We start from the raw sequence: 139,533 nt of genomic DNA, 5'->3' as shown, positions 1-139,533 counted from the left end.
AATAGTCCCATATCTTTCACAGGTTGTGGCTGGTGTAGCAGGAGGAATAGTCCCCTGTCTTTCAGAGCTTATGGCTGGTGTAGCAGGAGGAATAGTCCCCTGTGTTTCACAGCTTTGGGCTGGTGTAACAAGAGGAATAGTCTCCTGTGTTTCACAGGTTGTGGCTGGTGTAACAGGAGGAATAGTCCCCTGTCTTTCACAGCTTGTGGCTGGTGTAGCAGGAGGAATAGTCCCCTGTGTTTCACAGCTTATGGCTGGTGTAGCAGGAGGAATAGTCCCCTGTCTGTCACAGCTTAGGGCTGGTGTAGCAGGAGGAATAGTCCCCCGTGTTTCACAGCTTAGGGCTGGTGTAGCAGGAGGAATAGTCCTCTGTGTTTCACAACTTATGGCTGGTGTAGCAGAAGGAATAGTCCCCTGTGTTTCACAGCTTATGGCTGGTGTAGCAGGAGGAATAGTCCCCTGTCTTTTAGAACTTGCAGTTGGAGTAGCAGAAATGAATAAGACAGAAGCATGAATTTCTAACATGAATTTAATGTTCTTCAATGATTCATATACAACATTACAGTACAGTAGCAACACATACAACCCCTTTGCTTCAAATCATGTTTGGCAAATTCAAATGATAATTCAAAATAAGTAACTAAAGCTTAGGATATATTGTGAACTAATGTTTATATACAAGTTTTTACAATCGTAAATGACCCAACAAATAGTGATATAGCAATAGCATGCTGTTGAGAACAGACGTTACAGAAGAAACGCTGTTGATATAATTCATACTCGAGCATTTCTTCTGTGACGTCCTGTAGCATTGTGTCCAGACGAGGATAAAGAATACACAAGGTCACTTCAACACTTATAAAGTTCACCTGAGTTAGCAGAGTTTCATGTACGGTAGAAACAAATCAGCATATCCTTGTACACGCGTAAATAGATTCGCTGTACTGACAGCCGAGTGACCCCTATTGGCAACTTCATGTAACTTAATCTGACCTGGCTCCTGCCTATACATCCCCTTTAAGAGAATAGGCATGACGTTTACTTAGGGACTGACTAACAGTTTTAGAGGAAAATTAAATATGAATTCTGCAAACTCGAGGCGACATTAATGATACACATAGTCAACATATAATGTCATGGTAGACAGACTGGGTCACACGGATATAAAACACAATCCACACATCGACGATTATTTCAACTCAGGGGGTGACCATTTAGAAACAGATGGGCGGTTATATTTTGAACGTGTTCCTACTTACAGGCATCTTAAACAAGGCCAAAGATATGATGTGGAGGTAAGTATAATGAAGGGCTTAGAGCAAACCATGTGTCATAAGACCATTTAAAGTCAGCTTAGATGTACGTCATGTGTGCTCTAAGCCATTCAATCATTGTAAACAAGATCAAAAATACAAAATTATGCAGGCAATCCTCATTATTACCATTAAAATATCATGACAGACTGACCTATTTGAACTCAATTAACATAACAGATAAATAAGTAACAAATTTAGTAGAGCCTCAATTTCCTGGCTGCACAGAGGCCTATTGTGACAAGAGATTCCCAGTTATGCAAGGGCACTGTTGTTCATATCACAGATGGGTTTTTTTAATCTAAAAACAATTCTTAAACAAATTTTAAACTTCGAATGACCAACTTTATATCGTCAATAATTGTAATAAATAAGGACGGATGTGATGGATTAAATGTCAGAAGACATATTATTCCCACTCTGGGCATAATACGTCATGATGTCAATTCTCAATGACTGGTAATAATACGTTGGACGTTCCAACGAGGTAGCGATAATGCGTAGTCTGACGTTAAATTGAAACAATTTCCTATTTTTGTGAAAGCTTTTTTCTTAATCTCTGGCCAGGAGAGGTAGCGAGGTTTACTACACATCCTGAGATTCAAGAAACATCCGTGCATCGAATTCAAATTTTTAAACTCATAACCAATCAATCAAGACGCGGTTGATCAAAACACGTTTGGTGACAAACATGAGTTCAACTTGGCTTTATCTCCATTAGACTTAAGTTAAAGTTAATGTCCAGTTCCGAGGTATACTTGCTTGAACAAGCGCACCCTGATGTCATATGTTTGAAATTTCACCCACAACTTGACACCTCACATCTACGCAACAAAATGACCATGTTTTCACAGACACACAACGGAAAAGTAATACTTGCAATCAATGACAAAGTTTTCTGGACGAGACTTTTTTTACGAAAGTAACTGTGATAGCAGGTCGATGTCGGCCATTGTTTTTGTTTATGTGCAATAGAATACCTCAAGTTTAGAGATGCAGTTTGGACGAGGAGTCAACATCATCTTCTCCTGAGAGTGGGCACCAAAGTCAGCCCAAGAGACGCATACAACATCTATGCACCAAATCTCAAAACAACAGCCATGAAGTTCAAGGTTACACTTGGAACACTCACCCTAACTAGAGCAAAGAAAGCTGGCGTTTTTCCACAGAAAAACAGACTGAAATCTTGGGTCAATTTATGGTGGAACAGAATTACAAACAGTCATATCTGTCACTTCATGTCACACACAAATTCATTAAAAAATTCCGAATCCAAATTTTCAAACTCTTCACCTTGAAGATGTTGTGTTTTAAGAATGGTGTGACTGACAAGTGACTGGTCAAATATACAATGCAGACTGTACTCATAACATTTTATATCAAATAATCACCATTTCAAATATGCACATCAAACATGAAATCTTTACAAGTAGATTTATAACTTTAAAAATTACATCCTGACAGACTATGAGTTAATGCCCCCAATCCAAATAATGGAACCACTCAGATGCCAAAACCGACTTCAAAATGTTAATATTTGATCACTTCAAACTTGAAAACAATTTCCTTCTCAAGATCAAGATAACATTGCCTTAGAATTCCACAAATAGCTCTTTAAACTTTTTTCAAATCAGCATCTCAACATCTGAATCAAAGTCCAAAAATGTGCTGTTTACAAACCTCGCAAATTCAGTGAGTTTCATAAAAATATCTTAAAAATCTCATACAGAATCACTTAATCTGAAAATTAGAACATTGACAACATCTATTGTGAATGTTAACCATTTATTTAGACAGTTTAAACTTGATTGAATATGCAGGATAAATATTTACAATGTTGCGCAAGAAACTGTCCAATGGCCAGATCTACAGTCACCAGTATCAAATATACATTGAAGCTACATGAACCAGTAGTCAGCTTAGAATAGATTGATGGAAATATCCATTTAAATTAACATTTGTTCACGATTCAGTACAATGCCCGTCACAAATACATACGATTAACGCTATGACTTTTGAATCTATAATTGAAAACAGGAATTAAGTTTTCAGTGAATGAAGACTATAAATTAGATGGACTATACTCCACCTCATCCATTTCACATTACGCTCGCCAGATAATCCGGTAACCAAGGGATACTTATTCACGCGCATGGGGTTGGAGGTTTTGTTTGAACTTCTGCTGACCCCGGTGCCGATTGAAAGTCCTCAAGGGCGTATTTATTAACGCTGATACAATTATACACTTGCGCCGACTGAATGTCAGGTGAAAAATACCGTAGCATGAACTGCAGATAACACTAGAATAGTTTAACACAAGTAACAGCTAACAACACCTATATGACTGTGCAGACGAAGGTGCCTGTTTATACAAATCAAAATATCTGCAAACTGACACATCTTGTTTATCTAACGCCAGAATATGTTTTCAAACTGGACACCATGAGAAAAGTTGGTTACTTATTCTCATTTCTAAGGCAAGTCCCAACACTCAGTTACTTATTATTCTCATTTCTCAATCCAGGGTACAATGCAGAGATGGCTATGGTTGGGGAAGCATTATAGCTCTTCATTCAAATTTATAACCGACTTTGCCCCATGAATTGATAATATAGCTTAGCCCCTCAGCCATGGAATGAGTAGCCATATTTAGGAGGGTTGCCAATCGAAATCAGAAAAGTAACAGACTTCTGCCATTGATTCAGTTTGGTGTCACTTCATCTTCATGAGCTGAGCAACTTTTAGAAGTTCTCCAAACTATAATTTAACGCCAGTCACTAAGACCTACATCAGATGACAATGAAAGCTACACTTGTGAGACTCAATCACAAACTTTCATGTTTACACAAACATTTTAAAAATCCCCTGCAATTTGTGTTATTGACCCTCGAAAAACTGAAGGTAATTCTGCCAAGACAATGTTCAACAAATTCAATGAAGAATCAAATTTGTAATGTTTTAAGACGTGTTGTTTAGAATTACGGTCAGCTTTTTAAGGATTAACTTTGAGTATTGATAGCTAGAATCCAAAACGGCCAAGGTCACACACATTTTGGCAAAATCCCTGATATAGATAACGTTTCAACTCGCCACTTTCTCCTGATGAAGAACCTGGTCAAAACTCAACACATCAACAACAAATTAGAAAGCCAAACATGATCCAACGTTGCATTCTGTGTTACATTTGAAGTAATTACCATGACTTTTTGAAGTAATTACCATGACTTTTTGAAGTAATTACCATTACTTTTTGAAGTAATTACCAATACTTTTTGAAGTAATTACCATTACTTTTTGAAGTAGTTACCATGAATTTTTGAAGTAATTAACATTACTTTTTGAAGTAATTACCATGACTTTTTGAAGTAATTACCATGACTTTTTGAAGGAAATCACTTTTAAGTTCTATTGACTCATTCAAATTTTGCTAATGCGTGCAATTTCAACTTGAACATCAAAATCTGAAAACTCCCAAATAACATTTCATTACCATTTTCTTGAAGAATTCAGTGAGGACAGTACACAATATACATTTAAAATCAGACCGAAAGCTCTGCAGACCACGAGCTCCAAGCATTTCAATTTCAAACAACACTTACAACAATGGAGGTCTATTTCCGTTCCATACTAAATTTGCCTGAAATTCCCGGGACGTTTTCATACAATAAATGAAAGTGTCGAGGCAAATGACAAATTTCAGAACGTAGGTTATAATATCGTGCTGACACTATGCAGTTGTGAATAATCTGCCTTCATGAAGGCAAAACAGGAGACACTTCAATCCAAAATGCACAATGAAATATGATCAGTTAACACATATTTACAATAATGAATTCGAACAGATCAAGTACATTGGTAGATTCCCGTTTTTTTCTCCCAGATTTTTCTCCCTCATGTCAAAATTATAACCTGTACATGATCGATGCTATGAAAATGACAATAAATACTCATGGTTCATCAATGCAGAACTCAGAATACACATTGCTGATTGCAGATACCTGAACTAAGGCACTGAATGCAGAAATCTTAATCTTTTATGAATAAAATGATAATCAAGGAGTCGTCGTTGACTATGTTGTGTTTTATGTAAATGTTGTCTTGTTAATGTGACATTTTTTGTATTAATTGCAGATGGAAGCTTCGACTGAATGATCGTACATCATGTGACATGACCGTGGCCAAAAATCATTTCTGGGGCAACAGATTTATTAATTTGTTAGAAACACAGCTAAAAAATACGGCAAAGCGAGTGCACTCCGAATGGGAGGAGAGAGGGTTAAGCTGGTGCCTGAGTCTAGGCCTAGAGATTCCCAAACTGTAATCATCATCACAAACATGAAAAAATTAAATACTAAATCTTTATTTACACACACTAGTTATATGTTATATGCCTTACTGTATCCTGTACAACACTTCCCTTAAGTATGTTTCATATCATAACAATTAAATTACATTCAACATATTCAACAGATTCGTCCATTACAACTCAAATGGACCTTCAAGGAGTTACCATCCGTGTGTAAAACCTACTCATATAATCCTGAAAATAACATTATCATATGTAACATCTTTAAAAACACTGGGAAAAAACTATACACATCACTTGGTAATTCTCACTGAACTGACTAGGAGCAAAGTCACTTTCTTTCCATTAATGGAAATTCAGGTAAAAAGCGCTCTCAATGAATTATTTCTTCAATAATTACTGTGGATACTTCAAACTGACGCAGACTTACCATCAAGCAGGGAATAACTGGAATCAACCAGACTCAGTCTTCAATCCAGTGAGAAAACCAAATGACCCATATCTATCTACATTAAATATGTGTATCGATGTTGCCACTCAAATCACACTCGCTGACTACTGACAAGAAACAAATAAACAAATGCATCAGCTTTAAGATGACTACATTCACCAGATCATCAATCCCATACCAGTTCAACTCAAGTTTGCTGGAATACACCATACATTCAAATACAATAATCAACAGATACTTCTGGCAAGCTGAGGTGAATAACCATCAAAACTTTACAAAGATCCCCTGGTGAAAATGACCTACAGCTTCCTACTGAGTGGAAACTGCACACTTGAGTTGAGACTGATCTCTATCTGTCATCCATCCAAAAGTTACCCTGAGGTTTCTTCATCATCATCATCATCATCACCATCATCACTTTCTTCTCCATTTAAAGCAGAGGATAAAATAGTCAAATTGCTATTTGAGTTTTGATATCTGAGCGCCTTTTTGTGTCCATCATCGTCGATCGAACCTCTCATGGTAAATTTGCTGGTTGGATGAACAAAACCAGCTTATCTGACAGTGTCTGTAGTCTCTTCCATCACAACTTTACAGTAATGACAAGCTCTGATCTAACATAAAGCAGAAAGAACTTCGCCCTTTCATTGCTGGTAATTCGAACTTCTCCCAAGGCAGTGCAGATCCTCCTCTGAAAGAAGTCATCGATACCCCGGTGACTTGAACTCAAGGCACCAACTGCCAAGTCCTAGCTGATCTAAGTTGGTTTGTTTCCCAGCAATGAGAAGACTAGTTGTTAGGGTGCGTTTGCAGGAGTCTATCTGTGTGTGATGCATGGCGTGAAAAAGCTTGCAAACAATCTGTGGTTGGGCTGCCTGCTTCTGGCTGCAACAGCTGAACACTGATTATGTAGAGACAAGTGGCAGAGTTGCCAGTTTATTATTATCACACAGCTTAGCAATCCATTTCAAGACAAATTTGCTGCAATATGCTGTACATTTCATCTTATACAGTGTAAATAATAGTACATCGATTTCCATAAACTTCTGTTAGACTTTAACATATCTGAAATTGGCAAAGCATGTAAAAAGTAGAAACAGATTGCAGCAAATTTCCTAGAGAAATGGACCAAAGTTATAAAAGTTTTGTGTTAAAAATCAAAGCAAAAATAGTTTCACACAATTCTATTGCTCCCTGAAAATGATTTCTGTGCGGCCACCAGGATCCTGGTCACTTTGAGTCGAGGAAACTTCCTTCATGACGCAAAACCCCTTGGCCGAAAAGTCATATGTTGGGCAGGTGAGTATGCTGGGCTGGTTTAGGTTTGCTTTGCGGCTGATACTTGGTGGTGCAGGGCGGGGGCGAGGTAGAAGTCACATGGTTATTCATCGACGCTGGATGGTTACCCGTCAGCGTTGGTAAACTGTTATTCTGAAACGGAAGTGGATGAATCAACAAGAGATGCAACTGATGTCAATCGGTGGTTGATATCAGCATGGAAGATCTCTCATTCATGGTCTCATTATGTATCTGGTACACAATTGCAAATGTGATGTAGCAATAGTTCAGTTGGTATATTGCTGTTCATTAAACAGATCTGTCTTATATCACAACAAGTGAGTGACAAGATAAATGAATCCAAATGAGCTCAAATTCGCGCATACTGTAAATGAGCACTCTTCCCGAGTGGTTTATATTAACCAGTATCAACTTACTCCTACTCTGGAATTCTGGTCACGTTTCTTCGTGGCCGGCTCTCTGCTTCGTCTGACTTTCTGTTCTTCTCCTTTGTCAAAAGTATCACAAGATACCTGATCGAAGTAGGGATGGGCAAGAAGGTCATCACAGGTCAACCGCTGCGCTGGATCCATCGCAAAGCAGCCCTGAAAACAATTGTAAAGAATTTACTCTAAAATCTTTTGCTGTGTGCTTCATAAATAAGCTTGAGACCTGACTGAACAGAGCATTTGCTTCATCAGCTTACCAGCAGAAGTCCACTTAAGTTTATACAACAAACAACAAACAACAAAAACAAGTTTCCTCTCTTTGCCCCACAGGTCAAATGATGAGTATTGAGGCATCCGAAGAAGAGGGGGGCCCTGAGAAATAGCACCAGGCGCCCTATCTTTACGGTCAATTCCAAAATGATCATCTCCAATTGCTATTGGGGCCACTGCTTTTGGGGCCACTGCTTGAGCACCGCTTGCTTGGATACGCCACAGAAATCAGACGGCGTACGAAACCAGAAATCTCACCTGCAACAAACTCAAGGCTTGTGAACAGCTATTTGGGAACTTCTCTTCTAACGGTTCCTGCGAATAGAAAAAAAAGCTACCATAAGGTCAGGAAAATATGTGAATAAATTCGGCAAAAACCTGCAGAAAAACACAGTCACAAGCAACAATTCCGCATGGGACTGCTACTTAAAAAGATGACTTTATCACCAGCAAACCAAATGCTGTGTTTGCACCTTGGACAGCCCCCCCCCCTCCCTTCCCCCGAACAAACGTCTTTGTATTGTAGTACGATCAGATAAATGGGTTGATATAAGCGAGGCCTAGATTTTGGAAGCCAAAACAATATTGATTTCCTAGCGCACAGAAAAAAAATTAAAGTACATTGATTGTGATAAGAGAACCTTTGGACAATACTGATTCCAATCACCTGAAAAAGGTCAGATAATCACAACAGGTAGTGGTACTGGAGAAGATTCGACACATTAAACTGTCATTACATGTTAATCATTTATAATTTGACATAAGTTACTTGACACAATCTCAACTACATGTAGTTTTAATTTATGGTAAAACAATGTCCAAAAAACACTACAGCTTTCACATCCTGAACAAACTTGGTCAGTACTAAAAGTCGGCCTATTCACTATTCATTGTTGAGGGTCACAGGCTGTTGTGACAGACACTGATTATTTCATTATCTGACCACCCAAAATGACAAAGGCATTGGTCAACTCTTTCCTCTAATATGACAAGTCATGAAATTTAGAGTGTGTTCAAATGAAACTGATCTCCTTATCATTTCCTTTCTGGAGGGAACTGTCAATGCAGACTTTTCACCAAATTAAACATAGTTTACTCATTCTGGGGTCAAATGGTTAAACAAGGACCGGACCCATTGAGAGCAAAGGGACATAAACCAGGCCTACAACAGCTGTTTAGTTACACAAATCAACATGGTTAAATCTGTACGTCCATAGTCTACAACAAGTATTCAATCTCCATTGTTGTTTTCAAAGTGGAATCCCACAAACTGTACAGCACAAACATGTAGTGTGGACCACGCTCCATTAAAAGTGAATGGTACATGTATGATTAAGTTTCTGTAAGAGGCAATGTTTGTAAATGCTAGGCCTGTTTCCAAAACACAATCAAACGCTTATCCACGGGTGAATTTAGTGGTGCATAATTGGTTTTCTTCAATCCCATGAATTCAGAACTAGGCCCCATACCGGTATCCTGAACACTAGCAGGTAAAGAGTTTCATCTAAAGTAGGGGACAACCTGTTTAATCCCACATTGCACAAAATGAAAGGGACCGAAAAACCACTTGGTCAAAGGAGATAAACACTGCCACACAAAGGTTATTTGTAATTTATCACACCGACTACCTCAGGGCGGGCCTTGTGGTCTATATATTTCCGATGTAATGGAGGGCTGGCTGTCAGAGCTATTATCTATAATTCAACAGAATATTGAATGTGGCTTTTCTGCGATGTCATAGAAATGCACATGAAATATAAAGAATAACATTATCTGACATGTCTTATGTATCAAAAATATTCAAAATATTCAATTTGATGGGACCAAAGTATCATTTGTTACGCTTTGAGAACAGACTGAGGCTTTTTAAGTCTGCCATTCCACAAGTATTTTTTACTCAAGTAGTCTGAGTCTTACAAGACTACAAGAGAATCCTTACAAAGCATTTTATGTTAAGAATGTTAGGTTTATAAGATTGCACAAATACTAACAGAGGTCAAGATGGATTAGAGGAGAAATCTAAATTTAAAGTGCCTAAAAACAATATTTCGGACAGGCTCGGAATTTTACTCATTGTCAAGTTAAGTGTTGGGTACACAGTTGTCACTGGCAGATTGAATGTGCTCTTCTTATCAAGATACTTTTTTCGTATATTCAAAAAGGGCAATGTCTTACATTCACCTCTAAAGACCCTTTTCCTGACAATAACATAGCCTTACAAATACTGCACTGTTTCCCTTTGGGCTTAAAAAATTTATACGTGATCATAACAGTAAGCAAGACAAATGAAGAAAAATACAACATATTGGCCATATTATTCCTGTGCTCTAAACGAGACTAAGAAACTTGCATGGCATGCTTGGATTTCCACCAGAAGCTTTAAACAATGTTTTATTAGCAAGAAAAATAAACACAGCAATAATATAGCTGGCTCCAACCTGCCTATTGTCACCCTGTGTATATATTGTTGTTTATTTGCGGCGGGTGAGGGAGTAATACTGTAGTATTCCATGGCAATCCCAAACAACTCACAACAGACACACGCTCGAGTTTGAAGCGTTCAAAATCAAATATGCCGCAACCGAATTATGAAGATGTTGTTTCATAGTTGGCATGGCTGCGTGCCAGACACAGCAGAGGTCCAATGCTAATCATACTGATTTATATAGCATCAATTTTATTGATTACCACGATAGCTATAGCAAACAGCGTGCCTTCTAGTAACTTGAACTAACGGGTTCCACAGATGACATCTCTCACCTTTCTGAACTACTGAGTATATTCAATAGTCTTTGAACTTGGATGTCAAATAATGCTTCGATGAGGCTTATGTCAAACCCATGTTTTGTGCTGGTCACTCTAAGAATGAGATTTTATCATAAACAATCAGGCCCCATGTCATTTGAGACACCTGTTATAAGAGGTCTTGAGAAAACCTATGAGGTATGAGGTAGTCGGGACTAACATAACCCAGTGATACATTTTGGCCATGTATGTTACATGAAAATATCAATACTTTGAATTCCCCTCATTTGAGTAATGAATAATAGACAACGTTGGAGAAAATGACTACGCAAACACAAATAATGGATAGACAAAGTGACCAAGAGATGATTAAACATTTATCAAAAACTTCTATTTACAATCTGGTTTCATGATTAACTTGTACTGTTTATCCCTCAGGAGATGGGTGGAGTTAACAATATGTTATTCTCTCCAGGACGGCCTTGAGGCAGTGACTTGCAACTACGCAAATATTACACCAAATGAATTATTCAAACCATGTCATTTTAATGGTGGAGCTGGCCCATGGTGATGAGGAGGGGAGGAGCCGCCATTAGCCTGCGGCATCATTGATGGTCAACAAAACAGATACCAAACTATCCGATAATGTTTATTACAGAACCCAAACTAACACAGACACCGTTGGGCCTTGAAAAAGCTGTCCTTTAAGAGTAAAACCAGAGAGATTCCAGTATGTGGTGACCAGTGACAGCTAATTTGAGAGAAGAGCCGTCATCACTAAAGGTGGAGAAAGATCAAAGGGGCCAATAACAAGGCCTAATCCTCATTCCCATGGGGCCCATTATACACAAATTTATCCACATTCATGTTAACACTAAGAATAGGCTCAATACTAATATAATATCATAATAACTGCTTGTCCATGAACAAATAAAGCATTTAAAAACATTGTTAAATCCTAGGTATGCTGGGGAATTCTTTGAAGAGTTTAGTTCTGTGTAGGCAATAGGCAATCTACATGTATAGCAAACTTTGCTGACCTGTCAGTACCGATCTCAGATTAACAATAACCCCCCCCCCCCACAGTGTGACAACATTGTCATTTGACAGAGGTGTCATCTCTGACAGTGTAAAGCCCGTTACACACGAGGGACTTCTCACCAACTTAGTTGGAATTTTAATTCATAACAGGAATCCAGACCAGGTAACTAATACTTTGCCCGACTGGTTGGAGTTGCTGGCTGCACTACCGACTTGTTCTATTTCTCAACGACATCTTTTGTTTATATAAGGATTTTTTTGTTTATATAAGGAGTGTGGGGTAGAAATTTCCCCGTGTGATTCAGTCAACAACATAGTTGGGCCATATTTTGACTCTTTATCTTTATAGACTAAATATAGTGCAGGACCTAAATATTGCTGGGATTATGTCTTTCGTGTGAGTGGGTGAACGACTCTCAACTTCCAGTCACCTGTGCACCTGTTCTTAATTTTAAAACCAACTAAGTTGGTGAGAAGTCCCTCGTGTGTAACGGGCTTAAGTTTCCTCGTCCAATACAATGAATCGGTTATACAGTTGCCATCTGTTAACTCAATGTTGTTATGAGCTGATACTTACCAAAATTCCAGTTTCTGGAACGACTAATCCTTGAAAAAATGAATTCTGTGTAAATACATCCTTATGCCGAGGAAGCAGATCACCTGGAAGAGAATATACAATGATTAAGATTCAAAACAAGGAAAATGCTTTTGTCAACAAGGAAATCACACCATAAACCTAAATCTTTTTGAAGGCATTTCAATTTCATAGTTATCACAGAACATACAAATTCCTGACTGGAAAAACGGAATTTTCATAATCAGCCCAAAAAAAGAGGGCATTTTTTCGTTGAACAAGAGGCGAAGACCCTGGGGGCTCCAGAGGCCACAACTGATGAAGAGGATGAAATAACAGGTCACGAAATGTTTTTCTTCTTTGAGTTAGGTGCTGGTTTTGTTCATGAGAATTTACCTAACGTCTTCTTAATGAGGTAGAGTTGGTCCACATCAGATCTTCCCGGCCACAGCGCCTGTCCTGTGAATAACTCGGCCAACACACAACCTATTGCCCAAATGTCAACTGGCGGTCCGTATTGCGTGTCTCCGACAAGCAACTCAGGCGCCCGGTACCACCGTGTTGCCACATAGTCTGTGTACTCATCCCCGGGACCAGCTGAAAGACACAAGCGAAACAATGCCTCATCATTTTGTAGTTACAGAGAGAATCACAGAGAGAATCACAGAGAGAATCACAGAGAGAATCACAGAGAGAATCACAGAGAGAATCTGTAATGAATCACAAATATGGCACTGAAAAATGATGCCAAATCATTTTAACAACTGTCATGTACCAAGCAGTTTACACACCGATTCAAAATGCATGGGTCAATCAAAATAATGAAATCAACTATAATGAAAATGTAATGTACTTTGTTGCCAAGGAAATAAAAATGAAAATAGTTAAATTATTTGTTTTGAGACTATGAGGGGGAAACCTTGTATTGTTTGTTGGTTCTCACATAGGAACCAAAGTCCTGGCTGTCCGGGATTATTTCAAAAGTCATTAACGGCGAACGTTTAATGTGCGAGAGCAGGATTCATCATCCATGTTGTCAAAGCTAGCCTACTGGCGCCAGAATGGCCCAACGCTGTTATCATAGATTCCATGATGTTGCAAGCTTTTCTGCAGATGTGTTTTTTAAAATATCAATATTAATTGAAATTGCGAGTTGCATTGCCGACAAAAATGCATCAGTCACGCATCACAGTCATGCCAATCAATCAGCGTCAAATATAAACTGGCATGTGAGCAATCAGGGCCGAGACACTTGGTTTATTTGCCAATTGGTTTCATTTGCTCTCACGACCAGGTAGAGCTTTATAAACATTAGGCTGCACTCAGCAATTGCAGAAATTTGTGGTACACCAACTTTTACCACACTACGATACACCGGTATCATATCGTTGGTTTTCCCACTATTTCTGCTGTTTCCAAACACACAGATTATTTTGTTCTCTTCACCCAAAATACAATGAAATAGCGAAGAGTATGATAATTCACTGGATTAGGCATACCAGACGATGTTTTAGATCATAATTCCTACAGGCTATAGTCCTACAGTTCAACCACGATTCATTCTTAGAATATTCTAATCAAGCTCGAATGTAAATACACTAATAGTCCATATTTGCAAGGCGCACATGCCTGAGAGCATATTTGTGAATCTATCATAATGAGTGCCGGTACACTATACTCATAGTATAACCCTCTCTTTTTGTTTGGACCCAAAGGAAAGTCAATATTTTATCATAACTGGTTGCCAAGGACGAGTTATTTGCAATGACCTGTTGCCTAAGGACAATACGAAACATGGACATTAGAGCTGCGTGGAGCCTCAATACTTATTCCATGTTGTCATATACACAACTCACAGTTTGGAGTCTGAACTGAGTAGGCCGAAGTATCCACCAAAATGATATTTTCATAACTGCAGGATGCTCATGGTTGAAATTCTGAAATACATGTACCATACTCGGACTCAACGTCAACTTGACCAATAAAGTTCAAGTAATTTTCTGTTATTTTTGGGTCGATGTCTCACTGTCACAAGGGTGTGCAACAACTGAATCATGCCTTTTTCATCCAAATTACGAGCTGAATTATAATAACCGCGTGCCTATACCTGGTATACTCTAACTGAACTCAAAGTGCCCAGGAATCTGTAATGGGTATTTCTTATTTACGAGTTTGGGCCTCACATATAAACAACATGTCCATAATTATACATAACTCTCACTGTCGTGCAAAACAGGGGAAAAAAAGAAGATCCACGGGACTCCAAAGTAAAGCGTGATTCGTAACTCCCCATTAACATTCCCATGACAACTGAACTTGCATGTACATCTGTTTTCTATTTCATTTTTAGCGAGGGCGGGCCCAGCAAAAAGTCACTCTCCAACACCAAGCAAGGACGTCTTTGAAATTGAATGGAGACTAGTTGTCTTTGATGACAATGGTTGAATTATGGATGTAATAGAGAATCAGTCAACAAAGTGTTAAACTGAGAGTTGCGATGCTAACCTATAGGCCTATTGTAAGCCTGCGGGTCTGAATCTTCTTTTTACCACTCCATATTGATAACATGTAATATTAAACCAAATCGATACTGATTATAAATGGCTCAGCCGTAAGCATCACATTTTTGCTGATCAATAATGCAGGATGGAGTGATTTATACCAATAACAAAATAGAGTTGCCAGGAATCCGTTGACATCGACCAACTAAAACTACAATTTATTGTCAATTTTCATCATCATTTTCTTGCCTGGCAATAACTTACATTATGACTGAATAGATAAAGCATTTCGATCAGCTTTCAAATTTCAATATTTCCTTTAAAAATATTTATTTAAACATATGAATTTGTATTGTGTGAACTGAGATTAAGAATGATGAATGATCGACTGTAGAAGTCTTTACAAAGGATGAAAAATTCCCTTTTTGGACAAGCATTTTTGATTTGTCAGTGGCGATATATTTTGCAGTCTTTCACACCAACTGTCACCTTTTCAGGATTCTTGAACCTCAAAGGTATTCAATGCCTCCAACAGAATAGAATGACCAATTTAGAATTTTATCAACCGACAGCTGTGCCAGTAAATGTGCTACTACATAAATCTTGAGGTAAAGCTGTCCACCAAAATATTGTGAATTTAGCTTTATTATCGTCACCATTCCAATTCTTTTATTACCAATAATAGCTTTATCGCCATGCCCCACTGTCTTTTCACACAGCCCGCTGGGGGACAAATCAGGCCTATTCTAAGCATACTAAAAACACCTCCTCTTCAATTTTCAAAGCTTTATACATCGTACTACCTGGGATATTGCACAAACAGATTTTGAACAACTTTTTTTACTTTGACTATCTTAGATCAGAATAAACACGACGATTGAACTCTTTCTAAAAATTGTTAGCTAACCTATATATTAGGCCTACAAACACTTCTTCATACACCCCTGGCTGGTATCATGCTGTCCAAAGCTTAAACTATAAACACTGCACAACCATTATTCAAAATACTATTGGTTTCGCATACATTTTTAAATACCAAATACACAGTGGTAACTTCATATAATTACATTTCATAAGCTCTGGGTTAGCACTGGGTGAGAAAATAGTTGAACATTTCTCAGTGAAAATACTTTTTTTATCCATGTATGATTTTGTTCAAGAAATTACTGTGACCACATATGTATTTCGCATTATTTGAAAACAAAGCACTTGCATGAGGAAAACTAAACGATTACGGTAAACACCTGACTTCACAGGTTAGGTTTGGATTCATTAACTTTTATTGTTTTGACTCAAAGAAAAAGAGAGAACTTGATACCATTTGAGTGATCACACTGAAGGAGAGAGAGAGTTTCATTTGACACTGCCTGACTGGTGATTGTATTGAAAGATGCCAAATCAGCAAAATTTAAATTCTGTTTCCCCAATTCAAGACTGAGTGAAAAATGACAATGATGACACAATACAAATAATTGTTTACCAACACGCGAAAAGTTTATACTCACTTAAAAGTCGGGCAAACCCAAAATCACATAATTTTACTACTCCTGCTTTTGTTATTAAAATATTTTCTGGCTTTACGTCTCTGTGTATACACTGAAACGAGAAAGAGGAATTCATTTCATTTAAACAGAATAGCTACACAGGAATTTGTGTCCATCGAAGCCTGTCATGGCTCTGACACTTCCTCTGATGAGCAAAATCAAACACACATAAAACCCAAATTAATTTCACCACTAAATCAATGATCCCTATAATGATAGTGAGGGTTTTAGCCGAGTATTCCCGCAATAAGTTTGAAGATCCAGGTATCACCAAAAGTAGGATTTTCTATAGCTGGTGATGATTACCAACCAAACTGAATATCGCTGGATGGTCCCCAACAGGCGTCATCCTAGTGCAGCTTTCCTAACATAATTGACTTGACCACCTACTGATCACTGACAAAAATACTTGATTTTGTGCCTCTGACACTTGTTAGGCTTTAACAAATGTAGCTACACCAACAGGCATTGCATCAAAGATTCAATGTTAAAATGGTGTGCAACAGTACTCAGTAGGCTGGGCAGAGTCAGCGTGGGACGAGAGTAGATACTTACATTGTGCATGTGGCAGAATTTCACAGCCTGTATTGTTTGCCATATGATTCTTTTTGTCAATAGTTCAGGAACCCTAAAACGCAAAGAAAATCCTATGTTTTATCATACCAAAATAGGATATGTATTACAAATAGTGAAATAGGCACTAGATAAACTGTCGTTGATCATGACTTATTATATCTGCTGAGCAGTGTCGTGGAAGACATCTTTTGGAACCTTTGACATGACTGACTGACTCCATGTGTAAACTTACCCTCTTGTATATCTGTCTAATTCGTTTAGCACCGTATGATCTACATATTCAAATACAAGATTTAGTCGTTTCTTCCGTCTGAACACTTCTATAAGATTTACTAAATTTGGATGCTTCAATTGCTGCAAAGATAAAAAAAGATCTTCTTTTGTTTTACCCATTGAAGAATTATTAATCAAGACTTAGTCATGCACGACATTTCCAGCAAAAAAACTCCTGCCAGAGAAAAACATGAAACAGGGGAAATGTCCATAATCACTCAATAATAGCGATGTCTATTACTACTATTGTCATGGGAACAGACAGACATGTGTCTGATGTTCCCATGGCAACTGATACAACAAGATATTGACACCTCACGGGTGACATCTTCATGGTCCAGAAAGAACAGCTAATTTCAGCTGATTCTTGGTTTTCACAACAAAATGGCTCTTTGTGAATCTGATTGTCTCTTGCAGGGATGGGGCGAGGTGCCAACCCAGACAATCAATCTTCAGTCACGTAATGTTGGGCAATCGACTACTGAACAATGTCAGGTGACACCAATTTGGTCAGTCAATTGCATATGTCCCAACTGAATCTACCCCCACTTTGCCTTCGTCTCACGCCACTGCAGTGTATGTTATGGTTACAGGAACGACTGCTTGGAGTCACCAAGACACACGATCACACTCCCGTCCCAGAAGTGAAGTAGCTTATTAATTATGGATGAACACTCAGGCGGTTTCTTTGGCAAGGTATTGATTGGTATTGAAACTGCCGTGTTTTGACCCACGCAAACTTTGGTTGTCAAATAACACTAACACTACAGCTATACTTGTGTTGTTCTTGCTGAAGATTCCTGATGAGAAGAAGCCAAACTTAAAGGGTCCCCCCCCTTATGACTATGAGCATACAATGTACAATGAAGCAGGGATCCAGCATGCTCTTACATGTAGTTTCTGAGTATTAGCAAAGGAGATTATTTGGAATGGCAAAAAATGCTGATCATTCAAATCTACAAAATAGCAACCTTGGAGTCTGGTTTATAGCATGAAGTCACCATGGCATTCACTATATATGTATTTGGAATAAAAGTGCCACTGACTTCACTTTCAACTTCACATGAAATGGCCTAATTTGAACCTCATGTGCAAAGTTCAGGCATCATACAAAAGCTAGGCAACGCGTTACTCTCATCAGGACTGTTCTCTTAAATGAGTGACCGAGTAGAATAAACGGACTCACCTTTAACATTCTAATTTCCCTCATGGCGATTTTCTTGATAAGAGGGTCCTCCTCAGATTCCACGAATCTCTTTATGGCCACTAATTGTCCTGTATCCTTGTTCCGACATTTGAACACAACCCCATATGACCCCTCCCCAATTTTCCCAAGTCTTTCATATTTGTCCATTTTTCTACTGCAAAAGAGAACGTGAGAGAAAACGTCAATAAAGTCCTGGCCAGTAATAGGGTTAGACCAATATGTTGGTCAATATCCCACCGAACTCAACCTACAAATGCCTGTGAAAAAAGGAGCTTATGGTTATGGTGCACTGTTCAGGGTGAAACTTTTCTGTTGTGATTAGATGAATGATGATTTTTAAAATTAACATTCACCAATTTCCAAAAAGATACTTGTGCAAATGTACTACATGAACATGTACAGGTAACAACTGCCATTGCACCTGCTTGCATCAACCTACACCATCGCATCAAACACAGACAATGAATGACTGAATGAAGACATTATCACTCTGGGCCTTCACAATTTAACAGATCACACAAGAGGGAAGCGTGAAAAAACCACGACGTTGCCACTATCATTAGAATCCACTTGAAGAACACCAAAGAGATACCAAACCCCAACATCTGCCTGGTGATCTTTAAAACATGTTATTCACCTACCACCTTCCTGTCAATACATAATAGGCCCTTTCAAGTTTCATGCCTTTTCTAGATCCGCCTAAATCCTTAGAGTAACTAGTCTAAGTTACTCTAAGCTAAAACATACACGATTCTGAAGTTGATTGATTGCAGAATCCCCGACAAATTCCCCACAAAAATGACAAATGCAGTGATGCATGAATGACGAGGAAGTTCTGCCAGGGTCAACAACGAACAAGGGTTTTGACATTGTCATTGATGATTCTCTGAGTAGAATTCATGTTTTTCTTCGTCATAAGATATGTGCAGAGGGCCAGGTGTGAGTTACGCAACATGTGTAGGCTATGAATACGACATGTCAATGCCTCCTGTGCTTATCCATTGCAAAACATACACATGGTCATGGATGATAGAAGAATGGGAACGAATATCATCCTGATTTGAAGACTTTATTTAGACATTAACTCCAATAGCGATTACTCATTTGACATCATGTTAACATTTATTGATCTATATTCCTGCGATTGCCATTAATAGCTTTCGTGATAACACCACAATTAATCATACGTACGCCTGAAAGTGAATCCCCAAATCGCATGAATTCAGAAAATTCCGACATCTTTCATTTTGACAACACTTCCGGACTACTTGTAAGCAAAATATTACTACACTCGAAGGGGCACCTCTTTTTCTCTGTTTTCGTTATTTTTATGCTATAATTAGCTGAGAAGATCTTCATTTTGCAGTCCAATTAGTAAATAATCACTCTGTCGCTTTTATAGATTCAAAAAAGATTGTGACAGTATCGTTTTTGTACGAGCTATATTTTTAGTGACCTAATTCGATATGTTCTCCCGCATAGGTAAAGTGGTCATTGCTAGTGAAAGGTCGCTTCCATGGCAACAAGCGACATGTGATTGTGTTTACAAATATGACTGTACTTATTTGGCAGGATTTTATTTTATTGTTAATATAAGTACACACGGAAGGCGTACTAGCATGAGCATTGGATGATAATTGTTTCAATTGTTATACTGATTTTATCAAGAAGTTTGTGAAATCTTCGGTAAATGGTCGGGGGACTGAACAGGCGCAGACCAAGAGGGGCGTACCAGCCGCACGCCCCTAATTTTTGGTCATCACACCTTTTTTTTGTCTCCAAATATGTTCGCCGCATCCTTGCGCCGCATCGTTCAAATGCGCAATTGTTTATAGTCAATAGGGTAACCCCCGGTATAGGCGTGCCCCGTGTTAGAAAACAATCATCTGTTTCAGGCAAACGAAACCCATAAGTTGCGAAGCTGGATCCGCCCCTCGGGACCTCTGGCTCTGGTTTATGGTCATCCGTACGGAATGAGCTAAAGGGAACTTCCCTCCAGCCTGGTCTAGTAATTATATACAGATAGTCTAGTGAATACGAATATCACCCGGGTGTATAGTGATACGATTGATCCTAAATCGTCCAAAAATGGATCTTTAGGTCAGTGTGAGTGACTCGCAATCATCACTACAAATGGGTAAGTCTGAGGATTCTGTGTTTTCGCAAAGCGCCCCCTGATGGTCGAACCGTAAATCGGTACGAGTCGAATCTTGAAATGAAACGATATCTCGGACGAATTCACCAAAAAAACTCAAATCAAATTCTGCTCTGGTGATATAGTGACGCTTTCATCCTTAAGAACGAAAATCATCCCAACGCCTGTAGGTGGGGGGGGGGGGGGGGGGTCTTGCAACACCCTCCAGCCAAAGGCCTGACACTTTTAATTTAGAGAGCCTAAACCTGCCTTATCTCATCATCCTGGAATACCAGAGTCTGTCGTATACTAGTTACTGAAGTTCGGTCGTGCTGAGTGTTGGCATGAAGTTTAGGATTACTCAAAAACTCTCAGAGAGTTCTGCCTGTGAAGGCGGGAATTTTGGACTTGCCGTACTATGTATCGGGTCGGGGTAAGATGGCCCAGCCTCGAAGGATGTGTGTTGGCATTTTCTCAGAGCGAAGGGAGAAGCCGAGTTGTCTACATTTCTTGATTTCGAGTGGCGGGGGCGGCGATTTCCTTAACAATTAAATAATAGACCAGCTTACCTTCGATCGACATGGCCAATCGGGTTGTATGCATCTGGCATCTGGCATCTGGCATCTGGCATCTTCATGTTCAAGTTGTTCAACACAGCTAAGAATTCTTTCTCTCCAATTTCCCAATCGCGAAAGCGTTGTTAACCAAGACTCATCATTCTTTTCGAATTCCTGGCGATACGATAACTCACAAACTGCTGGCCTATTCGGTACCAAATAGGCATAGAACTATGACGTGCGTATAAACCAACGCTCACTTTTCACTGCCTTGGCAAAAGTATTTCTATATTCGCATTTATTGTAATTCAGTTGGAGCACACTTTGAGTCGAAGCGTCGAACTGTTAAGTTTGTTCTTTTGAAGCCATCCGTGAAAATGGGTAAATCTCATTCGTTCACTGGGCGCTGACCTTCATTCTCGGCTGACTCACCTGGGATGATATTTCATTTTAAGCTTTCAGGCCAAATCGACTTCATGGTTGTCCTGAATATCTGGACAGAAATCACACCTTGGTTTGCCCTCAATCAATTCAAGGACGATTTATGACTGACAGCCGTGCTGATCAATATCCTATATAGATCATTTTGAATGCTGTTTTCAATTATCAGCAGATTCTACTCCACCTGACGTTAAAGCTTTGAAACAAAAATGGTCAAAGCATTGGAATAAAGCTCTGATCATACGTGCTGCTGACGTGGTAAAGCGTCCTCTATCGTATTCTAAAGCATGGGAAGAAGTAACTAACGTTATCTCCAGAGTATATAATGGCAAAGACGAAGAAGCGTAATGAAAAAGAACCTTGTAACGTTACTGCATGGTGTCGCAAGAAGATGGCAAAGATTGAGAAGTATGACAAAAGAACCTTGTAACGTTACTGGTGTCGCAGGAAAAAGGTTGTTTCCAGAGTGTTGGCAAAGACTGAGATGAAGAAGAAGAAGAAGAAAATGAAGCTACATACATATATACTTCATTTTGCAGGTGATGGCGTTCAGCGCCTAATAACTCGAGAAATTATTGTATTTTGCCTGATATTGACGAAGAATGATCACAAATCACCAATGCCAGTCGGTAATGCGGATGGTCAGCTACCAAAGGTTACGATACATCGGTGGTTCGCGGGTGACATGATTCGAAATCAACTGTGTGCCATGTTGAACCTTTTCAAACGAATATATTGAAAAGGAACTGAATTCGAACTGAAGCGAAAATAATTCAGTCCTAAAGGCCGACAAAGTGAGTTCAGAGGAGCGACAAATGAAATCTGGTCTAATTAACTACATGTACTTATCGAGTTTGTGGAGACCGAAAGCGTTTTCAATAGCGTTGTGCACAGAAAGCAGGCCAATTCGTTTACAGAGTCTGGATTTGATAAAAAGCAATCTGCTGAAATCGAGTTGTTACTGAATGATTACATTTCTTCTGCAATGCAAAACCTTCGTCACTGTACTTGCGGGTGGTGTTTTCATTTGCCTGTCCTATTCTATACTTTTACTGTAAGAGTATTTTCGAAGTCGATGCAATCGTCAGCTGATAGACTTTCAGCTGATTATCATAATTAAACTCACTCACCAATGGTCCATCGTGGGAAATGGCGGGGCACTCACAGGTGCTGATCCAAAAGAAATTAAAACGATATGATAGCCGCATTGATGTCAACGGATAGGCCATACACAGATGCACCTTGTACAGAATTAACAAGTGTATTGATTCAAGGGATATACTTGTATACAATCACATCGCTTCTGTATGCAAGGCCAGAAACCTAGGCCTAGAAAATAATAATGGGATTCAGGCTACATGTTACCTTGACGACAGGTATACGTGGCCGCCATGATGCCCGAAGGCGTAACCTCGCTCTGGGTAGCGGATACATGAAGCGAGGAACGAATTCTCAGATCGTAAACAATCATTTCGGAATTGATTAGAAAGTGAACACGATAGATCAGAGATGATGGGAAGGTCGTTTTCTAAAACATATCAATCGATCAAAGCATATATAGTGAGGCTCCATTACTGCAGATGGTCGAGGGCAGGCCTCGTTTGATAGAGAAATAACGCACTGGGAGCGAGTACCTTGATTTGGATTTTTGTCTGTAGCTGTTCCCACACGGATAAGCTTTAAAGGTGTTCAAGATGAATCAGTGAACCTTTGGACGGGGGGGTGTTTGTCAGTCGAGTGGGGGGGCTATTGAGCTCTTATTTTCATGTGCCTTTTGGTTAACCTTTTCACACCAGTGACCCCGTCTATTGAAATTCATGCGCTAAATAAACGGTTCGCTTTCTTCAATTTCATCACTGTCAAAGATTATCTACCATACATGTGTTGGGTCAGGTCTTAACATTGCGCGCCATATCTACATGCCACCGGCTTTTTATAAAATTGAACATTGAACGCCTTTTATTTATGCTAACAAACGTGATCTCTTCCATACTTTCCGTGGACAAAGGTTCATTTGATGACAAATCAATGAGATTTGAATGCTTATGCCATTTCGCGTTCGAAGACACACAATGCAATTCAATGGGCATGATCAAAATGTATGAACTTAAACAAATTAAGTCAGGGCAACTTTAACGTTGAAGGTAACCATTCAATCCCTTCACCCTGCAGCCGCGTCATTGGTTGATCCGTCAACACTATTTCGGTGAAGCAGCTTGTTTTGTTGCTTCCGGTTGGACAACGCCAAAAGCCATCTCCTCAGATCGACGTTTCATTCGACAAGAACATCTCAATCAAATCATATTTAAGAATATATCTTGAAACCATGGCAGACTTGTAAAAGCATTTGAGTTTACCCTACCCTTGCTATATTTGATGTAGCCATCACGTGATGTATTGTTGCAGACGCCATCCTTGGGGGTGGGGTGACACATGAACGACCAATCACAACAATTCTGCAATGATTGAGCTCGTACTTGTTTAAATGCTGCAGGGACGGTTGTCGTCTGCTCCAAGGCTGGGCAGGCGATATTTTGATTCGAAAAGAAAGTGTTTTTATGCCTGAAGTACTGTTGGATTTGGGTTTTTCATTATAGCGATGACAAGAAGGTGTTTTGATGACAAATAGTCACTTTGTTCGGTCACTATCTGACAATATCAACTTGTTATCATTTTGTTTTGCGCGTTACTTGACATTGAAAATTATGTTTCATAAAAAGTGAGACATCATGCAATGCCAGTTCTTGCAAACTGCACGGCACGCAAAAGCAACATAATGCAGTCAATTCGGGAAGGAGAAAGAAGAACAGCTGTAAAACCTAGGGAAACTATTCCTACACTGACAAGTGGCTTTGGTAAACATACTGTTGGGATAAAACGGAGTCAGGTATACGTGCAGAATATCTCATTTCAACAATTCAAAGACTGCCGAAAGACGAGGATCCAATCAAAAGTTTGAAATTCTGCACACCGGCGCAGATATCAGAATTGAGCCAATCCCAAGGCGTCATTTCGGTCAATTTCGCTTCCTGAAAATGGGCGGGTGGAATTGAGAATAACACCAATGACACTGAAACATTTGATTGGCATGCTGGGAAATCTACGAATACAATGGAGATGAAAATTGTTAATCACGCAGTTATGAATATCATGCAATCAAAATATGACTGAATTTAAAACTGTCAAACTGTTAGCAAAACTTTGGATGCAAAGGGACTCCATGCCACACCTACTTGTGGTGCCTTGGCCCGCCACTTGATGTCATACTCGCATTCAAATTACATGGCGGGAATTTGAAGTCTTCCTGTCTGTGATTACATGGCGGGAATTTTAACTCCTCGTATCTGTGATTATCACCTCGCCAAGGATGCCTGAAGATGAATATAGATTTCCATTAACGACAACAAGACTGGGTTAGTTTTACAGACCAGTGATTTGGCTCTCTCTATATATACAGATATTCAACTTGTTTCAGTTAAGCTTTAAGGCGAATCTTCCATGTCGTACGCTTCTACCATTCCAACTGATCACAGGCTTAGGAGGTGAGCAAACAATGGGAGTAACCTTGACCTTGGTAAATATAATCAGACCGGTCACCATGGCATTTTTCTTTGTTACAATATTGTGCGCTTGCCATTACTATGGTTCATCCCCAGGCATTAGTGAAAGCCGTGAGGAAATGTTAAGCCTAGGATTGTCATAAGGCCTTTCCTAGAAGGTCGTGAAAACTGGAAATAAATGAAGAAAAGATATTCTTAAAACCTTATCTGTGTGTGCAAATAGGATAAGATTACTTTGTGTGAAATTTACACTGGTTTTTTAACGTGGTGTTGGTGAGATTAAACGAAAGCTTTTCTCCCCTTTAATTCTCCATTAAGAATTGATCAGATTGGTCCGAACGGATTAATGATATGATTAAAGTTGCAATAACATAACCAACAAACAATAACATACCATTACTAAGTTGGGCGTACGTGGTCACGTGTGGTAAATAAGAACTGTCTCTACTGCCCATCACAAAATATCTCCACAACAAACGAAGTTTAAGGCACACAGACAGGACATCCACATGTACATAGCGAAAAGAAGCTGGCGATTTTAACCTTTACAATCATGGTATACATGTATAATTATTTGAAATATTCAACTGGTAGTTCCACGGTGATAGTTCATTGAATACTACGAAATTGTTCAAATTCTAAACGTGCTCAGAGATGATTCACTTGTGCGACTCCTATATAAGAACCATCGACCTACAGTTCCCCGAGGAAGTCTTGGGGGAACAACCCAAAATACACCCACAACAAATATTGAGAGCAGATTATATAATTACAGTGAATTGGTACACTGCGTTGTTACAAGGGAAATGGCAATTGCAATAAGCAGTTGCTGATGTCCAATTGCAAAATAATTCTTAGCCATACAAAATACAACGTTTTCGCTTCGCGCTACCTGATCTGCCAGGCTAGCTCAGTCGGTAGAGCATGTGTCTCTAAATCCCAGGGACGTGGGTTCGACCCCACGATGGGCGCATTGCTTTTTTCTGTTCGGTCTTGACGAGGCGGCATGTGGAGGTACTGGTCTTCACTCCATGGCAGTCGACGAATATGACGGTATATATCTTGCCGTGAGATTATCTCATTTTTAGGGTCGTCTTTTGGTGCAGACGACTTTTGGAACGAGCAGTGCTTTCCAAGTTCTAGAACAGAGAACCAATGGAAACATTATCTCAGCGATCGTAAAATAAGTACAATTTGCAAAATGTTCCATGGATCCCGAATTCTGGGCTTTACGTCCAATTGCCAGTCTGTGGCACGCTATCCGACCACACCGGTTAATATGTTTTCTGCGTACCACGGATAGAATTTAGTGTTAGTGACAACCTGGCCTGTCATGATTGACTATGTCATTAAAACAGGTCAATCAGGCAAAAATACATCCTGTGCACAAAAAAGGAATTGTGTTGACATTTATGTCACCCTATCATTAATTTAGACACCATGGTGGCATATAGCACCGTCTTTCGTACGGGTACTTAAAACGGAGCTAATTTCAGCATGGCCTGCGCACCCCCTATCAAGATGAAAATTTGTTGGAGCAATATTCGCATCAGGGGGTGCGGTGCGACGGTTACTGGGAATAATGCAATTGGTGACCCAGCGGGTTCTAGTATCTGTCTGATTCTCTCCCTGGAGAAAGGCTTTCATTATCATTGCCCTGTCTCTTTTCTATCGGAGATTATCATCGTTTTGGTGCCATGAATATCCCGATTGTGTCCCTGAAGGCAATTTACGGCTTGATGTGAAAGGTTAGTAGAGAGGAGATCCGTTGGGCCGATTACACCATATGGCTATGCAGAGTGAGTTATTTTCTTCATCACGACTTTGGGTTAGTCCTCGTCACGAAATTGAACTGAAAATGTCCAGAAGAGTAAAAAAACTGGCCCGCAATTTGATACTGATTTGAAGTATAGGCAAGCTTCTCCTCAGTGCCTTTTCGTCTAGATATTTGTTCAGCACTTCTTCTCCTTTTTCGACGACAAACAAAATCTTTACACTAAGGTGAAAAGGTGGCGAATCGGGAGCAGTCTGTTAGGCCACCTTGAGCCCCCCCCCCCCCAGTTCAATTGTGAAATATATGCATATGTCACTATGCCTCGTCTGCTATTGCTGTCTCAAATGTGGACGTTACGCGGGTGCAACGCTGTGCCATCCTGAGATCAGGCGTTTTTTAATCTTACATATACAAAATTAGATTGAAAACCACTGGTTATGTCAGGATGCGCTGTGCGATCCGATCGTATATTCACTACTTTCCATTGTTTTTATTGCATATTCTTTTAACGTGCAGTTTTCCGCATTTGACTAAAATGTCCTCATTGGTGTAAACCCCTCGACTTCGGCATAAGTCCAATGTACGTCCATCGATTTCAGTACAAACCACTGAAATATGCAAAACATTTTTCAAGCACTTGGCAATGTGATATTTTACTCCGATTTAAGAACATTTTATGTGCATAAACAAAGGATATTTAATTCAACAAAATCATCTGTCAGATTATTGTTTGAGTTCAGGGGATTTTGAAATCGTTTCGGCAAATCGAATTATATATACATTAAGGTATTACGCAATAATATGTCAATATTATGCCGTTATTTTGTGATTACGACCGTTATCTTTTTTCGCAAATAGACATATGGGATTAATTGTCGTTCTCTCGGGCAAGGGATACAGTTTAACCTGGTTGGGTCACGAAGAAAGAATTTACCACAAAATTATAACTATGACTAATAAGCTGATATTAATAAATCGGTTCCTACCATGTTATATGTCGGATAAAGTGGACATCTTTGCCTTAAATTGAGGCCAACAACCCTCGCTACTACGACAGTCTTATTTTCTGTGACATCCCCTAATATTATTCTATATAGAGTTTGTAATATTTTGTGTTTCCATCTTTTTGGTCATGGTATACTCTCGAAAAGCCGATCATTATTGAATTCTTTGACAAGAAAATCCCATCTTGAAAACAACTGAAAACAATTGCGTAAAATATCTCAGCCAATTGTAAAATATCTCAGCCATATCAAGACAAATTTATGTTGATATAGCTGAGATATTTTACGCAATTGATAACATATTTATATGTTATCAAACAGTAAAATAATGTTTCAGAAATAAACATATGAATCACATATGATATGTATTTTTCAATAAATAGAAAACCTATTTCGCCTTAGGGGAATCGGTTTGTGATGTTATAAACGTCAGGTAAATGGAGCTTTCGCAGCACATCGCTACATCACTACAGCATACGCTTTGTTGCTGTTCTGTCTGTTCAAAGGTGCTGGAGGTAATGAAAGGTAATACCACTAGGTATACAGCCACACTATCGAGTATATACTAACTGTATCTACTCTGTGTATCTGCAGATTTTTCAGTTGTCAGAACGCCCTGGTTGAAATGGTGGCTGAAGAAGTTAGATGGTCCAAAATATGACCCGGTTCCAATTATACAGAAACCAATATATAATAGTTTAGTCAGTGATAGAATCAAAGCGAATTAAAGAAATCACCCCTTGCCTGAAAGTTTTAGGGCAAAATGTCGATGCTGATAATTCAAGGAGTTCGTTGTTGCAGATGTGATATCTTGACGTGATTTCATCAAAAGAGTGATCCTTTCCGCCCCAAACATGGTGTGTTTCGTTTTCCACACTGTCATCATTGTCATAGTGATTTAACTGTAAATGACTGCCTCCCTTCCGAGAAATAGATGTTTTATGAAAACAGTAAAATAGCCAAAACCGGTTGATTTCTAATGGATCCCTACCGCCATCTGATGCAGTGGATGTGATGACGTATCTGCCAGACCACTATGAACAGAGAACAATCGAGCACTGTGTTTATGCCAAGGGCCCTTCCAAGGACTAGTAAACGAGCTCGTTAGGGGCGTCCATCCAAAACTGCATATTTTGGAACCACGACTGATTTCTGATGGGTCAAAATCATCCTCTGACACAGGAAGGGCATGGAGCAATGCTTTTTTGACGGACGTCATAATACTGTTCCAAGATGACTACCACTATTTAGCATCATGGATAAGACTATAAATTTCAGATAGTTTTTCTCAAAATTCATAAATTTTGGTCTAAATTTATTCAGGTCAATGTTTATTTTATGCAAATTTCGGTAACTAAGCAATGCATATCAATGTTGGAGCTATACTTCCCCATGGTTGATCGTACGTGCTTGGCGACCAATCCATAATTCAGAACTGTAGGCCAATAAATTATGAGAGACACTCGAAACTGCCCTCAATGACTATTTACACTGTCCTCGTCATATTCTGGTGAGGAAGATATGTCCACCCATCTGTTGAGAAGGCCGACCAGAGACCTGACAGCACTAAGCAGTCAACAATGCCATTATCAAACTTGTTATGAAGACATTCTCATAGAATACGGGAGTTGAGCACGTCCACTGGACTTCATCAAATAGAAAGTGTCCCAAATGTTCCACGGTCCAGTGAACCTTCAGTAACCCCAGGTTTAACTTTTCATTTATTTTGTACGGTCCTTGCAATCAAACCTCATAATTCATAAATTTTAAGTTGCTCTCCATTATTAAAGATGAATAGTTATTTTACCGTTGCTTCAACACTCCATTCAGTCTATCAAATGGCTGGTAAGCCACGTATAGGTCAATGTTTAGTCCAAGCTTGTCAAAATAAACTTTCTAAACTATTATTTTGGACATCCGATTGGAAACTTGTAGATGATCCATATAAGGAAGGTGTCTTCCGACCTTCCGTTGCTGTTGCAAAGTCAAAACAAATGGATTTCCTGACACAATGAGGCTAGGAATAAGACGAAAAGACACTGCCACATTTATTCAACTACTGCACCAGCAATAGATGATTTCTTTTTACCACCACGTAAAACATTACTTCGTTTGCTTTTTCTCATCGGTAGGCGTTCTTTCTGAAGCAAGAAAAACTACATTGTAAGAGACATGTTTTAATTGTATTCCACTTTCTGGATGTCTTAAACACATTCCCGTTGCATTTGTAAAAAGCTTCGTTTAGTTTGCTCTGCCTAACGTTCTTGCTCACCTTGAAGAGCGAGGGGAATATGTTGTACGACTATAGCAACGAATATGAAGCCGAGGAGGATTATTTATACATCTCTAGTCGTCTGCAACATAGGTAAGCCAGTCCAACTGCTTCAAGGCAGGCAATGACGGAGGAAGGCTTGGCCACACAACCCATGCAGGATACCTAGGGCAGGTTGAATAGTTTGTGGTGTAGAAGAAAATCGTATTTGCCAGCAAGACTCGGGACCGGGACCGCACTGAAGCCAATTTTTCCGTCTGGAATATGCGTATATGTATAGTTTCGGAACATGAATGCGTACGCATATTTGGCTTGGTTTATGAGAAAGCGACAATTCAAACAAACTTCTCAACAATAACAAAGCAAATAGATCTTTTCAAACAAAAATAAAACTCTCAAAATCTCTCACATGTCCTTTAACTGAATGTTTGACTAGCCAGTGCTGAGGTGTAGCAAAGGTCAATATTTTTCGCCCTTATTTCTTTAAGTGAGCGTATCGCTTTTTGAGTATATAGTAACTGGTAGCCTTCTCTAACGCAGTTCCTGCAAAAATTGCTAAGGGTTTTGCAGTGAAGATCTAAAAGAGCTTTGCAGTTGACCGAGAACTTAAATGGATCCTCTATACATAGAGTAACAAACCTAAAGGTAAGGTTAGGTTGGTTACTCTAAGGTTCGAGAGAGGTAACTTCCCAATGATAGTCAAAAGTAGGCAGCGCAAGGATTAGCAATTCCGTCAATATAGGATCACTAACAAGGAACTAATGTTGACACGACTTTCTCTTCAACATACCAACAGCGAACCAAATTTCGCGCGCTAAATCTATCCTGCGTAACTCACCTTTGAGGCGGCGGGGCATACCGCGGATCAAAATAATTTAACATATTCCCTCTGATTGTAACAATCCTCGTGATAATCCTATGAACTCATGAAAATAAAAAAAGAAATATCCGCGCGAATGAAGAGCACCACTATCATACCATGCAGTTTTATTGACAAGAAATATGCTATTTACATTATTTTTCTATGGTCCGTCATCCAGGCGGCGCGTGCAGTCACGTCACTCGGTCATGATATCGCTAACTATTCATCTGAACCCCGTTGCCTGGCGATCGACGCCGTTATTTTGACAAAATGTAAATGATACGAAAGCAAATAAATTTATTCGAAACATTTTTGTCCTCGGATTTCATATTGTATTCTTTGGTAATTTGATCCGGGAACTGTGTTTCGGTCGTATTGGCTAATGCCCCTTTAATAAGATTCTCAAATATTTGTTGGCTTATAGTAAACCCTGTCATGTTAGTATAGCGGCCCTTGGTATGCCTGTCAGAACGCATTCCGAATGATTAGATATAGGAACCAACGCGTATGAAGTAAATGATATGACTACGAACTATTATGATATTTCAAGGTCATTCTTTTCCCTTACGAAAAGGATCTCAGATTCACCATGGTGAATGTAGAATTTACCATGCTCACCATGGTGAAATATTTCACCGTCCCAATTCACCATGGTGAAGTGCTGTCAGTTTACCATGGTGAATTGTGGATTTACCATGGTGAAAATGAGACACATTTTTCCAAAGGGCAGGAGATAAATGAACACTGCCCCGTATTGCGTCAAATTCTGACATGTCTCATGAATACGCTAATAAAACAATTTAAAATCATTGGAACTTTTTTAAATTCATGTATGACATTGACAAGATATAGGACTACACTTCTGCAAAGTTTGATGAAACTCTCTGCATTGATTTTTTTTTAAATCACAAAAATGTATGTATGCAGAATGTACACAGACCCTATCTGCTCGCAGATTTAATTGTGTCCTGAGGCCGCTCCTGGCTCCCCTGCCGTCGGCCATTTATACTACATAGTACGCACATGAGACGTCTACACAGGAATTTGCACATATAAGGGTCCTGGCCGATAAGTACGTAGGTTGGAATAGAGATAAGCTGATCAAGGGTTCGACCCCTGACTACATAACATTATTCCCTTCATTTTCTCTATTCATTCATTTACATAGTGTTATTAGCATTATCATTATAATTTGACTTGGAATACATCTAACTTGAACTGAAACTGCGTCCAATGATATGCAGGTCCATTGGTGACTTGTCAGAATTTTTAGATGATAATCATCAAAATATCTTAGTACAGTCCCATAAAAGGAATATATCACTCAAGATAACAATGGCAAGAAAGTTATCTCTTTGTCCAGCTCCAGGGGGTTTCTCTTCTCAATTATTCGCTGCACCGAGTTGACATATTTGTTTTACTCTATTCAGGGTCGTGACCATTTAATGCAAACATTGGCCAGAGGGAAGAGAAATATCTTTCAAATGGGCGCCACGCCATGTTTATCAAGCAATTGTGATCACCGTGGTGGACAGGTCTCCATTTGATTTGATATTAAAGGTGTTGTCTACCATAAAGGCAGAGTTTTTTTAAAAATCTTTCCCTGCCCGCTGCAAATAAACACAATGTACTTGTTGGTACAATCATAATGCACTCATAATCTTTATATCGATTTACCCAGTAGCCGATGTGGACTAGAGGCTCGGACTAGACCAGATAGCGGTCAAGAGATCCTGGTTCGAACCCCACAGTCGGCGTGAGACTTTGGGCAAATACCGTTGTCCTACTTCAACCTGCCTTAGGCCTACTCCACCGTTGTGACTGAGTATTAGACAAAACGGTTTCAGGATGGATCGGGATAAAAGTGTGAAGTCGGATGACATCACCATGTCGATCCACCGTCGTTGTGAGGAGGAGATTTTAGGACTGACACTCACCGCCGATAAGTCGGCATCGACATCCCACTATAACCCCAACTTTCTATAAATAGAATCTTCACTTCCAGTTAGTATTGACCAATGAGAAGCCCTCCTTTATGCTTCCTGCGCGAAGAAGCATTAGAGAGAGAGCTTGTCATTGGCCAATAGCCTCGTGCGCGATCCTGCACGCAGGGCCTGAAAAGCGAACATTAACCCCTGACTTCATCAGGGTTGGACCAACTTGTATTGTGTGGCGGGGGCATGCGGCCTTTAGCCCACAACTCTTCCCCAGAGTATATGTATATATCTCCTAACAAGAAAAGGAGTCGTGGCAACTTTTGTAATGCTCATGTTGGGTGCGGTCAGTGGATATGATTTCAACACTTATGTATCAATATGGAGAATTAATAAGTCGCCTTTGTCGATACTCCTTGATTAGAGGTCTCATTAAAGTCTTTATCACATCAATGCCGTCAATATATGAGATAATTAGGAAACGGATCAATCATCTCGCCAAATCCATCTCTCTCTACAGTTTTTATGGTCGTCATTGGAATGGCTAATATATACTTGTACTTCGTCGTTCGTAGCTCTTCGTAAGTCTTGCGAATCCTGCCTCATCGCAGACCACCCGTTAACCATGTAACGTTTGTTTTAGACGAATATGATTTGCTGCTGTTATGTCGATGCCACCAAAATAGTCCGGTGGCCATCACAATGTGTAGTCATGACGTACTCGAATTACAAGCCAACAAAACGCCGCATCGTTGGATCGTGTGGACCTTCATTATGGGCCAATTAAAGATTAACTTTGGCAAAATAGACACAACCAACGCAAATTATAGTTTGTTTTGTTTGGTAGTGAAACTATGGCAACGCTAATTGATTAAGCAAAGATTGAATGACTCTCTATCGGAAGGAAGAGATTTTGAAGGAAACAGCTGAACCAACGCGCTTAATGTTCTTCTAACTAAGTTATACTGGGAATTACTCTCATAGATGTGGATGACACCAGAATAAGGAAAATACTGGTTGGTATCTTATTTACGTAGTTTATACTTTCCGCAACTTTGCGACCAACATGTGCATGTCGCCATCAGTGCGATCAGCTCATCTCATCGGTTGTCGCCAGCCTCCGCAGGCATTCGTTTCATCTTCAATGGGGTGTCATCTTCAATGCGTTCCATCTCGCCATATTTCATAACCTTTAAAACTCGCCGAGTAAGCCATAAACAATCAATCACTGCATGTCAATATTGACTCTAACATTCTTATAATTAATAACTGAGGGTGATTAACAAGCGATTTATATTGCCGATAAATCATCAATAACTGTTTTTGTGGAGGAAGTGTTTTGGTACCTGCTAACACATGAATCTAACGTTTGGGTCCCTTGGTGAATGCCGAACTTAAATAATCATGCTATTTTCAGGAAACTGTCATCTGCAGCCGTCTTTCAAGTATAAGACGGCCATGATCAGCTTTCCAATTAATAGCCAACACTGTACTTGCAAGATTGTTAAAATTTTAGCTTTTTCGCTTGCCCAGATACCGATAAAGACTAAAATGATTCTTTAAACGCAGTCCAGATCGAGGGACTGGTTTGGGGTTCTTCCCATATCGGCCCCCGCCTCCATGGTGTCCGATTAGGATGACGCAATGGACAACCCCGGGAGTCTACTGGGGTCGGGGTTCCACGGCTGCGAGGATGACTTACCTGGGATGACCACAATCATGTCCATCCTTCCATCCCCCGGGGATAAAACCCCGTATTCCCGCCACGTATCTGTAATCTGTCGATACGATTTGATTAAATCTCCCCCAGGTCTGAGATCTCTGGACAATGAGCTGCGACTGATCCTCATCCGGACCGTGACTATAGGCTCCCTGGTTAGGCGTCCAATTCACCCCGGTATCGTAATCATTTATCTTTTGGGACGGAAACTGTGCCAGAGCGTGTAATGAACAGTGAAAGATGACAATGCGGGAGGAAATGAGCTTTTTGGTGGATTGCCGGAAACTAATCGGTCGCGATTGATGTGTAAAGAATGACATCACACCATCTGTTACAAAATACGAAATAAAATTCTTTCCAGATTTGAGGAATAGGTTCAGTCATGTCGTTGGCGCTACTGGCTGTTCGTCCTCAGACTCCCGGGGCAGTCTATTTCGTCATCCTATTCAAACTGGCACAGGTTGAGGGACGAGGCATTGTCACAACTAAGACCAGGTCATTGCACCCGTCACCATCCCATCGCCATAATCACCTGAGTCAAAAGATGAGACGTGGTAGTTGGATGAAGTTAGTTGAGCATAAGAACCCTTAACCATTCATCCACCACGAAATCAAGCAATTATTTCTTATTTTGATACTTTGATACAAAATACTGAATAGACATTTTCCGAGTCACTAGGTCAATATTTCAACTAATATCCGCAGACAAAGACCCCGAAGATGACCACGTGCCTGGTCGCTAAGGCAACCCGTAAACAAACAGACACTGGCAGGCAGAGATAATCTTGATATTCAAACCATGTGCTATATAGGAAAATAAACCAGACTACATTTAGGATCAAGGTCGATAAATTGTCTTTAATCTAGGATGAGTGAAGCCAGCTGGTAACTACTATTCAGATCCTGGACATTGTAGCAGCTACTGTCATCAGATTGGTTGTGACAGGGTCTAGGACGAGTGAAGCCAGCTGGTAACTACTATTCAGATCTTGGACATTGTAACAGCTACTGTCATCAGCTTGGTTGTGACAGTGTCCAGGACGAGTGAAGCCAGCTGGGAACTACTATTCAGATCTTGGACATTGTAACAGGTACTGTCATCAGCTTGGTTGTGACAGTGTCCAGGACGAGTGAAGCCAGCTGGGAACTACTATTCAGATCTTGGACATTGTAACAGCTACTATCATCAGCTTGGTTGTGACAGTGTCCAGGAAGAGTGAAGCCAGCTGGGAACTACTATTCAGATCTTGGACATTGTAACAGCTACTGTCATCAGCTTGGTTGTGACAGTGTCTAGGACGAGTGAAGCCAGCTGGTAACTACTATTCAGATCTTGGACATTGTAACAGCTACTGTCATCAGATTGGTTGTGACAGTGTCTAGGACGAGTGAAGCTGGCTGGTAACTACTATTCAGATCTTGGACATTGTAACAGCTACTGTCATCAGCTTGGTTGTGACAGTGTCTAGGACGAGTGAAGCCAGCTGGTAACTACTATTCAGATCTTGGACATTGTAACAGCTACTGTCATCAGATTGGTTGTGACAGTGTCTAGGACGAGTGAAGCTGGCTGGTAACTACTATTCAGATCTTGGACATTGTAACAGCTACTGTCATCAGCTTGGTTGTGACAGTGTCTAGGACGAGTGAAGCCAGCTGGTAACTACTATTCAGATCTTGGACATTGTAACAGCTACTGTCATCAGCTTGGTTGTGACAGTGTCTAGGACGAGTGAAGCCAGCTGGTAACTACTATTCAGATCTTGGACATTGTAACAGCTACTGTCATCAGCTTGGTTGTGACAGGGTCTAGCAGCTGGAAACTACTATTCAGATCTTGGACATTGTAACAGCTTCTGTCATCAGATTGGTTGTGACAGTGTCCAGGACGAGTGAAGCCAGCTGGTAACTACTATTCAGATCTTGGACATTGTAACAGCTACTGTCATCAGCTTGGTTGTGACAGTGTCCAGGACGAGTGAAGCCAGCTGGTAACTACTATTCAGATCTTGGACATTGTAACAGCTACTGTCATCAGCTTGGTTGTGACAGTGTCCAGGACGAGTGAAGCCAGCTGGTAACTACTATTCAGATCTTGGACATTGTAACAGCTTCTGTCATCAGCTTGGTTGTGACAGTGTCCAGGAAGAGTGAAGCCAGCTGGGAACTACTATTCAGATCTTGGACATTGTAACAGCTACTGTCATCAGCTTGGTTGTGACAGTGTCTAGGACGAGTGAAGCCAGCTGGTAACTACTATTCAGATCTTGGACATTGTAACAGCTACTGTCATCAGATTGGTTGTGACAGTGTCTAGGACGAGTGAAGCTGGCTGGTAACTACTATTCAGATCTTGGACATTGTAACAGCTACTGTCATCAGCTTGGTTGTGACAGTGTCTAGGACGAGTGAAGCCAGCTGGTAACTACTATTCAGATCTTGGACATTGTAACAGCTACTGTCATCAGATTGGTTGTGACAGTGTCTAGGACGAGTGAAGCTGGCTGGTAACTACTATTCAGATCTTGGACATTGTAACAGCTACTGTCATCAGCTTGGTTGTGACAGTGTCTAGGACGAGTGAAGCCAGCTGGTAACTACTATTCAGATCTTGGACATTGTAACAGCTACTGTCATCAGCTTGGTTGTGACAGTGTCTAGGACGAGTGAAGCCAGCTGGTAACTACTATTCAGATCTTGGACATTGTAACAGCTACTGTCATCAGCTTGGTTGTGACAGGGTCTAGCAGCTGGAAACTACTATTCAGATCTTGGACATTGTAACAGCTTCTGTCATCAGATTGGTTGTGACAGTGTCCAGGACGAGTGAAGCCAGCTGGTAACTACTATTCAGATCTTGGACATTGTAACAGCTACTGTCATCAGCTTGGTTGTGACAGTGTCCAGGACGAGTGAAGCCAGCTGGTAACTACTATTCAGATCTTGGACATTGTAACAGCTACTGTCATCAGCTTGGTTGTGACAGTGTCCAGGACGAGTGAAGCCAGCTGGTAACTACTATTCAGATCTTGGACATTGTAACAGCTTCTGTCATCAGATTGGTTGTGACATGATCTCTACAGGGAGACATATAAGACATCTGCCTTCCCAAATAAAATTTTCGCTTGATGTGAATTTAAACAGTTTTTGTAAATTGCTCGCTGTTGAATGATCGAGATATTAACTGCAAGCTCGTGTCGATAACAGCAGAATTAAAAACGTGGAAAAGATTATCCTTCATTAGAAGATTGATTGCATGCAGGGAGAATGGGGAACCGGTAACCTTCCCTCCCCAGATTATGCAGTGGCGAGTAAATCATATTCAATTTCATGCTACACGACAGAAAACAAAGGCGATTTCATGGTCACTAGTTGTGCATGGGTTGACATAAGGATGTGGGCTCAAAGGGACGGCAGGTATTGATTACAGAATAAATGGAATTGAAATAATAATCCTCTTTCTTGAGATGGATGTATTTTTCATTGACATTACTTGTGGCATTACAGGAATGTTATTTCAGTTCTTGATGAAATATTTTGCAAGTAGTGCAATCCATTTGATTGGATGTGTGGAGTGCAAAGAGTAATACTGGACATGGGCAGGAAGTTATTTTCATTTCCAATGCAGCAAGTGTGTGATTGGAAAGTTCTCGTTGTGACGTGCTCCTCAAGCAACCCAACCTGGCCATTAGCATCTCCGTGATAGAAAGTGCAATCAACCTTGTTAGGAAAGAAAACAAATAACACAACAAAATTTCACAGAAAACTGTACAGTCATATTTATTTATCTTAAATAATCTTACTCAAATCATCAATAAGTTTATAAAACAATTCAAGCAATATATACAGGTTGAAGCCTACACATTAGTTACCACAGGGGATATACAGACAAGGAATAACAGGCCATCAAATGAAGCCATGGGAGATGTGGGATTCTGGACAACCTCTTGCTGTTTCTTGTCCTTAACTTAAAGGATTTCACAAGATCGTTTGTTGGATTTGTATAGCAAGACAACAATGAAGGTGTTAACTTTGCATAGCAGAACTCCAATGACAAAGAGAGGCCTGATGATAAACATGCAAGATAGCGATAGTCTGAAGAAATCAAGCTAATTCAGGAACACCAGGAACAAACCGCATTACAAATCCACACCTGTGAGAGGGGAGCATTTCCTATTGCCCTTTCTGTGGAAATGGGTCATATTGCATGTCTAAACCAGTGGCACAGAAACAGAGGGGGAAAACAGACATGTTTCTTAGCAATTAACATAACAATACAACATGACTTATATACATCGTTCCTGACACCACACGTACCAGGAAGCATTTGAAATACTGAAAGGCAAACTTAAAACATCTCACAAAATATGAAAGCCAGTAATTTCGAGAACAAAATAAATAAATAACACCTCTTTCAGTTCAAGACAAGCCCAATATGATCAACGATACAGGTCAATCAGGTCATGTTTCGGAATTCCCACATTCTAAGCAATTCGATTCAAATTTATTGAGATCTCTTATACACAATGAAAAGCACCTCGAGTTAGGGTAGAGGAAGGTTTTATCCTTAATGCCATGGTGCATGTTTTCTTTACAATTCCATTGAATCGACCAGGGGTATTTAAATCCATCCAACCATAGTTTTAGACATGCTATTTTTCTCTGCATGTAACTTACTCCGGTGGTCATTATGACTATCATTATTACAGTTCATCAAGGACAAGGACTTCCTCCACAGGTTCGCCACATTATCTCGTGAAATAGATTTCATTTGAAGGACAGACTAGCAATTAACCCAAGCACAAGCAAGACTGAGATGTAGATTAGACTCAGTGTAAACTCATGTTTACAATTTGTCAATACTGAGCCCTAATAGGTCCAACAATGAATGCATCACCTTAACATTAAAGGAATTCTGACTGACTGTAAATATGAATAGAGCAATGTTGGCCACCACGCAATGGGGCCCGGGTTCGATCCCGGGGAGAATCCATGATCGTATGTCTGGATGAACCGGCGTGGCTTTCAAGGAACTACAATTCCTGGCTCTTCACAGTCCTTCGAATGAGACTCATAACCGAGGTTCCTTGTACCTGGTGTCTATGCCAGGGCAAGCTAAGACCCCACCAAGTGAGAAACATGAGTAGCTTGCGTGGACTCTATCTCTCTCGCCAAAGTCGGACCAGTAGGCCAATAAACCCAATTGGCGCCTAACCGTAGTGGCACGCAGGATACGCTCATCCCGCCTTGGAGGAGGATTACTCCTAGGAGAATGACCCCTCCAAGTGCAGAGCGAACGCTGAAGAAGAAGAAGTTATATAATAATCACTTGACCCAGAGGGCCAAGGGGAAACAGCCCCATGAAGAGAGGACGTAAGAGAGGCAAGTTTCTCTCTCTGCAACCCATGTTATGCTGACTGTAGCAATACCTAGCCACAATACGAGCAGAGAATCTTTTGAGCCGACGACACTCACAAGAAACAACATGAGCCCCGACTCTCCTTCAGACACAGATTAATAATGTACAAATACTGAAGTTTGTTGGTTGCTTACATTTACAGTCAGTCAGAAAAGTGAGACAAAACTGTGTAGGCTTCAGCAATTAAATACATAAAACAATAACGATAGGCAAGGTTGACAGTATTTTCTGGACTAAACACGATCAGTTCACTCAAGAACAGAGTTCTATGTGAGTTACACGGTACTCACAATATTTTGGTGAGGCCTGCACTCAACTCAGTAAAATAGACAACCACTCTTCAACTCGTTTCTTCAATGTTTTAGAGCTTTACCTCTCTGACCTTGAAAAGTGGGTCAGTGATACTTTGTTTCTCGCCCTATCATCAAAGTTGAAGTGTATGAATTTTAACTCGCATCACCATGCTCAATCTTCATTGCACAATCACAGAAACAAAATGGTGGAGGGTTAACATTTTAGATGGCGTTCTCATTTCAAGAGGTTAACAGAGTAAAGATATTGCAATCTTTGCCCAATTCCTGGTGATGACCCTCAGTTTGTTTCCCCAGTTGCCATGAAGGCTTAACGACACCAAGGTAAACGCTCCACAAATGTTGACTTAGGTTAATGGCCCATTTCTAACTGCACCGCTTTGTTGACACAGGTTGGCCTTGATATTATTGCCATAAACCATCATCTCTTGGTAAAATACATATTGGGAATACGGAACAGCAGGAAGCGGAGAGGGCTGAAATTAGATTGTATTGACTCTGGGATTACTAAGTTCTTGTGTATTTGTTTTCACTCTTTGAAGAAGGCCAGATCCATACACCTCATCAAGAACACCAGTGGCATAGTCTTCAGAGTGACAGGCTCCTCCTGCCAACTCTCAAAATGACTGCCTTTCAGTGTCCTTGAGCAAGACACCTAACCAGACATTACTTTGTTGTTTGAAAGCCAGGGCAAGCAGAGGAGGTAGCTGGTTATAGACTTCTCCTCCCTGGCTAAAACCGAAGTCCCAGTGTTGTCCCTGGAACATTCCTATGGGGCAAGATTTTTTTCATATTGACATTCAAACTGAAGTTGCCTTTTTAGATTTCTGGTGACAGCACATAGAAAACTGAGCATGGTGACTGACATCTCGACAACATTATATACCTATTATCATATCTACAACTTACCATTAGTTCAACTGTAGTAAAGTGATGGCCACTTCTCCAAGACCCAAAATACCTGTACAATATCGACACAAATTGTACAAACTATCATCAGAACAGATTTGAATGGAAATCTGACCTTTTGGATATCAAAATCTCTAAAGGCCACAAACACAACTTCCAACCAAATTTTCATTTGCACCATGCAGTTTTTCCCAGTTTGGAGACGTAGTTTTTCATACCCATGGCGGCTTTACATGTATACAGTGGTTCATACAGACTAACGGCAGGTCTGTGCTGAAGTGCTTTAAAACTGCTACTGGAGTAGTACCAACAACTACATGAGCACACCAAAATTAGGAGTAGTCCTTTTTGCCCACAATTAGAACAAGAAAGTAAAAAAACTCCCCATTGATCTAGCACAGGTATTTTGAGTCAAGGAAGTCGCATAAACTATGATAATTACAAAGTGATGAATGCAACATCCTATAAAAATAACCAACCTTGTGAAAATGGAATCACTGTAATACTTTTATATTCGATATTGTGCATTGGCACTTCTGTGTGTGCAGTTCACTTAACAAGACTGCGAATCAGTTAACACCATGCACTGTCAATGTACACACATATTCGGTCCAATCTAACTTGTAACTTCAAAAGTATACACATGCACAAGTCAGAATCTGATGCCTCATAATACATTACAATACCTTAATTGTTCAACTTTGCAATTTATAACAATACATTTTAGGGACTATTCTGCAAATCTTAAAGACCCATCCCCGATGAAAGCCTGTACAAGGGTCGAACGGAAATCGGCAGTTCAAACCTGCCCTATACTTCTAGGATAGCCATTTTTACAGAGGTCAGCCAAGCTTCTTTATACAGCACATTGTGAGGACATTATAAGCAGAGAACACCAAATCCAGGCCCCTTTGCCATGGAGAGATCTTAACAGAGAAAAGCCCATAGCATTCAAGCCTTAGACTACTTGACTTTACATTATCTACAGTGCGGTCTACATCAACATAGTCTTATTCAGTATATGGTCATCACCAATATATGGTCATCATTCAAGCAATCACATATTCACAGGCCTCAGCACCTTTTCTTTTGATTCAAACTTCTATCATCAGCACAATTTCAGGATCAACTCATTCGTCAAGCCTCCCCCAAGCCTTGCGTTCTTTCACTTGAATACTGCATGGACTAAGGTTAGCCATTTAGCCATGCCTGTAGCATACGTTGTCCTCACTTCATTAGGTATTTGCCCCAAATTTAAGATCTTCAAGTTATAAACAGGTTGAAAATACAATGCTAACTAAATCACATGACAAATTCATAATCCTAATCGTAACGAAAATGAGACGCACGTCCTCAAATGACATGCTATTCCCTGCTCTTGGTTGGAGCAAAACGTGGATTACTCTCCGCTCACCAAGCATAGGATGGAATTTTAAAAGATGATGATTTGGTTGGAATCATGCATAACTTGGCATCTGTTTTAAATTGAATGCAAATTATCGAAGCCCCAAAGATGCTAATACTCACCTGCGAAAAATCCAATGAAGGATGGAATTTGACCATATCGTAAAATTGAACCTTCCTACACTGAACAGCCTTTCCAGCTCAAGTTCATAAATGCCAATATTTACATCTGAATTCTTCATCAAGCGATATCTTGGATGACAGTGTTTGTGTTTCTTCCATTTAAATGCAGAAGTGGAACACTGAATCTGTTGACGATTGGATTTTCTGACTTGCAGGCCAATTGCGGTTCCAACTTCTATTTTCTGCACACGAGTGACACACTGCATAGACTGATTCAATGTCGCTAAGTGCAGTAGCAGTTTCTGACCATTTTAAGTGTCTTTACATCTTAATGACAGTAGCTAAAACGTGTTTTCATGCCCTGCCAGAACATACAGGTTGGCGTTTTCTGAGGGCGATTCGGTCGGTCGACTTGACAACACAATAACTCTGAAACGAGAAAGTGGATGAGCTTTTTAAATGAAAGTTCGTGTTTTTGCGATTTTTATGAGGAAGAAGAGTCCTGAGATTGTCCTTTTTCGTGTGGGCTGAGAAAGTGCTGATCTCTACTCCCTAAATCATTTGCCTGGAAAAAGATTTAGCACACTGGTGAATCACAGTCAGGGTGAAGCAGGAGGTAATCACTTTGAGCTGGCACACCACCTCTGAGATTGTCCTTTATCGTGTGGGCTGAGAAAGTGCTGCTCTCTACCCCCTAAAAGATTTGCCTGGAAAAAGATTTAGCAAAACTGGTGAATCACATTCAGGGTGAAGCAGGAGGTAATCACTTTGACGCTGGCACACCATCTCTGAACCACTTTCAGGGGAAAACACAACATATTTTACAGTCCCTTGTGATGGCCTTGATCTACAAGGGTTAAGAAATCCAATTTATCAAATCGTCAATACAGAAAATCACCGTACTAACTAAACATAACAAGGAATCAATAACTTACAGCATCCAATTATGGAGAATATCGGGTCACCATACTGGTCCATTCAAGTTAAACCTGGACAACCGAGATAAGTGTTATCCTAACAACCATCACTATATCCATGGTTACAGTAAACACAACCGCCTAGCAACGGTTTCAGAATTGCTACGTTATGGATGGTGCACCTCTTGTCATATAAGATGGCGTGTGCTAATCAGGGTTATCAAGCTAATCAATGATCTCGATTCAATGGACAATCATTTTCTTTATATTTGACAATTTGACAATAAAATTGTATGAATGATTAGAACTGGAGATGGATACTCTTCTTCTTGGACATTTTGCCAAAGCTGAGTTTCATATCACTTAAGTTTCAAGCACAGTGGCCCAGCGATTCCATTTTAGGCCAAAAATTTCCATGTTCAGTTGAGGGGCACCAAGCTGCTCTCTGTCACATTTCAAACTACTGGATTTCCACACAACACTGCACTGATGTATACTGAATTCCCTTAACATGCTATCACCAAGGACACCTTTCAAACAAGATCACTCCTGACCTATCAACTTCATAATATTGCACTTGGCCACTCTAAACATGAAAGAAACATTAGCTTATCTCAAAAACATTTTCATTTTGAATTTGAATTGAACTAAACATGAAAGTTGCAATATTCAAACCGACTGACTACGCCCAGGGAAACAGACAATGGGTGATATGAATAAAGACTAGCAAATGCTTTTATCTAAAACGCCATGTACATTTACACTAGGCGTTTCTGTACAAAATTGAAGTAAAAGCATTTGCTAGTCTTTTTTCATATCACCCACTGACGACTCCAACATGACTCAAATATGACTTTTATTTCATCAAATCCACAAACAAACCACATGTACTCAAAAAATGTTGATATTGCATTCAAACCTGAATTCAAACTACTATGAATTGCTAAAATACCCAACTCTGTGTTTGGGTAGTCATGGTTACCACAGTCAAACAAACCATCATAGTAAGCGTAATCCTTTTATCAATGATACTTTTCTATTTGAAAACGAAGGGCTATTAAAAGATGGAAATTGCATATTTAATCTATAAATGACAGTTTCAAGTACCTTTATGGAAGCTTTCAAAACGAATTAATAAATAAGCCTGAATATCATGCTGTCAAATTCAATGGGCCGTCCACCCTTGTATGTTTCAGCAAAACGTGATTCATTAACCATAAACTGACTGGAACTACTTACAGAAACATCTAGTAGTGTTTTAAAATTCAGGGACGATCTACCCAGCCAATCTAGTGGCCTTGACAGAAAACTAAATTATTCCGAAATGCACTCGAGTTTCATGGGAAACTAATGCAAAATTAAAACACTCTTTAAAACAGAACCAAGTGGACACAACAACCAACACAACAAATGCAGTACCTGATATTAAAAGTATCAATTATGCCAGCTAACATTCCATTAGCTCACTTAGAGTGTCCAGAACAAACTGTTTCTGTTAATCAGTAATCACATGTAGTTTTGATGATGAAGTCTGCACTCAAATGCCTACCTCAATGGGCCAAATACATTATGTAGCAATACTTCAAATTGTAACACATTTGAAATATTTATCAACTGACTATTCTGTTGGATGAACACAATACATTTGTTTGTAATTGTAATTAAATGTAACACTGCGCCATTGAAATGATAGATGATTTGGTGCATAAGTAATGCGCCATTTGAAACTTTGATGACTACTCTCTGAAAACCCTAGTTTTTTAATGAAAGGACAGCCTTATCAGAAAAACTGGATGGGAAAATTGGGTGCAAAATATACTGCACTATTAGGATTGAAGTCCATCAAATGTGACTGAATACAATGATTCATTGTTGCAATTGTCATTACAATTTCACACATCAGATGAACTAGGAACTGACAGGTGAATTAGTTCGCTGGATCAGGATGGTTCTATACTATGATAGTTGTATATGGTTGATGATACTACTTGGGATGCACCAACTGGGTGCGAATGCAAATCAGAACGCCAACGAATGCGTTGTACAACCAGTATCAAAATATTAGGTGAACAGGCAGCATTTGAAAGTGCTGCCACCTGGCATTAATACAGGAAAACAGGACCAGCACCAGTGTACAAGACATGTAGATGATATTGTGCATGTACTCACCTGTCGGAGCCAATCATTTTGAACACTCTACTTCTGTCACAGATTTCTTGTGTGACCTCGTTCGCCCTGAAACTCCTGCCCTGCATACCATGTTTATGGAAGGCCAGGACACTATCTTGAAGGCAGACTGAAAGCAGCAAGAGAACAAATCAGTTACAAGTCATAGAAATTCTCAAGAGAGATGTCAGGGATTCACCAAGGAGGTTTGGTGATTTCCACTTCAGGAGAAGTCGAACAGTGTTCAAAATATATCAATAATGGCCAACTGGGAGACTGACTTCTTATACTGAAGCTGACCCACTTAACACGTCGTAAAGGGCCATTCTCTTCAATGAGAGTAACCTAAAGCAAGGAAGAGACAATCAGGCTATCAACCCATGCTTTTGCAGCCACATACTGAGCCTATTTTAGGCTAATTTTTTACCTTCTTTTGAAAGGGTACTGTATGTAAACCTATTGTACTAAACACGAGGCCGGTCTCATTCAGTTGCTACAGAAGAGAGTTTTAGTTCTACAAAACAGTTTGTAGATGGAAGCACTGAAGATTATATAGTAATTTCCAGTTAACTGCATGCCACGGGAGCCGTGCCACACGTAAAAAGCGATGGTGTTTTGTGATACGGCTCCCGTATCAGACGTACTGAAAGGGTTATAGGACACTCACCCATGGATTCTACTGGGAAGTCAAAGTGAAGCTCGGCTTGTTGCTTTCTACTGGACTTTAATCTACCATTCATGTTGACTACTTTTACAAAATCTGAAATGGAGGAAGAATGTCAAAATAAGTACGAGAAAACAAGGGGGGAAACTTCAAACACCTTCTCTACTCCGTATATAGTACTACTGTGATTGGATATCACTGCAGTCTCTTAATAGAATGAAGTGGTTCTGACTGGTGCAAAGTATGAAGCCCGTTTCTTCCAAGAGTATGTCCCAAGAAGACAGACAGATATTGACTTATGTCTTCGTGTCATCTGCAGAAGCCCTGACCACAAGGAGGTCAAACAGTAAACTTCATACTTACTATCATAACAACATAGAATGGTATCTTTCTCTAATTGTGTTACATTCGTTAACTCTAGCTGTTCAGATTCTGAAAGATGACGTAGATCATAGGATAACAATGAGATGATGAGATGGAAGATCAGACTCGAGCATAATGAGATCATCCACTATTCCACAAAACCGAAACTACCACCGAGTTGTCAGTCGGGCTGGTTTCAATCTTCGTGGGCCTGTGCTCACAAAAACCAGAAAAGTAATCATTCGATTCTCGGCAAGGCAACTATTTCTTCTATTTCAGTCTCAATTCAAGGCCTACTCTGTTCAAAGATCCGAAAATTGAACCTGACTTTGAAAATCTGAATTGTGTCAATTGAACAGCTGTTGTGTGGACAGGTAGACAAATACTATAACTACCAAGTTTCAGCAAATTTGTATGCACAATAACTGCACTACAGCATTGTGTTCCTATTTTCCTCAGCCACTATTAAATACAATGATCACAAACAGCGTCACCCTTTGACATGGCATGCAATGCCAGACAGTTGTTCTACAAATTTGAAGCGAGTGAATCAGTTGTGATAGAACACCTATAAACCAAACTAGGTTCTCCTAAGCCATTACAGGATCTTGCCCCGGATTATGTTGTCTGTGACTACCACTCATGCAGAAATACACCACAACAAAGCTTCTTCCCAATACCCTAATCCCAGCAATTGAAAAGGAAAAGCAACTGACATGACCAAAATGGCTGTCGATGAAGGGACAAGTGACTCAGGATTGTCAGAATGGAAAAATCTTTCAGATGTGACTAATTGTGAGAGATTTGAGAATAATAGGTCCTGCACCATAGCAAATAGAGACCTGCCTGGGCTCCCCACACATGCAGTCAAGCAGTCAACTCTACCTGTGTTTATTGTATAAACTGGTGCTATGTAACAATAGAAAATAGACTATTGAAGCAATGTACACACAAAGCACAGAACAAAGGTGGGAGGGTTAATCAACCAATCTGGGTATGTACATCAGTGTCACGGTTTTGGCTTGCATAGGGTGCGAAATAATATGGTCAACCAGGTGGGCCAGTGCAGGAAGTCAAAAGACCCCATTCAGTGGCGCTTTCCCTGCAAATTGAGTTTGTTTTGCTGTTGAGAATATGACTTCATGTGTTAGAATGGGACGTTGGACAGAAACCATTACGAGTTTTGTCTTTATAGCAATTAACCACTGTTACAACCAGCAGTGTATACAATGTAAAGACACTAATATCAGCTTCTTTAGGATACACTCAGTTCAAACCAAGCAGTTTGGTGAATCTCACCAAATATTGAGTAATTATGATACCAGTAGAGTTGGATGTACACTTGAATACAGAGAGAAGCGTGACATGGACAGTTCATGCCTAATAATGTTACCCGCTTCTCACCTAAAGGTTTAAGCTCACCTGTATCATACTCGGCAAACCAACTCGATGACGAATTCATGTTGATTATGTCAAATTTTATATGATTCCTATCAGCACTGGAAAAAAGAGAAGGACAAACGTCAAATAAATTAGAACAGGTAAACTTGATCTTACTTTCAGGCATGATACAGATGTTGATGCCACGGGTTTAAGACTTCTGCACATGCAAAATGAGACCCCCTTCCCCCCATTGTCTACTAGAAGTTTAGGTCTAATTACATACCCTTTCCTAACGCCCACACATAGCATGGGATATTCGAGTTCTGGAGTGATGAGCATCTCGAATACCTTCAGCGGTGACGGTAATGGACATGATATTTGCTGAAAGTTTGAAACAATCGAGCATTGATGTTAAAGGTATAATGATTACGGGTATATGAATGATAAAGGTGAGAGGAGCAGACTTCAAGAGCTTCTTTACGCAGAGGAAATGGTAAAGAACAAGTTGCTGGAAAGGCAGAAAACTCTCTCTGTGCAGATACAGCCCAGGACTCCATTTGTTAAGATGGAATCCCAAAATACGATCTGTTTAAATAAGAGCTGCAGCCAACTTTAGTGTCAGTTCTGTCTGGCTAGATACATCGCTCAAAGGACTTTTTATCGTGAACTCTTACCTTTAGCAACATGAATTTGTTGAGAGGATCATACCATTGCATGAGTATGACACTATTATGGAGGGCCCCGCATAAATACTTGTAGCCATTGTAAGGGTTTCGCCCAACACAGCACTTTATACAACCTTTCGTATCGGGGACCTTGGTTGTGGGAATGAATTTCCTGAAAGAGGAAGCAAAAGGAATGTTAATCAACGCAAGCAATTTCAATGGGAATTGAAGAGATATGCTCTAATTTCTTGTGAATATTCAAAAATTGGGTCCGCAAAGGCCAACAAGTAGGATGGGTAGGGACAGGGCATGATGTCAAATTCAAGCGACCCTATCAAATGGGAAACATGAGTAGCTTGTGAGCTTCTCTTCCGTGCTCTAACAATAACAGGAGCAAACGTAAAGCTACTGTCTGGATCTTGACAAATGTGAACATTAGCAAAGGTTAGTAGCAGACGTACCTTGGCACTAGTTTCTCTGGAATCTTATTCATTGATAGTGAAAACCGATTGCTTTGCTTTGCATGTAGCATGATGATGTCATGCCGGTAAAGCTGGGGGTTTTTACCTGCAAAGATGGAAGTACAGTTGTGAATTGGAGCTAAAAGATATTGACAAGCAGATTTTGGAATCTGTGAAGAACAAAATCATATGATCAGTTGTAAAATGTAGAATGTAAGTTTCATATCCTAAAGAGGTTTGTCCCACATGTGACAGGGAACCGATGAGAAGATGTGATGACCTATCCTGAAAAGACGACGACAGAGTCTCCTGTTTGTCACCAAATTAGGGACTGGTAGAGGAATTGAATAGTTACTATCAATAAGAAAATGTTCCCTCATTATGAGAAGCCGGTGAAGTCAAGATTAACCCCTTGAGGACTGAAGTGAATTTCAATATCTTCAATCCTCAAAGAGCCAATGCTGGTGAACAATTGGTGCCATGAAGCTTGGGTGCAAGTGATGCGGGGTGGTGAGATGACATTATAGGAAACAGCGTGGATACAACAGATATCTATCTACAAGCCTATTTGGGAACAAGGATTGAAGTTGGAGCTCATCCATTGAATCGTTGGCAAGAAGAAAACTATCACTTGGTTTTATTCATCCTGACTTCAATAATAGCTCAAAACAGATCTGAAAACATTTCGGATCCGGCCAAGCAGTCTCCAACTCAGTTATTGCAAAGCTAGAGACATAGACACAAACACAAACAAACAACAGAGTGCAAACCAATCCTGAATCAACCGCGAAATAAAATTCACAGGACGGGAAATGTTCAAAACTCTGGTCCAAAAACTCGTTTTGGCCTTCTATATTTTTACCTGCAGAAGTATTCTCTGAAACATAAAGCAGTTGGTTGAGATGCACACATTCCGTGCAAGATCCACAAAATCTGGTGTTGGCCAAAAGAAGTGAAATGATGTGTTCTTTTTCATTTAGGTGCTTATTGTGTTGATTACATTACTACTGTGCACACAACACTAACGAGGAAAGTTGATTAACAATGCTTGGGGGAACGTTCATTCCTGGGAACACGGTGACAGCCACTGGACTACACACATTAGGGTTGTGAAGGGAGTTGATTTAGGTCGGGATGCACAAGGATCATTCAAGAGCCAGGCCAGAGAGTGAGTGAAAGGAGCTATATGAGTGCTGATAGTCAACAAGACTTGTGTCAGAGAAGGAGGTGCACTTATTCGAGTATACACAATAGTTGTGGAAGTTGACACCAGTCTGGCCTGAAATGGCCAAGTGCAGAACAGTACGTGCACGCCTTGGTCTCTTCACAGATGTGGCTGGGTTAGGCTGGGGATTGAATGTATAGCACTTTGAGACAGTAAAGTTGTACAGTATAAAATGCTGTATAAGAATGTCAGTATGGTCATGCTTTGGACGGGCCAAGCTCTAGTGAGAACTATACAAGCCACAATCAAGATAGAACCTGAATACACTGTCACAGTGAGTGGGTTTTAAGGAAGAAGCCACCCAAACCACAAATGAACAACAGAACCAAACAGATAAACGATTATGCACAAATTCTCAGCCAAATGTTCTGGGAGCAAGTTTTACCTGATAATGACATTAATACATCCTTGACGACGTACAACCATAGGCATCTCCTTGGGTGGATCTGTAACAAATGGGAAATGAAAATGAGAATTCAACAAAGTGGTTTTAACTTGAATGAAGTTTTTAGACCAATCTCGCCTGGTCCCTGCTAACGAAGTTGAATCTCAACCTTTTGTGCTATTTCAGTCAACTGGGTGTATCTTGAAGTCATCATGACAAACACAGCTTAACAAAATATTTCATAAGAAAATAGATAACAGACCACATGAGACAAAATTTTAGGATTGCCTGACCAATAACTTACCAGTTCCATTGTGTTTTCATGAATTTCATTGAGATTGAGAGTATAGATGCCTTCATCAGAACCTAGTAACACATGCTGGTCTGAAATGGGAGACAAGTTGGTATCAAATCTGTCATCAGGAAATGAACTCATTAAAAGACTGGCAGTTCTCATGGGGAGTACAAGACAATAATGGTGAAAGTGACCAGTCCAGCAGAGGTGATGTGTCTGTCTCTGGTGTTGAAGCTATGATATCCAGGTCATAAATCTGACTTCGATGGCACCAACCTATCAGTTTTCAAATGGCTCACCTTTCGTTTCTGGATTCACCCAACTGGCTGTATGGTTTATGCGCAATGGACAACCATTGAATACTTTTGAAAAACACGCTCCCATCTGAAAGGGAATATCACAGATATTTAAATGAAATCAATCTGATCAATTGGAAAGCAGTCTGAACTCACTGAAGATTATGGTCGTCTTTCCCAATGCACAACCTGAAAACAGGTTACTTCAAAAAACACACTTCTTATCCTTGCTAACTGTGATACCTTGATGCATATCCCATTCACGGCACTCACAGCCAGACGTCCTCACAGCATGAAGTGACCAAATGTGAAAATCGACGTCTGCTATATCTTGATGTGAACTAAATCAACACTTACATGAACAGCGGGAGTAGGGGGAAGTCCATTAGAGGTGGGCCTCTGAAAGATCACAAACAGAACTATCAACAAGAGATGACAAGAGCAAGCAAAGGTAACAAATGAAACTGACAGAACACAGCAGTTACATTATTCAGTTTGTCTCCTCATTAGATAATAAAGGTCACTATCAGACAGAAGTTACAACAAAGGACTTGGGGCATGAAATCTTTCAATTGAGGTATTTAACTTTTCTATGAGACCAATACTGCACAAGTATTATGCTCAGAAGTCATATCCTTGGTATACTTACAAATGGAGGTGTTTTCCGTTTCTCTCGATCTCGCTCAGCATCTTTTCTTGACCTCGGAGGAACCTCCGGTGTCGGAACATGTTCCACGCGGCCGTTCACCTCACCATTCGGTTCATGCGTCTTCGGTGGTAGTGCAGGTGGCGTGTCTTCATGTTCTGGTTGCGACTCACGCCGGGGTGGCTGCGTGCCGGGAACTAACGTCTGACAATAGTCGTCGAGATCGTGGAGATCTGGGAAGTCATCATCTTTGTCTTTGCCATTTTCTTCATCATCACCAGAAGGCTGCAAAATGCACAGGAATCATGATGCACAGGTGTCCTAAACTTTCCTCATGGCATAATAAACCTCATCATCCAATTGACATAACCCTCATATCAATTAATGGCAATTCCTCTTAACAATACAGTGTAGGCCTCCTGGGCTTTTGAGCTAAATGATTCTTGGTTATACAAAGTTGTGCCAATAGCCGAGAAAGAGTAAAGATCCATACACTTCTGTGCAGATTTGTCAACTTACCCCAGGTGCTGATCCGCCGACTGGTAACGTGGCCCTGAAGAAGAGAAGAAGCACGAAAAGGTGAATAGTAGATAGGCGGATTCGATTTATATCCAGTATCCATCCATGATGGCCAAAATTTATAAGTAGAACTAATGGTTTTCATTCTAAACCAAGGCAGAGGTACCAAAATTGTCCCAACTCAGCTTGGAAGGATCACCTGTTTGTTCAATACATACACAGCCAAAAGTCATGAAACTCAAAAGGTCTTCTGAAGTGCGACTAATCTTATACAAGTGAATGTTAATTTCGTCTAATAACTTGACCATACAGACAAACAAATCAAAAGGAAACATCTGTAATATGTAAAGATTAGGAGGGAGCAATCAACCATGATCAGAAACCATGGGCTAATGATTACTTCCTGCATAAGATCATGTCATTGGACGAAATCAACATTCACTTATGGGGGGATAGACACATTTCAGGAGACCTTTTGTGACTGTTGGCTGTGTGTTGTTACTTTAGAAAGCCAGCCCAAATGACCATGACAGGATTTGATTCATTTAAGTCAGGCACGACATATCATTGTTCTGCCCTCCAACATGGCTGACCGTGAAAACACTCACAAGTGTGAGCTGATGGTGACACAGACAACATACAGGGCTAAATATATTAAAAGACAAAAATTGACATTTTGAAGAAAAAAATCAACAAAAATTTGTATGCAATGCCGTCAGTACCTAAATAAATCTTGGCAAAAACTTTCAATCAAAACCTGTAGACAAGAAAAAATGCTCCGAAAACTCTTGTTAGTTGAATCTTGATTGACCTTTTTTGAAAAAAAAAGTGTAATTAGTAAATATGAGAAGAGTATTGTTTACTTTAGACACAAGTTATAGATGTTATGGTTCAGCTGATGCAACACAACATAAAAGCATGCACCGAGGTAGAAAATGGGAGAGGTTTGGTGGTACTACCCAGGAACCATCAGGGCTAAGAATATGCACCCATTTACTAAAGGTGACATTACATGTACAATCATTGATTTTGTGAGGTGTACACACATGTACATGGGAACACTGTCGAGGACATCTAGATCTTAAAAACTAACTCTTCAGCACCTAAACTGCTGTTGGTTTAAAATGTTCAAACCCTGTCAGCACATACATATTAAAAGGTATTAAGATAATCTAATTTACCAAACTAAAGAGACATTATCTATCTGTACCATAAAAATCTGTGATACCATTTGTACAACACTGGACAACATACAAAGCACAGAAAGCAGGTTTATTTACACGTGTGGGTAGGTATGCTCGAATCCTAGCACCTTCAGAGGTAGACATTAGCAATGTTAAGAGTGCTGAAGACAGAACTGGTGCAAATCACTTGAACTATTCTTGTGCACGGGAGCAAATCAAAATTCACATGACCTGTCTCCAAAGCAGACCTTTGAAAAGCAATTTTAACAGCAAAGCAGTGAGTGACAATGAAATCTGAGAGCTGTTGGCTTTGCCATGGTCAAACTCCTTTTTTTTGTAGTGACCTTTCAAATAGCTACTCCAGGAGTTCTCTAAGAGAGCGTAAGGTAATGGATTGTCTGCAAGTCTAACTCTGAAGCGCTAGGTAGCATACCCCTACACCTCGCTAGGAAGCACCTATCATGGCCCTCCTACTCTTTAACTCTCAATGTCTTTATAGTAGTTCGGGATTTCCAGGCCATATTTAGCAGCATGAGTGATGCCAAAAACAAAGTGTTAGAGGTTAGAAATATAGGAGAAAGAAATGTATGGCTATTACATTGGACAGGACATACGGAACATCTCAAGTTGGGACTACTTATATGGACAACAGCAGAGAAGCCAAAAGAAGTTCAAAGTAAATAAACTCAGGCAAGAGGCAGCCGAGCTGAAAAAGCTGTCCACAAATTTGATCGAAACAGAGGGGAGTCAAAATGGCCGAGCAAAGAGTAAGAGGGCAGCAGATAGGTGGTGCTGCGTGCACTCCTTACATGTCTGATAAGCGCATCTCTTCGTCAGTCACAACCAGGCTATTGCGATGACCCCTAGACAAAGACGAGAGCGTCAGTCAAAGTGCGTCGCAAATCAACGAGAAGAGAAAAGGGGGGTGAAAACATGGAGTTGAAACTGTGATCATGACCAGGCAACGGACTCACAACTGTTTGAGTAACATGCTTCAATGTGTAGCAGCAGGGCATGCACTTGACTGTAAAGTCATGGCATTACTGCAGATTCTCTCCGCCATTCACATCTGCGACCTGTTCGGGCAAAACCAGCTGCATGTCGGCAATGGCTGATTTTGCCAGAAGGATCTCATTTCAGAACATCAATGCCAGTGCACTGGAATAGTGGAGTGTAGGATCAAGGAGGTGTTTTAAAAATCAGTTGTGAGCATTTTACCAAGATGGCTTAAGATTGAAAACAAGTTCTTTATCGCAATCTTGAATTATAAATCAGCGAATCTGGTCATTTTTTTTGAAGGGAACCAGTCGTGCTATAATTCACAACATTGATACAAGACTCATTAACAACACATATGCATGACATTTATCGACACACAGAGAATAAGTACATAATTTCATTGGACTCTTGCCTGATTCTTACAGACATTTCTCAGTGGTTCATTAAGGCCAACTTTAGTGAAAGGAAATAGACACTTTTGCCAGAAAAAAGAGGATGTGATACACCAGAATTTTAATCAACAATATACTATGTATAAACCAATACAAGAATAGCTGGGTTACAAGAAAAACACTGAAAATACACAAGGACTTCTTGTTAAACTTCTTGGCACTTGCAACATATAAATCTGGCTGAAAAACGAATTTCTTGGCTTAAATCAAAACTAACACAAAAAAAATTGAAGAAGACCCATGTTTAGAATATCACTCTTTTTACAATTACCGGTAAACAAAATGGCAGGAAAAAAAGAGGGAAAACTGAGATAATGCAAATAAGTTGTTTCTTAACCTTTGTTTAGTGTAGATTGCATTTTGGGCAGTAAGTGAATAAGTTTTTGGCAGGAAGAGAAGTGCATGAAGCTGGCTGTGTGCAATGCGATGTGGTCTGGCAGATGACCACTAGCACACTTCCAATGTTACTGTCTATAGCCAGGGAATTTTCAGTGAAATGTGTTCGGAATAATCGGAAACTGGTGAATCCGGACTATGTGCATTGGTTCCAAAAACTAGTGGTTGGTGATTGCAATGCATGAAGTTGTGCCTGTGATAGTGAAATAGGCTTGGATGTTTCCTACGTGGCTAAATGGTATCACACATCTACTAATCTAGGCACAAACAGGAACTGAAGCCCAAAAAGAATTGAGGGGATTTATGGTCATCATCAAACTTTTGGTAGCAATGTAGCACTTTTTCTCGTAACTTTAGTTGTGTGGTACTTGCACTTGACAGTTATAAGAAGTGGCAACAATGCGGTCAAGTCTTCACAAACAGGAACTTAAGTTTGCAAATGAAATGGATAAGACATCATTGTTTAGCAGCTGGTAGTCAGTTAATGAGACTGGAGAGTGCTCACAGATGGTTTGAGATTATAACCTTGGCAGAACGTAACCTATCGTAGCTTGTGGTAACTTCGGTTGACAAGGTGTATGTACTGAGACCATCGACTGGTGTCTAATGTCGATAGGAAAAGGAAAGGGGCAAAGCAGACGTTCAGGTTGAGACTGAGAGCAGACACATCTTAAAGAGCATAACATGATTAAGACAAGATGCTGCACATGCAAACAAAGGTCAAGGTCATACATTGAGGTGAAGGTCACAGGTCCGGGCAGGTGGCAAGCCCTGAAATGGCATGATCAAATGACATGTTTATTTGGTGTGAGATTGTTTATCTTGTAACGTATTTAAACTCCTTTGAGAGCTTTTGAGGCGAATATTCCGACATTGTATTCGAATGAGTCTGATCAATCAGCAAGCTAATGGTACCAGTTGTGTTGTTTTCACCTCTCTAAAGGAGACACATTAAGCTTTTTATTATCTGACCGTAAGTGTGACCAAACCAATTCATCAACCGTGTCAGCTATCCAGGTGTAAGATCAAGTTATTCTGTGCAAGTTTCATAAATAAAAGATATTAAGTTTGGCTGTATGAGGGATTTGATACATGACATATGTATTCTGTGTTTGCTGTGTTAATTTGTTATATTCCCTGATGACTTGAATGCTCACATTACAATGATTTCAAGTCTGTTTCACACACAGAGGACTTGGATGAATAGCAGTTGAGTAACTCATACTGTGGAGCATGTTTCTCACTAGGATACATCCATGCTCTCAATTGGGAACTAGTCTCCCAACAGTCTCAGCCACAACCTCACATCACAGTTATAATAGAGCACAGGCCAACACGACATAGAAGTTTCTCCAAATAAATGGCAAGAATCCCAAGCCTCTGTAGCGAAACAGACTTCTGATGAAGTACTAAGCATGGCTGTCATGCTAAGCTAAAGGTCACGTTGTTAGCAGGTTTGAAAGGGTGGTCAGGACCGCAGCAAAACAGGGCGGAGAAGGACCGTACCTTTCTTTTAGCGCTTCATCCACCTTTTCTAAAAGGGTCCTAAGGATAAAAGGGAAAGGGAGGAAACATGAGAGCTAGACATCACCAAATAGAATTTAATGGAATTTGAATTGAAAATGATCAGACATGGAATTGCTTTGAGAGCTAATGTACATAATGTAATCATATCTTAGCAAAATTTTGTCTTAGTTTTGCATCTTATGATTGATTTGTAATCCTGACAGTTAACCAAGGTGAAGACTCCATGGTGGGTGAGTCACAGCAGTCCTCTTTAGTAACCATGGAATTTGATAACCAAAATGGTGTTAACAGATTTCCACCATAGAGTAATGCCAAATCAAACCCCCATGCTTCTTAGTTTGGTGTGACAAGCCATGTAGCACAGGTAGCCCATTCTGGATCTTGGGCATGCAGAGCGACAGGGTAATAGCCTATTTACATACTTTCCCATAAACTCTGACATGCGTGCAGAATTTTCTATTTATCAAAATATCAAATAACAGCAAGGAACAGGCTGATGTGCAGGGATATCTAACAACTGAATACAATGCCACCCATGCCTGATAAATTCATCCAGATCCCACTAAATTCTCAGCAAATGAAATAAGGATATGAAGCAAAACGGAAGCAAAAGGTAAAAAATCAAATCTAACATAATCCAACAGGACCGTTTTGAAAGAAGATTCACCTTCTAAATTATTAGTAGTCCTTTTTTATTTGATAGCGACATCCTTGCAACGACCCGGTTTGAACAACAACTACACTGACAGCTCATTTATTGCGTTTGTATGCACAAACAAAAGTTGAATCATAGGTCTAGCTGGAAGCTTTGAAGGCTCAGTTTGATACACAAGTACTTGACCCCTGGGTCTTGGGGAGTTATGGTCAGACAGAGTGCCAGCGATTAAAAACATCTCCACACCAATCACATTTCACATACAGAGGTTATGAGGGACATTATACACTCATGCACATTTCACCCTGCAGAGGTGGTAATCATAATTGGGGCTTAGTCACTGAGAAGGGTCTTAAACTGGCATTCTGTCAATGTATAATAGAAATAGTAAAAGAGTGAATATAACCCAAGTGGAATCAAAATAAAGCAAATGGAAGTACCCAGTAGAAAACGATCTGAGTAGGAGGATTGAACAAAAAGAGAAGTGCTACCATCATTAATGAAAGGCATGTACTGTGAGCAAGGTCAACCATCCACTGGTGTTGTGAATATTCAAAGACACTTCACAGGCATACTCTGAATTGGCAGAATAGGCCTGACATTGGATGCGAAATCACAAGTGATTGCGAGGCACACAAGTATTAAATAGGAAAGACAAGAATCCTCTATCACTGTGGGTCAAATTAAAAAGACACACTTGAGGTATCTTCTCAAAACCTGCGGTTGAAATGATGATTGAGGAAAGAGCAAAGAAGGACAATCCTCATACCACTCAATGTTGCAAACTAAAAGTAAAGGAAACATTACCTTTTGAGATGAAAGAGATAGGCCAATCTCAATAGCATTTGTTCATCAAGCCTTGGAAGCCTTCATCACATTCAAAAGACCTTAGAACGGTCAAACATTATGAAAATCAACACCGATATCATTGACTTACTTGTCGTCTTTTTTCAGCGTCCAATCATGTGCAGTCTCATAGTTCTCGCCCTCCTCTTCATGTTTCTCATCCTCCGTCAGCCCCCACTTCTTTGCCAGATCATAGCCGCCAGATCCCTACAGAGCAAAACATCACATGAACAAGAAACAAAAACTTCATTGGCATTCATCAGAAGTATAAAACAGTGCCTCTCAACGGCGCTCACTTCAAATCCAGACGAGCCTATGACTATTTAACCAGTGCATAGAGACTCCAATCTGATCACAAGTATTCACAGCCATCATGAAACAAATCTCGTGGAGCTGGAGACTAGGGTTTAGATCATGTGCTTCAGATCTGCTCCCTCATGAAGAAGATGACACAACATGACCATTGGCCAAATTAGCTGACTTGTTGTCACTGCGCCACCCCCTCTGAACCTCACACTACCTGGTGTAACTCACCTGTTCGGACCGTGTATCTGTCACAAGAGGGGCCTCGAAGCTCATGCTCTGCACTGAAAAACATAACACAAGTAATCAATGTCATGTCACTAACACTACGCAGCTCCCAGTTAGTAAGAAATTACACAGAGAAACGGAAAAATATCACATACATGCATAGTTGATACTGGATACACATAGAAAGACTAACCATTGGACAAAGATATCTAGTCAAGTCTATTTGTTCTCAAAGCTGACTTCGGGGGCATTTTCAAAAGTGGTCATCACCAAGATTAGACCAACACCAGAAACTTCACTAGTCATTCTTAACATCAACCACTTAAACTGTTTTCTAATCACTAATGTTGTAGTAGAAACATGACTGTGGTACATGCAGCTCGTGTTGAACCACTAACAATGCCATAGAGACCAAATGTTGTTGTGATATATGATGAGGTGAAATGTTCACATGAAAACATTACATTTCACAGCATTTTGGAGATATGTGACTCGCTCTACCAAAACTAGGCGCTTGTCGCATCTGAACTTGACAGGTTGATACGGACTTGTTGTTCATTTCCCTATTGTAGACCTTTTGTGAAATCTATTACAAACTGATTTGGTCACATTTCACCAAAGGTCTACAATAGGGAAATGAACAACAAGTCCGTATCAACCTGTCAAGTTCAGATGCGACAAGCGCCTAGTTTTGGTAGAGCGGGTCACATATTTAGTACCCGGAGAGTGAACTTGATTGTCCAGTCTGTAAAAGTGTGGTAGTCACATGCCACAGGGCCTGCCAATCATGCATACATTCCTTTCGGGACTTGTTTGGACGCCAAATGCTGTGAAAAGAGCAGACTTCACCTAAAGAACCAGAACCAAACCCAAAACACTCAACAAAACATGTGAAACTTGACAAGGAGCAAAGTCATCAAAAGTAAAGAGTTTAAAGAAAATGACCATTAAACCCAATTTCTGTGCAAAATATAGCACTAAAAATATCCCAAAAAGAAAACACTCAGTATGAAGCAAATCAAAATTCTGCAACTTCCTAACAATAAACTAGTTTTGGAGCAATTCACAGGACTGTTTCAACCCCAAGAGACAGATTCATAATGGATTGTCAAGACATGCAAGTTAGTGTAACTGAGGGCTGGTGCTATCTAATGAAAATGGGCAGTTTGTCAGAAGAGTGTGGAGGTGGGGGTGGTGACCAATGAAGAGCTGAATGAGTGAAAACACACTGTGACCAGAAGAAGTTACCAGTACCATAGTGGAAAGCCAACTAATCTTTGTCAGATGGTTTGATTATCCCTCATAACAGGGTAGGAATTCACTTCACCAGGAGTCACTAACGACACATTCAAAGGTGAGAACTCGAACAAGCAACAGTGCTACTAAATTAACTGCATTAGCACAAGCAAGGCTATGAAAGTGCAAAATGCAAAGGAGAAAATTTGCTCAAGATAAACCAAATTCCACAATGGATATCAAACTCTTTTAATTTGCATTCGAGTCAAAGTTGCTTTAAAAATGTATGCAAATTGAAGTCCATCACCGAAACCGTACAACAAGTGTGTAGCTGGTACTTACTAAACATCTGACATGTTGTATACCCTTCAGAATGAATCATAGACTTATCTATCAGAATGTTGGCATTAAATGCTAACACTAATATCGTAAATGAAATTTACACTGAGTAGAGCGAATGCTGATGTTTGTCTCTTAGTGCTGTTGATAGTTTAGAGTGCAAATCGGAGTACACTGATGACAAGTATGACCTCCATTGGGCTGGAAAGTCAGATGCCTACCACAGCCAGTGATCACTCTAGTTCTATACTCCCAATCGTACAGGGCTAATGAAGGGTTATCCGTGTATAACACTCACAGGACTGGTATTTACAGAGCTTCACAATGACTGGTAGTAGACACAGTGCACCAAGAGAGAGGAACAGGGTAGAACAGTATCAACACAGTTAACCACAAGGTAAGTTAGCAGTAACACAAGAATCATTAGCAATGCACACAACCCACCACAATGAACACATAGGGCCAAATTCATAGAGGGCGTTCAACGCAAAACAACGTTTAACTACTGAATAGACAGGTTCAGGTCCGTCATGTAAATCTTCACAGAATATCAATAGGCCCTGAAACTGATTAGAGAGAAGTTACCTACGTCTAACCCTTAAACGCCCTTTATGAATTTTGCCCTTACAGTCCACGTTTTTGTTAAGTGTATGAATTCTCATGGCCCACACCCATGTACCCATTCATCCCTGGTAAAACAGTCCTGTGATTTGCATCTAATTCAAACATGATGACTTACTGTCAATCTCAGACTTTGTCCTTTGTTTATATCTACCTGATCTCTTCGAGGCAATCCTGTGTGGTACATTCAACGGAGCCTAGAATTACAAGATGAAATGTCAACATGCGCATTGAAAACTATGGTCTCTGAGAACACCAGGGCAGAGGATATTAGCAGAAAGCACTTGCATGATAGACTCCCAGACCCAGGATTGGGTAACAGAGTGATTTTGGAATGTCCTAATGAGGTGATTTCCTTTCTGTTTGATTCCTTTCCGTGTAATGTGGCATTTTGCCTTCATCTCGCTGAAGTCGACAAAAACAACTTGACAACCTTGAAATTGCAGCTGTCATCCTAGTATGAACCTCAAAGGTTAATCCTCAGCACCCCAGGCTGCCCATTTACTGAGTACACAAGTCGACCCAATCCAGCTGACCCAACTTACCCCATCATCATTGCCTTCATCGTCGCCATCCTGCTGCTCAAAGCTATGCGGCGTTGGACTGTTGACTTTATCAAGGAGATCCCGTGTGAGGCGTTTGTTCAGGTCACCTTGCAGGAAAGGATGCTGCAAAAAGAGTCAACATCGCACCAATTTGAATTACACGTCAGGGCGGCGCCTAAGCTAAGTCACACCACGCCACAATTCAGCTAGGTGTTGCAAGTGAAGTAATCCAACAAGACTCACAGATCATGCTGGTCTTTACAAGTCATCGGTAATCAAATAAGCAATATCGGTCGAACTAGCTCTTGATCCAGTAACCATATTGCCAGCCAAATCAAATCTTACCTCAGTTAACCTGTCAGCTGTCGGTCTTTTCTTTGGATTCTTTGTCAAGGCAACTTTTACAAAGGCTTGGAAGTTTGTCGACCTGTGTAGTCAAGACAGTATCATGATTAGTCAATAATGGGAAAGATATCAACACTCACAGGGACGTTGTACAGATGAGAAAAGTAGAATCCGTATTTTGGCATCACTCCTCATGGAGTGTTGTAACTCGACGTCTTCAACAGCGGTGATGACAACTGCCCAAATACAATGCTCAAGAGAGACCATTACAAGGTACCTCTATCCTTTAACTTGGAGGTTTAAACTCTGGAACATCTGGGAGAGTGCCCATGTTGGTTGCAACTGAGGAATCTCTCGGCAAAACTGACTGCCTGAATATCACTTTCCTACACAGACTTACCATCTATTCTTATCCTTTAGTTGCGGAGGTTTAAAGCCGCTCTTCGACATGAGGAAGAGGGCTCTCATTGGATGGAGATCAAACATCGGTGGCTGTAACTCAGCAAACTCTATAGCAGTGATGCCGACTGCCCAAATATCACACTGCTGATTGTAGCCACCCTTCCTCTCGACAGCTGCTACCTCTGGGGCCATCCTGAAGGAAAAAAGATTGGATCGGTTCTAGGAGGAGGCCCGGGAGAAGGTTTTATGATACCGTCTTTCACTGAGGCAAAAGCTGCACAGGCTGGAGTGAAACCCAGCTCACATTGCAAGTTCAATCTTGTCAAAGACTGGACTGGGCTGGTGATCAAAAACCCAGCTTGTCTGGATGGCAGGCCTGGATCTTAAGCTGAATGTGCCATAAGTCAGTTCTTAGTCTTGCCATATGTGACCCGCTCTACCAAAACTAGGCGCTTGTCGCATCTGAACTTGACAGGTTGATACGGACTTGTTGTTCATTTCCCTATTGTAGACCTTTTGTGAAATGTGACCAAATCAGTTTGTAATAGATTTCATAAAAGGTCTACAATAGGGAAATGAACAACAAGTCCGTATCAACCTGTCAAGTTCAGATGCGACAAGCACCTAGTTTTGGTAGAGCGAGTCACATATAGCCATCTCATAACACAGAGATAACGTGATGAAGATTTTACAATCCGATTCGATTATAAACATTGATAATTCGGGTGTCTTTGAGGTAGTAATAGACTTGTTCAAAGTCAATTAGCAAGTGGTTGGTGGTTACATGTACCCCCTTGGTCAGGCTGCTCACTTCTCACCAGTTAATAGGAGACTTCGTCGACTTCAGCACTAAACGCAAGACTTACCAATATGGCGTGCCAATGAAAGACTTTCTTTTGCACATTGTCGCTGTAATTTGGGCTGAAACTCCAAAATCAGCTGAAAAGGAGAAAGAATGTGGTTTTAATCTGAACATGTTTTGAATGGTGAACAGTAAATGAGCCAATTTTGTCCATTACCACTCAAGCTTAGACAAGCTTCATTTACTGATTTTATTCATTAGAAGTTGACACACATGCATCACCAATTCTATCATGTTTGTGTAACAGTGTAAGGACACACAGGATATATGTTTATATTGATTCTTATTGAATTACTATATCAAATAACATATGTCAATACTGACCTAGTTTTACACCTCCATCTTCTGTGAGTAGAATATTTGCTCCCTGAAACCGACAACAAAAAGCAAGAGTTTTAAATCAACAAACAAAGACTACTACTATGTGATGCTAACAACCTACGCAGACCTAAAAAAAAAACACTCTAAACTCCAAGACTGTATCCAATTTATGCTGCTCACATCCTACATCTAACGAGATAGCAAGTCAAAGTATTCAATCATTTGACAGTACACTCGAAGGTGTTCAATCAGCCGTTACTTTGAAACATTCAATCACACTTATGCCGCTGATTGATAGAGAGGTAGTCGATATTTGGGATGCAATAAACAAAACAGCGACAGATGAGGAAGAAATCGCATGTCACTCTGTCTTCGGAACATTCTGTTTTTTGACCAATGATTGCTTTTGAGGGAGAGGAAGTCAATGTTTTGGATGCAATAAACCAATAAATGACAGGCGACAAATGTCTTCGATATCTTCTGTCAAGTTGATGCCCCTGAATTGCTGATATGGCAGATGCTCTGATTTCTTAATCTGCACTTGGCACTATCAGTGTTTGTCGCAGGCTCTGTCTGGTCTGAATTGATTGATCATCAAGCAGTACACAAACTGATGGTATACGTACACATATGTACACACAGTGCTTTCAGGTATGCAACTCAATTAGAGTAGATTCCCAATATTCAAATTATAGAGAGTTCATAACATAGGTGAACGATATTCCACATATTTCGAGAATGAAATTGAAATCAAATATTCATGCGGAAACAGGAACTAACAACAGACCCAACGACCCGACCTCATTACACAAACTTTTATGCATTGATTGAGTTTGTATAGGGTAAAGTTAGGTCTACATCAGGACTAGAACTTCAGTAAAGGAAGCCGCCCACACATGAGGAAATCAATGACCATACAGAAGTGACTCCACTGATGTTGGTATCGAAGCAACATTGAGACATAACAGTGCTGTTTTAAACAATCAGGCAATGAGTCAGCCTGCACTGCCAAATGAATCAGCGTGCACAGTCAACATGGGACTGAAGAATGGTTTTGACCACCGCCTTCTTATTGACATCAATGAAATCAGAGCAAAAGAGGTGAACATCGAAATAGAATGATATAGATTTCACAGCCCCGTCATCGTTATTTACTCAGACCAATATTTTCTGATATAAAAGACCATTCCAAATCATCAATCAAATAAGAAAATGACAGTCAATTCCTAACAAGTTGCTAGTGAACTTATAGAATGATATGAAGAATCACCCAATGGGGTAAAATTAGTTTGGTAACCAACTCAGTGGTATGAAAAGTAAAGTAGAAGAGAGTACAGATTGAATTAGGGTAATGAGAACTCGATGAATTGCCACAAATGTACGCGTCGGCAATATCAGCAATAATATTGAGAGATATTACGGAATCAATTGACTTTAATGGACAGACTCCAAGTACATTTGTTATATGTGTATGAGCCAACCTCTCTTGGAGGTATGGAGAACACGGTATGTGTTCACGCTGCCTATGATAGTCAAGTGTTGGACCCAGCTGCCTTCGAGCATGTCAAGCCCTAGATATACTAACACAGTTGGTTGATAGATTCATATTTTCACTTCATCATTCACATTTTCGACCGGATCAAACTCAAACTGGCACTATGTCATGCACTGATCCATCAGGTTAAATCACAAATGGATGATTGTCTGAGATAAGTAAATTTACAGAAATTAACAAGAGCCAGCCTATACCAGATACCAATACAATGCTACAATGCAAAGCTAACCGAGTAAACTGAACCATATTGTCCTTAATGTGTTATGCCCGTGGCAATGAGTGGGACATTACCATCCATTAGCAGCGGCCGACATGACAGAGTGCATTCTCCATGACACCTTCAACATGTTCAAGGGCATTCACAGCGCCTGAGTCATTGCTAGCAATAGCAGTGACGTGAGCATTGGTGGAGGAATGTGCATTCAATGGGGAGACTGATTAGCCATTTGCCAGCCTGGGGTGGCCATTAAAATTTTCCCTAATCGAATCACTTTTGGCTGTGGGCAGGTCACTTTACGTCAACTGTTCAAACCTTGATCGTGATAGGATCTAGGAACAGTTTTAGCAGCTGGGCAATAGAGTATCTGGCTCGGAAATCATGATCAAAACAGATAAGCCAATAGATGCTGATGGTGTTTTAACATGAGTTTGCAAGTCCTCACCATGACCAAGAAAAACAAACAAGCCATACACTGTAAAGACAATAGACTGTAACATCCCAAAATAAATACCACCAGTGCATCATACTTTTGAAATCATCTAATTAGAAGATCGTTAATGAAACACGAGGGATGTATGTAGACAGAAGATCGAGAACATCTCGCTAATTGCTTTACAGGCGGTAATGACCCATTATATGAGTGGTCGAGGTCAAATTTCCTCAGCAGTATGGGGACCACTGTTTGCTTTTGTACTAACCTTGATATCCCGATGCATTTTCCCTTTACTGTGTAAGTAGGCAAGGCCCTTTAGTGTTTCCCTGCAGACAAAGGCAATTTGTAGCTCCTGGAGAGGACCAGTCACTGCAACAAAATACATCATATTAGGAGAGGTTCTTCCAGGGTTTCCACATGTACATGTACATGTACAAGTCAAAGGGAATGACTTGTGCTTTAATCATATTAGGGGTAGTTCTCAGTCAGAGGGCATCTAGAACAGGTACAAGTCAAAGGGAATGACTTGTGCTTTAATCATATTAGGGGTGGTAGTTCTCAGTCAGAGGGCATCTAGAACAGGTACAAGTCAAAGGGAATGACTTGTGCTTTAATCATATTAGGAGTAGTTCTCAGTCAGAGGGCATCTAGAACAGGTACAAGTCAAAGGGAATGACTTGTGCTTTAATCATATTAGGGGTAGTTCTCAGTCAGAGGGCATCTAGAACAGGTACAAGTCAAAGGGAATGACTTGTGCTTTAATCATATTAGGGGTGGTAGTTCTCAGTCAGAGGGCATCTAGAACAGGTACAAGTCAAAGGGAATGACTTGTGCTTTAATCATATTAGGGGTGGTAGTTCTCAGTCAGAGGGCATCTAGAACAGGTACAAGTCAAAGGGAATGACTTGTGCTTCAATCATATTAGGAGTAGTTCTCAGTCAGAGGGCATCTAGAACAGGTACAAGTCAAAGGGAATGACTTGTGCTTTAATCATATTAGGGGTGGTAGTTCTCAGTCAGAGGGCATCTAGAACAGGTACAAGTCAAAGGGAATGACTTGTGCTTCAATCATATTAGGAGTAGTTCTCAGTCAGAGGGCATCTAGAACAGGTACAAGTCAAAGGAAATAACTTTTGCTTTAATCATATTAGGGGTGGTAGTTCTCAGAGGGCATCTAGAACAGGTACAAGTCAAAGTGAATGAAAGCCTGGACAGAAATCCATTAACTTTATCAAGTGAAAATGTCTTGTATTTCAATCACTGGCTCGTAATGTACCTCAAGAGATTCCGATAACATGTACAAAATTGACAGGCAAATAGACTATAATGACAAAGCCTTGCCCGAGGGTGAGCACAGCCAGGCAACGTCACCCTAGCTTCCAAGTACAGCAAGTCAAAATCAATATTGCCAACTTCTGCGTGGTGATAAAACGACTCGCTGAGATTGCTTTGTCGATTTGCTCATTCAAGGTGAACATTATTCTTCAGCTTTTTTATGTGTTGGGGGAAGTCTGTCTCACCCCTCATACAATCTGTTTCATGATTTCATAAGCCCGTCTGATTGCTTGCATTAATTGGCGCTTAACTGCACGAATTAATCATCATAAATCAACGCTTTGCTTTGAAAGCCACAGTACACAAAAGCAAATACTCATCAGGTGGTTGTCGATCAATGAATTTCTGATGCAAGTTATGAGGACAGGCTCCTCCGATACCATTATGACGCATCTTGGCGAGAAGGCCGAGCTATTTAGTCTGAGAACTGCAGCTGTATATCGGCTGTGCCAAACAATCACTCCTACTTTACATGTAGGTACAATGGAAGCTGCCTTAAGGTGACAGACACAACAAGCTGAGATGCCTAGTACTGTGGAACTTGTCTTCACAGACACCTCTGTCAGCAGGACACCCTCTAAACACTAGCTTTGGTCTGGAATTGGGTATTTCTATTCAATTGACCACTGTAATCAGGACCTCTGTCCCAAGGGTGTCGTTGAGGTTCTAGTATACTCTATACTCACAATGATATATATCTTGCATAGACCCTCCACCGCAGTACTCCATGGCAATCCATAGCTTATCCCTCCTGGAATATAACAATAGCATTCTATCATTGAAAAGGAACCAAACCGTAATAATTCAGAGAACTCAATTATGACCAATGTCATTGCCATTTCATGCTATAGTGTAAGCCGAAAGACGCCCGGTTACCAAGAGACAAGAAGGTTTCTAATCAATGGAGCATGTATGATGAAATATCTAATGGTTAGTTGCAGCAGCTTAGTAAGACGCATCGCTGAGAAAAAACATTCATTGCAAATCGGATACCGGCAAGCATCACACTGCTCAAGCTTGCCATCAACGCATAATAAATGTAGGTTGCTTTTTTCACATCCTCATTTATCAGTATTGGTATACTCCTGTAAACGTCAGATGTACATTTGGAAGTTATCAATATTTCAACTCATTTTTAGCAAATATCAATACGAAGGAGCTAGCACTAGCTGTGAGTTTCATAGCTATTGATTCATGTTGTTAGCGAACATTTTCTTGATATCCACAGTCAAGCACATTTGAATTCCTGTCAAATGTTTGCAAACAGCAGTTGACACTTCAATGGTGCTGGCGACAGACTGTGGCTGGAAGTGTTTCTGCATTCATCATTCATCATCAGAGTCACCAACAAAATGAAGCGACTGTCAGACTGTCGATTCAAGCAGCCCACGTTTTTTACCTGGCCATCTTCTGAGAGCAGGATGGTCACTGATCAGATCTCTCAATACCTTAGAAGTTAGAGCCTTGGCTCACAGACAAACCAATATTCTGATCAGACCTACTGCCATCAAATACCCTATTGTCAATCATCAGATCAGTAATCGAATTTCCCCTCCAGATTCCAACAGAATTTCTACCCGAACAGATCTGCTAAGAGGCTGTGGCACATGTGAGAAAAAATCAGCAGACTGCTGGTAGAGATTTGTTGATTGGGAAAGCTTGTTGCTTGGAGATATGATTCCAGTTGTAGTTTCGTATGCAGTCTGATTAGATTGCATGATGGCGACATGAATATTAATCCACTGAATGGACCATACCTTTCTCTCATGACCTGTCAAAGGAGCTGTTTATCACAAATCAACCCTTGACAAGTAATACCGTGATCCACGGAACATGACAATTCGGCATTCCACCAGATCTTTATATCTTACCTGAGGTAACTTCCAAAATACCGCACAATATTTGGGTTTTTACAATCCTTCATCATGAGGATTTCTTGCTGAATGATGGAGAAGTCATCCCCTGAAACATTCAATCAGTCCATTGTTTTACAAAAGACGACCAATTCTTCAAAAGCACGAGAAAAGTCTCATGTTTAAATGCACATTTGTGAGGGTTTTACATGTAGATCAGTGGCTATCACAAAGAATTTCTAGACCACATAATGTAGCCTGTCAGCTCAAGGACAACAGACCACATAATGTAGCCTGTCAGCTCAAGGACAACAGACCACATAATGTAGCCTGTCAGCTCAAGGACAACAGACCACATAATGTAGCCTGTCAACTGAAGGACAACAGACCACATAATGTAGCCCGTCAGCTCAAGGACAACAGACCACATAATGTAGCCTGTCAGCTCAAGGACAACGAAAGAACAAGGCCCCCGGGGCAAATCTCATCAAGAAATGCAATGTGACTGAATGCAAGCTTGAATCTGATCTCTTGAGAGTGAGAACTCACCTGGCTCTAACTTGATCACCTTGATGGCAGCAAGTTCACTCGTCGCCAGGTCACGTGCCTGAAACAAGAACATACGAGAATGGTTACTGATGGTGAAAATGAAAAGGGCTCTCGAGGAAGCGTGGCATGGTCAGGGGGAAGTGAAAGACTGACTGGTGTGTTGGAGAGGACTCCCCTCTTTTGGTGGTTTTGACTTTGAGACCAAAATCTGCTGAAAAATTGTTTAACAAATGCATTTGCAGATCACATCATACATGTAGGCAACTGAACTACGAAGCTCTTGCAGAGAATAAACCTTTCACACAGCTTAGAATGCAGAAATGACAGCAGCTTTCACTTAGAGATAAATGCAATATTTGATAACAGAATCTGACAGCCAGTATCTTTGATATCAAAGCACAAATGCATCTGAAATTCTTTGCTAATACAACAAGCAACGATCTAGAGATACATTCAACCCCAAGGATAGATCAAGCTATCGGGAAGGTTAGGTATCCATGTAGATGGTGCAAGATGGAAGAAACGATTTGAGTCAGGCACTAAGGAAACATAAAACATTCTTGAGGAAACAAACAGGCTTGGCAGTCTATGGAAGCTGCTCAGCTTCGACACTCAGGGTTGATGATGAAGTTTGCGGTATGCATCATCCTATGCATGCCAAGAAATGAGGAATTGACTAGCAAGCTCCATATGCTTAGCCTACTTGTTGCTAACCATGTACCGGTATGTACAACTACAATCATCATGTCTACATACACCGAGCTACAATGTATAGCATTAGTCAGATAAATTTCTCATTGATATTGATGTATGTATTCCTGGAAAACCAGCTGGCAATGATATTTAGAGTCCACAAATGGGGGCAGAATTTCAAAAGAGGACTCACAGGAAAACAAATAATAGTCTTTTTAACATTGATAACATCTTGCATGTCTTGAGAGGACTTGAATCAATAACATGGAATCCGGTCATGCAAGTAGCATCAAGTATCAGTCACTCACACTGTTTGTCTACAATATTGTGTGACATAGGAGATAACACGATTTCAATGGTAAAAGACTGTTAGTGTTAAAAACAGTTCACGAAGGTTTAAAAAACGCTGTGACATACACCTAAGGAACAACACACCAAACAAGTGCAGAAGTTCTACCCCTGTAAATGGAAAATAGGTACATTGTGGGATTCTCAAAACTGACTCAGTAACTGATAGCAATAAGACTGGAACAATTTATTGAGGAGTTTTATAAAGAAGATTTATAAAGAAGAGTGCTCCAGTCCATGAAAGCAACATACCCATTTCACCAGATCTCACTACATCGTGATGACTGCGATGATGATTCTGCGGCGTTGCCTTAGTGACTAAATGAACATGTCGTAAAGACACATCAGTCTTTGACTGTAGTTGTGCGCCATGATTGCGATCATGACTTACAATCAAACAGAACACCTACAATGTACACACGCCGAGTGATCGAGGTGTAAATTGGAAAGGGTTGCAATGTACAAAGTTCACTGACTGAGAGGAGGGCTAACATTAACAATTGCATACATCATTGTACAAATGGTCTGCGAGGCATCTTATTGATTCCCATATCAATCACTCATATCAATACAACATACATGTCAACAATGAATCCCAATCTGCCTTCCCAGACAGACAACTACAGACAGAAGATGGCAAATTAGGACCCAGCCAAAGCATTCCAAGGTCAATGACGTCCATATAGCAGAAGTGTGACTGTGCAAATGAACACAAAAAGTGTCCTTTTGAGCACGTTTTTGGATGGGAAGTGCATGATGAAGGACCCCGGTAATCCAAATAGTAGAACATTTCTTTGGGGAAAATTCAGTATGCGAAAAACTATGAATCTTGATGCTGTGTTGCTATAGCAAGCGTTTCTTTTTTTTCACAACAGGTCACTTTCTTCCTGGGACTTCGACTGAGCTAACAATTGTAATAGCAAGTCCTGCTTCTTCATTGCAATGAATCGCCTGATCAAAAGTGTAAACTAACCAAACCAAGGCTAAAGAAATACCTGTGAATTACAGCATTGCAGGTTGCTTTCCAGGTATGAAGCCAGAGAGCTAATGAAAACTGAACCAACCCAAAATAGACTGAACGCGTATATTATGGTTTGGAGTGAAAGCACACAGATGGGCTCAACAGATTCAACTGTACATATTATGTACACTTGCCTACATACAATTGAACTAGCCAACTCAGATACTCGTTTCATAATGCAGTCAATTTGGAGAAACATAGAGCTGGACATGGTAACCAGCATATGGACGGATGATAAGAACACAACACAATATATCATGCAATAATTGAGGAAAGAATTCTTCCACAGTTCACTGTATGGAAAACAACAGGATGAGGGTTGTTCTATTTTGATCTGAGAAGTGACTCAAGTGCATGCTGGCTAAGAGTGAGACGGCATAATCCGATATCCTTCTACTGTAGTTCTAGGGCCGAAAGGGTGATTTGCTATTTGTTGTATTATTATTGATATTACCCTCATCATGATCAAGAGAAAACCACTTTAGAACAATATGTATAAACATTCCAACAGTGAAACTTGATGATTACTGTATGTACATGGACATGGCGTGCCAAATTTTGAGCTGGCCTCCAAGATTCTTGAGTCCTTATTATAATCATTCACAGACCTGACCTGCTTAACCTTCCTAAGGCTTTTCTACGTGGCTGCAAGTTCTGTGTTACATTGCCACTAACGTCATCACATCAATTCCCATTAAAAATGGTGTATACCGCACAATCTTCTCAGGATGTGGCAATGTTACAGACTCAATAAATAAATCCATGATAAAATTCAATAATACGACAATTCAGTCCTGGAACGGTGAATATGCAGATGGTTGCGCACCAATTCAATTTTGGAATGGAGCAGTAGCAATTCAAACCAGTCATGACATATGCATGATTTACGTCATTTTCTGGTTCTGTTAGCTGATTGGTCAGTTATGCGCACACCGTACCATCGGCATCGGCATATATACGGGATCGACTGAAGTTCTTAAAGTATCCTAACACTAACACTAGGAACAAATTCAAGAAAATCCAAATCAAGGAAGAGGTAGAAAATAACTGAATGAAACGTGGTTGTGGAGTAATTATTCAAATCATGACTCAGGAAACCTTGAAACAGGTTAATGTTGCAACTTTGCTAATGCACCAGTCAGGTAGTGAGGTACACAAACCGTGAATGCATGCACACTACAGTGTAGTGTATGTTATACCAATACCTGAATACGGGAGCATGTATCAAAACAGTCTGTGCTCTGTCTGGTCTGAATGCATGATCGATTTTCATCAGGTTCAAAAACGTTATACACAGTACACCTGACCACGAAATCATCACAAATGGAGATAAAATGACCCTTAGATTAAGTGGCCAGTACTTCAGCATAATTATGTGTCTCGCTGGCTTGTATTCAGGAGATATTTGCAACCGGATTTGAGGAAGAAAATGACAAGCTGCCATTTTTTGACATCGGATTTACCTTGTAGACATCGCCATAGGTCCCACTTCCGACCCGTTGTATAAGCTCAAAATCATCCTGTGGGTTCCTTCTGGATATGTCTACAGATGAAGCAGCGTTCATACTCATTATTTCACGTATCAAACCTCATAATTAGTCCAATATTTGAGAAAAATCAGCTGAAATATCCGTATGAAATTTCGAAGAAATGTTTTCACAAAATTTTCTAGTCTACTTCCGGTCATGCGCGTTGTATTTCTAATTTGTAGTTATCCGAAATTTTCATAGATGGCGACACTTGATGGCAGAGGCGAAAAGCCACGCCCACACACGTGCTCGGCTGAGTCGTGATGAATCATTTGGTCCCACTCTCCTGACAAACTCAGACATTAATTTCACCCTGAACTACACGGATGGAGAAGAAATGAACTCCATCCAACAATTAAGCACTAATTGCCATAAAACAGATTTTTCAACAGTCTAAACGCTGGTCACTAATAGGCTGGGCCTATATTTTATGATATCATTTATCATAAAGACATACATGTACTATGACATTAAATATCAGACAGAATTACATTTCCACTCTAAGAAGCAGACTAATTGCATATATTGATGGACTATTTTTATTGCATTTACCTGCATTTTTATGCTGAAATAGAATGCGAACAAAATGTATGTGCGTCTTGGATATCAAAGGAGTTATCGAAAAATTCAATAAGTTATTATAAGATGTGAAAATGTCTTATTATGAGAATCGGCTTGTTTCTCATGAGTGGATAACATCAATAATATCCGTTTGCGAACAAGTTATTTCATTTCACTTACTTAGAGCACTAGTATGGATACATTCTAATTGCTATTTGTACAAGGGACGCGGTCTAGTTAGTTTGAAAATAAATGCAAGGCGCTTATGGTTCAGTGGTCAATCAAAGAGGGATGAGTTACTCTTACAGACAGTCATTAAATAGTTTTGATAAAGTTTGGTCGAACGGTACATCCCTGGCCACAAAATGGTAAGTAACTATTGTTTGAATTCAACCTTATTTCAACTGAAATTTGTCATCTTGTGACCTATAAATATGTCATTTCTCATTGTGGTGGTGATTCAAAGGATTTGTATGTGAAAACTAACTTTGAAATGATGATTGTGACATGTTTCGATTTGTTATGGAGTGGTTGTCGACTGGAATCAAACTGTAATTTCTTAACAACTTGGAAAAGTTCAGAATGGCCTCTGCTAAGGAGTCACTCTCGCTAGAAGAGGTAGGTTTCTTGAAGACATATTCCAGTTGTCGGCAAATCATCTTAGTGCTGATCCTATTTGTCTTGGGAATGTTTATCTGGAACGGCAATCTATACTATTATTAAGTTGTCCGACTGAGGACGGATAACTCTAGGAATTCCTCTCACAGTGTTTCAATGTTCGCCTCGATCGACTTCGAATCGTTCCATTTAATATCTCACCGGACAAATTGCTCAAAATGTATCGTGAACTTAAGCCATACCTTTATTGTCCTAAGAACGAAAAGACCAGGAGGATATAGATTGTGCCTCGATTTTCGATTGCCATCGTCAGTGTCGCGTAAGCCACTTAATTTGACTTTTTACTTTAATTTTTCAAGGCGGATCAGAAATTGCTGAACATCAGCGAAGAGCAGGTCCAAGGTATGTTGTCGTCAAAGTTCTCTACAGTCGTATATTGGAACGAACAGCACGATATCCCGTCTGATATTTTGCTGATGTCCTGTGCTGTTTTGTACACTGTCTCCTAAAGCAGTATTTTCTAGGACGGAAATGGAATTAGTTTGTCCTTAAAAATGAACTATCTTTCAGCCAAAAAGAGACTTGACCATCACTGTTCTATATAATGCAACTGAGAAGAGAGAAAAGGTAGAGTGTCGCTCTCTTTAGGACGTGGGTGTGCCATGATTCATGAACGACTTTCCACAATTTATGTCATTCGGAAGTTAGAAATTCATGAAACTTCCTTCTTATTGTCTTTCCTTTTGTTGTGCTTAGCGTCAACTTTTAAGGTAAGGTGCTGTTGTAGCCAGTTCTTTTTTAAACGCTGTATAGGGCAAATATTGTAGCTCTTTACCTAATGCGTTAAACTTTTCAGAGTTTAAGGAGGCGTTTATGCTCTTTGACAATGATAGCAGTGGTTCCATATCCACCAAGGAGTTGGGTACGGTGATGAGGTCACTGGGACAGAACCCCACTGAAGCTGAGCTACAGGACATGATCAACGAGGTGGACTCAGATGGTAAGTTAGCAACGGCGACGAAAGTTTGGGTTAAAACCCGGCGGTATCTTAATCATGGGGAGGGGAAATCTCAGCGTGTGAGACAAAGTCCCAAGAGAAGCTCTCATGACTGAGGTATGGACTCAAATGTGGCCCGGATTCGGATGTGGCTCGGAACCGTGACAGATTTCCACGGGATGGGGGTTGAATTCCGTTATGGTGTCTGGACAGGAAGGATGACAATCGAAACCTGATAATGACCCCCCCCCCGGGATTCCTCCTCCCCCATTAGGGAGATGGGCAGAGTTCTTTCATTTTGAAACATAATAAAAGCGGTTATGTCTCTTCAGGGAATGGTTGCATCGATTTCCCCGAGTTCTGCGCCATGATGGCTCGAAAGATGAAGGACTCAGACGAGGAGGAAGAGTTATTAGAGACGTTCCGAGTCTTTGACCGTGACGGAAACGGATACATCACTTGGACCGAGCTGGCGACTGTCCTCAAGAATCTCGGAGAGAATTGTAATGAGGAAGACGTGATAGATATGATCCGGCAAGCTGACGGGGACGGCGATGGTCAAGTTAATTACGTAGGTAAGAAGACATTCGGGGGCCATCAGGTATAATGCGACATTAATTGTCACCTAGGTGCGTGAGTACTTGAGTATTTATGGTCTTTTTGTCTGCTGCCTGAGCTAACACTCTTCGCTATATGCGTGTACATTTCTGTTGATAGTCGGTCGTTTGCAGCGGGCCAAGAACACCAGATTCGACCATTTTGGAGAAGCAGTTGAGACGTGGTTGTGGCACGACGACAGGAGCGAGATGAACACTTTCTAGTGCAAGGACAAAAATCAGCCACTCTGCGTTTCAGGCGCGCTTCGACTCTCGTGTCTTGCAATGATTGGAGACAGACGAGAAGCAATTAAGATATCGAGCGCCAGAAATACTTTGCCGCTGATATGCCTCTTCCTTTACATTTCAGATTTCCTGAAGATGATGTACCCCGATCGGGAGATAACTGACAGGGACAGGATGCTTTCCCAGCGACAGATCAATACACCTTTCCGGTGATCAGAAACAGTGGAGATATCATAACAATACTGTAAACTCTGTCACGAAACGTAGCTATCGTCAAAGTTGCAGCATCTGATCGTCAGGATCAGTGAAAACTATTAGACAATTTTACTGCTGTAAATTCGCTAACGAACCGTCACAACTTTAAGATGATGCATGGCAGCTAGAGCGCGGATATGCTGAGAATGTTGCTATAGCCATCGGTACTGTCCCCCGGCTCCTGGTCTGTTTTACAGCCTCACCACATTGTATGTTGGTTTTTTATCGCTGTGCCGAAATCCTTTCGATAAATAGTGAGGTTCAGATTATCATTTAATACGCGTAACGAATGGAACTCTTGTTTGCATTTGAAGCCGTTTCCACTTACAATCGCGATCCGGCAGGGCCATGAAGACTGTCTCCTAGTATGGTAGCAGTGCCACAAACAAATTAATGATATAATTTAAAAAAACTCTTTCTTAGAGCAGTCTTGGAAAGCCCGAACAAGGACATGTACCTCGATAGTGTTATTGTGATATCAGAAAAGCTCTTTTCTATTAGGTAACATGTGATCAAAATGAATCGTCAATACTCCATGGGTGATAATAACCAAATGTAAATAAATTTTAGATAAGGAAGAGATATTTGGTGGTGACTTGTCTTTTTATTTCGATGGTAGAAGTCTGGTCTACCAAGTACTGTAATCGAAACAGCATACCTGATAGAGGAGAGCAAGGACTACAATGGTGAGTTTTGTCTAGCTGTAATCGAAACAGCATACCTGATAGAGGAGGGGGGGGGGCAAGGACTACAATGGTGAGTTTTGTCTAGAACTAGCATCTCCTGAATGGTGGTGAGTGTGTGCAGTTGTTAGTGTTGGCTGTAGATAAATCTATGCAACATGTGAAGATCACATCCTGCCCGTGTCCGCTAGACTCCCGAGGCAGTCCTTTGTCATCTGAATCGGGGACGAGATTATGACAAGCGAGCCGTTCTATCAGCGATCCCAAAGAGCTTATCTTTGTAACTGGTGCAGTAATACAACAGGTTGCTGCACAGACAGGAGTTGTACTGCAATGTATTCGTGCAATAGGCCTATACGTAGAGATATCACTTGGCCTAGGCCAGAATGAAGAGTCCTATGTTCTCGGTCGATCAGTAATGTGGTTTACAATGAGTCGATCAAGATGTCATCATCACTCATTCGAACACCACTATGACACAGCATCGTTCACGCCTTCGACGACACAGTAAGCTAGTTGGTGTCAGAGTCCATCCACTTCGGACTAAACGTGTCCTTGCCAGCAATATCATTCGGCTTATCGGTCATCGGGTCGAAAATGTGGACTGTTTCCATCAATTTTACAGGCTGACCAATTGACGGAAGAACAGATTGCTGGTAAGGTATCCATCAGTTTCATTTGGCAGCCGATCTATTGAGATAAAGAGCCTCAGAATAACCTAGTTTTACAGCCTCAAAAGTTGTCCGTTAAAACAATTCCAAATGAACAGGGTCGGGTTCTTCAAGACCAATAACGATAAGGCACAAGGTTTAAGAAAACGCAGCAGTAAGAAGACAACTGGACGATAGCGGATCAGTTTGTCTTTTAGAAGGTACTGTGATACACCTATCAGAGGACAGCAGGATTCGCGAACCTGACGAACGACAGTGGTTGCGAAAACTGTCTCATAGAAACATGTATGGTTTCCTTCTCTTTTAGAATTCCGGGAAGCTTTTTTCCTGTTTGATAAAGATGCGGACGGGATGATCAGCACCTCTGAGTTGGGGACGATCATGAGAGCCCTAGGAATGTCACCTTCACAACAAGAAGTCGGCGAAATGATCAATGAAATAGACACTGATGGTAGGTATTGTAACGAAAAGGATGATTGGTTGTGGTAACGCCTTGACTTGTCTCGATAAGTTGAGATACAAGCTGGGTTTTTTTTGATGAAGGACAGTACGGTCCATGCTCTTTTTGTCACACTAAATCGGAAACTGCAGGTTTACATTGTAACCTCATATTTGCATCCAGGGAATGGAACGATTGATTTCGCCGAGTTCCTGACGGTAATGGCCCGCCAGATGGTGGATCCACAGAACCAGGAGGTCCTCCGCGAGGCGTTCAAGGTGTTTGACAAGGACCAGAACGGGTTCATCAGCGTGGCAGAGCTGAGGCACGTCATGACTAACCTGGGAGAGAAACTCACCGTGGAAGAGGTGGAGGAGATGGTACGGGAGGCGGACATTGATGGAGATGGGACCATCGATTATGAAGGTACTGCTACTGTAATAGTCAAGTCAGTGACACCGCCCCTGTACTGCCCCTGATGAAATTGCCAACCAGGTGTTAGACTCCCATGCAGTCCATGTCGTTATCCTGATCGTCGGGCGACAGGAGGAAGCCGATTCACTGCGTCCAGAGTGTAGCTAGGTGTTGACTCTTAGTCTTGCTATCCTATCTGTAATGCCAGGCGCCTTGTGAGAAGGCAGTTTGCTGTATTGAACTGTAAACTTTTGTTCGCGGGTAACCTAGCTTTACATCTTTGCCGATAGCCTTTAATTACTGCAAATGATCTTGAATTAAAGCGAATACAAATTTCAGAATTTATATTTCAGAGTTTGTCCGCATGGTTTGCAGCGAGTAGAAAAATAAGGTGGATTGTTAACGTGAATATGAGCGTTCCGCAGATGGATGTGATGGAGCCGTCTAAAACTAGATTTACAGCCCGCCAACAAGTGCGCCTGATAGTGCAACCGTTTTCCTCAAATCACCATGTCACAACCTAGACAGCTCATGTTTGGCGAGGACAAAGATGGTATGAAGCTTTCGCTATTGGAGAAAGACCGGGGAGACATGACACTGTACATATATTCGACTGTGTGTATGTAGCTAGTCATTGTAGGTTATTATTTGAATGGCGATTAAAATATGATATTGTGCACGAAATGCTTTGTTGAGCTGTATTGCATTTCTCATCGAACGATCCTGGTATGTTCCAATCCGACAAATAGGGCTGGACACTTTTTCCAGGGGGACATTTTCTACTTCCACACTGGGGTGAGTGTGCATGAATGAATAAACAAGAAAAGGAAAAAAAAGAAAAGGAAAGGAAAGGAAAACTGTAACCATCGGGCGTCGAACCAGTGACCACCCGTTCGAGAGTCAAGCCCTCTAACCGCTGAGCCGTCAAGACTTTCATGGGCGGTCGAGATTTGCTTTCCCTTTCAACTCGTCGCCAGTCCGTCTGTGACTAGGTCGCGCAGGTGTCAGGGTACATTCACCATGGTGAGCATGGTAAACTCTGATTCCACCATGGTGAACGCTGAATTCACCATGGTCAGCATGGTAACATCCAATTTTACCATGTTGAATCTGAGATCTTTTTCGTAAGGGAGCTGAGATTCCAGTCGCAGTTTTGGGTGTTGAACCATCCTCCAGAGTGCTCGAATGCCTGGCACCATCAATGTATACTTGAGTTTGTAAAGTTACGGGTTTTCTTTAAGACAATAATGATTGTGATGATATTGTTAATGATAACAATTCAAACAAGGGCGGAGTAAGGAGCTGCGACCTGAGATAAACTGGCCCTATGGGAGTAGAAGCCCATATACATACTCATGCGGAGCGGTTGTGATTTTTGAACATCTACATGCCCGGTTTTCCCGATAGTGATACCGAAAGTCCTATGGCGTCATGCAGAGCCGTTTGATGAGATGATGCATTCCTGACATTTCAAAGCACGAATAGTAGTTACAACTTATCGAGACTACGGGACGGGCCCTCCTGATCATGTTAAGACTTACTACAGTAGGCTATGCTGCAACCGATGCAATTTCGGTTGTGAAATAGACCTGAAGAAAGACCAGGTTCACACCGATTGGGTCTGTTGCCAATGCCAATGCCAACGCGCCCGAATTTAGCTAGCCCGAGGGTCATTCTTATTTGGTGCCAATACCAAGTGCATCTGATCGGTTTTTAACCAACCAAAATGGCGGATCTTGCAAATAAAAATTTGTATGCAACTTTAGAAGTCTCCGAGGATGCAACTGAAAAAGAGGTTGTGTATTTGATTGCTGCAGTTGTTAATCATATTTCACGTAGATTTTCCACAGCCCGTGATCAAACTGATGAACGTCGCCATTTCTCGTCTGGAGAGGAAGGGTGTCCGACATTAGGAACGTTACCTTATGTTAAGTACTGCAGGCCTACATGAATCCTATTATCGGATAGATGGCCTCTTACTGATGATACTGATTTCGAGTGATCTTTGACTTTGATGATCGTAGTGATAGACGTGATATTTTTATCATTAGCATCGGCTGATTTTACTTTCGGCCTTTCTTTGTTGTATCTTAGACCACTGCTCCACTGACACTAGTGACAGCAACCATGACATGTCAACACCAGCACCCCGCTATAGGCTGGTGGGTGTAGGACCAGGGCCAGGGCGCCAACACTCAAGTGTTGTGACTGTCTTTCTATATAAACTTGCATGATCATCATCAACTCTACAACAGAACATTTCCTGTGCCAAAAGTCTGATGGCCATTTCATTTTGTTCTTGAGTTCATAGATCTATTGCCTATTGGTTGTCAGCCTTGTCTTTTACTTGTGTTATGTTTTACTTTCAGATTGTGAAGGCTTATAGGAAAAAAGCTCTGAAATGCCATCCAGACAAGAATCCAGATAACCCTAAAGCCGGTGAGTGCAGGCCTTGAATGAACCCGTTAGAGAAGGTCGTTTTCAATGGAGAAACCTACTTCTTGAAATTCCAATTGGCTTTTTCAAAAAGAGTGTAGAATCATCCCAATTGATATTACTGGGCAACAAGATATAATTCTTGGCATTGTAATCATCTGTGATTGTTTCAGAGTTAGAAACTGGTTTGGTTTCTTTTTCAGCTGACCTGTTCCATGAGTTGTCCAAGGCTCTTGAAGTTCTCACAGATGCAGCTGCAAAGGTGAGGCCCTTAAGATTCATACTCATTTGTGCATCAGCCTTCAAAATGTTGGTCATACATCATCATGAACTTTATCCTCTTCTTCAACAGTATTGTAGTCCATAGATGTAGCTTCATGATCCTGCATCTTGAAGTTTCAGATCAATGTGAATTCTTGATGGGTTGAGATGTGATCCCAAGGACTCATGCAGCAGGCAGGGGGCAAATGACTTAGCCCTACCAATTTGTGTTGGTAGACTTTTTAACTCCTCATTCTCTGATGATTTATAAACAATTACCTTGACTTGTTTGTGCAGGCGGCTTATGACAAGATTCGTGCTGCCCAGAAAAAGGCTGCAGAGAGAACTAGAGCTTTAGATTCTAAGAGAAGGAGGTTAAAAGAAGGTAATTCCAATGTTGTGATTGTTACCCCTAGCTGGCAGTAACTCCGAGTACGGTGGTGAACGAAATAGAGACGATATTATATATGAAGTTGCTGTTATTCCTTGACCGGTCTATATGGCACTGCCGAACACTGGGCGTCAGCCTCATTATACACAAAGAGATACAAAGAGTTACATAACACCAGGTCGTAACATTCAAGATTCCCCACATAGGCCTATACAGAAATACTCTGGACTGGCCAGAGACTAAACATATTATATAAATATAACACCCCAGGTAAAGATAACAACTTTACTACGGATTACATGATGAAACATTCAGGATTGGAAGTCAAGAAAACACAAATCATCAAATTTATAGAGGCACAATTTAGTCCCACTTTTGACAACAAAAAATATGTACTGATGTTCAAATCCTGCGGCTTCCTCGCATGAGCACTGAGGTCTTGCATGTAGCTCTCCATCAAGCTTTGCTATGTCACCCATCAAATGGTTTATGAACCTGGTTCATTTGACGTCCGTGACTATAATTCATGTCATACATGTCATAAGTTCAATATGCTTCATTTTCTTACAGACCTAGAAGCAAAAGAGAGTGCTTCACAGTCTGGCCAGCAGGTCAGAACAGTCCCTGATAAAACAGCTGCAGAAAGGTTACAAGCAGAGGTAGAATGAACTGATTCACTTTGTTGATTTGTTCCTGGTGTTAACCCACAGACACTCATGTATATGCAGAATCTTGAGGCATTCCCTGCACATTATTCTAGTTCAGATTTCCTGGTAATGTTTTTGTTGCCTCAAACAAATTCAAGTCATTGCCACATGAGGATCAATATGATGTGGCTTCAGGAGTGACATAAACCCTTTTGAAGGATATCCACAGTGGCATTCACCTCTCTGCTTCTCAAATGATGATTTTTAAAAGAGATACTTGTTACTTCCAGATTGAGCGCTTACAGAAAGAGGGATCGAGAATTCTCGAACAAGAACAGGAGTATATGAAAGAGGAGCTCAAGAGGAAGGACGAATCGACAATTGAACTTGAAGGTATTCTTCATGAATAGGTTCAAATTTGGACTGACAGACAATTCCCTCAACATTTGTCCGCTTTGACTTATGAAAAGCAAAGATGCATTTGTTTGATCTCTGTTTTCAGAAGACGGTGATGAAGATGTTACTCCAAAACTTAGGGTAAGCTCTGTTCATATTCTATGAGAAATTGACCTTGAACCAAATGTGGACTTTCTTGGGCAGTGCAGTCCAACTTTGCAAACATTTCACATTATCCCTCAGCTGCTATGATGTGTCTGATCATATTTCAGGTGAAATGGAAATGTAGGAAGGATGATCCAACAAATGGCGGCTATTCCCATGACTTTCTGCGCAAGGCATTTTCAAAGGTTTGTAATATTTTGGATGGTGTATTCGCTCATCTGATTCCAGATCTGACTGCTGTGCTCTCCAGCGAAATAACAATACGGTAAGTTACGGTTCATTACTTAATTGGTCTATCTCTGGCTTGTCACCAGCTTCTAGGCTATCTCCTTGTGATATTCAGTGAAAGAAAGGAGTGGAAATCCAAGTCCAAAGTGTCTCAAATCTTTACCTGGAACTTTTAGGTTTACTATATGATTTGTTTTATACATTGCAATATACCTCATACGTGTACATTGTACAATTACAATGATGTAGTATGCATAATTTTGTATTCAACTGCCTTTTATTGATCACTCCAGTATTGATCCCATGATTATCACTAGTATGAGTGTCATGCTCTCGTGTTTCAGTATGGTAAAGTGACCAATCTACTTGTCTCAAGTAAGAAGAATGGAAGTGCCCTTGTCGAATTTGCATCATCTGCATGCGCTGTAAGTTACAATCGATTTTGTTTTCCCATCATCATCGTCATTCAGGCACGATATCCCCTCTGAGAGTTAGCCCCGCAGTAACCATCTCCTGGAAGCACCCGTTAGTGAACCGAGAATAGCTTACCAGCAAGCCAGTTCTCAACTTTAATTCGTTTTTTAGTCATGTTGGTGGAGTGAAGAATACTTCATTCTCTTAGTAATTTTCAAAAAATAGTTTTCTTTTTCTTTCAGCAATCTGCATACCTACATGAGGTTGGCCTCCCAAACAATCCAGTGACAATCATATTTCTACAAGGACAGCCAACTCAAAAGACACCAGCCAAACGAAGGAATGAGAGTCCAACTCATCTGGTTGGTACACTTGTCTTATTTGTATTCTCCTGAGTCAAATTATCATTAAGAGTTCATTCAATTTTACACATGATGATACCTTGTGGACTCTTGTGATTCTTTTTCTGAGTGTTAATCTGTTTTTTCCAGCCTGGTGCATCTAGTGGAGTTGATGATTTTGAACAGGCTGTATTGATGAGAATGAGGCAGGCCCAGCAAGCTAGAGAAAAAGATGGAATCCAGGTAAATAAGGGGGTTACATTCGTAACTTCAGGCATGGTAGTCAAAATAACTCAATAATGTCATGTTGTTTGTCTTTGCTGTCTCACTAATTTCTCCCTTCCTCTGTGCTCACCCTTTAGCAGTAATGTGTTCGACTGAGGTGTCATACAGGCCTTGTGATTCCGTCTCCAGTCATATCCCTCGATCTTGTTTGGGTTTTTAATCAGTGTCAAGCATTCTCACCTTATCTGCATACGGAAAGAGAAAGTCTGTTTGTTTTGGTTATTTTACTCAACACGTTGTAGTTTCGTTTGTACATGTGACATATTTCCATTCTCCAGGAACCCTCCCGAACCCATTTGCCCTGTGAACCTGAGGACTTTGAGGCATCGGTATTGAAAAGACTACATCAGGCTCAACAAACGAGTACAGCCAGTCAAAGTGCAGGACTTCTTATCCATCCTCCAAAACCAGCTCAAGTATGTATACGTCCATCCTTTGGAAATGGTCAATAAATCTTGTTTTTACGGGTGATCAACTGAAAATAATCCTTGTTTGCAGTCCTTTGCCAGTGATGTAGTTCTGTATATAAAAGACTTCAGCAAGTTTTCAAAACTTTGTTGGAAGGAGCAATCCTGTTTAGAGTAACAGTCACAAGCCAATACTTGTAGCCTGCCTTGGAATACTAAATATTGCATGGACAAAAAGGTTCACCTGCTTAACTTTTACTCAAAATCCTCAATTTCTTGCACTTTACTTTTCAGAAACCTATAAAGCCACCTACAGCTGTTGAGTTTCGAGATTTTGAGAGTGTGGCCGACATGCAGGCAAGAAGGGCAGCAGAGAGAAAACGGTTAATTGAACAAATACAATCTGAGGATGATTGACATGTGTCTGTTAAAGACAGGAATTTCTTTCAATCAAGGACACCATATTGAAGTTCCAGATGGAGATTTTTCGTTATGGTGCATCACTGGCAGTGTGTTAGTTTCATCAGTGATGGTTTACTCACTTGGAAAGATACATTACAATATCAGTGAACTTATCCCAGTGGTCTGGTTGTGACTTTGTCTTCATGAAACCAATTTGAGGTGAAATTTCCAATCGGACGCTACGGAATCTCTCCCATTGCATCAGGTCACAATAGGGTCATCCTTTCCAGGAACAGGAGGTAGAAGTTACATTTGAACAGCCCACAGAAATGTAGAATGAGCAGTATTTGCATGATGGGATGAATTAAAGAATAAAAATTTGAAACACGTCTTTCTGGTTTTGTTCCTCGGACAGATTTGTCTAATCATCACTGAAGTGATTGTTTGAGATTGCTGACGTTGTCACAACATTATTTGTGAGAGACCTGCAGTAAGAATGCAAATAGCATTCAGAGTCTTGGAATCTGGTCGATCACAGAAGAATTGTACTTGAACTTGACGCCTCGGAAGATATGCCTTGCCAAAGAAGACGCCAGGTTAGGTGCTTATTGAAACTACTTAGGTTCATCCAGCATATTAGAGGAGCCATGTTGTCGGCCCTCTATGGGAGATGAAGTCTCGTGTTATTCTGACCCTGTTTCAAATTGCCATGGCTGATGTGATTGTCGGGCCCTTGTGTCTAGCATCAAGGTGGTTTTTTTAATTCGCTTGCTTTAACCTTCCACTACGTTTTCCTCACAACATCACTGGTTTGAACGCTACCACGGTGGGCATTACATACATTGCTGAGTGTCACTGTCCCGCCTAATACTGAGTCTTCAGTGCCTAGTTACTTCGCCGGCAGGACTGGGTCCATCCTGAGGATATCAGTGGTTAATATAGGTTCTCCGGCCATGCCAAAGCCAGAAAGCGAACATTAACCCTTGATTTCCTCAGGACGGACTGGGCACAAACCATGTCAATAAAGACAAACTGATTGCCGATTTCGTCCTCCCGGTAGAGGTGGATTTGGTCAAGCTTAGCGGGTTACCTGGAAATGTAGTCCCTCTAATCCCATCTGTCGTAGCCATATTAAAAATCACTCCACCAGACGATGATGTGACGAGGTCGCGCAGGTGGAAGAGTAAACCATCCAACATAGTTTTCCACAAATAATCGTATATTTCAATATCTGTGCATACATTACTCTCCATATATACTCTCCGTATTGATATAGCGCAGATGAAAAATGTTTGAGGCTAATTTTGACGTTTAAATGACTTTTTTTATATATATGATCAAATACATCAATGGCGGGTTAGTGCTGAAGTTCGAGTCGATTCAAAAACAACGCAATCTCGTTTATCGCGATATATTGCGAGAGTTGCAAAATTGCGAAGTTTTTCTTTATTTCGTACATTAAAAACCTGTTTTCTGGTATATAAGCGTTGTAATCATGCCGCCAACTATACAGTCATCACGAAGAGATGACACAGAAAGATCAAAGCGAGGAGAACGTCGGTGAGTTTCTTCTGCAACTTGTGTAATATGAGGTTTATTTGTTCTCTTAAAAATACAATCAAAATATAGGCCTAGAGTAGGCCCTAGACTTAGAGAGGTTTAGAAAAGAACGTGTAACTGTAATCGTACTCGGAAGATTGTTACGTTTGGGAGGTTTCAACTGGAACAAAGAGTCACAGTGGCTTATGGCATTGTCCGAAGTCCATGCACTTGACTTAGGCCTTCTAACATGTTCTGAGTGTGCGCATTTGAATATTTGATTTGTTATGGCTCCGATTCCTTTATCTTTGTCGAAAAGCCAAAAGGCCTAGGCTATGTCTATAACTCTATTGTCTATGAGTATGAGACTTGGACTTGGACCACCACTGGAGTATAGAGATGTGCATGTCTCTTTGTTGTTTCATCTCCCAACATTAGGCCAATAGCAATAACAATAACATGTTCCTGTCAGTTTCATTCCTCTTCTGGTTTATTTCAGATCGGATCTGGTGTGCAAGGTGAAATACAACAATACTCTACCAGACATTCCATTTGACCCTAAGTTCATCACCTATCCCTTTGAGTCAAACAGGTGAGTTGGAAAAGTGCTGATAATGTGACAGATCTCATCAGTGCTCATTTTGCATTCATAGTCATTCCATAATATCATAGCAGCCTGATGCCTTTTTGGCTTCGTTAGTTCAATCTTACTCTTCTTCTCTTCAGATATGTACAGTACAACCAGACGTCACTTGAACGCTCCTATAAACATGAGTTACTCACAGAACACGATCTGGGAGTCCATATTGATCTCATTAATCCAGCGACTTACAAAGTTGATTACCATGGTGAGTAGGTCCTGGACAGTTCCAACATATTAGAGATTGTGTAATTTAGTTGTAATTTAATTGTTGCATTATGGCAAGTGTTGCTACAGTTTTCCATTTGAAATTCTTAACTGTAAAACTAGTTTGAAATATCAGTCTCCAATATTGTCAGTTATCATATGAGTAAGTGCTGGATTGTAAGCTAGAATGAATGCCTGGAATGGCGATGGTTTTAGAAAACATTCTCTTTAACATTTTGATTAAAATATATTTCAGCCCACCTTGACCATGAAGATGAAAGGCTATTGGATGAAGAGTCACAAGGACAGGCCGATTCAAAAAGGTGAGGACGAATGGATTGGCAATATTAGAATATAAGAGTGCTTGACCTGCAGTTGATGGTTTCCTTTTCAAAATGTAGTGTCTGACTGCCTCAGCATGTTGTGTTCTCTTCGGACCAAGCACCAAATTGTTGTGTTATACTTTCAGATGCATAATGTGGCCTACCACTACCAGTTATCTTCGCGTGACATTTTGGAATCTATGTCTTATTTCAGATCACGTCACCACAGCAAGAGCGTCTCATGGCTAAGAAAGACAGAGTACATTTCCACTGAATTTAATCGCTTCACACCACTTGCCGACAAACCAGAGGCCAGGATTGGTTATAATATCAAGAAACATTTCAAGGATGAAGACCTTTACAAGGACAGAGAAAGTCAGCTCGCAGCTATTGAGAAGACATTTGAATATGCCCAGACACCAGTGAGTTCTATATACGGCTTCAGGAGTGGTGTACGAGAGCACACTCAATTTCTTTTGTCAAAACACATCGTCTTCATCAGTATTTGCCCATCTGCATACAGGGATTTTGACTTCTAAGCTTGTGTGGTATAAGTCGCAGTCGATGTCACATATGTCCTGATCGTGTCATCATTTTGATTTATCAGGTAAAGTCTGTGTTTGTTTTGCAGATTACCAAACATTATAGCAAGCCTGGGGTTCATCCAGTTGACATACTGCCTGTTTTCCCAGATTTTGAGGTAAGTGAACCATCGACCGCCGTTACGATATTTTGATAAGACCAAAGATATATTTAGTAAGCTGGTATATTTTTGATAAGAACAGCTGTATGATGAGTTGTTTGAATTCTTATGATGTTTAATTTATCAGATTCAAGTTGGTAAACTAACTACATGTATATCCATGTTTATTCTTGCAGTTGTGGAAACATCCATGTGCTCAAGTTATATTCGACTCGGACCCTGCACCCAAGGGAATGTCTGTTCCAGCTCAGATTGATGAAATGTCACAGGCCATGATCAGGTATGAGAGCACCCCCTCTTTGCGAGACATATCAGTTTATTTGTAACAAGTAAAGTTATGATAGTTTTACTCCCCCAATTTTGATAGATGAATATGACATGACTGTTATCAGTTCAGGTTGCCCTTTAATTTGATTATTGAAGAAGTGTGGCGATTGGCTCAGAGAGCACACAGATGCAGTGTTTTTTGAAGTTTTGTGTAAGACGACTGTTTTACAACTGGAGAGTTTCTCCTGTTCTATTTCAGAGGTGTGGTGGATGAAAGCGGTGAGCAGTTTGTTGCGTATTTCCTTCCAACGGAAGACACGACCAAGAAGAGGAAGCGAGACACTGAAGAGGGCAAGGAATACATGTCAGATGAGGAGTAAGTATCTTGGCGGTGCTCATGTCTAAGTGGTCAAGGGCTTTCACAATACGATCGAGTACTCGGGTTTTGTCGTGCCTTGTTAATGCCAAGTGTCACAAAGGTGATCAACAAATTCTGCTTGTTCTTTGCCAGCTCCTCCAGTTCTTTCCAGGTGAATGACATCAGTCTCACATCTGCTGTGGTGTCACACTGCCAGGTGTTCTTTGGCCTTCCTCTGTTAGCTTCTCCTTGTTGATTTCAAGTCAGTCTTGCCTGGTAATGCGGAGATGGGCTTCCTCTGTTGGCCACCTCAGAGATTTAGTCAGCCCAATTTCATTCCAATCGCTCTGTATCCTTCAGATATGATTACACATTAGCCCGAGAATACAACTGGAACGTCAAGAACAAGTCATCTCGAGGATACGAGGAGACGTATTTCTTCGTAATCAAGGAGAATGGTGTCTATTATAACGAGTTGGAGACAAGAGTTCGTCTTAGTAAGAGAAGAAAGGTTGCCGGTGCTGGCCCAACACCATCTACAAGACTTATTGTGAAACACAGGTCATTGGATAAGAGAGAAGAGCACGCACAGGTAACACGCTTGTTTGATTTGTTTTGTAAGCTTGTCTTTGGACAGGAAGCCGAGCTAAATCAGTAACTGGATTTAGACCTCCCCAATTGAGCGGCAAACAAAGATGCAGCAGAGTATTGTTTAATGGTTTTTCTTTTTATGATGTGATTCTCTTTTGATTCACATTTTGTCTCCGTTCTTCAGGAAATCCGTTCATCTATGCTTGGTCCACCTGGAGAGGAAGAGGAGGAGGAGGAAGAGATGGAGCTTCCAGCAGGTCGGTACCAGAAATACAGAGGAGAATGACTGTCTCTGGCCCGGGACACTTCATCTGACAACAAAATTAAACATAATTATTCTTGAGTTCGAATGCATATTTGATGAGCAGGGTCCTCAACAGTAGTAAATTCTTAGCTGTGTTTTTGTATTCAGATACGCCATGAGCTCATAGTGCCCATTCTTATTGATGTTTTCATAACTTTTCAGGCGATGGGAATGTTGAAGATGACGACCTTGGAAGCTTCAAAAGTGGAAGTAGTCGGTCACGATCTGGATCAAGATCACGGTCAGGGTCGCGTTCAAGCTCTGGATCAAGGTCACGTTCCAGGTCAAGGTCAGGTTCAAGATCACGTTCAAGGTCAAGGTCTGGATCTCGTTCAGGGTCTGGATCCCGCTCAAGGTCAAGGTCAAGATCTGGATCCCGTTCTGGGTCTGGATCACGGTCAAGGTCAAGGTCAAGATCTGGATCTCGTTCACGATCCAGATCAAGGTCAGGATCACGTTCACGGTCAGGCTCCAGATCAAGGTCAAGGTCACGTTCCCGGTCAAAATCTAAATCCAGGTCCAGATCTCGTTCACGGTCCCGATCAGTGTCACCGTCAAGTGTTCGATCTGGTAGTCCAGCTGGCAGTGGGAGTGGTCATGGCAGTGGGAGTGACAGTGGCAGTGAGAGTGAGGCTGAGAAGGTCCATAAAGACGAGGAGGACATCTTTGGTGGCGGAAGCTCTGGTGCGGAGAGTGATTGAGCTCTTGTCAACACTGAACTGCATTTTGCAATAGACTTGGCTCTTTGCCTCATTGAGTTGTGTTCTGTAAGGAAACACTGCCCTATCAAAAACATGCATTTGTACAAACTGCAGAAAAAAAGTGAAGAGTCTGAAGTAAGCCCCGCCGAGCTAGATCAAATTAGGATATATATGGTGTTATTGAACTCAAGAAGTGCTCATTTCAGGCTTGTTAGAGAACATGTACATGTTGATAGACTGTCCATTTACTGGAAAGTTAGATTGACAGATGATAGATGTATAATTTGACAAAATACTCTGTAGAAGCTGCCTGGGATAATGAGTATATGTGAATATTCAGTCATCTTTATCAAGAACTTCCTGATGACTGACAAAATAATTCCTATTATGAAATTGAAAGCTGGATTGAATGAAAGCATGATTTAGATCTGACTATCAGACTGATCATATCATTACCCTTGTCAAGCTGAGTACAGCTAGTGGTGCATTCTTCCATCTTTCAGACCGGTATTACATCGATTGTTTAGAGTTGTCAGCATGGTAATGTGCAACATGTGAAATAAACTACCGATTTGCATAACTGGAATTGTTTTCATTGTCGTTTGACAAGACCTCAATGTTCACTCTCTGTAAGACACATCCATTATTGATCAAAAGAGGACATCGTTTGTAAAGATAGCATCATGGATTGACCAGTCTGAAAAATTCTGTGGTATCAGTCCACCAGAGTGCCAGGGTGCATACATGGTAACGGGCATCTTTCGAGGAGGCCTTCATGGCTATTCTATGGAGAACACACCTGGTTGCACATGCATGGTCAATGGCTTGGGGACACCTCCAGTCCTCCGATGATACGTCCATGGTCATGGTTATTGTCAAAAAGAGACCGCATTTGTCCATCTTAAGATGACACGTCCGTGGTCACGGTCACTTTCTAGAGTACACTTCCATGGTCAGTCTTGATGGCACATCCATGGTCTTGGCCAGTTGATAATGGACACTTCAATGGTCAGTCTTTAGAGGAGACATTCGATACATCCATGGACATGATCAGTCACACGTCCATGGTCAATCTCTCTAGCACATCCATGATCATGGTCAATCTCTCGAGCACATCCATGATCAAGGTCAATCTCTCTAGCACATCCATGATCATGGTCAATCTCTCTAGCACATCCATGATCATGGTCAATCTCTAGCACATCCATGATCATGGTCAATCTCTCTAGCACATCCATGATCATGGTCAATCTCTCTAGCACATCCATGATCATGGTCAATCTCTCTAGCACATCCATGATCATGGTCAATCTCTAGCACATCCATGATCATGGTCAATCTCTAGCACATCCATGATCATGGTCAATCTCTCGAGCACATCCATGATCATGGTCAATCTCTCTAGCACATCCATGATCATGGTCAATCTCTCGAGCACATCCATGATCATGGTCAATCTCTCAAGCACATCCATGATCATGGTCAATCTCTCTAGCACATCCATGATCATGGTCAATCTCTCTAGCACATCCATGATCATGGTCAATCTCTCGAGCACATCCATGATCATGGTCAATCTCTCGAGCACATCCATGATCATGGTCAATCTCTCGAGCACATCCATGATCATGGTCAATCTCTCTAGCACATCCATGATCATGGTCAATCTCTCTAGCACATCCATGATCATGGTCAATCTCTCGAGCACATCCATGATCATGGTCAATCTCTCTAGCACATCCATGATCATGGTCAATCTCTCGAGCACATCCATGATCATGGTCAATCTCTCTAGCACATCCATGATCATGGTCAATCTCTCGAGCACATCCATGATCATGGTCAATCTCTCGAGCACATCCATGATCATGGTCAATCTCTCTAGCACATCCATGATCATGGTCAATCTCTCGAGCACATCCATGATCATGGTCAATCTCTCTAGCACATCCATGATCATGGTCAATCTCTCGAGCACATCCATGATCATGGTCAATCTCTCTAGCACATCCATGATCATGGTCGTCAATCTCTCTAGCACATCCATGATCATGGTCAATCTCTCTAGCACATCCATGATCATGGTCAATCTCTCTAGCACATCCATGATCATGGTCAATCAAGAGAAGACGCATCCATGGTCAATCTATAGAGGTATCATCCATGTTCATGGTCAAACCAATAGAGGACACATCCATAGCCATGGTCAATCTATTGCCAATCTATAGGACACATCCATGAACAACCATATCAGGCCACACCCATTTGCCCTCAGAATGACACATCTGAGTTCCCAAGAAACTAAAATGATAATTGTATTGTAAAACATAGTTTTATTTATATCCAATAAAAGAATGAAATGCATACAATCCTATCAATTCATATAAAAGACAATGGCTGATCAGTCTTTGATAAAATGAATATGTACACTGGTGATCAATGAAATTTAGTTTATATACCAAAACTGAAGAAAAAGAATTGTAAACTTTAAAACAAATTTTGACTAAATTATTCACCTTTCACATTGTTCTTTTCATTGGAACAACGTTCGTTTAAAGGAATGTTCATCAATGCTGATACACCAAATTTTGGGAGTCACTATCACTTTGGAAGGGTATTGGAACTTTGAAGATCTCAAATCTTTAATTTGTAAATACTGACTATAAGTAGAAAGGCCTGTACACTGTACTCCCAGCTTCTTGATGCATCAAGAAGCTGCCCTATGTTCAGCATAGTTTGTCTTCTCACGCGACACCGTATAGATGTCCCTCAAGTAAGGACATAATATCCATCAAAAACTCAAGAGATCTTGCACAAGTCAGCAGGTGTAACATATCCACCAAGACCTTGAGATACCTGCTAAGTACTTCACCTGATCCCTGTTGTAGAAAAAGGAATGCTTAGTCACAGTTTCATACTGGTTTAGATGTAGTAGATATCGGTGGAAGTTGTTGCGGCGGTACAGACTCTGCATTTTGATTATCTCCAACAGAATCGGTCGTTATTGCCGATCGTTTCTTCTTCTTCTTTTTCTTACGCTTTTTATGTTTCACTTGGAGCAGGGCATCCTCTGTCTCCATGGTAACATTGTCCGTATTTGGCATGACTATTCCATTGAATGTCTGTGATTGGTTCATTTGATTTTGTTGTCTCTCGGATGGCACTGTTTCCTCCCCATTTTCCACATCCTCACCTCTCTCGCTATGAACAGGACTGTCATGCACCAAGGTCAACCCGTTCATGCTAAGTTTGGCCAAGATTTGTGGATTCCCGGAACCAACCCATCGCCGTTTCTTGACTTGATTGTTATACAGATAGTTCCCAGGTTCGCCATTGCTCATTGGGGTGATCTTCTTCCTGAAAGTATCGAAAGACAAATACTTAGGGATTTACAGCTTACTTTCCCATTGAATGAATCTGTCGTTTAGGTTTAAAGACTGTGTACTTGGATAATTTTGACAATTCCTGACAGATTTCATGATAAAACATGGCCTACTCACTTTTTGTGATACCTAAGGCATCCCACGACCACCAGAACAACGAGGAAGATCACCACGACAGCCGCTATCACCAAACTTGCAACAATGGTTGCATTCCCCGTCGTCAGACCGCCTGCAATAAAACAGTTACTTATCTTGAATAATTTTCAAACAAAACAACTTTTGAATTTTATAACTAAAAACTCTCATCTTTGGGTTGCATTATTTCCGTCACAGATTTTGTGAGTGACTCATTTCTGCAATCAAACCAGACGGATGTACTCTGGATGCTTCCCAAAACAATATTTTACACTCAAGACACAAAAATGTTCTGTCAATCATTACATTTTCAGATATTGCAAAACTTGGCTGAAGCTTTGGCTTGTTATATTGAAATCGGATATGATATCTGACTATAGTTCATTACAGTACTAATGACTCTTTGTCTTGGATTCACATGTCTACAAGGTAACTTTCATCACTGTCCAACAGTTCTACATTCTGAAGCAAAAGGAGTGCGTCTCTTTAGGGAAAAAGCTGGGATGCGCTGTAGTCATGCCTTCTGGGACAGGTGAAAAATGTGTCTCGATCTCTTATCAACATCAAGAGACATTTTCAATGATGATACACTGTAAAGTCCTGAATGGGTTATTGTGAAGAGAAAAACATAAGAAAATGAATTAAGAAGAAAGAAGTCTAAATTACAAAATACTTGTATTCCACAGGTATAGAGCTAAAATTAAATTCAAGTCGAAACAAAATGTTGACAACAAATTAAAAGGAAATTGTGACAAAAATGAAATGATTGGGGTACAACATCTAACACTGAAACGTTGTCATATAACTTGCCATCTTTTGTTGTTGCCTCTAATGTTGACGTTAGCACCTCAGATACAGACATTGTTTGGACGGGATCAGCAGTATTTACAAACAGGCTGGCAGTTTTTGTAATGAGAGCAGATGAGCTCGAGGATAATGGGGGATTGTCTATTGTGGTTAGGGGTGTGGTGTCCCCACCAGACGGGGAAGTGGTCGGGGAAGGCTGGATGGTAGGATCAGTCATCTCTGGAAGAAACAAAAGCCTTTATGAAAAACGGAGTTTGGAGAATAAGAATGCCCATTGCATTTCACTGTCCTGGGAGGATGCACAAGGAAAAGGTTGGGTTACCTGGCCAGAATTTAATAACAGTAGCACTATCCTCCAGCTTTACCTAGTGACTCACTCACTATCTCAAAGCTTACATGGAAGTAGCACTTGACTGTCATCAAAGACACATCAAACTCAAGTCAGACTGATCTCAAGCTTCTATCTGTCTTCTCAGTAAAACGCTGCACAAATAAGCAATGTTAGTAGCTGCGACCTGCGCTAGAGCCATGACAACACAATGACTGTGGATGGAATGGAGAAGATTGGTTCAATCGCTTGTCCTGTTGTCAATGCTCCACGGCTGGTCACAGCGACTAAAATCCCACATTGCGCTACCAAGTGAGCAACAATGGGCGATATGAATAAAGACAAGTAAATGCTTTTACTACAATTTTGTACAGAAACGCCTAGTGTAAATGTACATGGAGTTTTAGATAAAAGCATTTGCTGGTCTTTATTCATATCACCCAATGACATAAAGTAAGAAAAGAATCCTTTTTTACCATCAGGAGACCCTGTTACATTTCCTGACAGATCAGTTTTTGATGGATTGATGACAACTGTAGTTACAAGTGAAGAGAGTGTGGTCAATAATGCTGTGCTATTTCCAGGGCTTATACTGGATGTGACTGTGCTATTCCCAGGGCTTATACTGGATGTGACTGTGCTATTCCCAGGGCTTATACTGGATGTGACTGTGCTATTCACAGGGCTTATACTGGATGTGACTGTACTCGTGTCATTGACAGGAACAGTACTGTTGCTAGAGCTGGTGGTGCTGGATTCTGGAAGAAAATAAGACATGCTGTTCTGGCGAGTGAGTAAAAGAGAAATCACCAATGGGAGTGCCACAAGAACCTGTACCAGTACTGGTAGTGTCTCTTCATACTGGATCTGACATTGATGCCCCATTGATGTGACACCAATGCGGGATGCCATTGTTTGACGTAGAATGTATGCCATGAGGTGAATGTGACACTGATGCCATTCGTGGATGTGACACCAATGCCATCTAGGCATGAATGCAATGTGACATGAATTCCAAAGATGGGGGGAATACTAACTACCATCGGTTCTGTTGGTAATGGTTGAATTGGTTGTGGTACTTTTTGTGGCAGTGGTTGTTTCTGGAAGCACATGTTGCGTGAAATGTTCTACACATGATGTTCTGATTTAGATCAAAACTTTGACAAATCGTTAAATCAGTAATTTGCATTCCATTTCTAATCTAAGTTCTTCAAGGAAGCAATTTTAAGGAATCATAAACTAGAAGATATTTCAATTATATCCTCATTGATTTAAACCGCCATTCACCTGATATGTTAAGAATGTCAATAATTGGTCAGCCAATTCGAATGTAAAATGATCTCATTTATTATGCATTCGACAGAATAAAACATTCTTGTTCAGACAAAAGGTTTGCAGTTATTCTAATCTCAACACTAAATGTTTGCTGGTAAAACCAATTATCAACCCTTTCAATCTCATATTCAATAGACAGCCTGCGTTGAAGAAAACTTTGAGTTTTTTATTGCCAAGATGGACATGACGTGTTTTAAACTACTAATATTAAGAAAAGCCCCAGCCATTTTACTCACCTATGATTGATGATGTAGATATCCCTGCAACTGTAAAGAGACAAAAAGATAAACATCAGTCAAGAAATCATATCCACCAAAAGATGTATAGTGGCAAAACAGGCCTTTTACCCCTGTAATGACAACATTGCTTAAAGCGAACTTGAACCGCCAAGCCAGTTCGTATGACCTCGTTTTCATTTCCCGCGTATCGGGTGATCAGAACGAGGCATGAATGAAACATGGCGCCTAGCTGTCAATCATTCAGTGACGTCACTACTATGGAATTTACTACGAAAATTCATGAATGAAAGATCGCATGACTCACGTGATTCTCACATGATTCTCAATAATAACAAATTGAACTGCGCATGCTCGGGCACTGGGGGCGGAGCTACAAATCTGAACTCGAATAGGAAGTTGGAAGTTTGACTTTCTCGGGCGGTGAAAGTCGAAAAGTTGAATAAATCGCTCGGCGGTTCCAGTTCGCTTTAAGAGTGCACATGGACAGAAGTGTTTAAGACAGTATTAGGTCCTTCTTAACGCGTTATAGGGAGGATGACACAGATGGATTTAAGTGCACATCGGGTATGTGAACTTCAACTCAACACTACTGCACCAGCTGTATCAAGGAATGGTGGTCAGCAGCGCTCCTCAAAGATGCACACAGTATATCACATGCACATGTTAATCACAACCTGGTGCTCCTGTCGAGGCAAGAAAAACGATGTGCAAGGACATAACCTACCATATGAAATCACCAACAGCACCGAGCAATTTCTCCTCCAACACAACATAAACAAACCATCACAGTATAAACAAGACACACAACGACCCTCCTGTCTCAAAACCGCCAACGAATATCAAACAAGTTCTGTTGCCATGACAACCACAAGTGTGAGAATTTTACTGAGTCACATGACCCCACAGGTAATTGATTTCTAATAAACAGGTGGAAAGAATAAAAGCAACAAACTATAGTGAAAGTGAAAGTGAGGTCCAGCAATATCACCCACCACTTTGACAGGAATTGCAAACGTCCACAGATAGCCATGGCAGAAGACTCAGTAGAAGGCCTGATGGTTCTCAGTGATATATTTCTACCCTGAGGCATCCAATCCAAGAGGCATGAACGCCCCACACCATGTGTGGTTGGTAAACATCAGCGCCAAGGTATCCTGAGCTGTGTGTGGTCTCTTTACTTTGGGGATACTCACCTCTACTTGCCCTCTTGAGGGAGAAGTGAGGATTTCTCCAAATCTCATTGTCGTGACACATGGGATGCAAATTAGTACCTTTACACCTTATCCTTTAGTGATATAAAGGTTATGATTGCCAACTATTCCAAGAATTGATCATGTCAGTGGACAATTGGTAAATGCTCTAGCTCTCTTGAAATTCAATATAAAAATCCATGGAAGCATGAGTTGATAAAGACTAGTCTTTAGGAGAAGACACTCACCAAAAGCATTCGTCAATCGATCTGATATGACCGATGTATAATACCCCCAGGTATATGGCACGGCTTAACCCGCCGGCCATGAGGGAATTCCTTTATGGCCTAGTGGTTGGCGCGTTGGCCCCAGAGTGGAAGTTAAGCAATGTTGAGCGCGGTCAACCTTTGGATCGGTGACCGGCGCGTACAATACATCTGGCAGACCTTCCCATGCGATGCGAGCTCTGGATTTGTAGTTCGGTACTGAGACGCATGAAGCGCTAAGTAGGATCGCGGACGATCCATCTCTGTCCGAAGGGGGGAATGATGTATAGTACCCCCAGGTATATGGCACGGCTTAACCCGCCGGCCATGAGGGAATTCCTTTATGGCCTAGTGGTTGGCGCGTTGGCCCCAGAGTGGAAGTTAAGCAATGTTGAGCGCGGTCAACCTTTGGATCGGTGACCGGCGCGTATAATACATCTGGCAGACCTTCCCACGTGATGCGAGCTCTGGATTTGTAGTTCGGTACTGAGACGCATGAAGCGCTAAGTAGGATCGCGGACGATCCATCTCTGTCCGAAGGGGGGAATGATGTATAGTACCCCCAGGTATATGGCACGGCTTAACCCGCCGGCCATGAGGGAATTCCTTTATGGCCTAGTGGTTGGCGCGTTGGCCCCAGAGTGGAAGTTAAGCAACATTGAGCGCGGTCAACCATTGGATCGGTGACCGGCGCGTATAATACAACCGACATTTTAGTATACTTGATGATACTTAAAAACCTGTTGCCTCACAACACACAATAGGCTGAACAAACCCAATTTAACCACACCATATTATTTATTGATTATTCCTGTCATCCATTATCTTTTTTTAAGACCAACCAAAAATTCATTATCTTTTTACATGGAAATAGCAGCAATCAGTATTGCTGGTGTTGAGTATGAGCTTTGTGTCATCAATATATGCCACTGGAACTCAATCGTCTGCTGATAATGTGATATCATGAAGAAGAACAGCCTTGTGACTGAAGAATGCCGTTAAGCCACTCAGGGTGTTCTAAATGCAGGGAATAGACTAATCCGGGGAAAAAGATGTCGTGTGAAAAAACCTTTCTGATCTTGAATTTCAGTGAAATACAGAAAAGCTTCTCTAGGCCACCCGTGAGACTGATGCTGTCGTTCATAGCGACGTGTCCTGATTACAGAGATCAAATCATTAGAGAAATGACCCATTCACAACCAAAACCACTGTCCTGAATAGAGAGGGAGTCCTGTTTACAGAGGTGTCCACCAAGAGAAGTTCCACTGCACTTCACCACATTTTTAAGGCAAGAAAGGCATCGCTCATAAAATTTGCATTATCTCCCAACACTCAGTCAAAAATTGGTCAATCATGCTCATAAAAACAATCCGATCGGAAATTGTAATCACTGAGCATTCCTCATATAAAATCGGAAATTAACAGGAACTGGTACCAACAGTAAAAATACATAAATTAGGGGTAATTTGTATCACAAATATGCATCCCTAACTTTTGAAAGGATGGTGGTCAGTAATTGATTGGTGGGTAAACAACACAAGCATAATGTATGACAACAGTATGTTAGCGTTATTAACCCTCGTTAAACAAGGCTTTGAAGAAGCTAATGAGTCAACCCTTAGTTGGATTGGTAGAATCCGCGGGGGGGGGGGGCAAAGTAAGTATGGGTCATTAAAAACTCTGGGGATTCCTCTAGCACTAGCAGTTGAAAAGTTACTTACCTGAAGAACATCCTGCAGCAATTTCATACTTAATGTCATCAGATTTAATTTCGAAAAGCCACGTTGGAACAGGAGGTCTCGGTGGACATATAAACGTTCCTGGATCACAAAGGTTCTTTTCAAGTTCACGAAACCGTGCCTCTATACTCTCTAAGCTACTGTACATCTTGTCATCAGGGGCTGGTTAGGCAATATTCTGAAATGAAAAATAATGACAGCCATTCAATTATCGATTGATATACACTCATGACAGTCATCCAGAGTTTCCTCAGGATGGTAAAATGGGGGCTGTTATTTCAGTTGTGCACTCAAAGTCTAAATCTGGTTTAGGTCCCTTCACCTGTGATTGTGCACTATAACAATGCTAATGGTTTGCTCCCTGAAAGTCTGAATTATATGATTGATCGTACCATAAGGTATGAAATACATGAAATACTAAGGGTTCCTGTTTATTTGGCCCAAACTTTATAATAAGTCTGTAAGTAAATAAAATTTGAAACCACCAACTGCTCCTGAAGAAAACTTGATGAAAGCCTGATGAAACCTGGTGTTATCACTATCTTACAGAAAAAGCCATCTCATCAACTGATATACATGATCAAGTTAACAACACCTTCTTTATAAATAGTGCTCCATGGAAACCTTATCGAGGCACTGCCATTTCATCTCACTAAATCAACTTGTTCTGCGATAGGCCATATTGATAGAACAATGAAAGGCTTTTAATGTACTTGTGTTCTGTGATAGCTTTTTTATCGCCAGGAAAACATCAGGCCTATTACATTCTATCTTTAGGATTGAATTAGGAGGCTTGCCTCAATCAGTCACATGGCCAAATTAGATAATATGTCCACACAGGAACTTTGCGATGTAAGGATTTCAGACAGCCATAGAAAAATGACCCAAGGACTGCAATGCAAAGACTATCAAACAAAGATTTCGTTAAAATAAGGTAACTCACCAAACACCTGATTCGACCACTCTCTTCATGAGCCGTAACTCTAGTCTCACAGAACAGGATGTGAGTCATACCATAACTCCCAAAATATTCAACAGTCATTTTATTGGCCGAAACTCAGCTGAGGTTACTCTTGTTATCTTATATATACACATATAGGTTGTGACATATAGAGAAAGTTCAGTTGGACAACAATCTTGAATGGCAATTGAGACGTTGAGTATTAAGGTCAATTGGGTCTTTGGAGGATTTGACCCGTCAATCACAAATTCAAAATAACTATGCAACGCAGTACCCTACTCTGAATCTGGACATTGTAGGACCGCATTGATGTATTAGCAGAGATCAGTTAGAACCCACTCGGTACTTGTGTTGATGTCCTTGGGCAAGCATCTTGATGACATACAAGTTCTGAGATGGCAAAATCCCTTGTATGCCCTCATAGAAATTGCGGCCATTAGAGTAAGGAGAGAATAGTTGGACTTGGCAAGAAAGGTGTTTGGAAAAACCTGATCTCTTACTAGGGTATGAGGAATCGTCCAAATCAAGCAGTGGGGCTGGAAGAAAGTCTCCTGCACACCTATCCAATTGAAATCATAACAAAACAGATTCTTGAAATTCTCCTAAAATGTGATTTGTGACTTTTATGAACCTATGAGCCCAAGTAACCTTTCCTATTATCCAAAACAAACCTTTAAATAGTCAGATGGATACGATAGTGGACCTGAACCGTGAAACTTCTCATAAACTCAGAGAAAACTTACCATAACTTTATTGTATTGCAAACTCATTCCAAGAAAGCAAGTAGTTTTGAATATCCTGTGTCCAATAGAGCTATTCCTTGAGAGAACAACCCTAACCCAACGATTCTTTCAAACAGTCAGTACACAATGGTGCCTCGGAGGAAATACAGAGTATAGTACAAGGTAATGGTGGAACAATATCATAAATTGATCATAATTACATTTGATAACATAATGATCTCCAATACAAAGCATAAAGTAATGGAGTTATGGAGTTATTACTTTTATCAGCGCTGCTGCTCGTACTGGAACAAGTGCAATTTCAATATCTGTGTTGGACTGGGACAAATATGGCCAGTTGAAGCACTTATATATCACAAAACATTCGTGGATGACACATCGCAATTGAAAAACATATAAAAATGTACTTAGCATAATTGGTTGAAAAGAGGAACTTCATACTCCTTGCCTTTAGTATGCCTAGATGATAATGACACATATTATATAGCTGTATTCCTTCGGTTAACAACAGTTTGAGGGAAGTGAAGGGTTACAATAAGACTGTATTGTCTTCTCAGTGCCAGTGGCTCTTTTCTTTTCTCTTCAAATGTAAGATGCTCATTTCTGTAGTTAACCAAAGGTGCATGTAAAAACCGATAAATCCTAGCCAATGGCCCAGGGGAGCCATGTGGTGCCACTAGGATGATGAATTTCAGGCCCTACCTGAATTTGCACTGATGAAATAGTTCCTTCCAAATGCCCCACTGCATTATATTCGAACATTGCCCATAAACTTCGATAAGGATATTGATTAAAATGAGATAAACATTTTGTCACATTATTATGTGCACACTGACATCATTGTAATTAAAATCCAATTCGTTGAATCTGAAGCTGATATGCCTATATCAAGTTCAGATAATGTTAACCACCTTATGACCAAAATGGCTGGCCACTATATGAAACCTAAGTTGACTGTCAAACATATGTCAGGAATGGATCCAGAGGGGGCAGAAGGGGCATACAACCCCCCCCCCCCCCCATTTTGGCAGACAAACTATTTTCATAAGTAAATAACCGCCAATTTGTTTCCAATAGAAAGCTGACCATCATTTATTGACTGAAATAATTGAGACAATCCATTTGGAGAGCATTTAATCTGTTTCCCGGGTGTCCTGCATCATTCACCGAAACATTATCTGAAAAGAATGTTTTTGCAAACAAATAGGGAAGCAAATAGTTGACAGTGTACCCACATTTATTTGAAGTTATGATGGATGATGTCTTCTTGAATTTTGAATCTTGTAATTCACTGCGACGGGCTTTTTTGCTTCTTGGCACAGTTGGGTCTGACGATGATGAGGAAAGTTAGGGATGACCAGTAGGCCTATATATTAGTATATTACATTGGTCCCATGCATCACTTGTCATATGACATGCATGACCTACCATTTACTCACATTGTCTTCAGTTCTTAGATTGATTCTAGCCCAGGCAGATACTAGCTATCATCATGATCATGACATGAGACATTTCAAATAAATAAGCTTTGTAAAAACCATGCTAACTTACCCATCCCAGACCCATGCCTAGTCATTCCTTGTTGAATCATGGAATCACTCCAATTCATGAATGATTGAATGAAATTATGATTAATATGAATTGGTCTTCACCATATTCTTCATTTCTGGGAAGGTACAAGTGACACTTGACAATAACAAGGCCTACTGACTCAGCATGAAATGTTGGTAAGCAGTGCCACGCTTCATTCATATACTTCCTGGTTTTTAAATTGTCTTGGACCCATTTAATGCTGAAATTGACATACACTAGACAATGTGCTGTTAATTGATCCAATTAACCTGGACACAAGGATAGTTAGTTATCTTGTCAAACAATAGGAGGATGCTGGGTCTTGCAGCGCCATCTGTAAAGTGACAGCTACACTAAAGATGCAGGATGAGGATGGAGTGGAGATCCAATGTTGATGAATATTTTGCCGTATTTGCATCCTAATCCGTCATATTCTCGACATTTGATTGTGATCATCATATTCAGAGACTTTTCTACAATTGCATAACACCTCAAAATGTGCAGCAAAAGCTAAGGTAATTCGATTTTGAAGATGTTTTCTATCATCAATAAATTTTTCTTCCCTTTAAATTCCTACAGAGTGCACCAAAAAAACTGAATCATCTAGGCCTATACTAGATTAAGTGGTGCTTTGAGTCTAATCTGTTGACTACCATACCTGCTGGTGTTGTAGCTGTGGTTTGTCTGTATTTTGTAAGAGTTTAATGTTTATGATGAAACCCCACCACTGTTTTCAGGTGGGATGGAAGAAATGATGTATCACTCCACCTCATACCACCATGACCAAGAGTCGAGTCTCCACAGTCACATGACTTTGGAAGTCGCTCGACGTCCGAGTACCAGTCGTTTATTCTTCGATTACTTATACTGACAACGAATCCAACCCAGTTCTCTAACTGTGCATCACATTGAGACCGTGATTAGCCTGGTCCTATTGCATATAGCCCCTTGGCTTTAACAAACTTAAAGACTCCAGAAAGGGTAGTTGGTAGAGCGCTGCAAAATTTGTACAGATTTTTACCAGTTGGATTGTCATTCCCGGTCTCCCTTTACAGAGTGGTTACAGGTTATGACCTGGATGTGACTTGCTTTGCTATTATATCATCTGTACTGTTGTCATGGTTAATTTTTGCTTGATTATCCAGCTCTAACTATGTTCTCTTTGCGATTTCAAGGTCTGTTCTAATGTACCTCATTAATTCCTCCATCTAGAGCAGCCACAGTCGACATTGATCTTGTGTTTCCATGACAACCCAAGATTAGATTGTTACCATGGCGACCAGAGCTGCAACATGTGAGTATAGGATTGATGTATGTTGATGTCTTGGTTAGGTCGAGGAAATTATGTGGTGCATTACTCAGGAGGGATGGTGACATTCTTTTCAAGTTAACACCTTATGACTTGGATCTTATTTAAAATGTAAAACATAGGAGCGATCCAGAAGCACCTCAAGTTGCATTTGCTGTTGTAGTTACCGGATGAAAAAGACCTGTCGTTCAGAATGAGATAACCTGGGTGTTTTGCATTTCTAGTCTTTAGTAAAGTGGATCTGTAACTCTTATTAATTTATTTCAAGAGAACCATTTCATTTTTAGTCAATGCTAAGTTGCGGAATTTGAAGGACTACTTGTACAGATCGTCCAACAACATCACTCCCCTGCCATCTGGTGTTGATGTGGCTAACACCCTGAAATATTTCTCGCAGACACTTCTCAGGTGAGATAATTTTAGGACATTTGCCAAGTTTTCAAAGTTTTCAAAAAATTTTCAAAGTCAAAAACTTTTTGGGACTGGTGATGTTTCTTCAGTTTGAGCAGAAAAAAAAGTGTGTAAAAAATACTTGGACTCAGAAATTTTTTCATCCTTCAGAGTTGAATTTTTTCATAAGTTCAAAATTCTGAAAAATTTTCAAAGTCAGGGTTCCACTGTACATCCAAAGCCCTGATGTTTTTTCTCCAGCGTCTTGAAGGATGTGCCAAGCATTCCTGATGAGAGTTACGGACCTCGCCAACGAGATAGCATCCGACTGTCCGTGTTTCCCAACTTGAACTATAGTGGACTGCATGCCTGTGTGATTGGCATCATCGATGTCGTGCCAGTATTGCAGTATGGACAAACAGGTAAGGAAAGGTGTTGTTGAATTGAAATGAAGTATAAGTTCTCATCAAGATCTTTATAATCTGCTGTCTTTTAAAAACGCTTGGGTCAGGGGCCACAGAAAAGGCGCACCGGACCATAAGACGCACCCCCCGATTTGGGGCCAAATTCAAAATTTTTGCCTGCGCCTTATAGTCCGAAAAATACGGTACATACATTCCCCAGCCTAATCCTTAAGACTTTCCGCACTTCACTTGGACATTGGTTGAAGGCTGGCTGTAATATTAGAACAATGGTTGCTCTACTAAGCAGGTATTCAGCATCATCATCATCATCATCATCATCATCATCATCATCAAGTTAGACTTCATGGCCCAGGCTAGGACTACTTGTATTTCAGTAGTCCTTTTAGCTTATGAGACTAAGTAACAAAGTGACCATGCAAATAGGGATTCAATTAAAATGTATCGGGTATTCTTTGTCTCATAAGAACAAAAGCTGTGACCAGTGTGAACCAGGGAAGAGTGCACCCGGTGACGAGATGATTGTAGAGTCATCGAGATGCCCTCGTCTGCATCCCATCTCTTGATCTTTTGTTCATTTGGTTTGTTCCCTTAGTTTAAGATTCTTGTTAATTTTCTTTGTCTTGCTAGCTGGTTGTAAGTATGATTTCTATCATTTCTGGGTCTACAGTTGACAGTCTGTGAAGTTTCATGTCTTTCCTTGGCGTAATGCGTATGTGAAGTTTCTTTCAAGTGACCAGTCTCTTTCAAATTCACTTTTAATTTTAGTTCAGTTTCTCTCTATTATTTTCAATGACTACCGAAGGATGGTAAGAAACACTCAAGACAGGCATAACTGAAAAGAAAGTGCATTTAACTTAAACTAAAGCCATAAAGTCAAAGACTCGGTGAGACAGTGTTAGCCTAAGTGGTACTAATTGCAATTTCTTTTCTAGGGGGATTTTCAGAGCTGACAGCCGGTGACTTTTCCTCCTGTTACACTGTTTATGTCTGTGTCATGCACAATCACTGCAAATATCAATCACGTCATTGTGACACGTCATCCTGAAAACTGTATATTTCTGTGAGATTTCTTTGCTGAGTCTTGGCACAGAAGTTCACAGAACACAATAGGCCATCTGACTACCGAGTTTAGTCAGTTCAGTATCAAATGCACCTTGTTCACTGCTGTTTTCCTTTCTTGTCTACATGTTCTGTTTCGTAATGAAAGTGTCCAGCTCCTTGTAATGGGGAAGTTTGTGATAATGAGGATAGTTTGGGTTTATTTCAGTGCTTTTTGAAATATTGTGTTTTTAATCAGTGCTCACTTGAGCATTATTCGATCTCTCTCTGTCTCACATTCATTTCAAAACTCAGTTTGTAATCATGTTCTCATGTGGTTCCTGATGAAGTAGTACTGACATATACTGCATTGAGAGACCCTGAAAATACAGCTGTCCAACTAGAATCCATTCAATTGCGAATTTCAGAAATCATGAAAACAACAAGATTGTTTAGGAGACAAATATTTTGGAAAGATGCATGTTTAACACATTGAATAATCCTCATCTTCTCTGCAGCTCTTGGTGAGGCTGTGCTATGTGTCCTCGGCTGCCTGGTGCCCTTCCTAGAGTACGACCTTCTGGACTCATTGCCTTACATCGTGGCTTCAACCCTAGCTACCTTCCCTCAAAGTTTACACTCAGACACAGTAGAACTGCTCTGCTCAAACCTGCTGCCCATGACCTTAGGTAAGTACTAAATCTTGCCGAATCTTTAAGTCGTGACTACAAGCTGGTGCTAGACGACCCTGGTAAGCATCCTCCAGTCTCCAGAAGTCCCCTAGGTTTTCACCTAAGCCTAGCTGACCTTGTCAACACCAGGGGAGGAAAGTCTGAGGGTTTGCCAGTCAAATCTCCTCCAGTGTGAGAAACTTGCTGTCTCTTTGAATGTGTAGAAGTAGGATGAATTATTGTTTCATACATACCAAGTGACTATTCTCTGTCTGTGTAGGTTATGCGGAAGTGAATGATACACCAACATACGCCAGTGAATCGGTCGCTGCCATTATCATGATGGTGTTCCAGTATGTGGAGAACCGAGGTGAGTAGATGTGATTTGTCAGTTTCTCATGAGAGATTCACACTCCTTTAAGTAAAGCTTCATAGTTCCTGTGACTGGGTAGGTTAGACATCTCGTACAAGGAATGACTGAAGCCTGCTGTTAGAGTAAAATATAAAGCCTTAGGAGTCAAAAAGGACCTCTTTAGACTGATTTTGTTTCACTTCATTCTCTTTCATATTCCAGAATATCACTCGAGGCTGGTGGAATGCCTGATGAGCCTAAAGATGGATGTAGCCAAGGTATCATTCATTTCATCGTCCCCGTATTAGAAGTTCATAATTTTGTTGGTGTCAACTTTTGTAGACAAACTAAGCAATTCAGAGCTGATGTGGATGAACTAGGCAGGTCACTTGTCTACGTCTCAAGTACAGTCTTGTAGGACAATAAAAGGACACTTAGAGTGTGCATGTCACAGTGGAGTCTTGTCACACTGCTGTAGAATCCTGTTGAGGACTCCCTTACGAGGCTGACAAATGCTGTCATCTTGTAGGGAGTGGCCACATGAGAGAGGTCAAATGTTGTCTATATTTTCATATTTCTTATCACTTTGTTGTCATCTGACCCCCAGGATCTGTTGATGGTGATAGCCTATGGACCTCCACAATCAAGGGCCCCAGCAGCGAACCTCCTCTTCCACTATTGGCCACAGCTCAACCAGGCCCTTTGCGACAAAACTGGCAGACATTACAAATACTTGGGTAAGATAAGTTGTGTGACGACAGAAATCGTATCGTTTTGTGAACAAATCATGCAACTTTGTACTCATACTATGGTGTTTGTTTTTCCTCTGTCAGTACCTCCACGGAAAAGTGATAACCTTTTTATTTCAGCGATATTCAAAGCATAGCATACGGGTAGCATACTAGGTGCCATTGATAATCATCTTGATACAGTGTGTCTACACAGTTACATCTAAAATAACACTATACCATAAGTCCAGCTGAAAATTTCACTCACTGTTTCGGAATTCAGTTTTGTTTTATATACATGTATGTAGCTAAGGAAAAAGTGAAGGTTTTGAAAATTCAAACACAGCTTTAAAGTTTGGGTGACATTTTCAAAAACTTCTCTGTTACTGACAAATTTTTGGATGAAATGTATGTTCAATAGTTCTTGTGAAAAGTGATGGCTAATGGCGACTTCAAACACACACAAAATGTTGGTACAGTCTGGTGTCCTCATCACTACTTCAGAAGAAGACAGTTTGATTGGTAAAATAACATGTGAAAGGTTAGCTAGATTCCTGTCAACACAAGCACCACCAACATTGGCCATGTTGAAACAACTTTAACCAAACTTTCTATGATTTCTGCTCTTTTCTATCTATACTTGTGTCGACCCCTTCCTCAATCAGGATTTGAGTTCACTGGTAAGATTTAGCTCCAAAGTATCACAATCATTGCAAGGACCTCTACTACTGATGTAGGATGCCACAAACACTTCATTCAGCAGAGTGTCCAAGATTACTGTGTTGTTTTACATCACCCTAAAAGAGAAACAGCCTGTCTGATTCTGAAAGGTATGATCTTTTGGTTGGCGAAATCAATAATTACAACTAAAACGTTGCCTAAGAAAGCAGCAGGGTATTGGGGGCAGCGGCTCCAAGTAGCCGCAACGTAAGCCAAACCTGGACTAGAATGTAATCTTGGGCACTCTGCCTACCAGATGTGGATAATCACGTGCTTTGATATGCTTAGTAAGCTGTGTTACGGTATGCTAGGTAAGGTTGGCTTGATGTAGGTTACCATTTAGCTCTTGCCATTGCTTGGGCTCAAAGGCTACGACTGACTGCTGTCTACATAGGTTTGGATATCCTGTTACACCTGTACTGTAATGTTCATTTGAACTGTTTGTCACGAGACGTTTGCCTTCAATACTGACTTTATAAGGCTCTTGTGCAGCATCCTCTGCCCTGGCTTTCTAAAATGACCTTCTGGCCTTTTATCACCCTCAATCCCCAAACCAATGTAGCATAGCTGTTGGTTGCAGTTGAGCATCAGTGGTAGAGTGATATGCATACCTTGGCCAGTATATGCAGAGTTGAGTTATTCGATGTGTTGTCGGCTTTTAGTATATTGTTATGCAGTGGCTTAAATAACTCGGTGTTAGAAAATATGACACTGTGTCTGAACTATTTCCTCCCTAAAACTTTTCCACGTTGATGCAATAACCAGAAATGTGTAATCTTCGGTTGAACTTTTGGTTTGTTTGAGTTCGTTTGAAGAAATTTGATTGTCTGTATAAAACTACACATGTAAGTGCAGTTGATGAATACTGAATGATAAAACTCTTCATAAAAATGTTACTGAAGTGTTTTCTGGTTGTTGTGTATTGCATGCCTGACGATTTGATGTTATGGTGTCGGTTTCTAATGCGAGGATATTTAAGCCATTGTCTCATAACAACATCACTAACTATTCACATGCACTGATGATGTAAGGAAAGAAGTTTTTGTGAGTTGGTTGCAGCTTTGGCTGACTCGGGTAAAAACAGATATGTGAAACTGAAAATTAGTGGCATGTTGCTTACACCTTAAGTTCTGTACGAGATGAGTTTGTTAAAAATCGATTGCTGCAAGTTTCAGTCAAACATGTGAACCAACTGACAACAACTGCATTGCCTTGTCCTGAACAACACATTTGTCATTTTTGATTCACAAACATTGCCCTCCTTCCCATAAACAACATTTGATTTTAAGCATCTGTTTTTAGAACTCTGCTTATTTGTCGGTTGAACAGTTTTTATCATTACTAGGATCAGAATTATTGAGGTACAAGTTTATATCTAACTGTTTTATCTTCTCTGAAAATGTTGAATTGCTTTTACTAGTTTTTAGAGACGTATTCTTGGTTTATCTTCAAATATTCTACATGGTTATACCTGATACAGCCGATGGGTGCCGACTGACTTCTGAATACAGCAGCTATTAGTTAAATTTCTTGGCCGGCCGTACAAATATTGTCAAGTTCAGAACTCAGTTGGCTTATCGTAGATAGACAAGTTATTTGCAGAGGAGTTTTACTGTTTAAGTTAGTGAGTTGATGCATTTGATGTGGAGTATATTTTGATTTGAATGATGTTGAATTTCCAATTTTGGTTCTGCACCGGATTGATGAGTTTTAGTGTGATTTCAGGCTTTAAGTTGTATGTATATATCATTCAAGTTATATAGTGTAAATGGTTTTTGCGAGTTTGGCCTCTGGTTATTCTTGTTATGTGCATAAAGACTGCGGTTTCATGTCTGAGTCTGACGGTTTGCACGCACTTTTATGTGAGCGCACATGTGGTTCCAATGAAGTTCGTGTACATTTGGTGGAAAGCACTTTTTGTAAAAAATCATGTCACAATGTGTATCTGTAAAGATTGATGCATCTATCCAAGGATGTTTTGTTCCTTGAATATGGTAAGGTGATCTTAATTCTAAGGCCATTCTGAGGTCAGTTGGTTGAGGCAGGAGCTTCTCTTTTGTTGTGAGTGCTGACAAAGAGAAGAGCTGGTCTGCTCCAGTCGTTCAGTCACTATAACTGACTCAAGTTCCTCCACAATTCCCAAATTGCATCTTCAGACTTTTAACTCACATATTCAAAAGAAGGCAATAGACAACACTGATTAGTTCATACAGGAGTAGACATTCCTCAAGTACATCATACATGAGATAAAGCTTGTGTGTGAAGCAGGGAGCGCCCTACATGAATGTTACTGCATTCAAATCTCCGTACAGTAATTCGATTGATAAAACAACTACTGTTTCTTCTTCCCTTGAAGCCTGGAAGCCGTTGACATGCCAGAGAGAGAATTGCACCAATGCTGGCAATAGTGTGGCTATAAAAGTGAGTAAGGTTTTCACTCCAGTCAAGTATTGAATGTCTGTGCACAGTGCAGGATCATAATCATATCAAAGTCAAAAATGCAGCTGGAAATGAGAATTCTGAAAGGCATTTGTCTTGGGGTCAATACTTGAAATGGACAAGGCGTTGAGCCATAGTCCTTGGTGTGGCACCCAAGGAGCGCTAAGGACTGCTATGTTGACCAACGGTCACTCTGAGCCATTTCAGTACAGATATTGATATCTCACTGTAGGTCCCTAATCAAGAATGCTCCGGTAGACTGAAGGATTTCTAGCAGTAGAAAACTTTTGATTGTTTTCATTTCAGATGTGTTTGGATCCATCTCTTGCCATCGAAGCAGCAGACAAGCCACCGCCCCTCTATATCTGTGGTAGCTGTGTGGATGTCCTGAGGCGGAGTCATGCCGAACATCTCGTGGACGTCTTGCTTCCCATGGACCACGTCTCACTCGTATGTGAGAACAAGGTAGGAGACGAATTGAATGATCGAATTACAAAAGGGTTGAACTCCACCAAGGTATTTCCCCATCACATTGAGAGACCTTTTCTACAACTTGTTCAACTGAGCAGTTACATATTTCATGTTGCACAATTTCATGGTTTGTTCAACAGTGGAATATCGTTGTTTTTTCAGAACTGCACCACCAAAGACAACATAGCCATGTGCACGTGTTTCCACATCGAGTGTGCAAGCTTCAACGGCAACCGGCCGATCCGCTTCTGTGAGAACTGCCACAAAGCTCGACATGCCAACAAGAAACATGTGGTCCAGGTGACTGTGCCGTGTGTCTGGCAATGTGATCCGGAGTTGCAGTGCTACTTGGTGGAAGCCATCGTCAGGTAAGGTATTGTCCTTTTCTCGATCTAAACTCTCAAGAAAGGTGGCATGGTCTAATGTAAGGTTTCAGACTTGTGATCTGTATTATGTGGAGTGATTTCTGGCACAAGGTATCAAGCAGAAGACTTCTTATAACGCTTTATGTGCATTGATTGTGTTTATAGACTTCTGAAAGAGGCTCAGCCAATGGAGACCAAGCGAGTGGTGGAGATGGGTGAGGAGGTCACCCAGCAACATCTGGAGGATGAGGACGAGGAAGAAAACGAAGACGACGAGGAACAGAAGCTGTTGAGTAGATACGGAGTCTGGCTACTGGTGGAGCTGTGCCCGCCAAGCCAAGAAGTACCGGTGGTAAGTAAACTGTTCATTTGGAATCATCAATGAGAAGTGTCAAGCATCCAATGTCACATGTTCACGAGAGACTGGTTTATAGGAGTTAGGCAAAGTTAATCAGGGACGCATTAGACCAAGCTAATCAGGGACGCATTAGACCAAGCTGGATTTGACAAAGATCATGGGCTGATTCCAATCCTGTTGGACCTTAGGAGAGTAGAGGCAACCAGACAGGCAGCAGTACATACCCGATCAGTCCTGCTGGCTTAGTCCTGAGAGCCAGCTAGCATGGAGACCTTGGTCAAATGACAGGAAGTTGGGTTCAAAGATTAGATGAAGATCGAATACACTTTAAAATGAGCTTTCTTACCATATTTCAGGAGATCTTGGGTCGACTTATAGCGATGTTGTTCCAGTGGTTTGATGCCACAGCATATCTCCCGGATGGTAAGATCAATTTCCCAATCATTTACCAAAGAGAATATATGTGTGTTTCTTTGAATCTGTGTTAGTTTTAACATTACTCCTCATATTCTATTTAGCTATCAACCCTTGTCTTCAGACATCTCTCCTGAGGAACTTACTAGAAATGATGTGTTTGTCTGTTAGTTATCTCTGACATATAGCCTCACTGTCTCGGTCATAACATCTGTCTCTTCTGAGTAAAGTTTTTGCTTTGTTAGATTCTTTGTCTCCTTGTCCTGATGCAGAGCTCGGAAATAGGTCGACTTCTAAATCAAGATTCTTTGACGTGACTTGACTTTACTCTGTCACTCCAAGTGGAGCACAGGTAGCCAACAAGATTTCTCCACATTCTCAAGCCCTGGGCAGTTCCCTCGACTTGGGTCCATGCAAACTTTGCAGAGAAAGCTCCCACAGAAAACTCTTATGCTATTCCTGATCAAGTATGTAAGAATATTTTCTTTCAAGCGTGTGGTGTCTCGGTTCTTTGTGCATGGACACATGGGCCGCGGCATCAGACACACAGTATTCGATCTGGTGCTGATATATATGCTACAGGTTTCTTATTTTCGAGCCTTGCGTCACTACAAGCCTGATACATTTGAAGCGCATGGCAATTTCTTATGAACAATTCTAAAAATAATCCATCTTTGATTTAGGATCACCCAAAATAAAATCAGGTACAGTATGGTTTAGTGTGGCTCTTCACTGACCTGCTCTGGATACTTGACCAACTCAACACCAAACATCAACCTCAAATGAAGATATTTAGATAAAAAACATGAAATCATGTTGAATTGGTATTCATGGGTCTATGAACCGTGGATTTGCCTGAAAGCGCTCTATGAATATCTTCATTTTGGGTGTGTAAGATGTTACAAGTTTAAGATATATCCTAACATCTGACAATTGCAATAATCATGGACTTGAACCTTTCATTTTTTTTTCATTTGTTTTGGTGCTTTATCTTTCTAACCTTGATTTGAAATAGATTTAGAAATACCTTTCACACACCCAGTACTTATAAGAGGCCAAGCTGCTGTTTGATGTCATCTTACGACTGTTCACTGGTTTGAGATTCAGTCTCGTTTCACGAGGATTTGCTGCATAACTCTTCAAAGCATTTAATCTAGCTTTATTTCCAATTACCAAACCACGTAGTGATAAACCATTTATTTGTTGAATGGGCTCATCTCCCCTTGCTGGAAGGCCTGCAAGTAGGCCCTCCCTGGTTGTGTATCAGGTTTGACCCATCTTTACCTGCAAAATTGAGTTCGGATATTAGCATAAGCATTTGGAGCCGTTTCGTCTTTAGAAACCATCCCATCTTAAAATATCCACCTGCAGTTTAGTCTGACCGAAAATTCAAACAGGAAAAGGAAGTTTAGAGTACTACACAGTCCCTGTATCAGTGGATTTGTTGTCCTCTTACCAACACAATCTTTATAATGAAATGACCCCAGAAATATTTCTACCTAGGACAGCATATTTGCTACAAAGGTGTAACTCACAATCCTGAACGTCTGAGTTCTGCGACCTTGTCTTGCTACTTTCAAGGTAAGGTCACACACAGAGTAAACCAGTGCACATTTGAATATCAACTGCTGACTGATCCAACATCGAAACAGTGTTCAAAAGTCGAGATTTTCTTATGTGGTGCAGTGTATCCGTAGCACTACAAAACATTTTGACGATGTTTTTTGGCCAGTTCAATGTGAATATCACACTGATGTTTTCACACATGAATCTCACAATTCAATGACTTGACAAGTCTTAATAACACCCCACAGTCTGTGACTCACATATGTCTGTATTGCTATCACTTTTGCTTCAATTAACTTTGGTAACCAAGGTTGCAAGGGGTATGCCATTCGATTCCACCTTGGTCGTTTATTTGCCTTGCACCCTGCACTTAACAATTCAGTTATGTAATGTACCACAGGTTCGCAAGTGATGTGACATCAAGATGCATGACTCCATTTCCTGCAAATCATCAAGCAATGATTTGGCACAATCTTTAATTCTGCTGCCTTGTTGGTTTCTTGTTCACGCCTACAGTAACTCGAGAAATGTTGGCAGGTTATGTTCAAGTATGGCATCATTTGCTGCTACATGTAGCAGAAAGAATGCTCGATCTATGAAAATGAATCTTTCAATCCCTTGCTCTATCTCTCACACTTGTTATTCCTATAAAGAAAGTGATAAAAGCTAACGATTTCAAGAGACACTCAACTACTTCTTTTCATTTCTGTCTGGAAACGTCATATTCTGTTTTCTCCCAGCCTCAGGGAAGTTCAGCTGAGTGTTGTATTACATTTTGACAATGAGTGTTCATTTCAACTATTTTCATTTTCAGATAATATTGGGAATGCTTTGGAAAGGCTGAAGCCAAATGTAAGTTCATTTGTAATATCTGCTGCTACGATAATGTCACTTACACGACCACCCCAGTACCCGACCACGACCACAAGATTGGGCGGTCCCAATAATAGAATAATCTGGAAAAGCGTTCAATGTTATCTGATGTTCTGGTATGACTTGTGTTTCAGTATGTCTGCACTTGGTTGAAGGAGATAGCAAAGTCATACTTTGAGGTGATTCTATCGTGTCTACTGCCCCATCCTGTGGAGTATGCCAGAGTTGGTGGCCATTGGTAAGAAAGCCACACCTTTACCTAATGGGGATACTAACATTATGTTTGTCTTATGCTTAGAATCACAGATTGTCATTCTGATTCAGAGGGCATTTGGTTATTGAAGTTTAAGGAGCCTTTCCAAGTTCATTTGCGATGCGTTGTGCCTTGAATGAAGCCGATGAACCTCTTGTATGTACGAATGTGTTCATGTTCTTCAGAATCTCAGTTACTTACATTGTAAGAAAGTTCTCTCAAAATATTGTAGCATGAATCTCTATTGTAGACTACTACCTGGAAGTTGTACTGTACTTTGACTGTTATCTCTTAATCTAGGGACACATTATCGAGTCGCACGAGCCAGATCAAGGAGGGCTTGAACCGTTTGTTTTGCCTGATCCCGTATGACATCATAACCTTTGAAGTATGGGATTACGTCATGCCGTACTGGCTGGAAGCTATCAGGACGGAGGTGTCAGAAGATGAACTGTCGGAACTCAAGGTCATCCTGTGGTATGTTACCTGTCAGTTTCGTTATAAGTGGTAATAGGATAAACCAACAGATAACGTTACAGAGCACTTATTTACATAGATTTTGAATCCTGTGCTGAAGGCTTCAATATGAGAGGCCTACGCACAGTGTAATGTATATGGTGAGGCCAGCTTGGTATTTGAGTCAACTGCCTCTCTTTGCTTCGTTTCATCCCTGATCATGACCCATTCCATTTCCAGCAAAGGCTTCGACATTGACATGTGTCCATTACCATTCTCTGTGGACAGGATGTACGGGTTCGTCACAGACAGATTTGATGAAACAACAGCGTCAGTGCAGGAGCAGGCACTTCTATGGATGCAGGTAAATCCAGTACTAACCAATCTACTTCTGTGTTTGCCCCTGTGACTGTCTGCACATACCACTCAAATTGGGTGCCAAGTGTGTTTGTTTGCCACTGACCGATCTCAGCCAGGAGAAAGCTACTCATGTTCTGAGACTGTCAGGTGCAAAGAACCTACATTTTTTGTCTTATTCAAAGACGATCTGTCAGTATACAGGATCAAACATTACAATTTAACGTCTGCTTTCCAGATTCTGTCATCCCTGGAGATCATCATCCCCCTGCATCTCCTGGTGCACATGTTCCAGTCGGGCGTCCAGAGCCTGATCGATGCCAAGCTGGAGCAGCAGGCGGCAGTCCATGCCACGCTCTCCCCAGGTGCCCCACCAGATGAGATGCAGCCTCCACTGACACCAGGGGACCAGCCCTCCCCATCGTTCACAACTAATGAAGTTAACAAGGAATCTGAGTTGAATCTGCAATGCTTTGTCTACATGCTTGACTTGATCTTCAAACAGGTTTGTGTTGACAACTCTATACGGCATAACTTATACCAACACTAACTTAGCTCCTTGAATCCGGATCAAGCAAAGGGGCTCCTCAAGCCAGTGTCATGCACTTCTTATTGGGCTTAACCACTTCCCAGGATATTTAGTTGTTCTCTGTTGGAGCAGATTGTTAACTTTTGGACCATCACTCATACCTATACTAACTTCCCTCATTTACTCCTGATGGAGCATAGGGCCTCCAGAGAGCAGTGTCTTACAGTTTTTGGCAGGCTTCCTTGCCTCTTCAGGACATTCAGTTCTTCTCTGTAAGAGTAGCTTCACATTCTTGTCGCCAGGCCTTGGAGATTCCTATTAATGGCTTGTCTTATAATGATTTCAACATGCTTCCTGAGCAGAAATGGGTGACCATCAAGCCTGTGTGGATGGAAGTCTATCCGGAGTTTGCTGTCCCTCATTATTTGTGAATAGATCACTTGAGTTTTAACAAAGGCAAAAGGTACCAAAATGTACCATTGATGTCTTCTGAATTCAAATTTTCAGGCTGAGCTGCAGGATGCACCGCGCCACCAAAGCATCTTCCACGAGATGTCTAAAGAGATCATGTCCCTCATTACTAAGATGGTGCATGCCCCCTGGGACGGTACTCACACCTGCACCGATGTTGTCTCCACTAACTGTGTCATGTGCCACAAGTGTGCTCTCTGGCATCAGCTCTGCTGCCAGGCAGTGGAGTTCATCACGCCTCGAGATGCGGTCAGACTGCCCGAAAAGGAGTTACCAAAGGTGGAAGAGATTCCAAAGGTTCACAGTAAGTTGTTGTTATGATGCTGATTTGTAGGATCTCCAGCAGCTACGCAGGACCACCGACTTTATAATAAAATCCGGACTGACTGTCTAAAACGTGGTGAACGAAAGAAGAAAAAAAGGCCAAATGTATAAGGATTTAAGATTAATCTTGCTCTTCTGAAAAGAAGAATGAAATATTTGGTACAAAATCTCCTATGATTGCCTGCTGATCAATTTGTTGTTATTCTACTGCAGGTCAGCACCATCCTATACCTCCAGCCGATGACCAGGATGAGGGTCCATCGTTTGAACTGAACCAACTGCCAGTTCATCTCCAGCTCATTTATGCTCTTCTGCAGGTGGGTGTCAGTGACATGCAGCTCCCCCCTGTATAGTACCCCCAGGTATATGGCACGGCTTAACCCGCTGGCCATGAGGGAATTCCTTTATGGCCCAGTGGTTGGCGCGTTGGCCCCAGAGTGGGAGTTAAGCAACGTTGAGTGCGGTCAACCTTTGGATCGGTGACCGGCGCGTACAATACATCTGGCAGACCTTCCCACGCGATGCGAGCTCTGGATTTGTAGTTCGATACTGAGACGCATGAAGCGCTAAGTAGGATCGCGGACGATCCATCTCTGTCCGAAGGGGGGAATGATGTATAGTACCCCCACGTATATGGCACGGCTTAACCCGCCGGCCATGAGGGAATTCCTTTATGGCCCAGTGGTTGGCGCGTTGGTCCCAGAGTGGAAGTTAAGCAACGTTGAGCGCGGTCAACCTTTGGATCGGTGACCGGCGCGTATTATACACCCCCATGTAATTGTATCTGTTACAGAATGGTCTAGTCACGATAACAACATCATGCACAGTTGGCCATTGACATGGTCTCCCCCAGTATGTAACTGAACACGTGAAGGTAAAATCTCACCACTGAATAAACTATGTGAAATGAGCACAGGACATCATGACACCACAGACCTTAATATTTGACTTCAGGAGTTGTGTCGAGAGAAGGACCACCAGGCCATCTACTATCTGCTGAAGACTTTGAAGCTTCTCTGTCTGCATGCTGAATGCCTCAATTACGCTGCCAAGGACACTGAGGAGTTTGTGAAGTACTCCCTCAAGAAGATGCTCCTTCCAAAGTAAGTGACTTAGTCATGCTATTGAGTCTTTCATGATCTTGTCTTACATTCAAATCTTTATCAGGCCATCTTTGACTCTTTTTCCCTTCAATTGAGCGCAACGATATATTGATTAGATGTATACCTGTGACATGGCGGGTTTAGTTCATGACCCGTTTCTGTCACAACCAGCTTTCTCCCCTGGTGCCAGGAGTAGGAGATAGGAGTTTCGGAATGGAGAGCATCTCACAACCCCATTCTCGTTGGCCTTGTCCAAAGGGATGTCGCTGGACACTACTTCACTATGTCTAATGATGATCTTCCTCTTTCAGTCTCTGGAAGCTACTGCAGGCTGACTTGTCTCATATTGCATCAGTGAATGTACCATTGATGCTGCATTGCCTGACCCTGCCCTCTGGTGCTGACATCTTCTGGGGCCTCACTGAACATGACTTCACCAATGATGACTGGAGGTTAAGATTTGCAGCAGGTTGGTACTTAAAATCACTTAAGAAATGTACTTCACCTTTTGTGTTTGTTATAATCTCATAGTAAGCGTATTGCTTGGAGACACTAGTGTTAAGTGCCGTTGGCCGGGTGATTCCGACCTCAGTTGGAAGGGGTGACTATCACAGGGTACTGTTAACATGGGTCAGGCCTTTATCTTATGCTTGTCCTAGCATAGGCTCAGGGAACTCGATCAGCCAATCGTGGTAAAGTTACTTGGTCCAGATAACGAGCATTGTGTCAGTAATTATATTCTTCCTCTTTCAGTTGAGAAAGTGACCATCCTAGCTCGACTGATGGAACTGAAGGCAATCAAGAGCAACCAACCAATCCTGACGTCCCTTGCCCATGCCTTCTGCTATCTGATTGGCTCCCTGGATGACATGAAGTCAGCAGTCGCACAGAGGACCATTCTTTACTTAGAAACGATCAAGGAAACATCTTTGAAGGTGAGATTTGGAAATAGTGAAGTTGATTTTGTTCTCCAAGGTGCTGTGCAAATCTTTTGATGCGGGTTGCTGTCTTTAAGCATATACTTGTTCGCTGGACAAACCTGACCTGACTGGCAGGTGCTACCCACACTGAATGGCCTTGCCAGAGCCGTGTCAACTGATATGTCAGAAAGTTTGACACCAACAGGAAGAAGTGAACTTCGTGTACATGCTAAAAGAAGAACAATGAAAAACTCTTGGAAGTTATAAAAAGTGGCCTTTCAGTCAGATCTTAAGTCATTGCTCAAGTCTAAATCAAATTATGTTACATTGCAGTGCCTCTGCGTGTGTCTGGAGTTCCAATTCGACTCGGTCATGAACGATCGCTGTATGATTCTGCAGCGTATGCACCAGCTCCACAAGCTGATCAAGGATAAACAGGTGTTGACGTGGGAATTCTTCCTGAACCGATTCGACACTCTGTCCTTGGAGGCTCAGCTTGACCTGGAGAGCACTGGTGATATACCGTATGCAACAGGTACTCCTCGTCTTTGATTGACAAACAAGTATTTATCAAATAAACAAAGTACATTCACCCCTCTACCCGACCAAAGGGCCTAATTGCTGTGTACAGACGAATCCTGCCATGATTTATGTTAAGAAATTGATTGTGGCAAATATGTCATGCTGGAGATGAAAAAAAAATTTCAAGTCAAAATATTTTTTTCACTTGTTTTTCTTTCTTCTGCTCAAAATGAAGAAACATCATCAGTCAAAAAAAAAATTTTGACCTTGAAAATTTTTCAGATTTTTGAACTTGTGAAAAAATTCAACAATTTTGGGGGATTTTCATTTCATTTTCATTGGGGATTGTCTATTGGCTTGAGTTTAGAAAGTTTTGAAGCTTATAGGGTAAGAATATTCTTCATATATTAATGTGGAATGAATTTGCCATTTCTCTCATAACCAGCATTAACGCTGCTTCAACTATAGTATAACAGAATTGTTATCACTCCTGTAGTTCTGCTGAATCTTGAAACTAACCAACCCAAGGGGCTGATGAAGTCATCGAAATTGGACAGCTGTCATCATTTGAAATATTCAGTTATAACGTATAACTGTTGTCTAAATTCATCCTTCATCAGTCCTTGAGGATGAATTTGCTTCATGAATAACCATAGTTAACAACTTGCTCTTAATATACTAATTTTCTTCATGCCTGATAGCAGTAGACAACATCTAATCTTCACAATATTGAGGCCACCTTTGTTCCTGGTGTTGAATACTATCCACCTATGTTTTAATCTGCACCATGACTTACGATAATCTGTGTTACCTCTGTCCCATAACTTCCTAAATCTTGCAGACTTAACAAGCAGTGCGCGAGACAGTGAACACTTCATAAGGAAACTGAACCGAGCGAGATTCGCTCTGGCCAGGACGGATAGTGTACGATCTGTCAGCGAGAGTTTCTTAGCTAAGCCACCATATCGCCGAGCATGTTCTGTCCCACTCCATCTTGTGGCAAAGACCGCTATCAATCCAGCTATGAAAGGTAAGTAGAAAGAGACAATAATGAGATTAAGGCGTCTCTTGGGTTTGATAACGGTATGCAGTCCTTAGTCATCTGAGTTCTTAGCGTAGGCTTAAATTCTCTCTTCTCTACTGTCCTTATTCAGTCTAAAGTAGTTTGAAATTAACGGTTTGAATTCTTAGTTAGGGTTTTCTATCCTGGCTTTACTTTTCAGAAACCATTTGACCTGAGGTCTGGTAGCGATTGAGTTTGAACTTCTGTATTTACCAATAATCTCACTCCGAGTATTCAGTTTTAGGCGTCTTTAGTGTTAGAGAGGCATCTTCGTGTGTGATGGTGGGGTCTGAACAGTAGGGCAGTTTGATGCAGTCCTGAAACTGGTAACTCAAGTCAGATGGCTTTACAATAGCAGGGTCAAAGCATTTCTCTTCTTTGAAGTTAGGTGCAGGATTGATGTAGTTATATCATTTTCGATTTTTCTGTTCAGTTAGCAGTACTAAACAAACCACATTTGTTACAGTGGTCAGAAAATGGTTAACGCCTAATGATTGTTATGATCAGGATCCCACTACTAGTACTGGTAGGCGCTGAGAGGAAAAATTGGTGGTGGGCGTTTGAATCTTGCAAATACACTATGTCTATGAGCCTCTACTCCTGTGATGCATGCAGGGCATTCTGCAAGGCTTAAACTGCGTAAATTGCTTCACTGGGTCCTAAAGCAAAGGCTAGCCCATACTCTGTATCATCTCCTTTGTTCATCATCGCATGAATTGTCCAAATTATATTCTGTGGAAATTTGTTGGATATTTTGTGTACAGTGTTTCCAACCTGTTCAATGAATGCATGAGTTATATTATGGAAGTTGTTGGTTGACGTTTTAAAGGTACATTGTATCCCAGTAAAGTTTATCATAGAGTTTAGTCATAACAGTGATGTAACAAATGCTCTTATGTGTTAAAAGTGATATCACAACAGAAGGACCAAATTATATGCTTTTAAATGATTTGCAAATCATGCGACAGTGTCATGATTATGAATGGTGGATACTCAATGTGTTTCCAGACTTCTTTCTTCCATTTGTTTGTTTTCATTGTGATGTCACTTTGACAAGCAGACGTGATTCTGGTGACCTTGAGAGTTCAGTGTGAAGTGTTCAAGTAAAGGTCGACCATTTTGTCATGTCATTGACCCCATTGAACCAGTTTTGGACCTCGTTTGTGAGTATGATATCGTCTGCCATTTTTGGTGATCTTGTTTGTCTGGAATGCTACGGTTGTTCCAGTGAATGATGAACGGCTTGACTTGGTGGATTCCAAGGAGGGAAAAACTACTACCGAAATTTCACTAACATTGGAGAACATTCAAACATTTTGCCTACTAACCATCCTAATGTTTAAAGTTCTATCTTTCAGCACGAAAAGTCAAAGAGTGCATACTCGGTTTCTTTTTAGATATGATTATTTCAGTTCATACCTTAGTTCTGTGCTGTATTCAAGATCTGAAATTTAGTGATCCAGGTTGTGTATTGAAGTTACAAGATACACTGCGATAGATCGGATAGTGTACTGTACTCAGAGATGAGACAATCTGACCTTTTCCCTTTAGTCTTTGTTGCAGTTCTGATGATTCAAACTCTTCATCAGTTTTATCATAACATATGCTGATAAAACATCTGATTTTCATTGAAATCTTTGACAAGATCGTGCACTACACATAAAGTATCTGATGTTTTGGCAAGTTGTATGACTAGTGCAAAACTGTTGGCAAAATTTTTGGCATTTTCAAAATATTTCTTAAATTTTAACAGTGGCTTCAAATGTCCTCCCATGACCCCCTGGGTTGCATTTGAACATGTCTCATCCCTGTGTACTGTGATTTCATTGCAGAGAAAGAGAAAGCTTACATCCGGCAACAGTCTGCCCCGCAGTTTAACCTCGGTCGTCGCCGTCAATCATCATTCAAATTTGGAATGGGAATGTTTGGTAATTACGGGTTTCCAGGTAGAGTCAAACAGTTTCAGTCACCACAGATCTTTTTACAATTTTACATACTTTTGATGTCTTTTCTCAATTTTTCTCTATGCGTAGTGATGTCATAATATTGCTTATAAATATTCAGACCTGTCAGCATAAGTCAAAAATAGATCAGTCTCTCTCATCTATTTTTGGTCAAATAATGATAGAAAGATATATTATTGATTGGTAACATCTTAAACCATACATTGGCTCATTCCATAATCTCCAGAGAAAGTGTAAAGAAGTAATAATAATATGGGATGTGAATACCCACCGAAGTTCAGTGATCCCTTTTTGACATTTTGGCTAAATTGTTTCTTTCTACCCACAATACATTGCCACAACTATTCACCAGATCGTCTGAACATTTAAAGAACATAAATATCCTTTGCTCCTTTCATAAAAATGTTGGCTTTATAACATGAACACCCCAGTAACTGCCAGAAATTGTAACAACTAGCCTTCCCTGCTGTTAGTTGACTCGAGCTGATAACCATTAAAACCTAGTCCCATAAAAATGTAACAATTAAAACCCAAGACTTAAAACAGACAAAGTAGACATATTTGGGTGTTATTTTGATAGTCCCCACGTCCCTCCCCTTGGAGCGTCCCATGTGGCATTTGGACCCAGATGTTATCCGTACACCCCAAAAGCTCCTCTTGTGACCTCTGTTAGTGATTAACATAGATAAGTAGGCCTAATGTCAGATAGTTTAGCCATGAAAATGTCTAGCACACTGTTGTGGTAAAACGTGAAATATCATCATTGGTATACTAAAAGTAACGAATATCATACATCCAGTTTTGTGTATACATTCCTTACTTCAAAAAACAACATTGGTCAATTTGGAGACAAGTTTCCTTATGGTTTCTGCGACTACATCTCTTTCAAATGTATCACACATGCTTTATCTGATCCACATTGTCTTTTCCAGAATCGTGGCCAAGATCTCTGGCCAGACAGACGGCACCACCACGCAGACAGAAATTGAACTAATTCAACGTCCGTGTGGTGATCTGTCCGGCCTATCTGCATTGGCGTCGAAACAATCAGATTTTAGTTGAATTCTTTACCATATGGTGGTGCTGCCTGTTCTTCAAATCAACATAGGTCTTTGCTGCTGCACTTCTAGTATAGATATATTCACTTCAAATTTCTAAACACACTTTCTATTTCTAAATTTCAAATCTAGGCAAACGAGACGTGAACAGCAATAAACAGCAAAAGGGTATAATCAGTCAAACTAAATCTACTAATAGTCTTTTAAATGTAGCAGTTTAAAAGTGTGAATTTCGTTAAAACAATTAAGCGTAATCTTTTCCGTCTTCATTATGTAGAATTCTAAGGGTGTGAATTTCATAAACGTGATTTTAAGTTTTGAGTTAAGAGCCAAATGTTTCTAATAAGTTCATATGACTTTGATTGTTTATTAAGTTTTGTTGGCAGGTCAGTCCTCATTGCCCTACTGCGCTACAGTGGTCCCTATTCTCCTCTTTATTTCCTTTAATCAACGCTTCCAGCTTTTCATACAAATTTGAGTCGTATTCTAGTTGATTTGACACCTGATTACAGCAGGTTTAGACACGGATAGTGAGTGACTTTAGCTGTCTGCCCGCTGTCTGTAACTCCACAAGTGATGCTGTTACATTTAGACAACGTCTGCTGTATTTTGTTGTACACTCCACGCAGTGTGACTCCCTTGTAAATCACAGGGGATGTGCACTGCCCGCACTAAGTCTGGAGTGTAGTTTGTGTTGTATGCTCCAGGCAGTGTAACATATTGATACGTTACACTGTCCTGATTATGTTTGGAGTGTTTGTTGTTGTCCTTGCCTTGATTACCTCGGTGTTTACATGTTACATGTCTGCACTGTGTGTTCATAAATGTGGCAGATGTTGGTTGGGATCTCATCAGATTATTACGCCTGATAGTTTCACGTTTGCTTTAGCAGAATCCTACGGTTCAAATCCAATCATCCAAAACGTTCATTCCATTTGCCTGCCAGTTTATTTCATTTCCTCATCGTGTAAATAACGTCATATTGGTATTGCCTCCTCATTGTCTGATATTCCGACCAGTTTCTGCTCTGCCAGATGTTGTGCAAGTAACGATGTTGACCGGTCATGATGAGACATCAAGGACTGTCAGCTTGATAAAGTCCATGAACAATTGGTGGTTTGGTGCCCCTGCATCCTGAATGTTGACTCTCACGTGTGATTATGTTGCATTTTGACCCTCCATATCTTCATGCTTTCAGCAGTCAGTCTCCTGGTTTGAAGCAATTAAAAGACAAACAAAAATACACAATAAAAACCAACCAACACTCATTGAGACATACTGGACATTGCCAGAGACAAGCTATTTGAGTTAACACAAGTGTCAACATTTGCACACAATAAACTTAGCATCCAAATTGCTGTGATAGAAACTATTGCCAAAGACCAAATACTGAAGAATTCCTTTATAGAAGAAACATTCACACTGTTTTTAAGATGACAACTTTCTAGTGGAAGGTTATTCATTGAAATGTACAGGCATCTCTAATTCTCCCCGTAACATGTATATGTACATGTACAAGTATATTTCAAGACCTCAGGATAGGATCTACCGTCTGCACAGCAGCCCTTCCAGCCCTGGGCAACTTTTCAGTGCATTCTTGTCGTTGCATGCATGCCTTATAGGTACCGGTATTAGAAAGGAATGTTTGCTTGAAATTTACTTGAAAATGCATCGAGAAATTCTCAATCTGCACGTGACAACTATTTGACTAATTAGCACTTTTATTTGGTGGGTAGCAGTAAACTGCATTGAAATGTAGGTGTTGTAGTGTCTGGCTGCTCGAAGTTGTACTCGAATCAATTAAACACACATCACCGTTACGACTTGATCAGACTTAACTAACCATGCTTCACATTTGTTCTTATGCTTTACTAACACTTCAACACCTTAACACTTGATACAGCTAAGCACATCAACAACAAACACCAGAGATATGATGATTTTCCAATTTTTTGAGAAAATTTATACTGAGTAATGTGTCAAGGTCACTCTGGTCATATCTGGTTCATAAAACTTCATACTTTTGAGTTTGTCAACTGTATCCTTCAAGAGCTCAGTGTTAGTTCATGGCCCAACAAATTGTTAGAATAATCTCTTATTGAAGGCACCTTTGCTGTAAGCAACATTGATCTTTACGAAACGATGCTTTGAAGTAGTAATGATACCAAAATAAGCTGCCCTGAATGAGATATCTGTTTTGGGTGATTTCAAGAAAAGCTGAACATCGAGAACATAATAAGTTTTCCCCTAGGTGGCCAGCTGAGAGAATTCACCGATGAGGAGAGTAACTTTGCTGCACTACTCCAGAGGGCCATGGATCTCGAAGGCGTTGACAGAGACACAGTCCACCAGCTGTCCGCTCTACTCATGAAGGTACGTCAACATCATCGGGGTCAAACGGTCATCGCAATGAAGCGTAGATGGATTGACTTATACAGATGTGATCTTTGCACATTTGGTCCTGTTGCACTGCCCCTCCACCTCACCCGACATACCATTGAAGTGGGGGATAATGGCTGCCTATACGCCTAAGTCCTCTGATTGAACAATCTTGGTTTTTTTGGTATGGCCTGTCTCATTATCAATCTCATTATGTCTACTATTTCAGTTCATGGCATGTGAGCGAACTTCCATGACTGATGACCGCCATTCCGTGAAGGCCCAGAGCATTGTGCTGCGTCACTTGAATGTGCTACTTGGATATAACCAGACAGAGAAGGCATTTAGTGTTCCTCCGTTCAAACTGAGATGCTCGACTGTCTTCAATGCTTTCCTGTCGGGATTACCACAGGTGCGTAAAAGTTGTAAAGAGTAAAGAGTGTGTCTTGGCCCAGATGTAGCTGGTTATTTCATTGGGGGCTACCGTAGAATAAACCGACATTGATGATCACAAAAGTGTCTAACAGACCTTTTCTTTCCTCCTCTAGGTGCTGGACAACAACTTCACGCTTGGGAACACGATCCTACCATTGTGTTTGTCACTACTGGCCTACAGTCCCTCGCCCCAACGATACGCTACCGACTACCAGCCACCTAACTACACCTTGTGGTTCCTCGAGCCTCACACGAGATTAACATGGCTCCTTACATTCTTAACTGTGCTGTACAAGGTAGGTTGGGTTTAGGCAGCTGCAAGCCAAATGCTAATTGAAGGGGGTCGCTAGGAGAGGGAAAATAACAAATTGTATGATAATTTGCATGCATGTGGCTAGGACCATCATGTGAAACTTAAAAACCTTTTCCACCATGTTTTCAGATGGGCTCCTTGTTGAAAATGAAAATGAAATGAAAATGACTAGTATTTAAAGTGCCAGATTCCACAGAATTGTGATTGGTGACACTGTAAAGAAATTATGATTGTCTATTGTAGCGAGCAAAGAGGAAGGTTTTGAGATGGCGAGCAAAAACAGAAGTCCTCTCGACCTTCCTGATATTGGCAGGGAGTTGATTCCACAGGGTTGGAGCAGCACATTGAAAAGCTCTGCCACCATAGGACAATACCCTTCCCCTTGTTGATGTCGAGACTTTGCCCAGTTTGATTTTAGACTTTTCTCTTCTGGGCTGGCTGCAGGACAACCAGGGCTAAGGAGGCCAGTCTGCTCTAAGTTTGGGCCACAACACAAAGTTCTTATCGGTCTTCTCTTGTTTTCAGTATCAATACAATACCGCTGCACTATCAGGTATCGTCACGATACTTGTGAGGATCATCTTGAACACGATTGATGCTCAACATCACCGCTGTAGACGTCATGACGATACATTTGGACCCGCTAGTCCTGTTATCCCCAGGAACAGAGGCAGAGGTTCGTGTACATGTTCAAAAACAAACAGGAATTTGTCTTGCATGCATGCTAATGATAACTTTAAGATCAACTTTGGAATATTGGTTTGATGTATTTTCTAGCAACAAGTTACTGGATCCAATACTGGATGAAAGTGGCATTATATTTTTTTCAGACACAAGCAACGTTTCTGTTGGAGACTTGGAGCAAATCCAGGAGACGGAGACACCGCCACAGAGTCCGACGGACTCCCAGCAATCCTCCGGTGATGCGGTCACTATCAGTGTGACATCACCTGCAAAAAGCACAGTCCATTACACGAAATTAAGATCAGAAAGTGATGGCAGGACAGACGAGACTGCATCAGATTTGGACTCCTCACCGCCGACGGTTAAAATCCTCTCACCGAAGAAGAAGGTGACACGTCGCACGCCGCGTCAGCTGCCTGATTATAGCTTCCACCAGGAAGAGAGCCAATCACAAACAAGTGAGGAATCAGGTAAAAAGGGAGATGACTCGCCGAAGAAATTGAATACAGATGAGACTGCTTTGATCAAGATGGAGTCGCCCGGGTCTGCACCGGAGACGCCGCAGCCTGACTCAGTGTGGAAGCTTCAGAATGATGTGGAGAAAGAGTTTGGTGATGTGTCGGATGTGGAAGACAAACCAGGCTCACCAGTGAAGGTAAGTCTTTTATGCTAAGTGATGTTAAAGTGTAATTGGAAAGTGTTATGCCTCATGCTGAAAGCCAAAAACATCATCAATTTGTGTCTACTGTTTCAGTTAACCCTGGAGAGAAGCTTCGAGAGACATCTCATGGAAAAGGCTTTGAAAGATTTGAATCAGAGTTCACGACAATATGCTGCTTCCGACGGCCCACAAAGTCAACAGAAGAAGGTTGTGACACCGAAAGTAAGCGGAGAATTTGTTGTGGAGCCTATCCGACCTGGTGAATTCAACACAGATGATATGCCTCTCAGTCCAAATCGTCCCCCAGATAGCCCGATCTTCAGGACGGTTCCTAAAGGTGGTGATATCAGCAACGGTATTCACCACGCAGCAGAGAGAGTCAATCCTGCCGCACCAAAAATCATCATCCGGCAACAGAGTAGTAAAGATGGTCCTGCACCGGACGTGGATTACAAAATGGTGCAACAGATCCAGGAATTCGAGTCGCAGAATGATCGGAAGAGAGTCGATACCTCACCCGAGACAACAAGAGCAGAAACTAAGACTATAGATAGCTCCGGTGACTCATACACAACATGTCAGACGACGGCCCAAGATGTCACTATGAAGGATACAACGAATGATGGTGCTGTGAGTACGTCTGGTACGACTGGCACCAGTGATCAGACATACTCAACCGTGTCTGATTCGCTCTCTGTAACATCTGAACGACGGGAGTTACTCAAGCCACTCATTGACCCAGCAGCTCAAGCTGAAAGTAAGTTGAAGTTAATGTAAATCACTCTTAATTTCCTTCCTGGTATCAAAGCTACGCTGTTCAGAAGTCCATCATCTTGATCTAGACTGTCATTATAGTGGCAATCTATCTAAAGTTGATCTCCTTTCTCTATAGGTGAATGCGAGGACAGCCCAAATGCAAGTCCTTTATTGAAACCAAACTTTCGTCAGCGAAAGTCCAGAAAGACGGGTTTAACCACAGTTGAGCTTCAGAAAATCATACCTGAGTTGGCTGATTCAAAGCATCATGATCAACCGAAAAGTGGCAAAGAAAAGAAACAAAGGTAGGAATCATGTACCTCATGTCTGTTAGTGAATCACTGGTGAACTTGGACTCGTGCCAGGGGAATATAGGCATGATATTTTGTGTCATTCTTCCAATCAAGTTCACTCCGTGTAGGCCACTACATGGCTGGCACCGGACACGTGACATGCTATCAAGAGGAGTGGTACGATATGGCCTATATCTTCATTTCAGTATTCTGAACACATAATCTGTCCCCTGACTTGCTTACATTCATCCTTCAAGTCCAGGACTGAGTTTCAGTTAATAACAGTTAGTCTCATGAAATGGCCAGCCTACCGAAATGGGTTACAAATCAAAACAATATGTATTCACAGTTGATGTTACAATACATTGTGAATGATCTGTTTGTTCCAGGAGACCAAGAAAGGCAGACTTGATCAAGTCCCAACAGAGTAGCAGCTCAACATCGGTCAAGAAACCGAATCCTCGCTATGCCGAGAACGTCATCGTGGAACGTTGCCCAGAATGCCATGCAGTTTTAGAGCAGTACGATGAGGATATTATCAGTCTGTGCATCATCTGTTTGGCGACGTTTATCCACCGAGAGCCTGGCCTGGCTGCTCCTTATCTCCTTGATATGTTGCAGTCTGTGGCAACTATAGCAGCTAGTAACCCATACTCATGGCAGTATGATTGGTAAGAGTCACACTTCACTCCCTCTTCTTTCACTCTACATGTAGCTTGGAGCCATTTCCGCTAAGGTTCTGATAAGTTTCTGTGTGCCCCTATGATTGGGCATCAATTTGGGTTATTGGCCAAGTGAATGACAAGTTCTACCGGGTTTGGTTCCTTCACAAGCCTGATGGATTCTTTTTACCTTAATTGTGCTGGTATCGTATTGAAGTAAATAGGATTGTATACGTTACACTTTTCAGTAATAATCTAATAGTGCCTGGAAACTCTGTGAGCGTGGCAAGGCAGTTCCTGAGATGCACCCTACACCAGCTTGCTCCCAATGGAATCTTTCCACAGCTGTTCCAGAGCAGGATAGATGGTAAGCGGTCTTCTTTATGCTACTTGGGGGGAGTGGTGTTTAACTCACTGGCTGACATAGACATTAACAATTCACTGTGGCGGACCGATATGTCACTCCGGTGCTTCATTATGCACACTGCAACGGGCTGAAAGACTGGTCTCATAATGACACATGATGCATGACGCTATGGATGGCTGTTGAGAGTTCTCTTGAAAGGTGATTCTCCCTTTTCCTTGCAGAACCTGACTTCATGAAAACGATGGCGAGTGCCCTGGTAGACTTCCCCGAGTTAAACTGCTATTCACCGCTGCAGTTCATATTGGAGGTATGCTCATCTGATTCCGACACGGAGGTAGGCTTATCTTGAGTGGATCAACTCTAAAGTTAAACTAATCTCTTATCAACACCTGCATGCTACCAGATACACTCAATGTAAATCAGGATGGAGGACAACTCCAGAGACTGGGATTTGAACCCACAAGATGGGGCACCATTTGTCCAGAGATTATAGAGAAAAACATTCTAGGAACTAAAAATCGGAAAAATTTATCATTGAAATTTGTTTGGTACAATGAACAAGTTATGATAATTGAGCCTTTGAAACTTGGTAAAACATGTACCATCATTTGACTAGGCATCATACATTTCAGCATAATGATTTTCGTAAGTTGTTGTGTGGGTGCAAACTTGAAAGAATAGGATATGACCATGCCATTGACACTAGTTTAGATCCATTGTACAAGTGAATGAATTGAGGACATTGCTGGACATATCACATGTTCTGTGATATACATGAAGGCCATGACCAGATTACAAGTGAAGTTTAACTGTGTCCCTCCAATCAGTGCCCTGAAGTTTTCCTAAACAAACAGAAATTTTCTCACATTTTGCACTTTTATAACTACTCTCAATTATCGTTTTCTCCTGTTATCATTCTCGACAGGAGCTAGTCTTTATTCCTCATTTGATCTATTAGAGTTGAGTTCATGACGAAGCCTTACCTAGTCATTGTGTGATTGTGCTGTTTTAGGTACTTGTAGGTGTGTTGTAAAAGTGGACCACTCCAAGTTTGCCTACCCAACCTAATCCTGATGTTGTAGTTGTTAGTATTTTCCCCCAGTAACACTGTGTGGCATTGTAACCTGCTGTTGCACATGTATGACCTCAGCTTTCAGATGCATGGTTTGCTTCGGTGTGTCTTCTGGTAGAAACACTTCCGGTGCTTCTTGTTCTAAGGTGTTCACCATGTCAGCTTTGTCTGGGGTGCGTGTTGTAAGATTGGTGTATGACAGTTCAGCTTGATGTTTTTAACCATTGTTCTTGGGATTGAATGTGCGCTAGATGACATGATATCTTCACTTCAGGTTGTTCCACCTGATTACTTTTAACTCTGATTGTAAGAGAGCAAAGTTGAAATAACGTGATTCTCAGTTTGGTGTCCCACATTGTATATATGTAAGCATGGTTAAGAAGGAGGAGCAATCACCTGTTGAAATTATACGTGTACTACATGTATTTGCACTATTGCGGATCATAAGTTGAAACAGAGTCATTATTTATTCACTGTGGCAACAATGAAAACACATGATGCTGTCAAAGCAGACGATAAAATCATTTGAGATTGAGCAGACGACAAGTAGCTCTCAACTCCTTCATTCTGCAGGGTGTGAACAGCAAGAAGAGTTTACCATCAGAAAACATCATGCTGCTCCTGGAGAACCTTGCTGCATACATGGACTGCTTGACCCTGGAGACGCCCAATACCCTCTGGCCAAACATCCTCGCCCACTTCGATGCGTTCTTCAGGAAGCTGCCGGCAGTTCTGCCCAACCCGTGTGACATGGCAGCTGTCATCAAAATCATGATCTCGGTCTTTAAGATACCAGGCCTCTCCCAGTTCAAGGTAGGTAGTATTACACCATTTACAAAATCCTAGTCCTCCATTCCTTGCAGTAGAGATGACCCTACCAGGTCTGTGGAAACCTCATGGCAGCTAGAACTTAGTTCCCTACACCGTGCTTTCCCAGCAGAGACAATAAAGGCATCAAGCACTTCTCACGATTTGAGTATGCTCTCCTCGTTTGCTGAAAAACTCCTCCATTTTCTTTTTAACTTTCCAGGGTATTTTGGAGCCGTTTTCAAAGTTGATCAGTTTCATGCTTCAGAACTGCTCATTCAAGCTACAGAGTTTGATCGACCTGTGTTCCCTGTGCAACAGAGCCTTCAGCAAGGACCGTGATAAGCTACTGCTCTCTAGAAGTGTGATCTTTGAACTGGTGGGGGCGCTCAAATTCAAGACTGTCCTACCTGATGAGAATCTCTTGATGCTGGTCCAGGTAAGACCATCGTTGATGTGATAAGTTACAAGCTGTCAGATTTGTTCATCCAGCGTAATTGAAAAGAAATTCACCAATCAAAATGTTGCTTACAAATGATATTGTGTCTAAGGCACCTTGTTTTAATTTGGCAAGGAAAATGCTGGATGCGCACTTGGATTAATCCACTTCGGTTTCTTTAGCTCCGCCTCCTCACCTACTCTGGTGAAATCCTCCTCTTCACATTTTCTTCTAGTTTGTTGTGATTGATGCCGGTGGCACCATTGGGCCGACCAATATTGTTGAGGGCCTGAACACGTGCTTCAATCCTCAGACTCATTCTTTGCTGAGTACCAGCGCCAGTGAATGTATGAGGCAACATCTTAGTGACTGTGTTGAGTTCATCGCTGACCTTCATACCATCAATAAAGTCAAGGTAAGAGGAAGCAAAGTGAGACGTCAATGACTGGTTTCTGAATCAAACTTGCATTCGGGAGGTTTCAAAGTTCTCCGAGGTGCTGACACTGCTCTGTGCTCTTTCCAAGTCAAACCAGAACGTTGTGTGTAACGAAAAAGCGCTGGAACAAACCGAAAATGATTACTCTTACACCCGACCTCGGTCATGGATGGGTCTCACATTTTATTTATTTACAGAGCAACATGAAAGGTGGCGCCCAGAACCTGAATGAGGACACTTTGGGGAGCCATCTGAAGTCGGCCATTTCCCAGTTCACTGCCCTGGAGTTTACTCGCAGTAACGGTCGTGATAACCGTGCTATCAGTCGCTATTTACCGTGGTTGTATCACCCACCGTCTGCCATGCAACAAGGGTAAGTATCATCCCTTATTACGCATGGCTACTGTCCCCTACAACGACCTGTTGTGACATGCCAAGAGTCAGTTATGTAGCTGCATTTATCTTCTTCCATCTGCCAGTTGGGGTTATTGGCTCCCTCTTTCACTAGGTAGGGAGAATCAATCACAGGTTTGCTTGACATGGTGAGGTCATCAGGTACAAGGAACCTTCTCTATTCTTCTCACTCAAGGAGGTAACAGTTGAAGAATGTTACTAGCCCAAGGTTACAATGTCCTCCATGATCATTTGAGCTTCATTATCAAAGTAATTGTATACAACTTTCTTCCCGACAGACCGAAAGAGTTCATCGACTGTGTCGGTCACATTCGTCTGCTCTCCTGGATTCTGATTGGCTCGCTGACACACACGGCCGTAACCCACTCAACAGGCAGTATCCAGTGTCAGCCAATCCCACTAGAGGCCAGCACCCATATCTCTGAGCACATAATGGTCATCATGACAGGATTTGCTGAGCAGTCGAAGGCATCAGTGCTCCACATGTCATCACTGTTTCATGCTTTCATATTATGTCAGGTAAGGCTTTGTAAATTACTAATAGCCAAATCCTTTCACTGCACTAGTGTCAGTCTCTTTATCATATTAGATATTTGAGGAGCAAACTTACTAACTAAGACCCGTGTGCAAGAAACCAGTAACCCACATTGCCCTCATTTCAAGAAAGACAGGCTTTTGTTTGCATTCACCAGGTTTGTAATTACAGTGTACTTGTTCTATTCTCAGCTCTGGACCATGTATTGTGAGACGGCAGCTAATCACAACCCCCACTCGGAGGCAAGTAGTGCTGCCTTGTACACAGTGATGGACTTCTGGGGCCGAGTGACACCTGGAGTGCTGCAACTTCTCTCTCATTCAAAAGTGGTAAGATGATTCAAAGTACCACAAGTTCAAAACTTTATAAAGAAGCTGGATTTCACAAAGGGACACTTGCTCAAAAGCAAAAGGATGTCACCAAACACAAAAAGGACTTTTCATCCTTGAGATGACTAAATGAAAGTTTAAATAGGCTTAGATCTACATGTATTACCAAGTTAGCTGAATAGCATCTATGTAATCATTCCTGTACTGTTTACATTTTATTCCTCGCTCAGGACAAACCAGTTCTTGAGGTTTGCAGGTCCTCCTCTCACTTTCTGTCACATGCACAAGTCTACATGTTTACTGATTCACCCGTTATATTCACACTTCACATTCTTCATAGAACAGTTTCAATATGTATGGAAGAAATCAGAAAATTATGTCCTGCTTGACCGGGATGCTTGTAATTGAATCAATTCAAGTGGACTTAACCTTGCTGGATCAGTTACCTGTGCCCACTTATACTCTATTTGTTGCACAACTTGTCCCATCATCCTATCACTAGGGTCTAATTGTATCTAACGGAACAGATCACTGCCGGATGAACAGTCCCTTTTGCCTCTCCACTGATATCGCACCAACTAAACCAACTTGCGTAATCTTGTTCTGGTTCATGTATCGGGCTCATATGTTCATTGCACTATTGATGTACACACACTAAAACATGTTAGGTACTGCATACATTACTAACACAAAAACACTGCATTGAGCAGGAAAATCCACTAATAAGTATGTGCACTCATGTATGCATGATACTTAAATTCATGTTGTTTCATCTCGATCAATGATAAAGCATGCATTCATGCACTTAGTAAATGTCTAATATTGAACATGATATCAAGCGTTGCCTCAAATAAGTATAATGTAGCATCAATCAACACATTGCCCGCTACTGAGCTATAGGCAAAGTCTAGTTAAAACCCAGATTGTAGAGCTTGACATATCCCAGTTTGGAGAGCTTGGAGTGAGTTCGCTGAGACACTCCTAAAAGACATTGAGACCTCTCCCCCTGTCTCTTGGCATGATTTCCGTCTGACTCTTTCTCAGCCATTTTGCGTTCTCTTTTTTTCTGTTCTGTAAAGGCATGTGTTTTGCATACAAATCCTGATCAGTCTGTTTGCAATTGTCCTTCAGCTGGCAGAGATGGTCAACCTTCACTTCCTGAGTCTGATGGAAGCATTGCAAGAATGTAACTCAACCGTCTTGACAAAGGTAACTGGAACAAGAACTTTCAACCTCTACGTTGTCAAATATCTCAAAGTCCCAGAAAACCTCTGCACTCCGTAATGCCCTTACTTCAAGGTTACATAATTGAACTGTCTCTGGGTTTCTCTGACTGAGATTAATAATTTGAAGGAGATAGTCCATGTCACAACCATTCACAACTCCTTTTTAGAGACGAAAGACACAAAAATTTATCTAGACGTCTAATAAGCTGTTTAATTGGCATTTCAGAGCTGGATTTAAGTGTATAAGTAATAGTAGCTGAGTATATGGATCTGTCTTTCTTTGCAGCTGTTTGCCCTGTGGACTCCAGTCCTGTTCACCTATCATGCCCAGCTGCCAGGCCACCTACAAGTGAGGCTTCAGACATGCCAGAACTGGGAACCACCCAAGCAAACCAAGGATGATAGTGGCAGTGAGGCAAATGTCCTGATGAAATGGTTGAAGCGACTTCAATTCAAACTTGGTCAGATCGAGGTTCAGTCATCTGCTGCTACACAGTTCTACACCGTGTAAACTGGGTTCGGTCGACTGCTACGTGACTCAGTTCTAGGGTTGGTAGAAAAGCATGGACAACTGCGTTCTACATGTATAATTGGTGCTGAAAGGTTTTTTAGAGAAATGGATTTAATTTCTGTGAGCTCCATCTTACTCTTGGAGAGGTGGGGGTTGTATCAGGGTGAAGACAAAACCTTTATCATGTAGTTCCATTACTGTCATTGAAACTAGAGTGGTGTTGATATATCTTTTGCTGTGATGTTAGTAATTGAACGAGACATATGTGCAATGTGTATAGACTATGCTAGTGTAAATAAAGTTGCTAAGTTAACCGTATGTGAATGTTTCATGTGACTTCAATTGATTATTTCCCAATACATTGTCAAAGTCATAAACTAGTACTAATCTGTCTTCAAGATGGGTTGTCCCCCCAGTACACCATGACACTGATCTGTCTTCAAGATAGATTGTTCTCCCATTACACCATTGCCCAGAGCTAGTACTGAATTGTCTTCAAGATGGGGTGTTCCTCAAATCACCCAGAGCTAGCACAGATCTGTCTCCAAGATGGGTTGTTCCCCCAATACACCATGGCACTGATCTGTCTTCAAGATAGATTGTTCTCCCATTACACCATTGCCCAGAGCTAGTACTGAATTGTCTTCAAGATGGGGTGTTCCTCAAATCACCCAGAGCTAGCACAGATCTGTCTCCTAGATGGGTTGTTCCCCCAATACACCATGGCACTGATCTGTCTTCAAGATAGATTGTTCTCCCATTACACCATTGCCAAGAGCTAGCACTGAATTGTCTTCAAGATGGGGTGTTCTCCAAATCGCCCAGAGCTAGCACTGATCTGTCTCCTAGATGGGTTGTTCCCCGAGTGTACCATTTATGAGACGAGTACAGTCACAACGATATACTATGATGTTCAAAGATTGCGTCTTTCCGCATGCAGTCAGTCAGAGTCACCCATTGGCCCTATCCTAGCACACTGAAGTCCGGCTATAACACAATAATGTCATATCAAGGTTATTTGAGACGGAGTTGCCTATACAACACACAAGACTCAATCTGAAGACAGCATACAATATAATTTGTCTTCACTGTGGCAGGCCAGGGTCGAGCCGTTGTGTCAGATTCTTGGATGAGACGGAGAATTCGACCATGTTTCTTTTATTGAGTGTTGACTGGTTCCAGATATCAGATCCTACTTGACTTTGGCTCGTAATTTATGGGTCAGTCTTCAGTCATGTAGAACATGTGGTGACATTTGGTTGAATCTCTCAGAGCAAAATGTATTTGTAGTGTCTCCTCCAGGGTTGTGACTGTCATCGGAGAGTGCATGAGTAACAGACATATCAAGTTGGTCAATTTCAGTGACCCATACATACTTGACCTCTACTTGAGGGACTTGGAGTACGGTACCTCATGTGCCTGGGACAGCATCAGGACCCTTCAGCCTTTGACAGAACTTCACTGCACGAAATGAGTTGAAATCATGACATACTTCAGTATAAAAGACATGTTATGAGATAGAATGAGATAAATTGGTAGGATACTTCAAGTATCATGAGCCAGTACAATGCAGTGTGGTGTGACAGTATCTGCAATCTCATCATGTCTGGTTGTGTCAGCATTTCCTGTCTGTCAGGTCAGGTTGTGACAGCATATGCTGTATTATCAGGTCTGGTTGTGGCAGCATGTTATGGTATGGTTGTTGCAATATCTGCTGTCTCTTCAGGTCTTGTGTTCTGATTTCATGCAATCCCTTTATGAAAATGATCAGATATTCACCATGTGAAAATGAGACACATTTTTCCTAAGAGTGGAGACAAGGTCCACCCTGTCGAAACATGGTGCACTACGTTGGGAGAGTACACATCTAGATCAGACTGAGTACGCATAGTGAAGGGGCATGGCACATCCAGTTAAGACTTGGTACACACCCTGGCAACATGGGGAGCTATGACGGGGAGGGCATATCCAGAAGAGATATTGTGCACTACTGTCCCAGAATTTTTTTCCCTCACACAGTGGATACACAATATAAGGCTAAACTTTAGAATTACCGATTGGATGTTCCTCCGCACTATATAAGTTGTGAATCGGTTTAAAGGGTTAGGGTTAGGGTTAGGCTACTTGTTCATTATTCGGTATTCATTCGCCCCTATAC

General features: G+C 40.9%; 7 protein-coding genes across 36 annotated transcripts; 4 read left to right on the top strand and 3 right to left on the bottom strand.

The window, feature by feature from the left end:
• Window positions 1-515: 515 nt before the first annotated feature.
• Window positions 516-31,283, bottom strand: LOC135484512 (cyclin-dependent kinase-like 1). 4 transcript variants are annotated; one of them, XM_064766071.1, is made up of 11 exons: window positions 31,109-31,283; window positions 24,894-25,031; window positions 18,508-18,682; window positions 17,281-17,402; window positions 17,028-17,100; window positions 16,434-16,524; window positions 12,824-13,024; window positions 12,431-12,513; window positions 8,326-8,382; window positions 7,786-7,953; window positions 516-7,501 (listed from the first exon to the last, which is right to left on the bottom strand). In XM_064766071.1, exons 1-11 carry the CDS (start codon window positions 31,150-31,152, stop codon window positions 7,355-7,357), a joined length of 1,299 nt encoding a protein of 432 aa, XP_064622141.1. In that variant the 5' UTR covers window positions 31,153-31,283; the 3' UTR covers window positions 516-7,354. The 4 variants fall into 4 exon arrangements, with proteins under 4 accessions (XP_064622141.1, XP_064622143.1, XP_064622142.1 ...); XM_064766073.1 differs by lacking the exon at window positions 24,894-25,031 and having other exon boundaries at window positions 31,109-31,280; XM_064766072.1 differs by lacking the exons at window positions 24,894-25,031; window positions 31,109-31,283 and adding an exon at window positions 21,232-21,699.
• A 7,257-nt stretch (window positions 31,284-38,540) lies between these two features.
• On the bottom strand, window positions 38,541-73,867 carry LOC135484509 (mitogen-activated protein kinase kinase kinase kinase 5-like). 11 transcript variants are annotated; one of them, XM_064766056.1, is made up of 32 exons: window positions 73,668-73,867; window positions 70,143-70,200; window positions 69,612-69,702; window positions 68,427-68,491; window positions 66,672-66,775; window positions 64,202-64,244; window positions 63,882-63,954; window positions 63,014-63,208; window positions 62,614-62,695; window positions 62,269-62,391; window positions 61,842-61,920; window positions 61,106-61,129; window positions 59,531-59,583; window positions 59,088-59,203; window positions 57,475-57,513; window positions 54,931-54,984; window positions 52,938-52,971; window positions 52,422-52,703; window positions 52,130-52,171; window positions 51,776-51,860; window positions 51,486-51,565; window positions 51,182-51,242; window positions 50,434-50,448; window positions 49,572-49,677; window positions 49,120-49,282; window positions 48,729-48,826; window positions 48,485-48,561; window positions 47,948-47,971; window positions 47,063-47,131; window positions 46,703-46,795; window positions 46,039-46,165; window positions 38,541-43,381 (listed from the first exon to the last, which is right to left on the bottom strand). In XM_064766056.1, the coding sequence occupies exons 1-32, from the start codon at window positions 73,773-73,775 to the stop codon at window positions 43,294-43,296; spliced, it is 2,751 nt and encodes a 916-aa protein (XP_064622126.1). In that variant the 5' UTR covers window positions 73,776-73,867; the 3' UTR covers window positions 38,541-43,293. The 11 variants fall into 11 exon arrangements, with proteins under 11 accessions (XP_064622126.1, XP_064622127.1, XP_064622130.1 ...); XM_064766057.1 differs by lacking the exon at window positions 47,948-47,971 and having other exon boundaries at window positions 48,467-48,561; XM_064766060.1 differs by lacking the exon at window positions 47,948-47,971.
• A 910-nt stretch (window positions 73,868-74,777) lies between these two features.
• LOC135484884 (uncharacterized) lies at window positions 74,778-79,595 on the top strand. The gene is made up of 10 exons (XM_064766581.1): window positions 74,778-74,912; window positions 75,272-75,314; window positions 75,769-75,912; window positions 76,242-76,484; window positions 76,876-76,960; window positions 77,723-77,762; window positions 78,315-78,345; window positions 78,668-78,811; window positions 78,983-79,225; window positions 79,567-79,595. Exons 1-10 carry the CDS (start codon window positions 74,877-74,879, stop codon window positions 79,593-79,595), a joined length of 1,038 nt encoding a protein of 345 aa, XP_064622651.1. The 5' UTR covers window positions 74,778-74,876.
• A 1,335-nt stretch (window positions 79,596-80,930) lies between these two features.
• On the top strand, window positions 80,931-85,971 carry LOC135484510 (dnaJ homolog subfamily C member 17-like). The gene is made up of 13 exons (XM_064766068.1): window positions 80,931-81,008; window positions 81,583-81,652; window positions 81,853-81,911; window positions 82,208-82,295; window positions 82,872-82,960; window positions 83,239-83,341; window positions 83,451-83,485; window positions 83,617-83,694; window positions 84,082-84,162; window positions 84,394-84,513; window positions 84,643-84,735; window positions 85,056-85,193; window positions 85,479-85,971. Exons 1-13 carry the CDS (start codon window positions 80,940-80,942, stop codon window positions 85,599-85,601), a joined length of 1,146 nt encoding a protein of 381 aa, XP_064622138.1. The 5' UTR covers window positions 80,931-80,939; the 3' UTR covers window positions 85,602-85,971.
• A 1,028-nt stretch (window positions 85,972-86,999) lies between these two features.
• LOC135485262 (RNA polymerase II-associated factor 1 homolog) lies at window positions 87,000-91,805 on the top strand. Its single transcript, XM_064767110.1, has 11 exons — window positions 87,000-87,146; window positions 87,625-87,717; window positions 87,852-87,973; window positions 88,229-88,295; window positions 88,510-88,717; window positions 88,927-88,995; window positions 89,175-89,278; window positions 89,525-89,641; window positions 89,984-90,215; window positions 90,399-90,471; window positions 90,681-91,805. Exons 1-11 carry the CDS (start codon window positions 87,082-87,084, stop codon window positions 91,217-91,219), a joined length of 1,689 nt encoding a protein of 562 aa, XP_064623180.1. The 5' UTR covers window positions 87,000-87,081; the 3' UTR covers window positions 91,220-91,805.
• Window positions 91,806-93,532: 1,727 nt separating this feature from the next.
• Window positions 93,533-104,037, bottom strand: LOC135484508 (uncharacterized). Of its 5 annotated transcripts, none has more exons than XM_064766051.1 (6): window positions 103,897-104,037; window positions 100,624-100,819; window positions 97,444-97,473; window positions 96,349-96,630; window positions 94,720-94,831; window positions 93,533-94,576 (listed from the first exon to the last, which is right to left on the bottom strand). In XM_064766051.1, exons 2-6 carry the CDS (start codon window positions 100,787-100,789, stop codon window positions 94,132-94,134), a joined length of 1,035 nt encoding a protein of 344 aa, XP_064622121.1. In that variant the 5' UTR covers window positions 100,790-100,819; window positions 103,897-104,037; the 3' UTR covers window positions 93,533-94,131. The 5 variants fall into 5 exon arrangements, with proteins under 5 accessions (XP_064622121.1, XP_064622124.1, XP_064622122.1 ...); XM_064766054.1 differs by lacking the exon at window positions 103,897-104,037 and adding an exon at window positions 103,048-103,129; XM_064766052.1 differs by lacking the exon at window positions 103,897-104,037 and adding an exon at window positions 102,346-102,562.
• A 247-nt stretch (window positions 104,038-104,284) lies between these two features.
• LOC135484505 (protein unc-79 homolog) lies at window positions 104,285-137,704 on the top strand. Of its 13 annotated transcripts, none has more exons than XM_064766039.1 (48): window positions 104,285-104,432; window positions 105,130-105,211; window positions 105,514-105,634; window positions 105,878-106,038; window positions 107,598-107,768; window positions 108,031-108,120; window positions 108,325-108,380; window positions 108,710-108,839; window positions 109,496-109,510; window positions 111,907-111,971; window positions 112,296-112,454; window positions 112,623-112,828; window positions 112,991-113,177; window positions 113,540-113,606; window positions 114,281-114,301; window positions 115,978-116,015; window positions 116,171-116,274; window positions 116,590-116,766; window positions 116,986-117,109; window positions 117,341-117,607; window positions 118,139-118,406; window positions 118,640-118,743; window positions 119,381-119,529; window positions 119,841-119,998; window positions 120,283-120,464; window positions 120,783-120,984; window positions 121,813-122,001; window positions 123,867-123,980; window positions 125,189-125,224; window positions 127,308-127,429; window positions 127,665-127,847; window positions 127,984-128,166; window positions 128,709-128,859; window positions 129,014-129,522; window positions 129,622-130,285; window positions 130,421-130,589; window positions 130,967-131,248; window positions 131,488-131,606; window positions 131,828-131,913; window positions 133,252-133,491; window positions 133,709-133,924; window positions 134,160-134,339; window positions 134,558-134,733; window positions 135,053-135,293; window positions 135,501-135,638; window positions 135,869-135,886; window positions 136,770-136,847; window positions 137,151-137,704. In XM_064766039.1, the coding sequence occupies exons 2-48, from the start codon at window positions 105,190-105,192 to the stop codon at window positions 137,373-137,375; spliced, it is 7,563 nt and encodes a 2,520-aa protein (XP_064622109.1). In that variant the 5' UTR covers window positions 104,285-104,432; window positions 105,130-105,189; the 3' UTR covers window positions 137,376-137,704. The 13 variants fall into 13 exon arrangements, with proteins under 13 accessions (XP_064622109.1, XP_064622105.1, XP_064622106.1 ...); XM_064766035.1 differs by having other exon boundaries at window positions 131,828-131,940; XM_064766036.1 differs by lacking the exon at window positions 109,496-109,510 and having other exon boundaries at window positions 131,828-131,940.
• Window positions 137,705-139,533: the final 1,829 nt, after the last annotated feature.

The sequence above is a fragment of the Lineus longissimus genome, chromosome 3 (genome assembly GCF_910592395.1).
Source record: "Lineus longissimus chromosome 3, tnLinLong1.2, whole genome shotgun sequence".
Lineage (NCBI taxonomy): Eukaryota > Metazoa > Nemertea > Pilidiophora > Heteronemertea > Lineidae > Lineus > Lineus longissimus.
Note: the sequence above shows the minus strand (reverse complement) of the source record. Positions and strands in the feature narration are given on the sequence as shown.

Coding starts and splice junctions, on each gene's coding strand:
- LOC135484509 (XM_064766056.1), bottom strand. CDS start 73,775: ATGAGTATGAACGCTGCTTCATCTGTAGACATATCCAGAAGGAACCCA. Junction 62,392..62,613: donor CAGCTGACAGGTTAACTGAG/GTAAGATTTGAT, acceptor CTCTTTTTGCAG/CATCCTTTCCTGCAAGGTGA. Junction 57,514..59,087: donor ACGCTGAAAAAAGACGACAA/GTAAGTCAATGA, acceptor TTTTATCCTTAG/GACCCTTTTAGAAAAGGTGG.
- LOC135484510 (XM_064766068.1), top strand. CDS start 80,940: ATGGCGGATCTTGCAAATAAAAATTTGTATGCAACTTTAGAAGTCTCC. Junction 84,163..84,393: donor TTGCATCATCTGCATGCGCT/GTAAGTTACAAT, acceptor TTTTTCTTTCAG/CAATCTGCATACCTACATGA. Junction 84,736..85,055: donor GAGAAAAAGATGGAATCCAG/GTAAATAAGGGG, acceptor TCCATTCTCCAG/GAACCCTCCCGAACCCATTT.
- LOC135484512 (XM_064766071.1), bottom strand. CDS start 31,152: ATGTTAAATTATTTTGATCCGCGGTATGCCCCGCCGCCTCAAAG. Junction 17,403..18,507: donor GGGAAATTAGAATGTTAAAG/GTGAGTCCGTTT, acceptor TTATCTTTGCAG/CAATTGAAGCATCCAAATTT. Junction 16,525..17,027: donor AATTCTGCCACATGCACAAT/GTAAGTATCTAC, acceptor TTCTCGTTTCAG/TGTATACACAGAGACGTAAA.
- LOC135484505 (XM_064766035.1), top strand. CDS start 105,190: ATGGCGACCAGAGCTGCAACAT. Junction 117,608..118,138: donor TTGACTTGATCTTCAAACAG/GTTTGTGTTGAC, acceptor TCAAATTTTCAG/GCTGAGCTGCAGGATGCACC. Junction 134,340..134,557: donor ATACCATCAATAAAGTCAAG/GTAAGAGGAAGC, acceptor ATTTATTTACAG/AGCAACATGAAAGGTGGCGC.
- LOC135485262 (XM_064767110.1), top strand. CDS start 87,082: ATGCCGCCAACTATACAGTCATCACGAAGAGATGACACAGAAAGATCA. Junction 87,718..87,851: donor TATCCCTTTGAGTCAAACAG/GTGAGTTGGAAA, acceptor TCTTCTCTTCAG/ATATGTACAGTACAACCAGA. Junction 89,642..89,983: donor GAATACATGTCAGATGAGGA/GTAAGTATCTTG, acceptor TGTATCCTTCAG/ATATGATTACACATTAGCCC.
- LOC135484508 (XM_064766051.1), bottom strand. CDS start 100,789: ATGTACAGTAGCTTAGAGAGTATAGAGGCACGGTTTCGTGAACTTGAA. Junction 97,474..100,623: donor TGCTGCAGGATGTTCTTCAG/GTAAGTAACTTT, acceptor GTCTCTTTACAG/TTGCAGGGATATCTACATCA. Junction 94,577..94,719: donor TGCCTTAGGTATCACAAAAA/GTGAGTAGGCCA, acceptor CGATACTTTCAG/GAAGAAGATCACCCCAATGA.
- LOC135484884 (XM_064766581.1), top strand. CDS start 74,877: ATGGCCTCTGCTAAGGAGTCACTCTCGCTAGAAGAG. Junction 75,913..76,241: donor CAACGAGGTGGACTCAGATG/GTAAGTTAGCAA, acceptor ATGTCTCTTCAG/GGAATGGTTGCATCGATTTC. Junction 78,812..78,982: donor CAATGAAATAGACACTGATG/GTAGGTATTGTA, acceptor ATTTGCATCCAG/GGAATGGAACGATTGATTTC.